The 141,389-nt window shown below is 47.0% G+C and overlaps 6 protein-coding genes and 1 non-coding gene across 11 annotated transcripts; 6 read left to right on the top strand and 1 right to left on the bottom strand.

The window, feature by feature from the left end:
- Positions 1-9,069: 9,069 nt before the first annotated feature.
- gpatch1 (G patch domain containing 1) lies at positions 9,070-16,688 on the top strand. Its single transcript, XM_062471537.1, has 20 exons — positions 9,070-9,188; positions 9,573-9,707; positions 9,795-9,880; positions 10,013-10,173; positions 10,311-10,408; positions 10,528-10,586; positions 10,734-10,979; positions 11,457-11,604; positions 11,750-11,829; positions 11,945-12,152; positions 12,338-12,703; positions 12,853-13,031; positions 13,444-13,571; positions 13,851-13,957; positions 14,098-14,276; positions 14,599-14,860; positions 15,323-15,448; positions 15,714-15,826; positions 16,164-16,312; positions 16,422-16,688. The coding sequence occupies exons 1-20, from the start codon at positions 9,074-9,076 to the stop codon at positions 16,447-16,449; spliced, it is 2,973 nt and encodes a 990-aa protein (XP_062327521.1). The 5' UTR covers positions 9,070-9,073; the 3' UTR covers positions 16,450-16,688.
- Positions 16,689-16,823: 135 nt separating this feature from the next.
- On the top strand, positions 16,824-22,397 carry LOC134028153 (WD repeat-containing protein 88-like). 2 transcript variants are annotated; one of them, XM_062471539.1, is made up of 11 exons: positions 16,824-17,132; positions 17,539-17,649; positions 18,033-18,121; positions 18,987-19,050; positions 19,461-19,599; positions 19,716-19,845; positions 20,736-20,920; positions 21,259-21,341; positions 21,692-21,760; positions 21,977-22,075; positions 22,218-22,397. In XM_062471539.1, the coding sequence occupies exons 1-11, from the start codon at positions 17,016-17,018 to the stop codon at positions 22,350-22,352; spliced, it is 1,221 nt and encodes a 406-aa protein (XP_062327523.1). In that variant the 5' UTR covers positions 16,824-17,015; the 3' UTR covers positions 22,353-22,397. The 2 variants fall into 2 exon arrangements, with proteins under 2 accessions (XP_062327523.1, XP_062327524.1); XM_062471540.1 differs by having other exon boundaries at positions 17,095-17,132; positions 17,539-17,663.
- Positions 22,398-22,446: 49 nt separating this feature from the next.
- trnat-agu (transfer RNA threonine (anticodon AGU)) lies at positions 22,447-22,520 on the top strand. Its single transcript has one exon. It is a non-coding gene; the product is annotated as a tRNA-Thr (tRNA).
- A 139-nt stretch (positions 22,521-22,659) lies between these two features.
- lrp3 (low density lipoprotein receptor-related protein 3) lies at positions 22,660-43,803 on the top strand. Its single transcript, XM_062471358.1, has 7 exons — positions 22,660-23,585; positions 30,925-31,063; positions 33,560-33,765; positions 34,829-35,448; positions 35,755-36,227; positions 37,704-37,836; positions 40,424-43,803. Exons 1-7 carry the CDS (start codon positions 23,510-23,512, stop codon positions 41,231-41,233), a joined length of 2,457 nt encoding a protein of 818 aa, XP_062327342.1. The 5' UTR covers positions 22,660-23,509; the 3' UTR covers positions 41,234-43,803.
- Positions 43,804-47,080: 3,277 nt separating this feature from the next.
- slc7a10a (solute carrier family 7 member 10a) lies at positions 47,081-63,422 on the bottom strand. Its single transcript, XM_062472098.1, has 11 exons — positions 62,834-63,422; positions 60,000-60,204; positions 59,446-59,597; positions 54,883-55,008; positions 52,480-52,633; positions 51,910-52,033; positions 51,704-51,807; positions 51,139-51,235; positions 50,030-50,179; positions 49,331-49,508; positions 47,081-49,227 (listed from the first exon to the last, which is right to left on the bottom strand). Exons 1-11 carry the CDS (start codon positions 62,964-62,966, stop codon positions 49,130-49,132), a joined length of 1,521 nt encoding a protein of 506 aa, XP_062328082.1. The 5' UTR covers positions 62,967-63,422; the 3' UTR covers positions 47,081-49,129.
- A 9,379-nt stretch (positions 63,423-72,801) lies between these two features.
- rhpn2 (rhophilin, Rho GTPase binding protein 2) lies at positions 72,802-102,254 on the top strand. 3 transcript variants are annotated; one of them, XM_062471095.1, is made up of 15 exons: positions 72,802-73,017; positions 77,032-77,147; positions 85,166-85,294; positions 89,995-90,070; positions 90,865-90,942; positions 91,049-91,173; positions 91,512-91,678; positions 93,699-93,886; positions 94,452-94,608; positions 95,406-95,525; positions 95,958-96,152; positions 96,598-96,674; positions 98,123-98,269; positions 99,464-99,619; positions 100,057-102,254. In XM_062471095.1, the coding sequence occupies exons 1-15, from the start codon at positions 72,952-72,954 to the stop codon at positions 100,318-100,320; spliced, it is 2,061 nt and encodes a 686-aa protein (XP_062327079.1). In that variant the 5' UTR covers positions 72,802-72,951; the 3' UTR covers positions 100,321-102,254. The 3 variants fall into 3 exon arrangements, with proteins under 3 accessions (XP_062327079.1, XP_062327080.1, XP_062327078.1); XM_062471096.1 differs by having other exon boundaries at positions 94,452-94,614; positions 96,598-96,644; XM_062471094.1 differs by having other exon boundaries at positions 94,452-94,614.
- A 1,941-nt stretch (positions 102,255-104,195) lies between these two features.
- Positions 104,196-134,293, top strand: LOC134028174 (centrosomal protein of 89 kDa-like). Of its 2 annotated transcripts, XM_062471569.1 has the most exons (19): positions 104,196-104,459; positions 104,988-105,094; positions 105,628-105,789; positions 106,029-106,233; positions 108,235-108,301; positions 108,943-108,977; positions 111,321-111,375; positions 112,109-112,213; positions 114,887-115,095; positions 115,932-116,069; positions 120,764-120,814; positions 121,851-121,934; positions 123,958-124,061; positions 126,167-126,282; positions 126,812-126,992; positions 128,935-129,102; positions 129,342-129,483; positions 133,219-133,308; positions 133,649-134,293. In XM_062471569.1, the coding sequence occupies exons 1-19, from the start codon at positions 104,415-104,417 to the stop codon at positions 133,922-133,924; spliced, it is 2,340 nt and encodes a 779-aa protein (XP_062327553.1). In that variant the 5' UTR covers positions 104,196-104,414; the 3' UTR covers positions 133,925-134,293. The 2 variants fall into 2 exon arrangements, with proteins under 2 accessions (XP_062327553.1, XP_062327554.1); XM_062471570.1 differs by lacking the exon at positions 114,887-115,095 and having other exon boundaries at positions 115,927-116,069.
- The last annotated feature ends 7,096 nt before the right edge of the window (positions 134,294-141,389 follow it).

Genomic DNA, 141,389 nt, shown 5'->3' with positions numbered 1-141,389 from the left:
CTGTGAGCGAGGGAAAATGTCCTCCTGCAAAAACGTCAGTTTTTGACTCATTATTTAGGTAAAAGAATGAGGGGGATATCTGGGGAATGAAACGAACATAGAAAAATTTCCAATAAAAATCTGAGAAATAATAATGTGTATGTATTCCGACTTTTACAAGATCCATATTTCAACTGGTTTGAGCAGTAATGTTTTAACAGTTGCTAGAGGGTTTCAAAGTTTCTGAGTAAATTAGTGACGAAGGCTTGTACAGTTGTTTAAGGCTTCTGGGCTCCACTGAGAAACTCTCGTTTACATGAGGTATTGACTGAAAACATGCAACTTTTGCAGTTTCATTCATTCAAAGGTCATGCACTCTCATACAGGACTGACCTGAGCCACAACCTAATTCATAATCTCAATGTTGACCAAAGTCATAATGCTCTCTGTAGAGCCAAAATAGCAGACTTTAAAAAAAGACCAATACATTGACTGAAAAGCATTGGAATTGATACATTACTGTAGTTAAAAAGGGTAATCATACCATGCATGTAGGGTCAGTGTACATAAACTGCATTGGCATTGAATGCAGACATTGGTAGTAGATAGTGGAGGTGTGTCTATTTAGACACCAGCAGAGTGCCATGCAGAGTTGTCTGGACTGTGCTCTGATTGGCTGGTAATGTGGGGCTGGCATTTCCGTCACTGGACACATGGGGGCCACATACACGTCCATGTGCTCGGTCCAACGGGTGTCAGCATGTTCTGGAAGTCATGTCAATCATACTGTACTGTGGAGTGGGTTATGAGGGATTGTTCACCTCAAGGTCCAAAGGCCCTCTTTCTCTCTCTCTCTCTCTCTCTCTCTCTCTCTCTCTCTCTCTCTCTCTCTCTCTCTCTCTCGCTCTCTCTCTCTCTCTCTCTCTCTCTCTCTCTCTCTCTCTTGCTCTCTCTCTCGCTCTCACTCTCTTTCTCTCTCTCTCTCTCACTCTCTCTCTCTCTCTCTCTCTCTCTCTCTCTCTCTCTCTCTCTCTCTCTATCTCTCTCGCTTTCTCTCTTTCTCTCTCTCTCTCTCTCTTTCTCTCTCTCTCAATCTCTCTCTCCCTCCTTCTCTCCCTTTCTCTCTCTGTCACTCTCTCTTCCTCCCTCCCTCTCTCTCTCTCTCTCTCTCTCTCTCTCTCTCTCTCTTTCTCTCTTGCGCTCTTTCTGCCCTGGCTGAAGGCTAAACTCCAGCTGATCAGGAGCCAGGGAATGTCAGCTCTGGGTGCCAGGCTCTGGAGACCTTCCCAGACTGCTCCACACACAAGCGTGCCCGCGTCCTGGTCCTTCACCAATCTTCTCCCCGGAGGCGGAGGCGTGGGTGGGGGTGCCCGGCTCATAGGGACAGAAAAAGAACACATTGACCCAGACCCTGAACTCTTGTATCAGCCAGAAAGCCTGAGCCAGGGGACAGGCTCCAACGGTACTGGAAGGGCTGTGTGGAGGAGGGTGTGTTTGTGTACACATGCAGACGGGGGTGTGTATGAGTGGGGTGTGAGGGTAGGTGGGTGTGGGTGTGGTCGGAGTGCATGGAGCTCTCATTTCTTCATGCTCCCACCTGCTCCATGTCAATGACCCTCCCAGGGGTGATCCCCTGCGTCGCTTGCCCTGCCAAATCAAACAACCCCTGTGAACGATCCCACAGTCAGGGACAGAGGGTGGCACCTGCAGTTCTTGTTGCCACAGATAAAGCTTTTATGATCACGCACTGACTTGCAGACCGTCCACGTTTGCAGTCAGCCAAATTGTAGAATCTCTCTCTGTTTTGTGTTATTGTTATTTGTGAGAATAATACAAGCTACAGTTTCCTCTATGTTTATCAAATACACCCAGCCCGTTGCTTATCATAGGGGAAGGCCCTCTCCACACCATGGTGAAACACAACAGGTCACTTGTGTTCGATGGTGAGGGTCGATCTTAAACTGTTATATAAGACAATCTGTCCGAGTCATCTTCTGACAGCTGTCACAGCCTGAAAACAGAATCATACCAGCATTGATGACTGATTACTCTGATCTTTCAAGAAGCCGATGATTTCAAGTGAAGACTGGATTCCACCACAGGTACATATCTCATACTCACCAAGCCTATCGTTCTCTGTACAGAACCGTGATGATCTATCAAGAAGCATGTCAAAATATCAGATGTAATTGGAGAACCGCTCTGTTTTTACTGGCTGGTGAAACAGTATACTGTTCTCTTGAAAGACACAGCCAATAACATGAACTGTTATTGCGACGTTGAGGAACTAGCCAATGGGGTACAACGATGTTCACACTCCAGGGAAGGCTGGTGGAAAGTTACTGAAGATATTATTTGGACTGCGAAGGGGATGATGCATTGTTTGTAGGGAGTCAGGTGGCTGAGCGTTTAGAGAATCGGGCTAGTAATCAGAAGGTCGCTGGTTCGATTCCCGGCAATGTCAAATGACGTTGTGTCCTTGGGCAAGGCACTTCACCCTACTTGCCTCGGGGGGAATGTCCCTGTACTTACTTTAAGTCGCTCTGGATAAGAGCGTCTGCTAAATGACTAAATGTAAATGTTTGCATCATGAATGGAAATCTCTTTTTGGCTACTTTAAGATAATGGATTTCGAGAGACAGAGAGATGCAGAGAGAGACAAACAAAGATATAGAGACGGAGAGACAGTGAATGAGAGAGAGGGAATGATGGAGAGAGAGAGCGGGGGGGGGGACTAGCATCTCCCAGACTTCTACAGTGTTTATACTTGTACAAAGTGCTTTTAGAGAGATCTCCATATATATGATACACTGTATAAAATGTGACGTCACACACAGACTTGATCTAAACATAGGACTGCAAAGGAAAGCAGCCCTGTGGCCTGCTCCTGTTGATACACCCCCACGCCCCCCCCCCCCCCCCCCCCCCGAGATCTCCATGATGGACCAACACATCACTTCCTACAGTCGACGCTCAGAGAGATAAATATCTGAGCACAATCGTTCTATGGATCAGGAGCAAAAGTCCCGGAGTTCAGACATGATACTCAGACTATATACTTACCTCGGTGTTAATAATGCCATTCCTCAACAGATTAGCTAGCGTTTAGCATTTGCAGACTTTCTGTGTACTTTCTCAAGCATTACATCCCCGTCAAAGACTACCAAGAGAAAAAGCTCAAGATCTTGTCACATTCTCGCATTAGTCCTCTGTCAGCCTCAGAGAATATCAACGTGATAGGAATATTAACTCGTGATAGGAAATGTGTGAGGAAAATCTTGGTAGAAGTATAATCTCCTACATGGCTCATGTTAGACTAGTTGCTGGAGATTAAAGGTCATAATCTGTTATAGAATTCAATCACACGTTTCTATTCAGGCCACCTTAGCTTGTGAACTGGACTGTGATCCTGTTGTCACATTTGAACCCGGGTGTTCAGATTAGAATAGAGCAGTAATCTGGCATTGATTTTAATGCCATATTTCCATGAAAAATGCCTAAACAGGAATTACAATTAAGGTTGAGGTTAACTAGTGGTCAAGTGGTAGTGGAGTAGAACTGTCTGAACAAGAGTGAGTATGCCATAAAGTAGTTTGACCTTGAACATAGCTGCTTTATCTTCAATGCTTACTGTAACACTCAAATCCTCAACACTTTCCTAAGTCTACCATGGGGGTGCGTTTGTAAGCATGTGAGTGTGTGTGTGTGTGTGTGTGTTTCAAATCGTTTGTGTGTGTGTGTGTGTGTGTGACAGTGTGTGTATGTGTGTGTGTGTTTGCGTGTGCGTGTGATAGTGTGTGTATATGTGCGTGTGAGAGTGTGTGTGTGTGTGCGTGTGCACTTGCCTTGTTGTGAGTGTGTCTGTGTGTTTACTTGTCCAGAAAGCACCCAGTATTAATGACCCCACTGCAGCTGTAGAGTGTCTACCTGCCTGCCTCCCTATTGCCCATCTGCTTGTCTGCCTGCCTGCCTGTCTGTCTGCCTGTCTACTTGTCTATCTGCCTGCCTATCTGTCTGCCTGTCTACTTGTCTATCTGCCTGCCTGTCTTCTTGTCTATCTACCTGGCTACTTCCTGTCTTCTTGTTTATCTGCCTGCCTGTCTATCTGCATGTCTTCTTGTTTATCTGCCTGCCTGTCTTATTGTCTATCTACCTGTCTATCTGCATGTCTTCTTGTTTATCTGCCTGCTTGTCTATCTGCATGTCTTCTTGTTTATCTGCCTGCCTGTCTTATTGTCTATCTACCTTTCTATCTGCCTGTCTTCTTGGCTGTGTTCCTCTAACCCCTGAGGTTCTTCAGTTTATTCACATGGATCATGGGAAGAATTACGAGCAATTCCCCTTCGTCTGGTTGGTGGTTCCACTGCAGCCATGCTCCTCGTCCACACCACAGTAGTGCCTCTTCTATCTCTTCCCTCTCTTCTGTCAGCAGGCACTTGTCTGGACTGTGTCACATGACCCTCTGCTGGTAAAGCAGAACAAAACTGACCGAAGAAAAAAAAAAAATGAAAAGAAACGTAATGAGAAGCCTCTTCAGCCAAGCAACGAGCCACTGTGTGTGTGTCTGTGTGTGTGTGTCTCTGTGTGTGTGTGTGTGTGTGTGTGTGTCTGTGTGTGTGTGTGTCTGTGTGTGTGTCTGTGTGGGTGTGTGTGTGTGTGTGTGTGTCTGTGTGTGTGTGTGTGTGTCTGTGTGTCTGTGTGTGTGTGTGTCTGTGTGTCTGTGTGTGTGTGTGTGTGTGTCTGTGTGGGTGTGTGTCTGTGTGTCTGTGTGTGTGTGTGTGTGTGTCTGTGTGGGTGTGTGTCTGTGTGTGTGTCTGTGTGTGTGTGTGTGTGTGTGTGTGTGTCTGTGTGTGTGTGTGTCTGTGTGTGTGTCTGTGTGGGTGTGTGTGTGTGTGTGTGTCTGTGTGTGTGTGTGTGTGTCTGTGTGTCTGTGTGTGTGTGTGTCTGTGTGTCTGTGTGTGTGTGTGTCTGTGTGTCTGTGTGTGTGTGTGTGTGTGTCTGTGTGGGTGTGTGTGTGTGGGAGGAGGGTGTTGTTGTGACAAAACACTCATTAGACGAATGAGATTTAAAGAAATGTTAAGCATATTCGGCTGAGCAACAAGCCACTGGGACAAATGAATGAGTTGACTTTAAAGTGACGGACCGTGCCAGTCGCTTGTCCATCACAGGGTCTGGGGTTGTCTCTTTAATTACGACGTCATCCAGGGGTTGTCGTGACCTCTGGGACAAATATTTGCTCTTGTCTCTTTCTGTTTTGACCGTTGAAGACACTGTGCACATTGTTGTCCAAGCCTAAGATTTGTGGTATAAGGCTACCAGGGGTTTGTTTTGGAAGCGTATAACTCCAATAAGCCTCTACAGCTTTGGGTATAGGCACTTATACAGACTTGGGATCTGGTTTTGTACTTGTGTGGGCAGTGAGAGCCATATGGCAGTGCTTTTAACAGGGAGAACTGGGGGGGTCATTGTCTTTTCCAATTCATAAAACACAGAGTATTACTGTTGTTTGGCCTGTTGTGAGGTAGGCCACTCACACACCTCTCATTACTATGGAGGTTCCAGCTGTGTTCACTTGTGCCACGAATTGAATTCCCAGCGTGATCCTCCCCTGTGTTAACTGCTTCACTTACGGTTAATCGTCTCAGAAGTCGCATGCCTAAATGTTCTGCTCTCCTGTCTCCCCTCCTGCAGAAGATAGCATCGGTATGGCTGTGAATCATATAAACCTCTGAGAATAAATAACATTAAACGGGGGAAGAAATTGCACCAAAAAAAAAAAAAAATCAAGCAGAATGGCGTACATTCCCCACGGTGTGTGAGTCTGCCAGCTACGGGAGAGCGTTCCAGTGCAAGAAAGCCGTGGGGGCGTAAAAGCTTGGAACTCTTTATAAGAGTGTGAGACAAATGAAAATGGACTCTTGGCTCCAGTGGGACAGGCCAGGATTTGGAAAGAGGGTGAGAGAGGAGCTTTGGTAGTTAATGGGTGGTGGGCTGCATTTACAGGCGATGGGCACGGTACCAGATGGAGCGTTAGGGTTCAATCTCCCAGGCGCTGGTGTGTACCTCCCAAATAGATAAACCCCCATGTCATTGCTTGGACGTTTACTGTGTGTGGTGTAGTGTGTGTGCGTGTACTGTCTGTGTGTGTGTGTGTGTGTGTGTGTGCGTCCGCCTGTGTTTGAGAGACTGCGTGTTTGAGAGCCTTAATTGGTTCTCATCCATTGCCCTCCTCTTCTTAGTAATAAATCAACGCAAACCTGGGCCTGTGCTTCATCTCCATATAATATGATTCATAGATATTTCTACATCTACGAAAATAAACAAGAGAGAAAACCAAGGAGTAAGTTCCTAAGCAGCTTTACTCGCAGATATACTTCTTTTTTTTTAAATAGGCCTAAAAGAAACTTACATAGGCCCCTAGCTCAGGGAGTAGGGAGCGTGAGAAAACGCTAACTAGCCTTGCACCGCAGCTCGTGCGATATGGGAGAGAAAGCCTATACAGACAGAGAGACGAACGTACACTTTTACAGACCTACATTACAGGATATTGCCTCATTTTCCCGAACCTGCAAAGTGTATTTAAAGACCCCGGCTCACATGCACCTGCCTTAGTCAATGATTAAGTCATACGGTAAGATCCAATACCAACCCCATATTCTCATATTTAATATTTTACACTTTCCTGCCCAGGCTACATTGACTGAATATGATGACACTGAATGCTGATGTGGTGTAATTCAAGGGGCAAATGGGAGCACAGACGCGAGGTACATCAGGAGCTGCGGGGTTAGCACGCACGCCAAACTTCTGCCAGCGCGGGTAGAGTCCGCCACCTAGTGGACAGAATAGTGGCTATTTCTTTAGTGTGAGGCCTTGTCACGGGTATTGACAAGCGATTCATAAAATTCTTACCTTTACCTTTCTCAATATTATTAACATGTCGAATAAACAGTTACACTTCAACATCTGTTGATTATAACTGATGAAAATGACTTTCAACACATTGCAGAATAGTTCATATTTAAGTTCATATTCAGTACATAATTTAGGCACAAAATCAATCAATGCTGAGTATAATTTTTTTTGCAGATGCTCGCATCCAAACTGACATAAACCTTTCTAATTTAGAAGGGTGGGATCCTGTTGGATAGGCTGAGGTTGAGCATGCCAGCCTCATATCCAGGTCAGATCATGCTGAATCCCAGGTGAAATGCAGTGCAGACACTTTTACAACTGTCCTTGTCTGATCCTCACAGCCAATAGGGCTTTTATTGTGTCTCTTTGATGTGAGACGGCTGTTCCTAGTATTGGCGTAGGGCCCTTGGGAAAACATTTCTGTAGAGTCAAGGACAAAGCCAGCTGGCTCAAAGCCAGATGTCATAACGGAATTTGGAGTTCCATATCCTTATGCTGAGTGGTATAGTGCATCGTATTGAGAGGAAGTGTGTGGGCGTGTGTTTATATTGTGTGAGTGTGTTTTCATTCATGTGTGAGAAAGGGTTAAACTATCACTACAAGGCATTTGTTGAATTATCCATATCTCCAGGGGGTTTCATGGGGAACTGGGGGTCAGCTATCTACCCTTTCACAGTTAGAGTCCCCCCTCTGGTTTTGAAACAGGCTATTTTTCGCAAAAGGATTTGTCCTAAGGGACTGCATGGAAGGGAACTGGCACGTGTTGAGCACCAAGAGCAGGCGGGCGGGCGGACCCGAGTGGGTCTTCGGAGTGGGAAGTTAAACTATGGTCAACACCCAAGTGGTGTTTACTGTGCAGTGATAGGCCCAACCCTCAAATAACAGATAGCTACACTGAGACAGATGACTCATACTGAATTAGACAGCACTTATTGAAAGCGAACAATGTCTCATTCCAAGTGACCTTCACTAGGGGAGTCATCAAAGTAAACAAGTTTGACTTGTGGACTCACAAAACCTGATCGTAACTTGGTTTCCAAAGAAAGAAGTAACTAGGACAATATATAGCACCAATAGTGTAACCTCCTGAACCCAGATCGCTGGTGGTCAATGGGCACTGACTTTATAACTCAATTATAATTGAGTTATGAATAATAATCAATTTAGACCCAAACTTTAACCTCAAGGAAGGTCTAGAATATCCTCCAGGGGTCAATATTCCACCTCATATCTTGTTTCTCTGCTTGGGCTTCAAGCAAACTGTCATGGCTGTTGTGAGTAGAGAGAAAGAGGTGATTAAGGTCACGGTTACCCTTTAGGAAAGAGAGGTTTTAAACTTTTAGGGGGAGGCTGTATTGCGAAGCAAAGAGCGAGGAAGATTTTTTATTTTGTGTCTGGGGGCCTATTTGGCGCTGTCATCTGGATGTGATTTTTGCTGAGTTTGGTTTTCTTGCAGTCTTCTATTTTTTTTTTTTACAACAGCAGGAATGTCAATGATTTCAGGTTCAAAGCAAACAAACTATAGAGCACTGTGTGCTCTGGCTGAACATTTGATAACCACTGTTCTGCTCTGGGATGGTATTCTCCCACCAATGTCTCAGTCTGTGTGTTGCACACACACACAACCCCGCACACACACACACACACACATACACACACACACACATACACACACACACACACATACACACACACACACACACACATACACATACACACACACACACATACACACACACACACACACACATACACACACACACACAACCCCGCACACACACACACACACCCACACACACAGGCATTAGTGCCCCCTCTCTTACACTCTTTTTCACATGGATGTGATTTGTGGTTGTATTGTTTTCAGATCCTCCTCAGATAGCAGATATCATGTATATGGTGTGAAATATGAAAGTATATTTGGAAATACTGTAGGCTGTAGGTATATGCATGATGTACGGCAATAGACATTTCCGGGCAAAATAGGCCAAATAATTGATCGTATTTACATTTGTATAATATCTTTAAAAATAATAATACATAAAATCGTTATAGGATATGCAAGGCCTGAGGCTGAGACCACCTATGCCACGCTCAGGCAGACAACGTACGGGGGAAACAACTCGCAATTTCTATCGAAAACTCGTTTAGCAATTTAACACGTTGGGAAAAAACGTATATGACTCAATGGGCTTCCGTAGTTAGCGTAACAAGTGAAATAAACATGGCGTCCGACAGCGACAGCGATGAGGATTTTGTGACTTATGGCATACCTTTAGAGCCTCTCGAGGAAGGTAAGAACGTGTTAATAGTGCATCAGATTATGTGTTTTCCCATGCCTGTTCTAATAGTTATTAATGGTCAGGATAAATATCACTGGCCTTACTCGCCGCCCTAGACTAGTAGCTCTCTACTTAGCCAGCAAGCTAACCCGTAGACCATCCACTAATACTGACCCAGTTCATACCGTTGTAGGAAAGTGGGACAGTCGGAACACTGACTCTCGTCGGAATGTCCCTTAAGTTACCTAGCCAGCTGCCCCAAACCAAATCTTGTGGAGATGCCCAGTTAGTTGACCTAGATAGTCACAGAAAGGGAGTTGAAATGATCATCTTTTAGCACAGACAGTCATTTTGATGAATACACTGTGCAGTGTAATCGTGATACATGTTCTGCAGACGAGCCCTTGAAAAGGCCAGTTCCATTGCACGACCAGACGGTGAAGGATGAGAAGGGTCGCTACCAGAGGTTTCACGGAGCCTTCACCGGAGGCTTCTCCGCGGGCTACTTCAACACTGTCGGCACCAAAGAAGGTTTGTTCAGCCCGTTACATGGGAGGCACGAGTTAGAAGCGAAGCATACCGAATAGGATGATAGCAACGAATCGTTTCCTTCTGCAGGGTGGACACCTTCGACCTTTCTATCATCCAGACAGCAAAAAGCAGAGAAAAAAAATGCCAGGCCGGAAGATTTCATGGACGATGAGGTACGCAAGTATTACAAAAAAGAAATTTCCCTGCCAGACATTAGCCCTTGTCAGCCTAGACTCTTAACAGAGGCAGTTATGCTATTTACTGAATGGCATCACTTACTCTCCTCGTGTTACTGATCATTCCAGGACCTCGGGGAGCACGGTATCGCGCCCAGTGAGATCACGACCACTGATGAGTTTGCGTCCAGGAGGAGGGATCAGATCAGGGACAAGGCCAGGGCCATCACCTCCATGTCTGCCCCCATACCTGGCGACACGCTGCTGGAAGATCTGGTCACGCCAGCCAAGTAATAAACAAGCTTCATATTTAAAAGCCTTACTGTTATGATCACTTCACATGTTATAAAAGGCTCGTTGTGATCAGTGTGAAGACGCCGCAGTGACTTCCCTAACCGGTCAGTGTTGTCGCTGCTGTGATTGGTAGGTCGTCCATGGGGGTGGAGCTACTGAGGAAGATGGGCTGGAAGGACGGCCAGGGGGTCGGGCCACGGGTGAAGAGGAAGGCCCTTCGGCAGAAGGAGGGTAGGTTTTACCTCGGGTGCTAATACCAGCCATGTCACTACACATTCAGCTTGATCGATGATTATCTATAATCTCAGGTTAAAGAAGGCAGCGCTCTTAAAAACTCTTTCTGCTCACAGAACCAGCTAGAAAAGGCTATGGATGTGTTTTGCCACCAAACGGCTCGGAAGAATCTGAGGTAAGTGTTACTTACTTAGCTCACTAACACAATCGACCGTTTACTCTTGAACATACCAATATTACCATTGATATTACTATTAATAATTGATGTCATAAAATAGAAGACGTTAATAACTCGCTTCTCATAAAATCTTCTAACCTACAGGAGGACGATGGCGAGTTTGCCCCAGTGGATGTGACCTTTGCCCCCAAGGACGTAGTTCCGATTGACTTCACCCCAAAGGTGGATGTGAAAGGGCTGGGCTACCAAGGTCTGAACCCCCAGCAGGCCCTGATGGGTGGCGGAGGGTCGGGCAACATCAACCTGTTCACCATGGACTCAGACAGAGCCAGCAGCCTGTTCGGCGACAACCAGAAGGGGCCCAAACGCAGGGGCGGAGTGGCTGGACAGGTGATCACTGTTTTTACCGGACTCGTTGGATAAAAGACGTACAGAGATTTGATCCTGGGGCCTTGTGAAGTACGGTCAGGTGCTATGCTCTACTTCTACATTTAGTCATTTAGCAGCAGAGTGTACTTACTTACAGTAAGTACAGGGACATTCTCCCCGAGGCAAGTAGGGTGAAGTGCCTTGTCCAAGGACACAACGTCATTTTGCACGGCTGGGAATCGAACTGGCAACCTTCTGATTACTAGCCCGACTCCCTCACCGCTCAGCCATCTGACTCCCGCTAAGGCTCTAAGCTGAACTTATCCCCTACAGGAAGTCTGTGTTCCAGTACTGTGTCTTTCTTTCCACATGTAGTTCGTTTCTGATAGTTGGATTGGAAGTCTTGGTTTCCGGCCTCTTGCTGGACCATGAGGCTCTGGGGTCTGCTTGTGATTGGTCAGCCGGTGTGTGACCCAACACCTTGTGTGTCACCAACAGGCGTTTGGAGTGGGAGCCATGGAGGATGACGATGATGACATCTACCACCGCGACACCATGTCCAACTATGACAAGGTGCTGGGAGGGGAGGAGCCAGGGGACGGCCTGTATGGCTGGACCGCCCCCCAACAGTACAAGAAAAAGAAGGGTGTGTGATGGCATTTTAGGGTTGAAAGTCAGTGGGGTTCAAATGGTTACGAATGGGTGTGTACGGTTGTCAATGTTTGAGTTTCAACTTTATATGTAGGGGGGGGCGAACTCTTAATTGAATACTGTGCTAAATCTGTTTTCAGACTACAGCATAGATGCCTCTTACATTGGTAAAATTCTGGAAGGATTCACCCTCTCCTCAGAGGCTGAAAAGGAAAGAAAAGTATGTTCTTCCTGCGCCTTCATTCTCACAGAATGTCTGATCTTGACAAACCTTTCCCCTCACCTCGTCTGTTTGGTGTTCTGTCTGCACCCTACATCCCTACATCCCTCTCCAGATCTTCCCCCCTCCCATCCTGCCCAGGGACTACCGGCCTGTGCACTACTTCCGGCCGGTGGTGGATATGTCCAGCGTCAGCCCCATCGTGGCCCAGGCCTTGAAGACCTCCAGGGGCCACATGGCCCAGGAGCAGAGCCAGCCGATAGGCCGGCACCAGCTAGACTCAGCTCACCGGAGGGATATGCTGGGGGAGTCAGCACTGCAAGGTACATCAGCTGTGTGTGTGTGTGTGTGTGTGTGTGTGAGAGAGAGAGAGCGTGTGTGTGTGTGTGTGAGCAGGTATATGTGTGTGTGAGCTGGTGTTAGTGTGTGTGTATGCGCAAGAGCGTGCACCTGCACAGGCGTGCACGCGTATCATTTCTATCTCATCCATCAGCTTTGCTCTTCACAGGACCCAGCTCTGTGTTCGACCTTCTAAAATCTGAGGACAGAGAGAAACTTGCCTCTCTACGCAACACCACCGCCACCACACCCTCCAGCGGACCAGGACCTGCCAGCTCCGTCCCCTCGGCGGGGTCACACTCCGCCATGGTGTCTGCCGGCGTGGCGGCCGCAGCGGCCAGGGCCTCGGCCCAGAAGGCCATGGCCAGGAGGTTCCAGCCCCCTGGGGAGCAGGAGCACCAGGCGGTGACTGCAGCCTGGAGCGGCCCCACCGCCCAGGCCCAGGCCGGACAGGCCTTCAAGCCCTTCGAGAAGAACCCCAGCAAGCAGGCGCGCTACGAGCTCTACATCAACCAGATCAAACAGGGAGACAAAGGTGGACTAGAATCTTTTATAGTATTTCTCTGTCAGAACAAATACAGTACGTAGTATTTACAGTATATGTTCCCGTCTACTACTACTAGATAGGACGGGAGTGTCGAACTGGAGCATGACTGCTCTTCTTGTTCCCTTTGTCGTCCTTAGATGCTCTTGAACAGAGTCTGGACCCGGCCATGACGGAGTGGGAGAGGGGCCGGGAGAGGGATGAGTTTGTCCGCGCTGCCCTCCTCTACAAGCCCAGCAGCTCCTCCCTGTCCTCTCGCTTCACCCGGGGGAAAACTGAGGAGATCGGGGACAAGGTGGAGGTGACCCGTGACCAAGAGGTAGGCTGCCTCTGCAGGAGGAAGTGGAAGGGATGAGCACCAAAGCATGACACAGCAAAATCTTAGCTGTTCAATTGGTGTAGCAAGTTGCTGTGCTATTAGCAATAACTGTAAAGTTGGTAAATGTGACCAAGAGCGAAGCTCTCTCTGCAGGAAAGAGAGGTGATTCATGCTGTGCATGACACAGCAAAATTGTAACTTTTTAAGTCGTATAACAACGAAAGTATAGTCTGTTAATGGGAAGTACATGTCTGTGAAGTAAAGACCTTTTATGATTTCAATATATTTCTGAGTTTGTTTATCTTACTTTGGCACAGATAAATATTAACCACCATTGGTCTTTGCCAGTTTAGTTCTGAGTACATTTTGTAGCATTTCTCCTTTCTTCACATCTTTGTTTCCCCGTGTTCAGAACGACGTGGATGACAAGCAGGCAGCCGTGAAGATGAAGATGTTTGGCAAGCTCACCAGGGACACGTTTGAGTGGCACCCTGACACACTACTCTGCAAGAGGTTCAACATCCCTGACCCGTACCCTGGGTAAGACACACACACACAGGAAAACACACACACACACACACACACAGGAACACACACAGGAAAACACACACACAGAGGAAACACACGCACAGAGGAAAACACACGCACAGAGGAAAACACACGCACAGAGGAAAACACACGCACAGAGGAAAACACACACACACAGAGGAAAACACACGCACAGGAAAACACACACACAGGAAGACACACACACACACAGGAAAACCACACACCCGTGTCAAATACTTGCCATAACCGCTCTGTCGTTGGTTTCCCCAGATCTGGAATTGTGGGGATGCCCAAAGTGAAGAGGGATAAGTTCTCAGTCTTCAACTTCCTGACGGTGTTGGACAGTCCCACGGCCGCCACGGTGCCTCCTCCACCAGGTACAGAAGAGAACCTTGCCCGCGCCTCGGCTCAAGCTAACCGTGTTTCGTTCCCTACCGAACGCGAGCTGGTGGTGGTGTTAGCATGTCCAACGTGTACATCGTCTAGTGATCCTAGCTCTGTTTCTGTCTCCTCCAAGCCTCTTCCAAGCCCTCGGAGCCTGGGAAGAGGTCCAGATGGGACCAGTCTGTCAAGGCGGAGGAAGAGAAGGATCCTCTCAGCCAGTTCCTCAGCGCGGCTCGTAGCGAGGCCTCCGGGGCCTCCGGGGCCCAGGACGATCCAGCCACCTCAGCCTCAACACCAGACCCTGCCACCAAGGTACCGCTAACGTCCTGCGTTGTGTCAGTCCTTGTAGGAGGGTTTTTTCGTGTTTTTGCGGTTGTGAATTATTCATGGGCGCCTACAGTGAACCAGCTTTGGCTAATTGAATGCATGATGGTGGATGGCAGGATTAGCCGAATTTGGCTTCTATGCGGGTTTATGTTGATGTGCAAAAGTTAAAGACAATGTTGCAACAAAACCGTGTGATAACTTGGTTTTCGGGTCGCATGTGTTACGGCGCTAATGTTTTGTATGGTTCTGCTACTGTGTGAGCAGTGATGTTCTGCAACCATGTGCTGTTCTCACTGTCGTTCCACAGGAACAGCAGGAAGCTGGGAAGGAGGAGGAGGAGGAGGAGGAAGAGAGCAGGCCATCCATGGACCTGTTCAAAGCCATCTTCGTCAGTTCTTCAGGCGAGAAGTCATCCTCGTCTGAGGAGGAGGGGGAAGAGGAGGAGGGGGAAGAGGAGGAGGGAGAGGGCGGAGGAGGCACGGCTGACTCTGTTCTGGCCAGCCTGTTCAACATCAACCACAAACCTGCCGCTGCCTCATCCCGGACGCAGGTCAAGCCCGACCGCACAGGTGATGTAACACAAAGCTCACTGCTCTTTCTTACAAATCCTGGCGAGGATTCATAGATTTGCGTAACACTTTTATCCAAAACGACGTACAAGTAGTTCCTATAGAAGGTAGAAAAGAAGATCATGTATCAGAAATCCATGGTTCTACTTCCGTAGTTCTTTCGTTGGTCAGGATCAAGGAACAGTCTGTATTTACTAACCACATCGCAAGGTAACCACATCTCAGCTACCAGACTCAGTGAACAACAATAATAGTATCTTAACCACAGTGCAAAAATAACATCTCAATTAAATTTGTGCATGGTACAAAGCAGCAAAATCAAACAATTTTGTGAGTCACCCATCCTAAGTGCTTCTTTTGAAGCCAGCAAAATAGTAGTCAAGGTGAAGCTTTGAGAATATTGGAAAGTTGGTGAATAGATGACGACAGTGTTTAACCCTGTGTTGCTTGTCCTTATTCAAGAGCTGACCTCCACCAAGGCGCAGACCGCCCCTGCTGGCTCCGCCCCTGATGCCTCTGCCCCTCCCCCTCCGTCACAGGAAGAGGAGGAGTTTGGCCCCCGACTCCCACCCCCTTCATCCATAAAAAGTATGATTTATTATTTGTTATTTATTATTAGAAAGTTTCTGCAGTGCAGGGGCATAGGTTTGTTTTCAAATGTGGGTGGAACCAGAAAAAAATATAACTGGGTACGTGGCTGTTGAAATATTCTTTTCTTTTCTTTCTGTATAAAAAAAAAGGCATTTTATAATGAAACCTACTCCCCTGCTGTAGTGAACTTGAGTCCGTACATGTTAAACGTTTTCGATCAACATTTATATAACCAGACGCGGCTTCCTTTGTTCACGTTTAGCTGAAGGTAGCCGGCCATCCTTGAGTCCCTCTGCGAAGCTGGTGAAACACAAGAAGAAGTGCAAGGAGAAACACAAGGCCAAGAAGGTGCACAAACACAAGAAGGAGAAAAAGGTACGTCGGAAAAGAGATTCATCCTGGGTCGCCTCGGCAGCTCACTGGTTAGGACGCCTAGCGTACGAGCTGAGGACCACTCCTCTCCCCGGGTTTGATCCTGGCTCGGACCATTTCTGCATGTCTTCCGCTCTCTCTCTCTCTCTCTCCCTTACATTTCCTGTCAATCTCTGTCCCTGTCCAAATAACATCTTTAAAAAAAGACCCATATATTTAGTATAAAAGAGATTAATCCCAAACCAACTGAAGTGAGCCTCCATAAAATAAAAAGCCCTCCATAGCTACATTTAGGCCATTTTGTTACGTGGAAATCTAAAATATTTGTTCTCTTTTACAGCAGAAGAAGAAACAGAAGAAGCAAAAACACAAAGGGAAGAAGAAGAGTAAGAAGGAGGTGATCGTCATCAGCTCCTCTGACGGGAGCGAAACGGACAGCGAGGAAGACGGAGACTCTGGGGGACCGTCTACAGAAGAGCTGCTCAAAAGGTCATAGGTCATCACTAGCTGTAGCCCGAAAGGGTTCTGGGAAATGCAGTTTTATTTCTACTGTACTTTGCTTTTACTTTAAAGATATTGTCTTTTCTTTCTGTTCCAGGTTGAAAAACATTAGTGGGCAAAAGTGAACCTGAATCTCTGGAGGGACAATCTGTCCTCTGTGAGGACTACTGATGTTTGTACTTTGAGTCCTTTATTGTTCAGTATTATTGTTCAGTATTGTTCAATGCATAAGGACATACATTTGCCATGCGATGAATGTAATGAGAATGATGAACATGAGAAAAAAATATTTTATGACTGATATTTTTTTGTCAAGCATTCTTGTCGTCCCCTTAATAATAAATAATAGCTGATTTTGTCATTACGAAGTGTTTTTTTTCTGTGTTGCTGGTTTTTATGAAACTGTGTTGTTTTAACGACTTGCTCTCAATACTAGCTACTACATTGTTTTACAGATAGAGCAAATAATGTCTGTTCAATTAATGAGGATACATGGAAGAGTAAATTGCATTTTACTGTGACCACCCGCTTACACGGTTGCATCGATGTGTGTTCTTCCAATATTACCATAGTAACCCGCCCCCTGGGGTAGCAAACTTTGGAGCGAACTTGACTACCTTGATACAAGTAGCTACTATTTATGGAAACTAAACAGCGATACTATATCCGATTGTTCCGCTATAAGAAATAAATGGATTTGAAAAATATCGACCCTTTGTCGCTCGATGATACAAATGACGAGAACAAGGATGACAGTAAGGACCAAGAGAAGAGTGTTTCGCTTTGGGAGCATGAAGCGCTTTCCCAGGTAACCCGAGTCGATCATTCGGGAAATTTGCGAGCTAGCCCTATAGCTAGCAAAGCGTTTTCCAGATAAAACCTTCTGGTAAACATTAAAACAGAAAGAGCTTCGTAGGTGCATTCTGCCGTGTGAAGTTTCACAAACGTTTAAAGCTTCACCATCTGTCCAACATGCACGGATAGCAGCAGCGCACCAGCTCTGGCAGGTGGCCAAACTTCAGCCTAACTTCACATTTCTGACAGGGGCGTAGTCTTAACAGATGGTTATTGATTAAGTTGTAATTGGAAAGGGAAGCACTGTTTTCCATGATGGACATTCTCATTATTGCACCTACAACGTTTTGAGATTAACTGGCAAATCGTCAACCGTTGTAATGAGTAGCCATGTGAATGTTTGATTAATTTCTCTCCAGATTCCCATCAAGGTGTTCAGGGGTCATACAGATGCTGTCAGCAACTGTCACTTCTGTTTTGATGACACAAGAGTCCTGACCAGCTCCCATGACAAGACTGCCACACTCTGGGTATGCCTCGCGGGGTAATTACAAGCACGTCAAAGCAATATCGCACTGAGACAAATTATAATCCTATTAGCTCAGACACAGTTATTGGAATAATTTTATTAGGATGAACAAACGAATTCTCTGAGGATGGGTAAATCTCAGTGGTTAGAGTGCTTAACTGCAGATTATGAGGTTGCAGGTTCAAATCCCCCGATACTCCATGTCGTTTTTGGGATAAAAACTGCTAAATGAATAAAAACTCACACATTGCACAGTAGGCCTTTCCTGTAACTTGAGGGTATGATATATGTAGTTTATTGCTATTGATCTATCGCACCATCTGGAATACAGGCTTAGCCATGAAGCTAGCACGAAGCAAAACCAACTTCTTTGACCCCTTGCAGGATTCTGATACTGGGACCTCCCTCCAGGTTTTCAAAGGTGTGCATAAATCTGCCATCACTGAGTGTACCTTGGTTCCGAAGAAGAACAGGTGAGCTACCTAGCATGATACTGTCTGAAGCCGATGAACATGGCCCTTGTTTGTATGTAAATTTAAAATCAGTATGCCTCATGAATAAACAATATTCCTGATGCAAATCCTTTGCTCCCTGGAACATCACATTCTGCTGGATTAATCTCCTTGTCAGAATGCCTGTCAACAAATCGACTAATTCAGTGCAGTACAATAGTATAATTCTCCTTTCTACCTATTTCTAGAGTGTGTTTTCCATGTGAATTGTAGCATTTTGGCAGATTGAACCAATTCACAACAACATTATTACATTTACATTTAGTCATTTAGCAGACACTCTTATCCAGAGCGACTTACAGTAAGTACAGGGACATTCTCCCCGAGGCAAGTAGGGTGAAGTGCCTTGCCCAAGGACACAACTTCATTTGGCACAGCCGGCAATCGAACTGGCAACCTTCAGATTACTAGCCCGCTTCCCTCACCTCTCAGCCACCTGACTCCCTCCCATTATTAGCAACTGGAGTCAAGTGCTTTGTGTGTTTCACTCCCCATGGCCATACACATAGGTCTCCAATCACATTTTCCAGACCCTTTTTTTTTCTCTTCTTTTTCTTCTTCTGGCTCTTTGTTTGTGCTCTCCACCGGCACAGACACGGTTGCCAGGTAACCCTGGTAGTCGAGCTCGCTCAGTGAACTGTATCCATGGGTGCCCAGAAATGTAGTCTCCATAACCACAAAATAATTCACTGATTACAATTCACTGGCAATGCTACAGTGCCCCTTATGTTCCCACATAGCTGCTCATTGAATCCTATTTCTTGGGACAGCTGCTTTGTGTTTAATTAAGTGATTAGCGACTCCTCTGTCTTTCTCTTCCCAACAGGCTCATCACAGCATCGTTGGACAAAACCCTCGTTGCCTGGGACCTGGAGACAGGAAAGATAATAGTAAATCCATGCAGTTAGTCCTCTCACACTTCCACACTCGTCTCCTCGTTAGGGAGTCAGGTGGCTGAGCGGTTAGGGAATCGGGCTAGTAATCTGAAGGTTGCCAGTTCGATTCCCGGCCGTGCCAAATGACGTTGTGTCCTTGGGCAAGGCACTTCAACCTACTTGCCTCGGGGGGAATGTCCCTGTACTTACTGTAAGTCGCTCTGGATAAGAGTGTCTGCTAAATGTAAATGTAATGTAAATGTTACCCTTCTGTCAACACATTTCCACTCCTTGCACAGGCCAACAGTAGTTAAACACGATGGGTTTGGTTTTCACACTAAAGGTTGTGAATCTCTCGCATTGGTCATGGTACTTTTCGTTTCGGTAAAGGTCCTGTTCGGGTCTTGTCCCGCTGTGTGTTGCAGTGGACAGCACCTCATGGAGGCTTTGTGACGTCCTGCAGCGCTACGGGGGATGGGAAGCTGGTGGCGTCCGCCTCAGACCAAGAGAACGCCATCTACCTCACCAACACAGACACGGGAGAGCGGGTCTTTTACCTTAAAGGTAAACCTGTGATTCAGTAGTGAGAATCGTCCTTGTTGATTTTGTACACTGTATACTGTAGGCTATAGCTACAGGCCAGTCAAGACAAGATGGGTGATTTGTCTCTCTTCTTACAGGTCACCACAAGTCCACTATTACTCAGTGCAGGTTTGATCCACAGGGCCAGCGAGTGGCCAGCGTTTCTAACGATACGACTATCAAACTGTGGGACCTGGTATCCAACAAAACCACACTGGCTATAAATAGGTACAGAAGACTGGCGTTACAGCTACTCAGCATTTTTCAGATCAGGATGTTTACGTATGCAATTGTGGATACAACTCAAATTATATTTAGGACTTCGACAACATTACAGGCAGTGTAATACACTCTCAACCAATAAGAAAAAAAAAACTCTTCTAACCAAGATATCATTTTTTTACTAATAGTTATTTAAGGAAGACTTCCACATTATATGCATGACTGTCAAAGCAACTCAATACTTTCATCAATACACTTAAGTTATCCTATCCTCCCACAAATCTGCATATCATTGATTCTCGCGGTCATTGATTCCATTCATCACTTTCATTGGGCTCTGGAGGAGGAGAAAGAGGAAGCGTATTTATTAGTGGTTGAGGGCAGCGGTCTCCTTGCTGGCCCCCCTGGGCCTTGATCTGGGCCTGGGCAACGCCGCCGCCCTATCTGTGACATCACCACAGGAAGCTGGTCTAATCCCCTCACAGCAGAAAGACCCACTGCTGTCCGACCATGAGCCGAGAGATTTTACCTTAAAAAAGAAGTATAATAGTGTTTTGTTGCTGGGTGTCGATCCCTGCTGAATAGAGTCTGTGGTGTTGGGAAGGGATGTCGTGTTTTGATGTTGGATTATCCTTGTGTTCGCGTTGTTGTGGGTTGTGTTAGTGGGTCATGTGACAGGCTTACATCATGTCTGCCTTGATATGGGCCTAAGAAACGCCGGCCTTGCTTGCTTCTCACTCATTATCATCTGATTACATGGCATTAATGCTTTTCTGCTTGTCCTCTGAACTCTCACAATCAAGTTAGCGTATATCTTAACACTCTAAGTGTGGTTTCCCTCAGGCTACGCCACTCCATAACTAGTCCCATCCTGTTTCCCTGTTTCCCCCCCCCAGCAACCACACTAATGTGATCTCCAGCTGCAGCTTCAACCACAACGGCCACTTGCTTTGCAGTGCATCGTGGGACAAAACCCTGCAGTTGTGGGACGTCTATCAGGGGACCTTTCGCTCCTGTGGCGGGGCCATGCTGAGCAGGGGCCACGAAGGCAGCATCAGCTCATGTGTCTTCTCCAACGACTGTAAGCTTGAACTGTGTAGAGAAGCTTTTTGTCTTGACCTTCTTGGGAGTCCCACATCATTTTTTTGTACTACAATGTTACATTTTATAAAAGTGTTTGTTTTGATGTCTTGTGAATTAGTGATGTATTTTGGTTAAGGTGAGTGGGGGGGACGACATATTTGGTGTTTTTCAGAAAGTGTATAATGAAACCTACGTTCTTGTCAGTACCGACTACCAGAATTTTTACGTTGATCTACTTGCTTTGTAAAACCAATTATGGCTCCCGCACCATAATGTAACTTCTTTATACGGGATGAACAGTGTGTTCGCTCTATTTTGTTGATTGAATGTTACCAGCCTCTCTCCTGGTGTCGGGAGCCTTTGACAGGACGGTGGCCGTGTGGGACATGGCGGCCTTCTGCAGAACGCTCGTCTTGAAGGTGACCTGAAGGACGATTGTACTGTTTCTCCTCCACAAGCACATACTACTTTTCACATTTGTCCAAATGAAATGCGTAGCTTGCTATGTGTTAGCTTTCTCTTTACATTTACGTTTTACATTTACATTTAGTCATTTAGCAGACGCTCTTATCGCTCAGAGCGACTTACAGTAGGTACAGGGACATTCCCCCCGAGGAAAGTAAGGTGAAGTGCCTTGCCCAAGGACACAACGTCATTTGGCACGGCCGGGAATCGAACTGGCAACCTTCAGATTACTAGCTCGATTCCCTAACTGCTCAGCCACCTGACTCCCACCTGACTCTTTTCCTTACAAATTTTGATTTCCCAGGGACATTTGGATTGGGTGACTGATGTGTCAATCAGCGCTGACAAAAAGTGGGTAGCCTCTGCCTCAAAGGTGTGTGTCTTCAGTGTCATGAGCCATGACCCAACTCCCTGCTCAGTAAATGATTGACAAGAATAACCTAAAGTGCGTAGTCACTTTTGTACACTGTCACACGACTGTCAGTCGTGTTACTGGATTTCCAGCTTAGTACGACACAAAACTGTGGCTGTGATTTGAAATGTTTTCCCACTGTAATGCAACTGGATGTTTGTTTTATTGTCTCTGTAGGATTCAACTGTAAGATTGTGGAATATAGAGAACTCTGAACAGATACCTGAAGTTATTGAGAGAAGGAAAGCTCAAGGAATGGGCTTTCACGTACTAAAGGTTGGCTTACTTTTTAAGTTAAGAACACTTGATGAAACTTTTGATAACCCTTACTATGTAAAGTCAATTATGAATTTATTTTGGTTCCTAAAATAACTGTTAACAAATACAAGCAGAGCACCCTTTTAACTGTTCCTTTCAGTGTGAGGAGTGTGGAAAACCGTTCTCCCTGTCGAGAGTGGAGACTTCCGACTTGATCACGAAGTGTGTTTTCTGCCGATTGAAGACACCAACCAGATATCATCCACAGCCGCCTCCTCTCTTGTCTATTAATTAAATTAGAAAATCGTCTACACACTATGACTATGACATAATAAAACCTTTTAATGTGTCACGAATATGAACCGTTTTATGTCATTAGAGTTCCGGGCGGCGCCGTGGCTTAGTTGGTTAAAGCGCCTGTCTAGTAAACAGGAGATCCTGGGTTCGAATCCCAGCGGTGCCTTTTAGTGATGAGAGTTTATAAAGAAGTGAATTTCACTGGCGTGTAGTGAATAAAACTACGGTAAGTAATAATTAGCAGGTCACGAATAATACACAATCACGTAATTATATACATTTAAAACAAATTTCATTCGAAACGACCAGAAAAATTCAATTGCAATAATGCAATTTCTCCATGCGGGGGCATCTTTGAGACAATGTATTCGATCAAGAATCCCTAAACGGGATGGAGACAGAATACGTGTTATTTTGAATTGAAGTGGACAACCATTTGTGCATAGACCAATGCATTTGTATGACGAATCATTGGTAGTAGTTAGGTAGCAAACTCACAAATCTAAAGTTGTTTAACAGTGCTAATTTTTCAGCGGTCATCTTTCGACGGGTATTCTTTCTTCAAGAACCACAAGATACGGATCAACAACACTTTTGTCACGAAGTGTGAAGTCACGACTGTAGGTTTGCAGCTGAAAAGCCTTCTCCACGGCAGAGAAAAGTGTCGTTTGGGGGAACCCTCGTTGTGACACTTTACTAGTCACGCGAATGAAAAGTAAACGTATCTGGTACGTGCTATGCACACAATGCGTAGAACGCCACATTTAAAGCGTTGAAAACCGAGATGGTAGTTGCGATTATTGTGCATTATTGAGCTAAGGTTTCCACTAATGTGGGAAGACAGTTTTCTTTAGGTCCGTCGGATATCAATCAAAGCGGAAATCATGAAAGGAGCCAGCCATTCATGTTGAGGATACGTCCAATCCCCCTCCTTCTCTATAGCTAGCTATATCACTTTGTCCTGGCGAGCATTTCATTTCAACAGCCTAAAATGACGACGTAAACACGAATTTGTACGTCCGAGAAATATTTTTTACAGCGAGGGACGCTTTCTCACAATTATTTGCAAGTGCTTCGGGACATTTTCTGAGCAACCACCACAGATGTTTCTGAAATTATCGCCAAGATGACAAAAGAATTACCTGGGCCATTGGTATGATGGAGCGGTTAGGAGCGCCAGAGCTTCTGCTGATTAAATGGATATGTATACGGTTCGCTTTGGTTTGTGTTGGTGAGTATGAAGAGGTTCTGTTGTTTTTTAGTTATTTCTACTTTATCTGGCTGTTGTGGCTTTGTCCTTTGTAATAAATATTAACATTCTTTGTTTTGGTAAAACTTGATGGACACAGAATATGCACTGCATTTTGCCATGTTGTGAAGAACTTATTATTCCACTCAACAAAAACGCCTGGATGCCAGTCACTGCAGTGTATTCTAATCATTAGAAAGATAAGAAAATGTCTATCCAAGTGTTAGTATGCGTCGTTTTGCCATAAAAATATAACCTGTTTAATATGACATTCATATGTTTTCCTTTTGCATTATGCATCATGACTTTTCATTGATTCCTCCTACTGAACGATAGCGTTAGTTTGTAAACACGACCGCACTGTCCAACGTGTCTGCATCATTCCGCAGCATTTGATAAAGTGAGTGCTTTATCAGCATGACATCATTGCTTCCTCACAGCATCAATTCCTGAATGTCTCGTTCTCGTGCAGCAAGCAGAAACGGACCCACTCGTGCCCAGAGAGACAACTTGAATGTACAAAACCTCATACATGGAAAGTAATCTACCTCCACTAGTGACAATAGTTTACCCTACAAAAACTCAGGATGTTGTTGAGCGTTTCCAAACTGCCTACACCCGAGTTCTCCTTTGCAACGGATCAGGAATCCCTGCCACCTCGAGGGGATAGGGATGAGCATAGCTCAGCATTTGACTTTGACTTCCCCGTACGTCACTTCAGACACAAGCATCTGCTGAACGAACACATTTCAAAGTGGCCTCCCCCCAGACCTCACAGGTTCCCCGTGGAGGCTGAGGAAAGGGACCTGAGATGGAGGTGGTGTTGTGGTTCCTCGTGGAGGGAGGCTCTGAGGGAAGGGACCTCAGATACAGGTGGTGTTGTGGTTCCTCGTGGAGGGAGGCTCTGAGGGAAGGGACCTCAGATACAGGTGGTGTTGTGGTTCCTCGTGGAGGGAGGCTCTGAGGAAAGGGACCTGAGATACAGGTGGTGTTGTGGTTGGCGGAGGCAGGGTCAGAGGAAAGGGACCCGAGATACAGGTGGTGTTGCAGAGCCCGAGAGCAGGGTGGAGGCGTCCTTAGAAACCTGAGACCTCTGGGTGGATCTGTCCCCCCCTCCTTTTTCTTGTATGTTCACACAAAGTACCCTTACAGTCTCACCGCTAAACACATGCACGGGCTTGTCAGGTCATGAAGGAGACACCGAGAAAGAGGACACGCCGATGAACACTCCAGTTCAAACAAACCTTCTCTCTTTACTCTGAGGGCTTTGATATGCCGTGAAGTACGTTTCTGCTTTTGACGTGTTCGAGTTTGTCGTTTAGAGATGTGAAATCAAGTTGTTTCGTGCGATCAGTTGGCGGAGTTTGTCAATAGCTTCAAAAGACAGATTACAAATAGTGAACCTTTCTTAGAGTTCGTTTACCAATCTTTCCCTGGAGATCAATATGTTATTCACTAGTATATAGGCTATGTTATTCCATGGGTGTAATATAACTCTGACCATGTTGTACTGATGAGTGTGTAAAATGGACGAGCACCTTTTCATAACCTTCCCATGAGTCAGTGGCCTGCCTCAGCCTGATGTAAGAAGTGGGGAGCTTGCACAGAGGAATGTGGACATAACTAAGATTTGGACTCCATAGGCGGCTCCACATTATGTCCTTTGTCCAAATAATTGGTGTGAGACTTGACTGGAACTAGACTCATTTCAGCTGAATGGTTGTTTTACACTGTTTTGGTCTGTAAAAAAATAGCTCAATATGTTTAATATGTTAAATTCTGATGCTTTTCCTGTCTTTGTCTTGCCATACACTTCACCTCTCTCGGCATTGGCAACATCAAACCCCCATTTTTTTTACGAGACGGACTGCAACGCCTCCCTTGAAAAGTTAGATTGTGTAAATTACCCTCTCACCCGTCAGGGTTGAAGGCAGCCTTGCTGTCGTTCTGTCTGCCGAGGAACAGACAGGAGGGGAACAGACAGGAGGGGAACAGACAGGAGGGGAACAGACAGGAGGGGAACAGACAGGAGGGGAACAGACAGGAGGGGAACAGACAGGAGGGGAACAGACAGGAGGGGAACAGACAGGAGGGGAACAGACAGGAGGGGAACAGACAGGAGGGGAACAGAGGCCTGTACAGTCAACCTCACAGCCGCCACTTGTTTTTCGGAAACAAAGAACGTCAGCGCCCAGTGTGAGCTCAGTCACGCATTACTCAGGCTCTTTGTGTCTTCTCGGTACATCTGTGGTGAATACCACCACCACCATCTTCCTCCCCTTCCCTCTCCACTTCCCGTCCCCTCACGAGAAGTCCCAACACGGTTCTGCAGCATGTCCTTCGGGGGCTTGGTTCCCAGAGCAGAACAGGAGAGAGAAAAGAGAAACACTCTTTTGAAGAAGCAAAACACACACATACACACACACACACACACATCCACATCCACCCGCCCATACATCCACACACAAACACACACGCATCCACACCCACACATACACCCACACACACCACAAGCAGAAACCCAAACATACCGTGGACAACCAGGGAAAAAGGCAGCCCTGCCCGTGGCCGGCGTGTGGGCCTGTGAAGGGAAGCAAGGGGAGGGTCTGCACAGGCTGTGTCTGGTGCCAGGGCCTGGTGCGTTGGGCAGGCTCGGCAGATGCACACTGAAGATGATGCATCACAGGTCCAGGAACCCTACCGCATGTTTACTTTTCTACTGGCTTGCCCTTGGGTCTGGGTTAATTGCAGTAATTGAACAGATGAACACACACAGACATGCTCACACACACACACACACACACACAGACATGCTCACACACACACAGACATGCTCCCACACACACACACAGACATGCTCCCACACACACACACAGCGCATCAGGTCCTGTCGGTGTAGTTTTGCCGCGAAAGCTCGGTGTCCTGCCAAACGTTGTGGATCCATGTCACTTCTGATCTGCGTGAAGTTCCATCTACTTCTGCTTTCTCCTCGTGGTCTTCCACGTCTCCCTCTCCGGTCCAGATGGTCCAGTTTTACGGACGGCATGTTTATCGTGGCCTGTGCAGCCGCCTGCAGTGCATTAATACAGAGGAGGGTGGCCAAATGCTTTTGTAGTGTTGCCAAGAGCCCCCACTCCTCACTAACTTGGGCCAGGCTGATAATAACGATCATCTAGTTCTAGTGCTCTCCTCCACTCCAGCATCTATGTACGCTGTCACTTCTCTCCCGGTGATGATTATCAATTACCGTCGTGAGCAGCGCGGCAGACGAGGGCACGCCGTGGAATTATCCAGAAGCTCTGATGGGAAGGGGGGAGGGAGAAACACTTGTCAACCTGAGTCAGGTGGCTGAGCGGTTAGGGAATCGGGCTAGGAATCAGAAGGTTGCTGGTTCGATTCCTGGCTGTGAAAAAATGACGTTGTGTCCTTGGGCAAGGCACTTCACCCTACATGCCTCCGGGGAATGTCCCTGTACTTACATTTACATTTTACATTTTAGTCATTTTAGCAGACGCTCTTATCCAGAGCGACTTACAGTAAGTACAGGGACATTCCCCCGAGGCAAGTAGGGTAAAGTGCCTTGCCCAAGGACACATCGTCATCTGGCACGGCCGGGAATCGAACTGGCAACCTTCGGATTACTAGCCCGATTCCCTAACCGCTCAGCCACCTGACTCCCTGTCCCTGTACTTACTGTAAGTCGCTCTGGATAAGAGCGTCTGCTAAATGACCAAATGTAAATGTAACCTGATTTCAGAATCCGATTTTCTGATTGGAAGAAAGCAATCGTTCAATCACTATCTAATGAGCGTGACGTCTGTGTGCAGGCGCGTCCCTGCGGCGGGTTGTTCGAGGACGACGACGAAGAACGACAGGAACCGGTTCGTCTTTGACGAGTTGTTTGTCGGAATCGCCCCCCTGGTCTTGGGACGTTTTCCTTAGCGCAACCGGCAGCAAACCAATTAACGTTAAGCTTGCGAGCAGTCAATGTTGGATTTAGCTGTAATGGATCTTTCTTTGAAGTGAGAGGCTGCTGTTTATATTGCACCACAGACGTTTTCCGGGGGATTGCTTGTTGGAGAAGTTTCTTTCGATTTTTATCGCACTGCTCCCTCGCTGTGTGGTGCAGTAGTTTCACTGAGGGATGAGCGAGGAAGCACACATGCTGTCTATCCTTTCTCCTCCTCCCCTATTCCCTAACCACCATGTTCGGGTTTAGCATTGGTGCGCAGGGTCTATGTTTAATCAGCCTTCAGGGAATTTCTTACCTTAGAGCTGGTCACAGCAGTTTTCCCCCCGGAGAGCAGCTTTGCTCCCTGGTGCACTTTTACTGTGGCCGCTGTGAAAGGCCTGCTCCACTAATAATGTGTTTTCTTTGAGTGTGATCCATAAGGACCTTGACACAGTGCTCTGTCCCCTTGCCCCTGGTGTGTGTGTGTGTGTGTGTGCGTGCGTGCGTGTGCGCGCCTGTGTGTGTGTGTGCGCGCCTGTGTGTGTGTGTGTGCGCGCCTGTGTGTGTGTGTGTGTGTGTGCGCGCCTGTGTGTGTGTGTGTGTGTGTGTGCGCGCCTGTGTGTGTGTGTGTGTGTGTGTGCGCGCCTGTGTGTGTGTGTGTGTGTGCGCGCCTGTGTGTGTGTGTGTGTGTGTGTGTGCGCGCCTGTGTGTGTGTGTGTGTGTGTGTGTGTGCGCGCCTGTGTGTGTGTGTGTGTGTGTGTGCGCGCCTGTGTGTGTGTGTGTGTGTGTGTGCGCGCCTGTGTGTGTGTGTGTGTGTGTGTGCGCGCCTGTGTGTGTGTGTGTGTGTGCGCGCCTGTGTGTGTGTGTGTGTGTGCGCGCCTGTGTGTGTGTGTGTGTGCGCGCCTGTGTGTGTGTGTGTGTGTGTGTGTGCGCGCCTGTGTGTGTGTGTGTGTGTGTGCACGCCTGTGTGTGTGTGTGTGTGTGTGTGTGTGTGTATCACCTCCCCCTGGGTGATGGCAAGACATTTAATGAGATGGATGTTTTCCGCTCTTGCTGCACTGCAGATTGAAGAGGTGAACGGTGAGGAGTCAAAGAGAGAGGTGCCGAGAGAGAGAGAGAGAGAGAGAGAGGTGCCGGAGAACCAGAGAGAAAGAGGAAGACCAAGCAGAAGAAAACATTAAAGCCAGAGTTGTGTGAGGTCACCATGCTCTTCCTCTATGGTGGCTTTGATGCAGAGAAATGTGGTCCAGGCCCCTAATTAGACACTTCGGAAATGACATCCGCACGCACAGACACCCACGCACACACACACACACACACACACACACACACACACACACACACACACACACACAGGGGTCTTCAGACAGCAGCAGAGCTACCAGCTTCCTTCTTTCCCTGTGAGGGAGCTATTGTTGTTGATTACGCATTGTTATGGACAGGATTAGGAACTGTAGACTTGAGTTGAACAAAACCAGGAAATAACTGCAATACAGGAAGGGCCAACATAGTCGTCTCTCGTTCTGTGTCCTTGTAAAATATTATGTTCACAACAAGCATATCTTCACACTTGTAGTACTGGCTGAAAAACAATGTATTTGATGCAAAACCTATGATTTCCAAAGTGACCCTTGTTTTTGCTCACTTACATTACCGTATTGAACCATGCTTCAGGTTTCCCTTATCTGGACAAGTGGGTGCTACCACCATTGAGAATAGAGGGGGGATCTGAACCTCTCTGACTAGAGACAATGCCCCGTTGTGGCAGCATATGGTTTGGTCCTGTCAACGGCTCTTGTGCTAATGCGAGGTTTATGATAGTTGGGCAGGGAGAGGAGTATTCTGCCTGGCACTAGCTCTGCGATATGCTGTTACAACATGGTACTGAGTATCTATAATTCACACCTCGTCATGAATAAGGAAAGGGGTGATATATCTTTCTTGTGGCGAGGCTGCGTTAGTAGATTAAGGTGGAGAATGATTCAGAAGCTAGGGGTGTGCTAGGTTAGTGTCGGGCCTTGCAGCCGTCCATGTCTTCTTTTGTACGCTTGGGTTTGGAGAGAGCACCCTGTGGAGCTATAGTACAGCGTGGATGATGCACATTCATACTTGATTACAGGATATGAAAGTTGGAGGTCCTCTGATCTGTCTCGAAATGTTAGCCCACGTTTGAAGCTGGTCTAGATGGTCTAGGCATGGCTTAGCATTGTTAGCTAGTCTTGTAGGCTTGGCTTAGCATGGTTAGCTAGTCTTGTAGGCTGGCTATATAGCACTGTTAGCTAGTCTTGTAGGCTTGCAATAGCACTGTTAACTGGTTTGGTGTCCTTGAGGAATGGCCATAGCGACAGTTCAGTTACAGTTTGAAGTAACTGAATCCTCGAATGGTAAAGAAATGTAGAACTCTCGTCTGCCAACTCACACCTGTCATTCAGGTGGAGCCTGAGGGAGTCTCAACGCCTGTCAAATCCTCGTCACTTCTGAGTTTTCACTCCATCTATCAGCCACTGCTACGTCACACGCACACAAACACACACACAAAAACAGCGCCTCCAAGTTGCGGTTTGGTAGCGGCTGTGGCATTATCAAGAGACGGGGATATTCATTACTTAAAAACACATTTCCAGACACATCGCAGGATGTCTAGTTTTTCCTCTCGTTTTTACACGTTTGTAACGCGTTAGCACAGTGCTAACACTTCCTTTGACTTTTCTACCCTGGTGAGAATTTACATTTTCAGTTGTTTTTGTGGATGTTTTTTTATTTTTGTCACATTTTCGATTTACTTAGTGTGTATATTTTTCAGGCTTTACTTTCTGGTTTATTCAGTTTGAATTCTTATGCTCCTGATTTTTGGTCAGTAAGGTTGAGCACAACAAAGCTGGTGGGAAAATCTGAAGACGTTTGAACATGGCAGCCTCAGAGGACAGACTCTCCATGGGATGTCAGGCAACTCTGTTGAATATTTAATCCGTTCATCTGAGCAAGTGAAATCCCTGTTGAGGCAGTCCGACCCCTTGCCTGTCAGAGGGATGTGTGACGGCTATACAAGCCCTTGAATCCCCCATGTCCTGCATAAGGAGAACACACACACACACATACACACACACCCCCTCACACACAAACACATACACAAGAAACCAGCCCCTCTCAGAGATGTTGCTGGGTTGTCTTGTTGGAACACGTGATTGAACAACATCTATGAAAAACGTGTAAATTGTGTGTCCAGGTGTCAGGTGTGTAGCCAGTGCAAGTGTGCACAGAGAATCTCTTTTGAAATATTAGTGGTGTAGGTGTAACCTAATCTCCTAATGAAGGAATAACAGAGTTTTGCTTCTCCCTTTGTTATTGTGTGTGTGTGTGTGCGTGTAGCGGCCTGCAGTGGGAAAGTGGAGCTGCACACAGAGAGGAGGGGGGTAATCTACAGCCCCTCGTGGCCCCTCAACTACCCCCCAGGAATGAACTGTAGCTGGAACATCCAGGGAGACCGGGGGGAGGTCATCACCATCAGGTAATCAAACACACACACACACACATATTCTCAGATGAACAAGAAGTGAGAAGTTCTCTTGAAATATGAAGCGGGGTTGGTGACAGCTTTCACTGTAAACTACATGACTGTTCAAAGACGCCACACAAAGACCTTCTCTCTCATCTCTTCTCTCCCCTCTTTCTCCTTCTCTCTCCCCCTCCTTCTTCACTCTCTCTCCCTCTCTTCATCCTCCTTCTCAGCCTCTCTCACTCTCTTTAAATATACTCGTCAACTCGAGATGACAAGATGACTCACGTCCCTAGAGAGAGAACACCAGATGGATGGTTGATGTCAGAGAATGTTCCTTCTAATCTCTCCCCAGGATCCTTATTCTTAGTACCTTCCCAGCGAGACGGCCCCGCTACCTCTCTCTCCTTCCCCGGACTCATAAGCATCACGGCCCAGCTCTCACTCCTAATCCCTCCTGGTACCTGTCCAATCCAGTCTCTTCTATTAGCATCAGCCAAGCCTCATCGATCATCATATAGCTTAGATAATGGGGCATTCTGGGAGAGGAAGAAAAGAGGAAGAACGAAAGGGGGGTGGGGGCAGGCGAAGGCGAAGGGATGACGAGTGATTGGATCAGCTGGTTTCCGAGCGCCCCTCTGTTTACGCAACGGAGGGGGGCACGCTTCTCCTGGTCCGCGTTGCGATGGCGGGGATAATTGCCCTCTGGAGATCGCATCCCCTCTGCGTCGTCTACTCTCCGTTTGCGAGGCCAGCTAGTTGAACGGCGACGTCTGTTGTCGCTCGGTGCTTGTTGCCGTTTTTCTCAATCTCGTTGCAGAAGAACAGTTCAACCTTGTTTAAACTGGAGGGAGTAGTTGCTTTCTAACTTGGCAGGAAGGTTCACTTACAGCAGGCTACAGCGACTGCAGTGCCCAAACCATGACATCATCCCTAAAGCCTTAGCTGTGGTGTGTGTGTGTGTGTGTGTCTGTTATGATCCCAGCTATATGCTCAGAGATCATTACTAAGTGGTGGGGAGAAGTGCTAAAGATTTCAGCAGATCAATAGTACTCGGCCATGCCTGCCTACTCTTTCTGAGGCAGCCTGACTTGACAGACCTTGGAAAAATAGAACACCAATATCTGCACTGCTGATTCAGTTTTTGTGTTATTGGTGCAGAAACTCAAATGGGCTAGTCCAGTTCATCTTGATTGAGTTCTTTGTTAGGGGGGAAAGTAATCAATTCTTCTAAGGAGGTTTTGTGAAGGCATATTTAGTGTAGCACCTCCTGCACCCAGCCTGTTGTTGGGAGGCTAAAAGACCACACAGCCGTGTCGGTTTAAAACGTAAGAAATTACACCCTTTTGAAGTTATGAATCATTACATTACAGTCAAAGAAGCTGTTGATTGCTTCAACAGGGTTTGACCAAAGGGACAAGATACCCTAGTATAATGGCTATTTAATAATGAATAACCAAATTATTTTCTCCCTGAAACAGACCAGCCAACATTTTACAAAAATACTTTCTCTCCAGAGCTTACCAAAGTAAGCTTTTTATAATTACGTTATTAACCAACATGGCCTCCCACGTCAAACAATGTAGGCGTTTTTCTTTTAAATACCTTATTTTGTTTTCGTATATTTGGCCCCAGGGCTGTAGAGAGTTAGACGGCCTCCCTCGCAGCAAAGCTTTAAAAGGGACATTTTATTGGCCATAAAGAGCTGCTGTGTTGCAGTGTTGATATGTAGCATTAATGGGCTCTCAGACCCTCTTTGGCACATTGGCAGCAGCGAGTGATTTGATAAGCAGCTGTCGGCTAGGCTAGCTAGCTTGGGGCAGGGGATAAATAGCCAGATTGCTGCCCTTTAGAGTAAGAGTCAGGAGATTAGACATCTTCTCTTGGCTGTACTTCCTCTCTCACACTCATATCTGGAACCAGCTGTTCACATACACACTGCCTACAGTAAAACTTGATATGACGGTTCTTGGTTGCACTTGGGGGCACTCGCACAGTCAGTTCACACACAGACACGTTTTTACATGCACCCGTACCGCTAACCAGACGGGATTACGATTCATCTGTGTGAATCATATTGAGATGCGAGAAAGTAAAATCTGCTTTTTTGGAAGCCGCGTTTCATGATGTGACCGCAGGCCCCGAGTCAGAGCCGCTTCACAGCCGGTGTGAAGATGCTGCTCGTCTGAGCGCTAAATTGGGTCTTTGGGCTGCCGATGGCTGTCTCCAAGGGAACCTGCGCGAATTACAGGCGCCTAGACGAGTCCCAGCACATTACCTTTTATCCATCCTTACTCTGAATCCAAAAGCTGGTGTATTGGGAGGGAGGGGAGACTGAGCGGGCAGCCTCAGCAAGGTGTGAGTTGTAGCAACATCCACAATAACGATGGTGTCATTTCGACGGAAGAAATCCCTCCGGGACACACACAGCATCCGCACAAGGTTAAGAAATGCAACATTTCCCCCCTTAACGTTCCTAATCCTTCTTCCTTTCTCCTCCTCCTCTAGTTTCCGTAACTTCGACCTGGAGGACTCGGGGCGGTGTGCGGGGGACTGGCTGCTCCTCGGCCCCACCTGGAGGGAGGAGTACCGGGTCTGCGGCACCCTCCTGCCCCCTCCCTTCATCTCCTCCCGAGGACGCGTGTGGCTCCACTTCCACTCCCGGGCCAACAGCTCCGGCCAAGCCCAGGGCTTTCGTCTCTCCTACATCCGTGGTGAGTGGAGCTTAGAGTTCGAGAGGGCGCTAGGACGAAGCCTTAGCCCCACAAGCTAAAGCCTAGGTTCTCCCCCCACAGGGAGATGGTTCGGATTGAAGGAAAGTGCGCGAAGGATTATGATGGGAACTGGGTTTTTATGATGAGTTGTCGTACCCCAAGACTATATTAACCCATCGAGCTAAAGTCTTATCATGTTGAGCCATGGGAGGGTTCAGGGCTGCAAGACTGTGTTGTGGTGTGGACTGACTTTGCTGGATCAGCGACAGCTGTACTAAGACATGTTGACACAGGCCAGGCCAGACACAATGGAATGCACTGTGTTGATAATTCTGAAGTAAACTGAGATTTCAGCTATGCAGCACTGTGGGTTCTTGTGTGTTGCTGCCTGTGTGTGTGTGTGTGTGTTAGCTTGTAAACATGTCTACCTGCTCTCCTGCTGATAGTCAACATGTCAAATCCATCCTTTGGCTAATGGAGCCAAAACACTGGTTGTTATCAAACATGACTTCTCAGAGGGGAGCTCAGCATGCAAGCGTTTCATTTTAATAAACAAATTTGATCGTTGATTGAATTAATGAATAAACAAATAAGGCACCATCATGCTAAATATGAACGGCAGAAGGGAGGAGACAGAGGCAAGCACTACAGTTAAAACAATTTTATATCAGGGTGTGTTCAAATCAATGGCTGACCATTAGCTGCTTCTGTAATTAAAGCTTTTACAGTTGACGGTCGTTGGCAGTTGGAAAGAATTGGTTTAGGTTGCCATGTCCCTGTATCCAAGCTGAATATTTGGTGGTTTGCCGTCATTCCACAAACTAGGACAGTGTATACGTAGCTATATCATGTCATCCCTGAATAACCAGTATCATGCAGCGTAACAGGGATTCTGACTTTCGTCCGCCCAAACATGGTACAGATGGTGAGGCATAGTGTTGTGGCAAGTGTGGGTATGTGCCTTGTCTATGTAGCGACTAGCCGTTCATCCCTACTGGCTGCTACGTCTGTCTGACGCTGTCTAGTCAGTCCCGCCAATCCCCTTCCGTCTCTCCATTCGCAGGCCGTCTGGGTCAGAGCAGTTGCCAGAGCGACGAGTACCTCTGCGGGAACGGAAAATGCCTCCCCCGCACCTGGAAGTGCAACGGCCTAGACGAGTGCGGCGACGCCACCGACGAACGTAACTGCGCCCCTCCACCCACCGAGTCCCGGCCCGGCCTGTGCCCCGCTGGCTCCCTGTCCTGCACGCATGCCCAGTCCACCCGCTGCCTGCCCCCCTCGACGCGCTGCAACGGCGCCCGCGACTGCCCCGACGGCTCCGACGAGGCGGGCTGCCCCGACACGGCCTGCGGCAAGCGCCTGGGGAACTTCTACGGCTCTTTCGCCTCGCCGGACTTCTTCAGGCCGAACCGGAGCGCCCAGGGAGCGGAGCTGCGCTGCTCCTGGCTGCTGGACACCCAGGACCCCAAGCCCATCATGCTGCAGCTGGACCTCCAGCTAGGCCCGGGGGACTCCCTCCACGTGTACGACGGCCTGGTGCAGAGGGCGGAGCGCCTCCTACAGGCCCTGTCGCACCACAACAACCGCAGGCCGGCCCTGTTGGAGTCCAGCAGGGGGCAGATGAGCGTGCTGTACCTGGCTCAGCCGCGGAGCCCCGGACACGGGTTCAACGCCACATACCAGGTGGGTCCCTGAGTGGCTTCTTGACTGCCTGTCTGAAGCGTTCGGTGTTGATGTGGTTGACGGGGGTTGAGGGCCCTGTGTTTGTGGACAGCTTTTTAAGGCTTCTGCTACACAGTGGTCACGTTCCTCAAAGTCTGGTCCCTTTCCCTCCTTGCAGATTCTGACTAGGTCGCTAAAAGATCAAATATTATAATTAATTATCGTATAAGAGATTGGATGGAGACTGTCTTCAAAATCAGTTAATTCAAATGCATTCATCTCTGTCTTGCGCTCCTGAACTCCGATCCGCTCTCGTTTCCTCAAAAGGTCAAAGGTTACTGTTTCCCGGGCGAGCACCCGTGCGGCGGCGACCAGGGATGCTACTCGGAGCGGCAGCGCTGCGACGGCTACTGGCACTGCCCCACGGGCCGCGACGAAGAGCAGTGCCCCGCGTGCCAGGAGGGCGAGTACCCGTGCGAGGGAGGCAGCGGTGCCTGCTACCCCTCCTCGGAGCGCTGCAACAACCAAAAGAGATGCCCCGACGGCTCGGACGAGAAGAACTGCTACGACTGCCAGCCCGGAAACTTCCACTGCGGCACAAACCTGTGCATCTTCGAGACGTGGCGCTGCGACGGCCAGGAGGACTGTCTGGACGGAAGCGACGAGAGAGACTGTCTGGCGGCCGTTCCCCGGAAGGTGATCACGGCGGCGCTGATTGGCAGCTTGGTGTGCGGCCTACTGTTGGTCATCGCTCTGGGCTGCGCCTTCAAGCTCTACTCCCTCAGGACCCGCGAGTACAGGTACTGGAGCAAGACGCTGTTTCTAACAGTCTTTTTCCTTTCCTCACCCCTTCCTTTTCAACTCCTTTCACTCTATTTTTAGCCGTTTTTCTGCCCTTTCCTTCTTCATTTTCTGCGACCCTGCTAGCCATCCCTTTCTATTCCGTACTCATTAGTGTGTCTTTCTCCTCCCTCATCCTCCCCCTCGTTAATCAACGCTTCTTTTGCTCCTCTATTCCTTTTTCCCCTCTTGTTGCTCTTTTGTCTCATTCCCTGACTGGATTTGGTGTTTATACGACCTCCAGTTTGCCCTCGCTCTTTCCTCCCTCCACCTTCTCTTCTACTCCAAAGCACCGCCATTCCCTTTCCAGGCCCTAATTGATCACACCACTGAGAGTCTATGACAAAGAGCTTTAATCTGACTCCCACCAATGATGAACGAGCGCTGCCGCTAGCCGTTGTCTGCCCCGGGTTAGCACGCTATGCTCAGCCCCCATTCCCCACGGGTGGGCCCGCTAATAAGCTCACGCTGCCGCCGTTAGCATCCCGCTCAGCTAGCGCTATGCTACGCTGCTGGTGCCCCACTAATCCATACAGTGTAACTCCCCTCTCTCTCTGTGTAAGCTGGTAGGCTTGGCCTTGAGACCCTGCTGTAAAAAGGCTCTATGGAAAATGAGAGCGAGAGAGCGGGAAAGTGACGAGAGATAAAGTGAGAGAGTGAGGAAGATGGATACAGCAGTAGTATTATTAGCAGCTGCTGTAGTTACATTTACATTTAGTCATTTAGCAGACACTCTTATCCAGAGCGACTTACAGTAAGTACAGGGACATTCCCCCCGAAGCAAGTAGGGTGAAATGCCTTGCCCAAGGACACAACGTCATATTGCACGGCCGGGAATCGAACTGGCAACCTTCAGATTACTAACCCGACTCCCTCACCGCTCAGCCACCTGACTCCCATGTTAATTACAGTTAAAGTTGGCTCAGGCTGTGTGGAACTGTCATGAATGTCAAGTGATCTTAACTGCCGAGGTGTGTGTGTGTGTGCGGGTTTGTGTGTGAGAAACGGAAAGACAATTTAGTTCCCAAGTGATGTGACTGGTAAGATCTCTGCTATATTTAGACACATTTGCAGCCGTGCTCTCATAGAAACAGAATGTCAGCTCATTGTTCTACATGGTTGCAACATCTTTCCCATTTATTCTTCCTATTGAGGACTGTCAAAACCACTGAAGTTGCGTAATATGTGTGACTATGATGTAAAGGTTTTCAACAACACCTTGGGAGACCATTTCAAGAGTTCCTGAAAAGGAAAATATTGGAAAGTGGACAAATGTTTACAGTCCCGTGGGTGTTCATTACGGAACTATCGATTGACTGTTGGATTGATTGTCATAGCTCACGAGATTGTCACACTGTTGTCAATCTAATTAAAAAAAAGATTATCCATCAATACTATTTCTTTTTCTCTGTTGTTTTTCATTTAAAACATTTCAGAGCGTTCGAGACTCAGATGACCCGCCTGGAGGCGGAGTTTGTGCAGAGAGAGGCTCCGCCCTCCTATGGTCAGCTGATCGCCCAGGGCCTCATCCCTCCAGTGGAGGACTTTCCCGTCTACAACCCAACCCAGGTAAAGGCCAGTTCAGACTGCCCAAACAAACACCAACAGACAAGGGCTGTTGGGTTGTGTTGGTTTGGTGTGACGTTTGTAGTGTAAAAATGACAGTTATCTTTCCAAACATTCTAGACCCGACAGCCAACAGTAGAATATTTGGTGTTTGTTGGGGAAGTGTGACGTGCTTCAGTGCTACCATGCTGTTGATGTCGCAGCTAACTAGCTGAAGTTTACAGCTACAATTCCGGAACCAACCACAACTCGTATACACACAATTTCCCTGTATAGGTACATCACAGCACTGTGGGTCGATATTAGTATTTACACGCCTAAGGTCCCCTAAGTCTACAGTACCACATTTTATTCTACTTTTCTGACCTATATAAATCCCAATGCAGGGTTCATGAAGATCCTCCTTCCTCAGTCTCTACTTGTCTGCTGCTGGCTAGGAAATATAGCACAGCCATTTCAGAGAAGTCCAGTACCCTGGAAACACCTCCATCCATCATCATAGCCCAGACAGAGTCACAGCAGTGGTCTCCATTCACCAGACCCAATTTCCTTCCCATCCATCCATTCTCTCTCTTCCTATTTCTTTCTCTCTCTCTCTCCCTCGCTATCTGTTTGTCCTTTCCATATATCCATTTTTTATCATTCTTTCCCTCTATCTCCCCCTTTTCTTTATTCACGTTTTCTCTTCATCTCTCTCTCTAGTATCTCTACTCACATCCTGTGTCTCTCTACTATCGATCTCTCAATCCTTTTCTCTCTCTCGGCTGTTTCTTTCCATTTCTCTCTCGCTCGCTCTCTCTCTGACACACTTTCACTGTCTCTGCCCCAGCCTAACACGTTCTCACCATCCGGTTATCTCTGTTTTCACTCAATTTCTTCTCTCTCTCTCTCTCTCTCTCTCTCTCTCTCTCATGTTGTATTACTTTCCCACCATCTCCCAGTGCCCAAACTCCCTCCCACCCCCAACTCTAAAATGGCCATGTCATTTTATGGGAGATAAATGGGCAGCGTTAAAAAGAGGTAGTCTGCCTCTCTCGTCTGGACTCCCGCTGAGAGAGGGGTTTTCTTTAAAGCTACCGAGGTACCTCCCTCAGGCATCACTGTGTCAGTATGGAGGGAGAAGGAAGGATGGATGGAGAAGGGTTTGTAACAGTTTATAAATACTGGTCTTCAATCATGTGTGGATTCAGAGGAATGGAAGAGTATTATGGAGTAGACTTACATTAGATGTTGGTGTGAGGATTCAGTAATAGGATAAATCTGCCTTGTGGGCCAGAACCAAGTCTTAAGATATGGAGCTTTCGAACCTTAAACTCAGTTTGTTAAAGCTCCTAATCTCAATGTCGACGGGATGCATGGAAGTTTTTATCATCGTGTTCCAGTCTGTTTAGCACATTTGTTGACTTCCCATGCTCACAGACCACTTTGTCAAATGTTTTTTTTTTTTAAGGTTAAACGTGTAGGCTATTATCAAATACCTATTAACACACCGCATGGCGTGAATACTTTACCAATTAAAAGTAATCTGGATAAGAGTGTCTGCTAAATGACTAAATGTAATTACACTGTACACAGCTACGGTGGACGTTAGCGCTAGCTTTGATTAGCGCTTTCAGATTTCATCTTCACCAAGCACCCCTGTTCTTGTCCGTGAAGTTTGCCGTCAGGTTTTGGTCCTGTCAGATGCGTGGGTTAATTGGTGCTAATTCTATGATCACATAGCTCCGCAGATGGAGCGGCTCTTAGCGTAGCTTGTTGGCTAATGATCAGGCTGGGGCTCCGCGCTTCGCAAGCTCCCTGCTGCAGTCCGCATCCCTCTCATTAAGTTGAGTGGAGAATTGCAGCTCTCGTACACACACACACAGGCACGCCGAAACACCAGACACACACACACATATTCATATCTCTAGTCCCGCGCATGCTCGTTCTTGGGAAACCAGCAAGGCAATGCCCGAAAACCACAAACACAGCCGTAGTAGCGGCGCCCGCAACCCTAATGTAATGTGCTCTCTCCCTTCCCCCTCCTCTGAAGTAGCCTAGCAAGCTAGCGCAGAGGGCTACTTGATATGCAGCAGTGTGCTTCAGGCTGCGTAGCAGAAAGGGTACAGGGTAGGGGGGCCTTGAGAGGCAAGGCTTAGGGGGGTAAAATGAGAGATCAGGGTCGGACTCCCCCCTCGCTCCCTCCCCACTCCTTCCCCCAGCCATACACCACATACTGGCTTTAATAAGAATCTGACACAAACCAAACGAAAGCTTTAGCTGTCTGGCTAGCAGTCTGTGATGTCGTCCATAAGTCATTTTGAAGGGCCCTTGTAGCTGCAAACTGTCTGAGAGAATCCGACTGGTCCCCTGCTTGGCCCAGTGCCACCTCTGATGGGAATGTGATGGGATGGGAATGTTGCCGTGGCAACTGTTTTGCACGTCCAGCAGGGGGAGGGGGAGGAGATTGGCAGGTTTTGATGGTGATGTCATTGATTGTTGAACAATCTCATCCCTCCTGTCCCATCTCTCTTTCTCCCTATCTCTCCCTATATCTCTATCTCTCCCTATATCTATATCTCTCCCTATTTCTCCATCTCCTTCTCTTCAGGCCTCCGTGCTTCAGAACCTCCGCACCGCCATGCGACGGCAGATCCGGCGCCACTCCTCCCGCCGGGCTACGTCTCGGCGCCGCCTGGGGCGCCTGTGGAGCCGCCTCTTCCACCGCGGGTCTCGCCTCCGGGGCCAGATCCCCCTCCTCACCCCCCCGGGCTCTGCCCAGGTGACCCTGGGGCTCTACAGCTACCACACTGCCGAGGGGGCCAACGGGAGCAGTGGTGGAGGTCCGCCCCAGACCCCCTCCCCTTGCTCCACGGCGGCCCTGGGCCTGGCCCTCCAGGCTCACTCCGAGGCACTGTCCCACCCACCCTCCGAGTCCCCGCCCTCCCCGCTCTCCCCGCACTCCGCCTCCAGCAGCCAGGAGGAGGAGCTGTCTCCTGGGTCCCCGGAGAGCCGGAGCAGCGCTGCCCAGGAGGACGAAATCGTCAGCCCCTCCGGGCTGGGTGACCCGGCGCCCCCGTACCCTTCCCAGGACAGCGCAGGCGGCTCCTACAACCGCCGGGCATCCAGGAAGCTGGTGCTCGATCTGGCGGCCAACGTGAGGGGTGTGGCGCTACGGCGGTACTCCTCCCTGGGGGGCCCCGCCCCGCTGGTGCCCGCGGCATGCCCCTCCGACCCCCTGACACTCCTGTTCGAGGCGCAGAGAGCCACCTCACCCTCGGGCATGTCGGACCGCAGCGGGGGGTCACCGGCGTCTCCGCCGGGCATGCCGATCCGGGGGGGGAGGGGGGCACGGAGGGGACACCGTGGCAACGAGGAGGAGGAACTCGGTGACGGGGACGAGTCTTTGTTGGTTTGCTGAAGGAGCGTTGTCCTCCTCAGGCCCGGAGCCAAAACCTCTGAACAAACCCTTTACTGGGGTCGCACAGCTAGCTGCCTCTCTACCCTTCCCTCCTTCTCACGACCCTGCCGAGAACGGGAACTTGCGGCTCGAGCTGTGGAAGCGACCAAACAGCAGGAAGGCAGACGGTATCAGGCTGTAAGAGACTTGAGAGATCACCGCTCCCTCTCCCTCCCTGCCTTACAAGAGATTTACAGCTAAGCCTCCTTACCGACCGACAGACTGAGTCAGTCGACTGACTCAGTCCTATCGGCTGCTTTTTTAATAAACGTATCTAATGAAAGCCAAGCGGCTAACACGGTTTTAACTGAGAGGACTCAAGAAGATGCTAAATGTTTTGACAAATGTGGAGTTGTGAATGCAGTTTGATTTTTATACTTTATTTTCATGCAGTGGCTTACGTTTGTACCCTCTCAAAACGATTGTTTCGCCAGTCGGACTGTGGATGTACACAGAGTGATTTCTGTAGCTGTGGTTACTCAGGTGGAAGAGGCAAAGTCTGTCTCTGCTTTGATACGACAGAGTCCTTTATAGGTGGAGAGGTCTGAAGACTCAGGAAAGGAAAAAGAGATTGACTCCTTACATCTAGTTCAGGTCCACATACCCCCCCTAGAGGCCGGACAGCGTCATTGAAATAATCTGGAAAGCACTTGACGATGACGTAATCGTTCATCTCCTTGGCCTCGGTAGGAAAAGATAATTAGGTATCATATTTTCTGCCGCAGCCAGTTTCTTGTTCCTTGTATGTTTGACAGCGCAGTAGGGAGACAGCTTGGCTGGAGGCCTATGCGTATGCACTCATTTGTATTCAAAATATGCAGACATTTTACAGTTACTCCTTTACACTCAACCTGGACCAAGTATGTTTCGTTAAAAGATCTTCTCAGTGGGAGCTTCATAGATCGAACACTGACAAATGCTGACCAGGATAGTCCTAGGTGCCAGTTCTAATTTGATATCCTGTCAGTAAAGGGAACGTCTAGCAGAAGAGCATTACCGCTTTGAAGAATGTTCCGTGATACGTGGCATTAATATTTCTACCCTATTTGACGGCTCTTTGTTCGGTAAAAGACCAAACCTCCATAAAGCGGACTCTGAAAACGTTTAGGGTAACAATGTGCTCCTTGTCTGTATGGCTTCAGTTGCACATTACTGTCGATGTCTGTAACCTATTTTACCAGTTACATAAAGAGAAATATCTACTTCCGCCCCAAATACTGTATGTTGGTATTCCACATATTTTTTATTTCTGTAAAGTTCCCCTCTCTTACACCAGTAGCACCTTACTTTACTCCAGACTTGGGAAGTCCAATAACCCATACATACAAGTGCAATAGATCCCCCTTATATTTCCCTGGGGCGAAGTGAGTGTGCCATTCTATCCTGTGTGTGTTTCTGTGTGTGTGTTTGTCCCTGTGTGTGTGTGTGTCTGTGTGTGCGTGTGTCTGTGAGAGAGAGAAACACACCAGGATATCCTCCAGTATAGTTTTTATACAGGTCGAGTTATTAATGGCCTGTAAGTGATAATGTGCCATTAGAGAAATCTCCAGACCCCTCTCTATCCCCACCTCTCTGTCTTTCCATCTGTCACAATAAGGACCCTCCCAGGCCTCTCCATAATCGCTGGGGAAATTAGCGTCCACCCTGGTAGCAAACACTTCCCTCTCGCTGGGTCTCACAGTATGGTTTGCATCTATGGAAGTGTTTTACGACCTTATTACAACAAGAGGAATTACCCGTACCATATGTTAAGTGTCAAAAGCCTCGCAGTGAGTAAAGAATCTTGATGACCCTGGGCTAAGATGGTTTGAGTGTCTTAAAGGCTCGATTTCAGGTCAGTTTGCCGTCGTGCTGTGCTGGGGCTGTTAAACAGAAAAGCCTGTGAAATGATTCATGTTGAGTTTTTCCTGATAGTTGTCAAATGAGAACCACTACTACTACTACAAGTGAAATGCGTAGTTTTGTTTCTCCAACAAAAAATAACACATGTTATGTTTAAAATGCTTAACAAATTGTCAGTAATCTACTGCAACATTTCACAGAAACCTTACTGTAGAATCACAACAGCAGTAAGTCGTTAGCTATGCTGACTGTAGGTTAGTATGCAGTAAGTGTCCATTCAGTTCTCTGTAAAGGGTCAGTCTTATTATAGTTGTAGACAGTACAGGACTACCGATGCTTTATCTCACCTTAACGGGTATCATCAATTCAGCAGTGCATATAAGCTGAAAACACGTGGCCATTTGATATTGATATACGTTTTGCCGCTGTAACATAGCAATGCTTTCCTTGTGATGAGTGTACATAGAAAACGTGTGTTTGTATAAATGACGGTTCTCCAGTTTCTGAGAATTATTTGTATATTTGAGCTTAAAAAAAAGAAACAACTTGAAAGTTGCCATGAGTTTCAGAGATTGCAGTCAGTGGCCAGTTTGTTGCCACGAGAACACTGTACCGCCTACTGATTGTCTCAAAATGTCTTCTCGTGCCTGCATTTAATAAACCGTTGTTTGATAAAGGTTGGTGTGCGACACCGTGTTCTAGTATTCTCTTCTGTGGCGACTGGTAATTAGGGAAGATTATTTCCTATAATTTATTATCTATGAATATAGCATCTTCCTAAATTGCATATCATTTGTGTTAGGATTTTATTTCATGTTCATTGGTCCCTGCCTTGCTGCTTCAGACTGCGTTCTACCGATTCGAGTCCGCAGTAGTAGGACATAGGCTAAGCTTGAATGTGGAGCTAGCCCCTCTCTCACAATGCAATGTAGCCTACATTGTACGTGTGAAAATATGTATACGCATGCTCAAAATGTTAGTGTGATCAATGTAGATCACACGAATTTGTATTTTGTATTTCAGACCTGATTGTCTGTCTGTCTGGCGCTAACATTAGTTGGCAAGAAGAGCGAGGAGGATTGTCTGAGATAGCTTGTTAGCTTCACAAACGCCAGATAACTTGAGAACATGAATAAAGTGAATTGCATACTCGAGCACCGGTTTGAAACCCTTAACTTGTTGGAGAAACTTGAAGTAAAGCGATTTGGTGCCCATCAGCCACGGGATATTGTCATCACTCAAATTGCTGGTAAAAGTAACCGCGGGTTTAACGTGGAGTGGTTTTTGAAGAAAAAGTGGCTAAAGGTTAGCATACGCACCAACGCATTGGCCATGTTGTCCATCGAAAGCCAGCTGATTCAGCAAGCTAAGTGACTTCATTCCAGAAGTCATGGAAAAGTTTGCCCAGAGGAAAAACCGTCGTGCCAACTTTCTCTTCACGTGAGCCCTCAGCCTTGGTGAGTGAAAGTATATTTTATCATCCTGCCTTTGTGGTACTGGTCCGTGCATTGGTCATATATTTGTGCTGGATCGATTGATATAGATGGTGACGAGTGTCAGTGTGTTTATCTCCCGCCGGATCATTAAAATATGGGAACAAAAATTCCCATGGTTTCCGCCTTAATATCTTCGCCGTCCAATCACTGATTTTATTTCTGAAAACTGCCAGATACTCACGACAACTTAAGCTCAAAGCACATATGGGTGTGCTTTGATTTGAAATGTATCGTCAGCAACCTCAGCCATTGTTTGCGGAGGCTTAGCCAGAGAGGATTCCATGGGAGGTTGCCTACACCGTTAGATTTACCGCTTCAAATTGAAATCGGAGAGGACATTATAAGGGAAGACAAGTTTGTTAATGTTGTCAATATTGTCAATAAAAAGTCTAAACTTTTTACTTAGAAGAATTTGTAACGTGAGTTATTTCAGTGAAGAATTACGTGACCGGTTTGGCTGTTCGTGACAGGCATCTATGATAGTACTGTAGTAGCTAGCACTGTTTAGCCTCGGTTTTAGCAGATTTCTGTGAAACTTGCAAAAACAACATAAACTAGCTAGATTATGTACACTTTAAGATAAATCTACATACCTTGTTTGGCCAATTTGGTCAATTGTGGAAGAAAGTCGAACTTTCTTTTCTTTTGGAGACCAGTATCCAGCCATAGGGCTAGCTAGAGCTACTTTTGGGGGAGGGGAATTCCGGTTTTTCGCGTTTCCACTAATAACTACAATGTCATAACTTAATCAAAATATGATCTTTCTAATCTGTCTGTATCCCTAAAGTTGTCTTTCCGCTTCGTTGTGGCCTTCAGTGGTGTTGAGCTCATTGTATGGCCCTGTAAGGCAAATTGGTTCTGAGCTTGGTTGCCTTCCTAATTTAGGTTTGTAAATGTGACAGTGGTAATTTAACATGTGTGTGTTAGAGAGGAGAGCAATTACACAAGAAGGTCTCGCTCTCTCTCCAGTATGTGTACTACAACACCTGGTTAAAAAAAGCCGCTCTGTCGTTAAGTGTTTTGTGGCGCCACGCTGTTAGTTGATGTGTTAAATACTTCTCATCATCCCGGCTAAACCCTCCATCTCCCACGATCTCTCAATCACCCTGGGATCTGCGACGGTGACCCCTTCATCCTCTGCCAGGAACCTTGGGGTTTACCATGGACGACGAGCTCTCCCTCACGGCCCACATTGCTGCGGTCTCCCGGTCGTGTAGATTCACCCTCTACAACATCCGGAAGATCAGGAGATACCTGTCTGAGCACTCCACCCAGCTGCTAGTCCAAGCACTTGTCCTCTCCAAGTTGGACTATTGCAACTCGCTGCTCGCTGGTCTCCCAGCATGTGCAACCCGCCCTCTTCAGAGGATTCAGAACGCAGCGGCCCGCCTGGTCTACAATCTACCCAGACGCTCCCATGTTACCCCGCTCCTCATCTCTCCTCATCTCTCTCCACTGGCTACCTATCATGGCCCGTATCAGATTCAAGACCCTGGTACTGACCTTCCGAGCAGTGAACGGGACTGCACCCGTCTACATCAAGTCTCTCCTGCAGCCTTACACCCCCACCCGTCACCTACGGTCTTCTTCAGACAACCGCCTGGTGGTCCCACCGCTCAAGACCGCCCGGTCCCAACACAAGCTCTTCTCCTGTCTTGCCCCCCAGTGGTGGAATCAACTCCCCACCTCCATCAGAGACACTGACTGTCTCTCCACCTTCAAGAAAAGGCTCAAGACGCACTTGTTCCGGGAGTACAACGGTACTTAGGAATGGTTCGCTTGACCCGATGTTAGTTTCCTCAAGGATCACAATGACTCTTGCTCAGAGACTTGTTGCTCTTGTGGTTAGTGGTAACTGATTTAAATTTTTTGTACTCGCTGTGATATATTGTTTTTATTATTGTTGCTTGTTTTTTCCACAGGTACACTTGCATGTATAGCGGTTCATGTTGTTTAATTGTAACTTGTTTAGCTACATGCTCTTATGGTTCTTCCCTTTGGCACTTACTTTGGTTGTTCACAATGTGTGCTTCATGTTTTGGCTACTCGCAATGTTTTTTGGCTATCTTGTTGTTATGATCAGTGACCTATGCACTTTGTAAAGCTCTCTCTTGGAAGTCGCTTTGGATAAAAGCGTCTGCTAAATGAATAAATGTAAATGTAAATAAACACATCAAGCGGGAGTTTTGTAGCTTTACTGGTAGGCCTATATCCTATATTTGGAAATGGTTTGTGCCCCACCAATTTTTTTACATATAAAACCGCCACTGTCTACTCACACACGCTGCTACCACCATACGGTGGTATGGTTGACAGCAGATGTGGTTTAGCCTACCGGAAAACACTTTGCAGATTCAGACTACATTCATGCAACCGAATGATCTCTTGATTGGCCAAATACCAAATAACTTCTTAATGGGAACAAACACGCACAAAACAGTCTCTCCAACAAACCGAAAGAAGAATAGCCTTGTTTTTATGAATTATATTTAATAAGCTATTATTGTTAACCTTATACATCTTCAAAAATATTTTACAAAACATAAGTGCACCAAAAGAGTACAGCGAACTGCATGTTTACGTTTTACAATGCGTCAGGAATGCCATTTCACGGTAAACCCCTGACATTTTTTTTCCTTACAACTTTAGACCGTATTTACATTGTTGAGTTAACAATGAACCTCACTGCGGAGAGGCAGGAAAACGGACATGAGAAGTTATTGACATGGTAACAGTATTAGTATGTGTGGAGTGGAAAGCTTTAGAACTCTGGCTATCTCCACTACATGCAAAGTAAACATCTGAGTTGAGTGAATCTTATGAGACCAAAAAATGGCCAGCATTCTTTTCAAGCAAGCCTTAAAAAAAAATACTAAAATAAAACTGGCATACATAAACATTACTACTACTACTAATGTTATTATTCCAATGAGTTTAGTGGTCAATAAAGTGAAAATGTGATATCCTCGTAAAGTGTGTGATGTGGAAGTCCAGTATTGTTAAAGTAAATTGCCTATGCTAATACCAGTCCCTCATTGGTCAAGCACCTTTGACACAGGTGTTGATAGGGATTCAAATAAGTTTGTCTCTTGTACTTGATAACATCTGATCCTAATTATACTAGCTCACTACACAGTCAAACGGATCAGATTTAAATCAACCCATTTCTTATTCGTATCAATCCTCAAGAAGAAAAGACAAGGAAGAGAGGCAATTTCAAGACGAGTCACATGAGCGACCCTGTCCCACAATGTCTTACACTACTGTTTAGCAATACTAGCTAGCTGGGCTGAAATCCACTCTTTTTAACTGCATAGGTAAGTATATGCACTATCTTGAAACAACAGTTTTAGTTCCTCTTCTTTACTCTCTTTGATATGGGAAAAACTATGCTTTAAAGTGTACTCCTATGCATTCCTCATATATATATATATCAAGTACTGTGGTTGTTTTATGACAGGGCCTTCAACGTCAGCAAACTGCAGAAGCCTGTAGTGCAAACAATTCATTCCCCTTCATGATCTGGCAGGGAAAGAAAAGTTAAAAGGCTCAAATCTGGCAAACCCAACTGTTTGCATAGACTGACGTCAAACTCGAGAGAGATTTCTGTCGTTGTAGACATTGCACTTGTGCGTCAATGACATTGATGATATGATGTACTTGGCATTGTTTATCAGAACAGAAGTGAGGTTAATGTTTCATATTGTCTACTAACAGAAGTGAATAAGAGTCTGTTTGGTTTCGTTGTCTACTGAATGCTTTTCGGTTTTACCGAAGCACCTGTCTCCTTCAGGAGGAAGTTTATCCCCAGAGAGAACAAGAGAGAGAGATAGAGAGAGAGGGGGTAGAGAGGGAGAGGGAGAGAGAGAGAGGAGGAGAGAGGGGGGAGAGAGAGTTTGACACTCATTCGTGTTTACACATGACATGCATGTTAGTGGAAGTACAGTCTTGGAATATTAGGAATTGGAATCTAAGGAAGATAAGATCTAAGATAAGGAAATCTAACGTCGTCGGCGACTCGAGCACAGGAAAAAGTCACGCCCATTTAAAGACCTAGCAAACAAGACGAAGGAATACAAAAAACCCACCCAACTCTCAGCCCCTATATAAAGCACCATAGAACTATTAGAAGAGAAGCTGTGAATGCATATCAGAGTTCATCAGTTCATGCGGCAGATTAGGATAAGGAGGCGTGGTGGCGTTGGCCAGTGAGCAAAGGAGAGGGTTGGGGAGGGGGGGTGCAAAAATAATAAAACTAACTGGAATATGCCTGAATAGCTTGATGTCTCCCCTCCCCCATACACACACAAACATACATACACCGACACACACACACAGTCCCTTGGATGGGGGGGGCCTCAGCAGAGCAGAGCATGATGGGTACAATTTCCTTCCCCCACCCTATCTGCCATTCAAAAGCGTTGGAAGCCGTTTTCAAGGGAAATCCATCTCCTCAGTATTCAAAAGTCGAACAAAAAATTGAGTTGAGGGTAGACTGGAGAAGATGCACGCACACGTCCTATTTGTCGATGTGTTCGGTTAGCGGCGCCAACTCTGACGGGTCATCTTGAGGAAACACCACAAAGCACAACTTCTGGCCAACGTAGGTGACAGTCTCTGTAACAGGAGAACAGTAAAGAGTGACGGGGTCACACACATACCGTATACATCTGTTTATATTAATACAAGAGTATGTAATACATATCATTGAGACGCTCACCCACAACTCTGTAGACCCACTGGGGCTTGTTCTGCCACTGCACACCCAGGAAGTACACGGGCACCCCCGTAAGCATGATGACCATCCCCAGCCCGCACACCACCGGCTCGGAGTACAGGCTGAAACACAACAGCACGGCCCAGAACACCATGTAGCTCACAGGCACCAGGATGTTCACCTGCCCAGGAGGAGGAGGACAGAGACACAGTGTGGGGAACGGTAGGCAGAACGGAGCCGCCCAAGGCATAAGCGAACTAAGTGGCTGCTTAGGGCCCCCAGGGCCACCAGAGAGCGCCCAAGAGCACATGAAATTACAGCTTAATTTTCAAAATTATATATATTATGTTAATTGTGATTATACAAATTCGGAGGGGCCCCCAAATCAATTCAGCTTAAGGCCCCATAAAGGCTTGGGCCGGCCCAGAGGCAGAATATGGTTTTGAATCTGTTGGATGAACGGTTGAAGTAATAACTAGATGGATGACTGATGAAATGAGTTAGGGAGTAAATGGATGATGAACCAATTAATTTATGAATTAATGAACGAAAGAGCAAATTAATACACAAATTCGTATACCTGGTTTATTGAGTTCAAATAGAATTAATCTCAACCAACCTCACGTCTACTGGAAGAACAGAATGATAACATTATGGTGAGCTTCTGTATGATTGACAGAGAGTTGTGTGTTGGTGTTGTACCTTGATGGGCCTGAAAAGGTTGGGTTTCTTCCAGCGATAGTACATGAGTCCTGCGATGGTAACTCCGTAGGAGAGGTAGTTGATAAACGACACGTAATTGATAAGGTTGTGAGTCTCACCAATGCACAGGATCAAGATGGTGGCAATGCACTGTGGGATGGAAAACAACGGGGGGGGGGCATCAGGTGTATCGCAACCAAACGTAAACACACCTTGCACACACCGACGCCGATATTTCCTCTGTACAGCAACTCAACCACATGTTCACGCTTACACACCAGCATGTTGACAACCTCACAGGCTCCATCTTAACCGCTGGCAGGCTGCTACATGTGGACCGGTGTAGGCGCTGGGGTGCAGTAACTTACACAGACCAGCAGGGGGGATATGGGTGCAGTAACTTACACAGACCAGCAGGGGGGATATGGGTGCAGTAACTTACACAGACCAGCAGGGGGGATATGGGTGCAGTAACTTACACAGACCAGCAGGGGGGATATGGGTGCAGTAACTTACACAGACCAGCAGGGGGGATATGGATGCAGTAACTTACACACCAGCAGGGGGGATATGGGTGCAGTAACTTACACAGACCAGCAGGGGGGATATGGGTGCAGTAACTTACACAGACCAGCAGGGGGGGATAGGGGTGCAGTAACTTACACAGACCAGCAGGGGGGATATGGGTGCAGTAACTTACACAGACCAGCAGGGGGGATATGGGTGCAGTAACTTACACAGACCAGCAGGGGGGGATAGGGGTGCAGTAACTTACACAGACCAGCAGGGGGGATATGGGTGCAGTAACTTACACAGACCAGCAGGGGGGATATGGGTGCAGTAACTTACACAGACCAGCAGGGGGGATATGGGTGCAGTAACTTACACAGACCAGCAGGGGGGATATGGGTGCAGTAACTTACACAGACCAGCAGGCGGGGATATGGGTGCAGTAACTTACACAGACCAGCAGGGGGGATATGGGTGCAGTAACTTACACAGACCAGCAGGGGGGATATGGGTGCAGTAACTTACACAGACCAGCAGGGGGGATATGGGTGCAGTAACTTACACAGACCAGCAGGGGGGATATGGGTGCAGTAACTTACACAGACCAGCAGGGCAGGGATAGGGGTGCAGTTCTTCAGGTGAATCATAGCCAGTAGGTAGGGCAGGTGTCCCTCCCTGGCTCCCGAGAAACACAGCCTGAAACCAGAGAAGAAGAGATGAATGGTTTGGCTGAGATCAAGATCGCGTTAATCCTTTTACAAAAAAAATAACTGATCACGGCTCAAGACGCACTTGTTCCGGGAGTACAACGGTACTTAGGAATGGTTCGCTTGACCCGATGTTAGTTTCCTCAAGGATCACAATGACTCTTGCTTAGAGACTTGTTGCTCTTGTGGTTAGTGGTAACTGACTTAAATTTTTGTACTTACTTCTTCCCTTTGGCACTTATTTTGGTTGTTCACAATGTGTGCTTCATGTTTTGGCTACTCGCAATGTTTTGTGGCTATCTCGTTGTTATGATCAGTGACCTATGCACTTTGTAAAGTTCTCTCTTGGAAGTCGCTTTGGATAAAAGCGTCTGCTAAATGAATAAATGTAAATGTAAATCACGATTATTTTATCTGGTTGAGTTTCGGTGCGTGGTCATTTGAGGTGTTTCCTCACCTGGAAGAGGTGAACAGGTAGCCGTTGATGCCTCCAAACGTGGACAGAGCCACAGAGATGGGCATGATCCAGGAGAACATGCCCAGAAGCTTCTCCCCGAAGGTCTAAAGAATCCCACCGGAGACGATGGAAAAGAAGAAGAATCAGAGAAACAAGACAAAACAAACCCAGGGACTTTCCGGCCAACGGAGGGTGTTTGTGCTCACCACGGCAACAGCGTTGGAGGCCAGGAGCTCCTCGGGGGTCATGGAGGAGAAGTAGGCGATGTTGGTGAGGGTGTACACCAGGGTCACCAGGGGGATGGAGATGTAGATGGCGCGAGGAAGGTTCCTGTGGAGGAGGGATCGCGTCACTTTACGTGTCATTCTTAACGTATAATTCCTTTCACAAGCCTCCTAAACCAAGTCTAGTGGCTGTGTGGTTGGGAGGCAGGAAACTTGGCCCTCTAATGGGAGATTCATACCATAGCAATGATGTTATGATACCTGAATAAATATTGATGCTATGCTAGCTGATGGGACTGAGCGCTTGTGGGAAAAATTAATCAGATTTTCACCACTATGTGGGGCTTTGAGACTGTATCAGTCTCCATGTTAACGTTGGCACGGATCTGTCTTGAGCAGGGCGGAGAACAACTATCTACCAAAACACCCTAAATGATTGTAAGATTTGAGCTAGCGTAGCCTAACGGCTAGCCTGTTGCTAGGTAACCCCGTAAGTCTAGGATTCAGTCTTTTCTTTTTTTTTTATGTGACTGGTGCGTCGGCCCTCCTCACTTGCGCGGCTCCACCACCTCCTCTGTGACGTAGTTGAGGAAGTTCCAGCCGCTGAAGGCGAAGGAGGCCTGGAGGAAGGCCAGGGCGATCTGTCCCACCGACGGCTCCCGCGTGAACTCAAACGCCACGCTGGGCCGCAGGGCGTCGTAGTGTCCTGGTAGGGGGGGGGGGGGGGGGGTAGCAGGGACAGCAGGTCAAGTTGTGCCCCCGTCCAATAACAAATGTACATTTTCATTCATTTAGCTGATGTTTTTATCCAAAGGCTTACAAAGCTAAATATGCTTGAGGTGCTGATATAAGCAAGCTGATTCAAATCTAGATGTTTAACCTGATTATGTTGGCCTTGTCAATAGTTTTAAGAGATTGTTTGCATGCATCAACACCAAAAAAAACTCAATTGTTAATCAGCCTGGCTGACTGAAACTGGAGGGGAGAAGAATAAAAGATGTGTGGAAACAAGCTAACGTGGTAAGGGGAAGTTTCCCTTCGTTTTGAGGATATGGACTTTGGGACGTTCACTTTCTAACACTCGCTTCTCTTTCTCTTCTGACACTTCAAAACAAACGCTTCATTTTGCACACCTCCCACATCACATCTATTCCCTTCCCCTCTCTCCCTCTCATCTAGACAATTTTTCAGTTGTCAGTTTGGGGACATGCCTTCAGGGGAGGATAGTCTGGCATGCAAATCCAAAGCACTGCCTCTCCAACTGCCAAAAAAATCTAAACTGAAAACGGCCAGATTGTGTACTTTACCCAAAATATACTATTCCTATTTTTTCCAATACTTAGTTACTGTACTTAAGTAGATTTTTATGGTATCAATACTCCACAATTCTTCTGAGAATTAGTAACGACTACTTTTTACTTAAGTGTATGTCAAAGGCAGCCCATACTTATTTAATTTAACTTGAGTGAAAAAGTGTAGTCAGTACTTTTTAAACATGAACATCTGTACTTGTACTTGAGTGAAGGATGTGTGGTGTGTACTTTTGCCATTTCTGGTGGTTTAGCACATGATGTTTCATGTTCAATGGTATGTTCTTGTTCATGGACATCACAGGCATGTCATGTGCAGACGTGGCCACCAGGGGGCAGGTGAGTCAATGTGTTTCCTCATCTGGTTGCAGGCTCATTAACCATCCAGAGAGACATCCACATACAAAGTCTAGACCACGTGGTCTAATGAGTTTCCATGAGATGAGGGTGGGAAATGAGGTTGAAAGATGTTTTTCTCACACTACCTTCCTCCGTTTCACCTGGGGATGTTGTTAGGGAGTCAGGTGGCTGAGCGGTGAGGGAAGCGGGCTAGTAATCAGAAGGTTGCCAGTTTGATTCCCGGCTGTGCCAAATGACGTTGTGTCCTTGGACAAGGCACTTCACCCTACTTGCCTCGGGGGAATGTCCCTGTACTTACTGTAAGTCGCTCTGGATAAGAGCGTCTGCTAAATGACTAAAAGACTAAATGTTACCATCCCCTTTGTTTTCCCCGCAAGAAGGAAATTAAGTTCTGGGTCATTTCACCGAGCACTCCAACCTTGCACGTCTTTCTGCTCGATAAGAATCTCTCGAGTAGAGAGGACCATAAACTTTCACCTTTGTCGCTCCTGCTTGATCTTGAAAAGCCTTTGCGTGTTACGTACCTTTTGAACTACTTTGAAATGGTATTCTTAGAAGCTTACTGATGTGTCGTTAAGCAAGCAAGCCTGATGCGGACTTGTTTGTATTTTTTTGTTGCTGTTCTCAGTCACCATGGAGATAATCTGAGGCATTAAATTGGACGATAATCTACCCATGTCTGTGTGAACGTTCTCAGATTCTAAACATGTTTTGAACACACGTACACGCGTGTAAAAGTCCCACATCACTCTGTCTGCCCTGCATCCTCTACACCAGAGGTCTCCAGCCCTGTTCCTGGAGAACTTACCTGCCTGTTGGTTTTTTATTTTATTATTATTATTATTTAGTCATTTAGCAGACGCTCTTATCCAGAGCGACTTACAGTAAGTACAGGGACATTCCCCCGAGGCAAGTAGGCTGAAGTGCCTTGCCCAAGGACACAACGTCATTTCGCACGGCCGGGAAATCGAACCAGCAACCTTTGATTCCCTAACCACTCAGCCACCTGACCAGCGTGAGAAATACAAGGTGTGGCGTGAGAGCGTGTGAACTGGTTGAGATGCGTGTGTCTCACGGCCAATGTGTGAGAGTTGGCAGCCCTGCACTCATTCTATACTAGTGACCTGATCAACCAGCTAATTGTTATAATCAGTTGTTCTAGATTAGTGTTGGAGCTGGAACCTACAGGCAAGTAGCTCTCCAGGAGCAGGCTGGAGACCCGTCCTCTACACTGACTCTCTGTGAGTGACTCTGAGCCGTGGTGGAGGGTGTCTGGGGCGCTGACCTCGGCAGATTTGGACGAGGCCCACCACGATGATAAGGCCAAGGGCAAGCAGCTTGCCAACGGTGAAGAAATCCTGGATCCTGGTGGCCCAGCGCACGCTGGAACAGTTAACCCAGGTCAGGAACACTGCAGTGGGGCGGGGGGGGGGGGGGGGGGGGGAGGTGATGGATGGGGGGAGGGAATAAAATTGCTCAACGTTAGTCAGCTGTGGTCAGGAGTCATTTTTATCAGTTAGCACGTTGACATAAGAGATCGATGTTGTGTGTTAGTCGTTTGTGATTGAACGTAGCAAGAATGTCATCGTTTTAACACACAATAGCAAACAGAATATATCATACTGTCGTATGATTTCATAAGTGAGTTTTTCAAAGGAATCTTTCAGTACAGAAGCAGCCGTATCCTTTGTTTCTTCTCTCTCTCTCTCTCTCTCTTCCTGCCTCTCTCCCTCTTTCTCTCGCTCCCCCCACTATTTTTAAAGCAAGAAATTATTATAATTAGTGTTCCAAAGACAACTTTTCTCTTTTTTTATTGCTCTCCTTACTCAACTGTTGAACTACTCGACAGGCATACTGGACTGGAACACCAGGAGTGGAATCACATGTTTCTGGATGGGAGCACGTCACAACCCTGATTTCCTAATCAGAGCTGCATGTTCTGGCCGACAGGGTAGCCAACTGGAGTGACATGGCCTCTATTTTTTCCTGGAAATCCAAGTCAGATGTGTAATTATGACGTCAGGGTAAGACACCCTGTAATTGTGCCCTGGGTTTTCAGGTTTATATTCAATGCTGATGTAGTCATCCACTTTGTGACTGACTTTGTTTGTGTTTATGTTTTTCTGTCTTTTTCTATTTGATTTGGATTTTATTTTATTCATCTATGGCATTCGCAGAATGTCTATCTTTGTCTCTCGCTCGCTCTCTCTCTCTCTCTCTACTTCCTGTGCCTAACCTCCTACTTCCCGTTCAGTGTAAACAACAAGAGCACACAGGGGCAGGGACTGCCTGTCTCCAGGACAGGCAACGCACGCACGTACACCCGGGAGCAGGCACTAAAAGCAGGGGTGGGTGGGTGGGGGGGGGGGGCATGGTGGTTGTAGGGGCAGGGGCGGGAGGGAGGGTAGTGGGTGGGTATGTGAAGGCGGGGAGGGACAGAGACGACACCCTCATCCATCACTCTGCAGAGGTGGCCTCCTACCACAGAAACAGAGCTGTCACACCGCCCCAAACAAACTGCTTCCGATGGAGAGGAACAAAACCCTCTCGGCTGACAGGATGCCCCTTTGGAGAGGACGGGAAACAGCAAACGGATTTTTGGCAAGTGCCTGTGGTAGTACCAAGCAGTGAGACCCCCCCTCCCCCCCTCCCTCTCCCCCAACCTCGCCCCCCACCCCCATACTGCAGCGCTGTGTCCCTAAGAGGCTAGTTGGTGTTAATTTCGGTCTTCTGTGATTTCTGACCCCCCCCATTGCCAAGACTCCCACCACCCCACCAGTCTTCCGTCCTGACCTGGTCCAGACAGGAAGGAGGTATCACTCTGTTCTCAAAGCAGGCGAAGCAGGTACATCTACTGTTCGTCATCCTGGGCCAATAATGTGTCTCGGTGTGGCCGACCCTGCAATAAGCACTTGAATACTAAGCAAATTGCTCCCCTTGGCCCTTTAATGGATTCTGGTCCCGATTCACAAGGGATGCGTGTGCAGTTTGAATGTGAAACCTTTCCTTCTGGCTGTGCTCCAGTCCTAAAGTCAATGAAGTTGCTTTAATCTACCTTTAGGCCGTGCCTAACCTCCACAATGTGCTGTCGGGTCAAAACAGTCAAAGAGTCCAATCAACTCACCAGTAGCTAAAGGTGAAGAAGCCCTTATTCTGAAAAGCACGAAAACAGCAAAGAAACGATTCGCCCCAACTAGCATTATTTCCCGCAGATAGAAGTCAAACCAGTTGGGAGACCACCCATAGGTTTACCTCTAAGACCAGTTTTCTTTTTTGAAAACAACTTGTGTGTTTTCAAAGGGGATTGGAAGTGAGGAAAAGGCCTGGTAAAGTCAGATGTATTTACAACCGAATCAGAACGGGCTGTTATACAGATTAATTTTCAGCGTGGTGCTGAGGTGAACTGGATACCGATTCTCCTCTGCCTATGCAGAAGGTCCTGTAGCAGGGTACGGAAGTGATCAAAAGATCTGGAGTTTAAACTCTGCTTCGGTATAAACAATCAAACATAAACTGTAAGCCACAAGCTGAGCTGATGGTTTACCCTGTCATTACAGGGTACTTTTACTGTAACGTAAGGTAATACATAACATGAGAAAGTCAACATGGATTCGTTTTCCTGCACCACAAACCGCGTGATTCTAATCATGCATGCCTGACATATCCCAGCCAATCAAGGTTGCCAAAGATCAGCTGAATGACATATTGAGCCGTTTACATTTACATGTTATTCATTTAGCAGATGTTTTGCAAAATGCAGGAGATCTAGGACCAGAAGTGCCTGACATTTCACAAGGAGTGAAGCTCTATGTCAGTGGTTAGCCTCTAGGAACAGTCAGTCAGTGACATCACCACAGCTACAATAGTACATCAGATGGGTTTATCGGGAACACATTCCTTCTGCCTGTTACAGTCTCAAGTTACAAACTGCACGTGTGCAAAAAGGCTGTATAGATCTGGTTCCTGTCACTGAACTAAGGGAGTATTTATATTGCCATAAACACCCTTTATGAATTCTTGTATTGTGGGGTTGAAACTGATCTACGCTGGTCTGCTCCCCCTCTGACTGGCTTGGAGACGTAGCATGACTTAGGGACAGGAGGGTGGTGATCTCATAGCTGTGGGGAACACGCTGTGTCTTGAAATCTGACTGGGGTCATCTGTGCTTGTGACTCTCATAGAGTGCATTCTCAAAAGTACATTTGGCTGTGTAAACAACACCAGTCCACGAATCCAAACAAACAGGTCTTCTGTTTATGGCCCGAGCATTCGAAAACTCTGAAGAACAAAGTCAACCATACTGAGATAACTGCATAAAATAGTATCCATCGTTACACATAGATCTTCTGAACTGAAATGAAATATAAATTAATCCGAGACATTGATTATTTCCTTCCTCTAGAGAACACAGGTAAAGAGTGACCGTATTGTGAAGTGACCCCAACAGTTTCTGGAATGATGCAGAGACAGGTGGATGGCCAGCCAATAGGACGGCCTCCCTCCACTATTCAGTTGTAGGTTGTCCCGCCCCCCGACAAGGGAGTCACGGCAACCGTGATAACAATGCACAATGGCACAGACACGCCCTCTCATTATCGGCGTTGTCAAAGGCTGGTACCATTATGTAGTCTGACACGCGCACACACACACACACACACGCACCCCTTGACAGGTCAGTTGATATGCCCCAGTTGATACAGGGGCTCGTCTCAACCCCCCCAGCCCCCACCCCTCTTTCAGCGAATCATCTGTGGAATACAACGTGTGCTACCGGCGGCTGGTGGGAAGCTGAGATCTGGACATTCTGTTGCTGAAAATAGGGCTGGTGTGTCTGCTCTGTATGCCAAGGCCAAGGTCGTGTCATGGCAACCCCCTCCTCCAGTGGACCACTCTCTCTCACACACACACACCTTCCTCCACCCCACTTGGTCCAGTTTAGACAAGCCTGAACCGGTTGTCCTGGGGCACTTTCCAGATGCCTCAGCATCCAGCCCTCAGAACTGCATCAATCACGAGGCTCCAGGTATGAGAAGGCTTCAATCCCCACACACACCCCCACACACTCTTTCTATATAAGGGTGCACACACACTCTATATAAGGGTGTACACACACTATATAAGGGTGCACACACACTCACTATATAAGGGTGCACACACACACTCTATATAAGGGTGCACACACACACACTCTATATAAGGGTGCACACACACACACACACTCTTTATATAAGGGTGCACACACACACTCTATATAAGGGTGCACACACACACACTCTATATAAGGGTGCACACACACACACTCTATATAAGGGTGCACACACACACACACACTCTATATAAGGGTGCACACACACTCTTTATATAAGGGTGCACACACACTCTATATAAGGGTGCACACACACACTCTATATAAGGGTGCACACACACACATTTACTAAGCCCCCCCCGGATGAAAATCAGACACACAAAAAATATGCCAACACTCTCTTCAGCACACTTCCTCAAGGGCTGGTCATCTGATGAAGGAAACGGATTGGTCACGGTGTTTAAAGGCTGATCCCAGACCTAATTCAAGACGTGGTGGGAACTCACTCTTCTGTAACAAAAGTATGCTGTCCCTACGTCAGACAAGACGACAGAGTCAGGTGGCTGAGCGGTGAGGGAATCAGGCTAGTAATCAGAAGGTTGCCAGTTCGATTCCCGGCCGTGCAAAAATGACGTTGTGTCCTTGGGCAAGGCACTTCACCCTACTTGCCTCGGGGGGAATGTCCCTGTACTTACTGTAAGTCGCTCTGGATAAGAGCGTCTGCTAAATGACTAAATGTAATGTAAATGTAAATGTACTTACATATGCATATGGTCGATAACAACCTGGTAGCAAGGAAGGGAGGTATACAATTCTGGAAGACGGGTTGGAGAACGTAGTTGGAGAACGTGAGGGCGATGACAGCCAGGGTGGTGGGATACATAATGAGAACCGCACTCCAGAGCAGTAGGAAGCTGGGGGGAGAATCAGAGGATTATACATCTTCTATATATATATACTTCACACATACTATACTATACTATATTTATATTACTGCATATTGTATACCTACTGTGTACTTTGGATAAAAGCATCTACGAAATTAATATATAAACAGTATTGTGCAAAAGTCTTAGGCACAAATTCAAAACAAAAAAAAGTTAATAGAAATCATTCAATGAAAAGACAGTAAGAAAATGCAGTTCTTAAATTGCCGCACAAATACAGAAGACAAAAAAAAGTTCTACTGATGACAATATTCATCAAAAAATATTGGGTGCCTAAGACTTTTGCACAATACTGTATACAAATACACAGCAGTGTATCCATCTCAACAGACAAACAATGATAAGTGGGAACTGCCTACTGACACCTACCCAACCAGGCCTCCGAAGATCTCCGTCACATAGGAGTAGTCCCCCCCTGACTTGGGGATCGTGACCCCCAGTTCGGCGTAGCACAGGGATCCCAGGGCACAGATGCCGCCCCCTAACACCCACACCACGAGGGAGAGGCCCACAGAGCCAGCGTGCTCCAGCACCCCCTTGGGAGAGATGAAGATTCCGGAGCCGATGATGTTGCCTGGGAAACGGGAGAGGCAGAGCGTTTGTAGCGGAGCGTCTACATTTCGATCGTCGTTAGATTTCATCCGTCCGGTCATGGGACTGTGAGGGGCATCTGATTTAAGGTTTCGGAAGCTAGCTGTGTGTGTGTGTGTGTGTGTGTGTGTGTGTGTGTGTGTGAGAGTTTACATCTCAATGGCCTTTGACCTCAAGTCGTGTTTTTCACAACATTTCTGCCGAACAGCACCTGTCCAAGCAGGACGCGCTGAGGGAGCCATCCCTCCTTCTTCCCCATTCCAAGTTTGGGAAAGCAGAGAAGGATGGAAACCCCAGCATGTGAGGGAGACATGGACCCATGCGAGCCTTATTCACGGTTAGTCTACTGTAAATATTTCGGTTGATGCGAACCCGGCCACGCACGTCATTACAGTGCCTTTTGGAGAGCAGCTCTGCAAAGATGTATTCTAATGATCTAACGAGTGGATGGACAGCCGCGGACAGCAGATTTCACACTGTCAGGTCTGATCGCGCGGGTGGCGGTGATAGGCGGGCTGATTGCGTAATGTCTGTTGTGTGTTTTTGTGTTTGTGCTATTGTGAATCGCGGCATGGCCCTGGCTGAATCAATGTCTTCCATTCATCAAGTCCCTGATTCAAACGTGATTTACCTTGAATAAATTATATTATTTTAAATATTTGTTCCTGGAAAAGTTAATAAAGATACACATAGAAGTAATTTCGTATCAGCCGTCTCTAGGAAGTCTCCCATGCCTGCTGCAGAGAAAGAATAGATTAGTCTTTGCACTTGTTACAGATGGCAAATGAGCTCGAAACATGATTTAGTCAGAGGCTGCTGAGTACAGTGGTCATACAGTATCTAGCTAGCTCTCAGCTTCTGCATTGTGGAGTATGACATACACTGGCCAATAAGCCCAGTAGCAAGGGAATATACACTATATCTTATGTCCCTAATACAGAGGAGGGAATCTGGACATGAGCACAATTTAACTCAGCTATGTTCTTCGTGAAATTATAAAGAATGGACCCGATTTGATTTAATCAGACTTGACTTATAATACTTCCAAGTCTCATGTTGACACATCTGCACACCTCAGCAGAAAAACAAATGTGTTGCATCACCCAAAAAGTTCACTGTGTTATCTCTGAGTGTATTAATATCATTGGTCTACAAGAATGTATTCACTTGACCTTGTCTGACATACATGCTGGCCAACACTGAGATAACGCGATAGAGCAACACAATAAAGGCAACACAAAAGTGGCTCGCGAGTTTACAGGGATTACTGAAAATAAGAGTACGGTCTAGTCCAGTACAGTATTTTAGATTGTTATTAGCCTACTTTGTAATCCTCAACATTCCATTAAGGATATTTGATATACAGAACTGTATAACATCATAGGAATAAGCATTTAGAAGTCAGTAAAATCACCAACAATGTACTCCTGACATAAAACAGCAGAATACCAGGCTAAACCAATTAAATGGTTATCAAAACCTAGAAAACTAGCGGGTAACTGACTGCGTTTAGATGAGTAGAACTATTGCGCTGTAGTTCTACGGCACGTCATTCACAACGAGATAAACTAAACATGTTCATACAGTTTGTATTGCAATTCGTGTCTTGCATCCGCCTACACACGGAAAGTCATTATAAAGCCGGGAAGCACCCGTCCTGCTGTAAACCTTTCTGAGTTTTCGATTACATAATCAATCTCCCATTGTGTAATATAAACTGTAAAAGCACTTGGACCACAATATAAGTAGTTCACGCTACCTCGTTGTCTTTTGCCATGACGTTTAAAGTTAGTGGCAGCATTGAGTAGTCATATCTAGAAGCTTTCAAGATGAATTACACAGAACTGGGCAAAATGCCAACATGTACATTCTTCTTGTGTAGGTTGAAGTGCTGTTATAGGTCAGAAATCGCAAGAAAATAAGCCTACTCTAGATATTAGTGGATGAGAATCTCCGAAAGTGAAAACCTTTTACAAATTCTGAATCGCGTTTTAGTTTAAAAGATGTGCATTGCATCATCTCGAAATGTTACACTTAGCATTAATATTCTGTAATTACCCTATCTATTGGGCTATGAGTACCCCTAAGTGAAAAACTAGACTATTGATTTGAATAATCTACGAGATAGCCTACCGTGCGCTCAGAAATAAAAGGCAAGATATCTAGCCACGTATACATGTGCATGCAATAGCCAGAACCGCGTGCTCCAAAGAACTATGCAACATCTGGAATATATTTCACTATCACGCGCGTTCTGGAGGCACAGGTGGGCATGAAGGAAACTCGCGATAAGTGCTGTAGTTTAGGCTACTATTCATAGACTACATCAACTGCGATTAATAACACAATGTAGTTATGTGACATCCTGATCCAGTAAGGTTCTCCTTCACAATCATACTGGCTAGGTTATACAATTATGAATCTAACTTAAACACTGCCTAGGCTATATCATTCCCATCGTCGAACACCTATTGTTTCCTCACCACACCCTCGGCTTCATTACCTGGGCTATCCAATGTTAATCGTCCAACTTTTCAAAAATTATGCCTTTTAATAATGGTGGTCAGCTCAGTTATCACTGTACATAAAAAAAGACTAAGATGTCATCTCACCAATTATAATAGCGCAAGCACTTAGAAGTCCAATTTCCTTCTTGAGTGTGACTCTTTCCGAACTTTTATCCATCTTCTGAACGTCAGGTTCCTGCTTTGCGCAGTTCCTCCGATTCATCTCAGTTCCATCCATTTCTGAGGCTGTAGAAAAAACAGCCTCGGTCTCCTATCCCCTCACGCTCATATACAACATTGATGCACGGAGACCGCACGCATGCGCAGCAGAATCCGAACCTTGGTTTGCATTTAGCATGTCAATTCTAATCCCACGGCCCATCTGCAGGCAAGCAGAAAGCTTCAAATATTTTGCCACTTTCCTTGCGTTGGACATAACGGTTTGTTAGAACATTAAACCGAGCATTTTCCGAACATTAGTTTTGGTTTGTAACATGAGCAACTTTCTAGAAGGTGTTAAGAGACAATGTTATAGGGCACCTTTCCGTGGGCCAATAAAACAAACACTTCTTTTCCAACTGAATAGTGTGTCGTACAGGCCTAGTGGTAATGTAGGCTGACACTGACTTTGGCCCATAACAACCGATGGACTGTAGCCTTTCATTTTGCAAACCTCGACACCTACTCTTCTGCTGAAACAGGTGTGGCCCCACCTGTCATCCTTTACTGGCCTCTGTCAACGGTTGTGTCCTAAGGTTGTTCCACCCAAATATTCCCCATTATTTGAATTCTTTCGACAAGTCTTGTTGTCTTCAATCTTACAAATGTGGCCAGTTCTGGTTAGAAGAAGCGAAGGGAAAAGAGAGTGAGTGAGAGAGTGATAGAGTGAGAGAGTGAGAGAGTGAGAGAGCGAGAGAGCGAGAGAGTGAGAGTGAGTGAGTGAGAGAGCGAGAGAGTGAGTGAGTGAAGGGGAGAAAGGGAGGCATTTCCTAATAACAGCTCCCGTCGCGTGTTTCTATTCCACGCTGACACCCCGATCCCTGGTTTTTGTCCTCATGCATGGCGAGCTATCATTAGACCCCGCAGCCAGCTGAAGTTTAATGTCACAATGTTTGTGTTTCACATTCACGCGGGCGTTCTCCGTGACTAACCCGTGCAACCGGTGCTGTATTTCCCCGCGTTTGCTTCCGTTGAATACGATAAGGTGATTATTTAAATGAGCTCGGGTCAATCAGAAGCCCCTATTACAAGTGACAGGAGAGGGAGAGGGCAGTCCCAAATTAGACTGTAGTCTACTTGAGCAGACCATTTGTTTACGCCTTGGCACTGCCATTCGGCAGTAAACCTGGTTGGGCTGTCGGGTTTTCCGAATTGCGTGCGTGAGGCCACTTTAAAAGGGGACATTGTCCCTCGATTGTCAGTTGAGGCTGAAGACTTGGGAAATTAAATATTTTCTGTTCACTGGAATGGAGGTGGCGTGAGGATACTGGGACTGTTTTGTGCAGTTGAACCCACAGAACTCCTTGACTACATGTTTACATTTACATTTAGTCATTTGGCAGACGCTCTTATCCAGAGCGGCTTACTGTAAGTACAGGGACATTCTCCCCAAGGCAAGAAGGGTGAAGTGCCTTGCCCAAGGACACAACGTAATTTTTCACGGCCAGGAATCGAACCGGCAACCTTCTGATTGGTCGCCCGATTCTCTAACCGCTCAGCCATCTGACATGTTTGGCACCATGTAGTGCAAAATTGGGAGTTTTAAGGGTGGGAAAATAGGTCAGGCTAAGTAGAGCTACCACAGCTTACTCGTTTTGCATTTCAACCACGTTTCCTGTTTCCTGCGATAACACCAGCCTGGGGTTTCTTTTTTGTCAGCTGTAGGTTTATGCAGGTAGCATAATGGTGTTCACTTCACTTATGTACTGAACCAGACTTGCATTATTTTACTTACTGTAATATAATCCTAAACCGTGCAACGATACAGCGACGCATCACACAAGATTGAGTTTAAATACATTATTTAATGTGACATTACTTACTGTACATGCAAGTCTTTATTTGCTTAAATGTATGATGTGTTGATCAGTCCTCCTACACCATGGCACGATACTTGCCTAGCCACAGCTCAAACAGGGGAGTCAGATGGCTGGGCGATTAGGGAAATGGGCTATTAATCAGAAGGTTGCCGGTTTGATTCCTGGCCGTGCAATATGAAATGACATTGTGCCCTTGGGCAAGGCACTTCACCCTACTTGCCTCAGGGGAATGTCGCTCTGGATAAGAGCATCTGCTAAATGTAAATGTAAACACAGGGATATAGTAGCTACGGAACTTAAATCCCAATACAAGCAACGCAATCGTGACCAAGACGAACATTTTGACACCGACGTTGTTTATGTAATCCAAATAGATCCTTAGGGGTGGGAAAATACATAATAAATAGGCCTATTAAATATATATGAGAGAGAACAAAGGTTGTGCCCTTGCCGAAGGCAAAGCACACCCAATAATGTGGGTTTTAAGTTCACCATGGTCTGTATTTCCCTGGTTGGTTCAGCACAAGGTGAACCACTCTCAACTCCATACCACACCCTAACGGACAACCTCCCACTTTTTTATAAGTTAAATTTCATATGTTTTCTCCTTCTCACTCTTCTTACATCTCTGTATCTTCCCCTAATTTGAGTAATCACCCTCCTCCTCCTTCTCCTCCTGTTCCAGGAGAAAAACACTAATCCCCCTCTGACATATATATACGAAGCTGAATTCCCTTGGGATAACTGGGGAACAATCTCTTCTCCTCTGGCTGAGGGGCTAACAAGACACCACACAGGGATAAGGAGGGTAATTCGACACCAACCTCGCCTCAGGTGAAGCCAGACCTGACTCCACTGGGCCTGTAACCAGATCAGGGTTGGGCCTAGAGCCGGAAGCCAATTGCACACAGACCAACACTCACACCCAGCCCCTCCCTGCCCCTCAGCTCCTGCAGATCATTTGAAGATGATTTCGTTTTCTAAAGAAAGAACACCCCTAATGAGAGTGGACATTCTAGTGGTGAGTTTGTTTCAGGTTTTAGAGGATATAAAAAGATACTGTGACTACTATCTCTGCGCACACACACGCACACACATATACACGCACACACACACACATATACCTAACTTCCCCTTCTGATTGAGCAGGACTTCTGCAGTTCAACGAGTCAAGTCATCAAGTAGGGGCTGTCAAGAGTTTTTCTCTCTCGCGCTAATGCAGCCGAATGCACAATTAAACAGGGCCCCGGACTTGGAGTTGATCCCCTCTGAAGGGGCCAACAAAAAGAGGAGAGGCTTTGTTTACAGGGACAGGACAGGAAGGCCAAACACACTAGCTACAGTGTACAGAGGCTGTAGAGGAGGAGCGGGGACGAGCGCAGCAGCAAACAAATATATCACAGGAGTCCCTCTGGAGGGAGGGGGGGAGAGAGAGAGAGACATGAGAGAGAGAGGAGATATGACGAGAGAGAGAGAAAGAAATGAGTGAGAGATGGAGAGAGAGTGAGAGAGAGATGAGATGAGTGAGAGATGGAGGAGATGAGAGAGAGAGGAAGAGACAAGATGAGTGAGAGATGGAGGAGGAGATGAGAGAGAGATATGAGAGAGAGAGAGTGAGCACGGGATTTCCTCTTCTCTAACAGCCTTTTCAGGGCTGGAGCAGAAGCACTGCATGCTGGGTAACAGTGTTCCACTGTGAGTGAAGGACAATCATTGATTTGGATCAATGATTTATAGTTCATGGAATTGACCGATGTGATTGTGAGTGGGTATTGCAGTACAAGGCCTTCCAGATTTTTCTTCAGAGGCTTGGCGGGTTCCCGCTATGTTTATGTTGTCACATGTACAAAGTCATAGATGTGTGTGTGATATGTATTAGTTTTATTCAAATGCCCCACTGACTTGGTCATTAGTGGAATGGAGTTACTTAGTTTTGTTGTAAATAACATGGTAATCTATGAGATTGTTAAGAAGGGAACCATGGTGACAGCTTGCTCTAGTTTTGAACTGTATTATTAAATTTCCCTCAATTCCGGCAAGTACCACTTGCATTGATTACTGTTTGATGTGCAAATGCAAGATGAAAAGTTTGTGTGTTCCTTTAGATGTGTTTTTAGTATGCATCTGTGTGTGTGTGTATGTCTGTGTGAGCATGTGTGTGTGTGTGTGTATGTCTGTGTGAGTATGTGTGTGTGTGTGTGCGTTTGCGCGTGCATAGGTGGGAAGCCACTGAAGGGCACAGTGCTCACTAATTTAAAAGGCAATCCTTGAACAAAAGACACAAATTATTTGCCGCCAAAAGTACCCAATTAATCACTGCGTGTCACGAGGAGGAAGCGAAGAAAGAGTTTACTCTGGGGGCCAGTTCCTGGTATCCAGATTAAGCCTAATCCAATTCTAAAAAGCATCTTCACTAAAGACCTCCCATTGAAAGTCAGGTCTTCCTCTGAGGCTTTGTCGCCAACCGGAAAACTGCTCCTGTCAGTCTAAAGGCGTAGACTGCAGAAGCCACCCTGTATCTCTCTCTCTCTCTTTCCCCCTTCTCTGCCACTGTCTCTCCCTCTCTCTCTTCCCCCTTCTCTCTATCTTCTCGCTTTCATCCCTTCTCTGCCTCTCTTTCCTTTTCTGTCTTAGCCTCTCTGTTTCCCTCTCCCTCTCTCTTACTCTCTCTCTCTCCCTCTTAACCCTTCACATTTGTCCCCATTACTCACTCGTGTCTCACCTACTGCCCATGCCCCTCCACCCCCAAATGGAGGGTTCCCCGAGTGTCTCCCGTCCGGACCCCTTCACTTCCTGTAACAGATTGCCGTGCTCCCGCACACGAAAAATAATTTGTTAACAGAAAAGCTTAAATTCTTTCGGCGAGGGGATATGGCTGCATAGCAACTGAACATTGGAGGGGCAATGAGGCTTATGTACTTCCTCTTCAGCCCGGGGTCGCCCATCGGGGCCATTTCTCAACCCGTCTCACTCACTCTTTTCTAATAAGGGGGGGGAAACAGGCTGTTACAATCAGCTTTGTGAAAGAAAGGAGAAATGAATGGAGAGGTCTTGTGGTGGAGGGATGGAGGGGTGGGGTGGTGGAGGGGTGGGGTAGAGGGGTGGGATGGTGGAGGGGTGGAGGGGTGGGGTGGTGGAGGGGTGGGGTGGTGGAGGGGTGGGGTGGTGGAGGGGTGGAGGGTTGGAGGGGTGGGGGGGTGGAGGGATGGAGGGGTGGGTGGTGGAGGGGTGGAGGGTTGGAGGGGTGGAGGGGTGGGGTGGTGGAGGGTTGGAGGGTTGGAGGGGTGGAGGGATGGAGGGGTGGGGTGGTGGAGGGATGGAGGGATGGAGGGGTGGAGGGTTGGAGGGGTGGAGGGTTGGAGGGGTGGAGGGGTGGAGGGGTGGAGGGATGGAGGGGTGGAGGGATGGAGGGATGGAGGGGTGGAGGGGTGGAGGGATGGAGGGGTGGAGGGGTGGAGGGGTGGAGGGATGGAGGGGTGGAGGGGTGGAGGGATGGAGGGGTGGAGGGTTGGAGGGGTGGAGGGATGGAGGGGTGGAGGGATGGAGGGATGGAGGGGTGGAGGGGTGGAGGGATGGAGGGGTGGAGGGGTGGAGGGATGGAGGGGTGGAGGGATGGAGGGGTGGAGGGGTGGAGGGATGGAGGGGTGGAGGGGTGGAGGGATGGAGGGATGGAGGGATGGAGGGGTGGAGGGGTGGAGGGGTGGAGGGATGGAGGGGTGGGGTGGTGGAGGGATGGAGGGATGGAGGGGTGGAGGGGTGGAGGGGTGGAGGGGTGGAGGGATGGGGTGGTGGAGGGATGGGGTGGTAGGTGGGCGGGTGGTGGACGACAGTTTGGTGGCTGAAACGGAGAATATGTCGGTTTTCGTCAAGGTTTGATGTTTTGGGAAATTTGAGAATGTGTTTTTTGTGTTGTTGTTGGGGATAAGTGCTCTGTGAGACGAAATGTACTGGACGAACCTAAACTGACCTAACCTCAATAGACTGCAGCATTGAACTGGTTTGTCTGCACATATTTTTAATGCATTTGAATAGCAGAATTTGTTTTCAAGGTGTGGGAGTTAGTGGGGGGAGGGAAGGGCAGGGCGGAGATTGAAACCTGGGACTTCTTGGCCTGCAGGAAAATGTTGTACCACTGAGGTACACCTGTTCCACTCATCTTAAAATAATCAACAATATAAGTGTGGATAAATCTGGATACTAAAATGGAATGAATAAATTAGAGACCCGTACATTTAAATATGTTGTTGTTTTTTTTTTTACAAAAAACGTTCACATTCAGTTGGGAGGGAAAGCGGGTGAAAGTTGAAAACTAACCTCTAGCGCCCTCTTGGGGTGACGTGTGTAGTTGACAATGAGTGGCCTGGAAACTACTCAGAACACTGTAATGCAAAGGTTGAACAGAGGGGGGCGAAAGAGGGCCGTTGTTTGCAATCTTTCCAAACGCCCACAATCCTGTACAGTCTTCAAAAGGACTGTTATTGAAGCCTTCCATGTGTTCTAGTATAGACCACAATAATTATGAGAAAAAAAAAAATTATGCTTTGAAACAACAACAAAAAGTATTTTTGAAAGTAATTTATTGTAACTTCAACCAGGTCTGGACAGGCCGTTGGGAGAGTCGGGAAATTTCCCAAACGGACGGTGAAAAACCGGCCTGATATACATTTACATTTAGTCATTTAGCAGACGCTCTTATCCAGAGCGACTTACAGTAAGTACAGGGACATTCCCCCGAGGCAAGTAGGGTGAAGTGTCTTGCCCAAGGACACAGCGTCAGTTGGCATGACCGGGAATCGAACTGGCAACCTTCGGATTACTAGCCCGTTTCCCTCACCGCTCAGCCACCTGACTCCCGTATATAATGTGTATCCCCTCTGTAACTTTTGCTAGAGAAGAGCAGACATCTCCATATTATCTCAGGTTGTTCATTGTGACCAAAACAACACAGAAAATAACACACATGATGGCAGGACAGACCCTTTGCATGTTAGGGGAGGGGGTGCACATTATATCAGGTGAAAAAACGGCCTGATATAATGTATATCCCCTCTGAATTTCAGAACCTTAAATTTCTGGATCCGATTTTTTTTTACATTGAAATAAATTCAAATTGAGCTTTGTTTTCCCCTGGTCATGAAGGCTCAGGTCTGAACCACCCTGAGTAACCTGACTCAGATATCATTCAGTGGCAACTGAGAAGAAGCCACACTCAGAGGAATGGAAGGTGACCATAGCCATCCTCAGCCAGACCTACCCTGATCCTCAATTTCATCGTAATGAATTCATGACATGACCTTGTATGACGTGTGACACTTGACCACAAATAAATATTAGACAAACCAACAAATTTATAGGATAGAATTAGGTTGAGTTAGAATAAAATCCTGTCAAATCGAACCAAGTCCTTTAGGTAATGATGTTGTTCTATGTCCTAGTCACCGTTTTATATAATTTGTTGTGTGTCTTGACCAGGGCAGTGATTACACATAATCCACATGTGTAGGGCCATTCTGTCTGGTAATTAACCAGACACATGAAAGTCCTGACCCAGTTTCCAAGCCGTGGCAGCATGAAAATAATCTAACTGGCAAAGAATTTTTGTTTCATAAAGTACGAAATGCACTGTTTACTTCTCAGAGTCCTCTGTGGTAGAGCCTTGATTTGTGGCCAATCCGTAAGCCTCTTGTGACATTAATAACCGCCTCCTCCAGAGACAGGAAATCATCCTGGTTTCAGTTGGTCAAACAAAGCCCCAAAATAGCCTGTATATTCCTACATTCAGAGCTGAGCAGACCTGTGTAGGAGAAACACACATGTTGAACCACCAGTCCAGACAGGAGAGCATTAGAGTCAAATCTAATTGTATTTGCAAAGATTTTCTTCAAGCAATGTCACAGAGGCCGTCGCACATGCCAATAGAACTGCACTTAAACCATCTCTAGGAAGACAAGAAAAAACTCCCAGAAAAACAAAGAGAAAATGTAAGAAACCCTTGTTAGGAACGATTCAGTGAGGGATCCCCTCTCCCCCCCTACAGAAACCTTGAAGTGGGACAACAGAGCAGCCGTGCCACTGAGCAAGACCTCTGCTTCTAGGTAGTCAGATGGCTGAGTGGTTAGGGAGTCAGGCTAGTAATCAGAATGTTGCCGGTTCGATTCCCGGCCTCGCAAAATGACGTTGGGTCCTTGGGCAAGGCACTTCACCCTACTTGCCTCGGGGGAATGTCCCTGTACTTACTGTAAGTCGCTCTGGATAAGAGCGTCTGCTAAATGTAAATGTTACAGGGTAATGTTACAACAGAACCTCTTGAGTTTAGCTTGGTGTTTCCAAGCAACAGAAGACACAATGACACTCCTACCTGGACAGTTATTGTGGCATGGTTCCAGTATGTTTGTGTACACACACGCCCATGTATGCCAATTAATCCTTTGAATCCGTGACCATGAACGATGATCCACCTACTGCAGCTGCTTCTGAAAGAAAGGGAGAAAAATTAGAATTAAAAAAAGCTCAAAGCTTTAACAGTTCGGTGTGAGTAAGATCCACAGTAAGTTTGTCAGTGTGCTTTTGATAACAGGGCTATATTGGAGAGCTCCTTGTGCACAATGGTCTTATCGGACATTCCTGACAGAATTGAGTTGCTTTGCAAACATTTCTTCTGACTTATGAGAATGGGATGTCAGGGCACACTGAGTGTGTGCGTCTGTTGGCACATCAGGGTGTGTTTCTGGATAAGATTACCCCAGCATTTATTAATAAATATGTTTTTTTAGAGTTAATAGTTAATTTTTACTTTGACCATGCATCAAAACATGTTTGTAAGCATGAGAACACATACATTTTATAGAAAATATAATCACTTCTCCCATAAGTGTGTGTGTATATATATAGCTTCTTTGTTTTGTTTTTGTATCCACTGGTCGTCTCTCCACTCGGTTCCATACTACACTGTGTAACAAACAATGTCAGGAGCTATTTTTATGTGAACTTAGAGAGGGTAGGTGTGCTTGCGGCCGCTCAGTAAGTGTAGAATGAAACAGGGTTCTCTTATTTTCCTTAGAGCAAGAAGGCTAATGATGACGTGGGAGCCTCACAGAGCATAGTTGAAACAGTTGCATCAAATCTAAGAAAAAAGGCCAATCCTGTGTAAAAATGGTCCTAAACTATATTATGACTTAATATTCCCCTTCTACTTTCATTGTTATGCGTTTACTCATATTGCATTTCATTAATAGGCTAATTAAACCTCTTTGAAACAAGCCGTTTAAAACAACTTGGTCACTGGCAGAATCCTAGCTGGGATTGTGATTTAACCCTCGTGCTGCCTTCGGGTCACATGACCCAAAGGTTCATAACGAACCATTGTTGTGTTTACCCAATTTTACCCAATACAAAAACAAATAAAAATAATTTTCTTTTAACCATTCCAATGTGGGGGGTCTGAGACAGCCCGACATTTAAAAGAAAATGCTTCACTTTTTTTTTGTATGAGGTAAATTTGTCGCAATACGACGGTGGGTCACAATGACTGATGGGTCAGAATGACCCGAAGATAACACAAGGGTTAAACAGTAGCCTATCGTCTGCTAACTGAAAATATGTCCTAAAAAACGTTAACAAGCTTCAAATGTATTTTCGGAAAACTATATAACAAGTTGGTTGGAAATACGATTTGACGAGTTTCTAATTGAACTGTTTTCTAGCAAGTAATTACTTTGTTCATACATGACAACCTGAGAAGCATTTTGCCTAACACCTAATACTGCCATGTGTAAGCTATTTGCATAACATCCAATGATGGTTTAACATTTAGTAGCCTATATAGGCTATGTTTTTATATGTAAATTATATAAACCATTCGTCATTCTAAAGAAGCATATTGTGTCAGAAGAATCCTTCCTCGCTCACTTCCGCTACCGATCCCAAAAGGAGTTTTGAGCCCCACCTATCTTCATCAACATTACACTGCATCGGTCACCGTCATATTCTCTGGGCGGGGTTACCGGTTACTCCGTGGAAAAGTGCAGTTCGATGTGTTGCTGTCACACTATACGAGTTGAGCGCCACGGGTAGTGACTGAGTTGATATTACCAGGGAAAAACACACCTGTTGCAAAACAGGCTATTCGCCAGCCTTCGTTTGCCTGAGTTTCTTCCAAGCTTGAGCTGTGTTTGAAACTTCAGAATGACGGACGCTATTTTACCGAATCAAATCAATGCCCGAAACGGCGAGAATGGCTATTTTAAAAAGGTGAGTGAAAGATGAACTTTGTTAATGACCTCAAACGCAATGCCCAGCTGGATGCGAGATATCTAACATCGTTCTTTCTGCTGTTATAGACTATTGTAACCGATTCATAGATTGTTCTTAACTAAAACCGCAGCTGATATGAATTTTATGACAATTATTTCCCTTTTTTTTTAACTCAGTGGTTTGTTGCCATAACGAAAAAGTCTTATTTTAACACGAGCATAATTTTTTTCGTCTCAGTAAAACAATGTTGGATACTCGCATGATTTATTTCAATTCCATGATAAACACTACTAAATTGTCACCGGATCTTAAGTAAAACAGACTAATCGTTTGAATTCGTTAAAACAGTAAAGACTTATTAATCGAAAACATTGCTTTCTATCGATTCGTGTGTCACTGACAAGTGAAACCACGGACGGCTATTTTTAAAACACCTGTCAGTTTCAGGTGTTGGTTATCGTGGGGATAGCGTGATAGCCGCTTGTCCAGCCAGCTTTGCATTGGGTATTTGTGGAATGCTAGAAGGCTATGCTTTGAGGTGTGTCCACACGGGGCCTTTGCTATTAACACAGGGCTGGGTAGTATGGACTGGAGGTGGGTTGCTGACAGTGAGTTCTGGATGATAAAATCCACACAGGCGCATTAGTTAGTTTGATAAATAGAATTCCTTAACAATTAGTCTCAGTTTATGGAAGATATGGCTAGTCTTGTTGCTTTATAGACTGCAACATGTGTTGCCATGGTATTGGCCCTTTGAAAGTAAGTAGGACAGTCGTTTCTCTCAGAAGGGAGACTGTTAAACATTCATCATGTACATTAGTTTATTTTTCTTAGTAACTTAGTTTTGTATACACAGCCTACTTAACCAAACATTCTAACTTAAATTTAAATTGATTGTACAAGCAACTCTCTCTGGGAAACAAACTTGACTGCTGTTCCATGAACATCCAGCGAGTATGTGTTCTGTGTGCCGCTGTTCTCAGGAGCTGGACTTGCACTGCCACACATTTGTTTGGGCACCCGAGTGTTTTCATAGTCAACCATGTTTAGATGGGGTCCTGAAAAGGACCATTGTTTGGGTCAAGCCCCACAATTCTTCATGTGAACTGTGTCTGGCTTTGGTCTTTGTGAGGCACTTCCTGTGTGTATATAAAAAAAGTCAACGGGTGCCAGTTATGTGTCTGTTGATGACAGTCTGACCATTACACCTTTCTCTCTGTCTCTCTGTGTCTCTCTCTTTCTCATGCTCCCTGTTATCTTGTCTCTCTTAGTCTGAAAAGGTTCAGTTGTATTTATCTTTATCTGCACAATATTGTAAAATTCTAAACTAACAGAATTCTTCTCAGGGCCCCAAAGTTTTCTTTAGCATGACTGGCATAATTTCAACGAACCACTAGGTCAATATGACTTACATTAGTGCTCACGATTTTCCCAAAGTAAAGAGATTTTGTGATTTGGAAACTGTGTTTGGTTAGCTTTGGTGGAATCTTAGCCGAAGTGAAGCTTTCCCTTTCTCTTTTCCCTGTGCTGGTGAAAATGAGCTCACTGATTTACAAGCCTGCTCCCTGTGAGCGAGACGCACTCCTGGCTGACAGATGATCCCTCGAGATGGAGCGGTTTTGATGAAGCTTACCCAAGCTTTGGCCGTTTTCCTGAATCATTTTTATTTGGTAGCCAATTGGCCGCAAGATGTAGTATAGCCGCGAGATGGAAATAAGAGGCCGAATCTGCATGTTTCTCTTTGCTTCTCAACCAGACTGACTCCAGCTTTTTTATCCCATTGACGTAGCATCTGCTCGGTGGTTGTCACAGACCCAAGCCACAGAGACAAATTGACAACATGTGTCCTGGCCTGCGACAGAGCTTGCTTCTGATATCTGTTTTTAGTCGGAAATACTCTAAAACGACCCCCTGATGGGTTTATATTGCAAAGGTAAAAAACTTTTTAAAACTTTTTTTATATATTTTTTTTATATTCAAGAATGAATAGTTTCATCTTTGTGAGATTGATATGGAAACAGGGAATTTGGACAGTGCAAACATGCCCATGGGTGAAGGGGGGTGGTGGTGTCACTGGCTTCTTGCCACCTAATCAGCCACTTCCTGGCATATCCCACGAACCACCTCTCCATGCATGTTCTTTATGAACAGATACAGTTACGCAACAAGTTCACCAACCCATTCAGCTGAAAAGAAAACAGAAGAGAGGTAACGATCTGTGCCGTGACTTGCAGTATTTGGAACTAATCACTTGATCAAGCTGCAGGGCTCTTTGTGTCCTGTCGAGGGGTTTTGCCAATTACGCTACCGGTCTTCCTCGGGGGACGGAGAAGGGTTATGCTGGTTCTGTTTTCTTGTCTGTGTGCGGTTTGAGGCACAAAGGGGTGCAGGCAGTTTGTTGAGGGTTTCTGAAGACCCTTTTCTGGCACTTTGACCGGGAGCAACAGGAAAACGTGTTACTGGTCCTTTCTGTGGCTAATGCTAGGCTAATGCTAGGCTAATGCTAGGCTAATGCTAGGCTAATGCTAGGCTAATGCTAGGCTAATGCTAGGCTAAGGCACTTCACCCTACTTGCCTCGGGGGAATGTCCCTGTACTTACTGTAAGTCGCTCTGGATAAGAGCGTCTGCTAAATGACTAAATGTAAATGTAAAGTGACCAGGGTCATCGCTGATCACTGCATGTCACACAGTGCACTCAAGAGGCCTGAGTCAAGACAATCAAGTCCACACTGTCACCGTTTTGGTATTTTATATTGCTGCTAAAACATCCTCGTCTGGTAATATCATCGTTATCACGATGATGACGTCGTTCTCACAAACAGCACCTGAGAGGCACCTCACACACCATCTGTGATGTAAGTAGTCTATTTACATAGTTGGCCACACCCTCTAAAAGCATGTGTTAGTACTCAGTCATCGTCTTTGTTATCTGGATAATGGTGTCTCCATTTTCATCAGTTTCACCCTGCCAAGGCACACCCCTTTATGTCTTGGTAACTGGGTGATTAACAACGCTGTTATGTTTGATTGTTAAATCATTATGCGTGTTGAGATGTTTGTCTTCGGGAATTGGTTTGGTTGAAATTATAAATATAAACGTGTTGAGTTGATGAAAAGACAATCTGTGGGAAAGATACTGCAAAATAATAAGAAAAACAAGCTGATGACACATTTTAAGATCTATTTTCAAGTCACCGATGCGGTGTGTTAAATGATGTACCCAACTGACAATTTCCCATGACCTCACCACCCAAGAATGCTTACAATGGTTGGCATAGACCACAGGTGGTGTAACGAAAGCAATCCTTTATGGATTACAAGTATGACTTGCTGGTTATGATCATGTCCCCCTTAGTGGACGTTGTGTACATGACACACCTATGCTTGAGGTCCAGCCCTGTGTGAGTCAGACATCCAGAAATGACGTCTTTGAATGTTGCTATATCTCTGTCTCTGTTTGTTGACATAAACTGGGCAGCGTTGCTCTGATAGTTTAGGAACAGTCCGAAGAGGGTGCGGGAGGTATGTGGGGGGAGGAGGGGAGGGAGAGATGTGGAACAGTTTGCCTTGTTCTTAATGACAAAGTGATACCCAACATGTTCTGAATGACTACTAGCAAATCTGTAAATCATCAGCGTCAGCTCTCAATGAGGTGAGGAGTCGGCACACTGAGTAACCCATCACTGCTGACCCCGGGAAAGAACACTAACAGATTAGCTAACAATTTACAGAACATGTCCACGCTGTCGTAAAAAAACAACTATATGGAGTGCCTGTCAATGCCAGAGTAGTACCCCAGCCCCTGGGTACTGAAGCTCATGTGCCCCCCCCCCCCCCCCCCCCCCCATCCAATTATGACTAACTTTTGAAAAATTCGGATTGGATAATCATCTAGATCGAGGGCCAAGCAAGCCTTGTGTAGACTCTTTTTATGCATGTCCCCCCCCCCCCCCCCCAATAAAAAAGCATGCGTTCAGGTTGTGATGTTTTGCTCTGTGATCTCTCCGTAGGGCTGCAACCCCTTCGCCCAGACAGGACGCAGTAAGCTGCAGAACCAACGGGCGGGTCTTAACCAGCAGATCATCAAGCAGATGAGGATGAGAGCCGGGGCAGAGAACCTCCTGAGGTATGTCCTTTCTCTGTCTCTCTGTCTCTCTGTCTCTCTGTCTCTCTGTCTCTCTCTCTCTCTCTCTCTCTCTCTCTCTCTCTCTCTCTCTCTCTCTCTGTCTCTCTCTGTCTCTCTCTCTCTGTCTCTCTTTCTCTACCTGTTACGTAAGAGCTAGTCCGTAATACAATGTACTCACACTCTACCCATTCATGCAGAAGACGGGCGTTTGTGAGGATTAGACAGTTATGTCGTCTTCGGTGACTTGTGTTTGAGACTCCTGTCAAACTATGTTGAGCTGTTGTTGTCTTGCTCTCACTGTCTCAAAGTTGACAGCAAAAGTTCCAGATGTGACATAAGGCTTCTTGTGACCAAACAAAAGGAGCAACACTTTGACAGGAAGCTCAGAGATCTTTGTTATTGTTGAGAGTAGACTTGTATGACAGACACTGCTTGGCTGAGCCTGTTCGTTTGTGAAGGTGTGTGTAGTCTTCCTGTGAATGTTTTTATTTGTGATGCTGGATGAACAATCCTGTTTAACCCTCATAAATCCTTGTGCTGAGTTGTGAATAGGTTAAATGACACATTGTTACCACACAATCGCGTGTCAAAGAAAGTAAACTTTACATTTACTTGAAATGCAAATTTCATTCAGGTTTTTAGTCGGGTCATTTCTGAACATATCTTCACAACAGTTCCCGTGCTTTTAACCCTTATGCTGCCTTCTGATCACATGACCCAAAGGTTCATAACGAACCATTGTTGTGTTTACCCAATTTTACCCAATTTTACCCAATACAAAAACAAATACAAATAATTTTCTTTTAACCTTTGCAATGTGGGGGGTCTGAGACAGCCCAACGGTTAAAAGAAAATGCTTCACTTTGTTTTTGTATGCGGTAAATTCGTCGCAATATGACGGTGGGTCAGAATGACTGATGGGTCAGAATGACCCGAAGAGAACACAAGGGTTAAGAGAGGAAAGAAAAGGACCTGCAGCGTCTCTGCTCCCAGGCTGGTTCAACAACCCTACCCTTCTTTCCTCTGGACGCCTGGATACGACCGGAGGTCAGACTGGCCGTCCTTTGACTGTCCCTGGTCTGACTGATCGTGGCGTGTCAAGCCAGCAGCCTTCAGCCCCGATTTTATTAGCGGCTGACATCTCAGAAAAGAGATTACAGCCACAAGGCTGACAATAACGTTGTGGTGAAGAAACATATTTTTTGTTCCTCCCTCCTGTACGCATTTGCGCTTCTAAATCCAGACACACACACACGTTAAGTCAATAGGCACAATAAACACAGGGAACCGTACCACCTGCCTTATCAGTCTCTCCGGTGATCAACTGTTTAGAGTGTCGTTAGTTGCCATGGCACCCGGGCGGGCACGAGCTCTGTGTGTGACAGCTCTGTTGACGTCAAGGCTGCAGCAGCTCCAGTGGTCTGTGTGGAAGTGAGACACAGCGGGCAGTGGTTTTTACAGGGCGGATTGCCCAGTCGCCCCTTTCCCCTCCTGCTTAGTACACATTTGCTCGCTCTCGTTCTCCTCCAATTGTGGTTCCTTGGTTTGGCTTCGCTCTCAGAGAGCTGGGAGGAACCCATGTGAACAGGCAGGGGTGTGCATGCATGCAGGTCATTATGGCCGGGGCTGGGGCCAGGGCTGGGGCTGGGGCCAGGGCCGGGGCCAGGGGCCGAGGCCAGGATGAGGTTGGATTTTGGAATATGGGGATGTTTGGCTAGCCAGCAGTGTCTAGCCAAAGCTAAGAATCTTAAGACCGAAAGCAGCGCTAACCTCAGATAATGTCATAAGAGCTGTCTGTATTAAAGGCCCCCTCTGTAGTCCGGCTGGCCTGAGGGCGGAGCTACCTTAGTAAAACAGTGAGGGGAAATTGTTAGAGTTTGAGCCCCAGGATACTAAATGAACCTCTTGGCCTTTACCAGTCTCTAAGACTCCCTTCATAAGCCAAGATTTGATTTAGCTGTGTCGTCTGAAGTTTTTCTTTCCCCCCCTCTGTTTAAAGCAGGCTTCAAAGTAGACCCTACCTTAAATTACGTTCAATCGCCTGTTTGACAGGAACACTCAAGCTACTGTATAGGGGCCCATTGTAATTCTGAACTCTCGCTCACTATTCTCCTTTTATTAATGTCTCATTTAGAGAGATTTGGATTTTCGCTCCTTTGCTCTGACCGAAACCCAGACAAATTATGGATCAAGGGGAGAAGGAGAGTGGGGAAACCAGGTCCTAATCCTACTAGACTTAGTCTGTCACTAAAAAGGGCCAGACTCCGTCCGCAGACTTGTCTAGACTCCCAGACATGTCTCGCGTGTCTACCTTTTATCTTAATACGCATCCAGCACGTCCAAACATTCCCTGGAACCAACTGTTTGTTACTTTTGTTTACCTTTTTACTTGTCATTTGCGTGAACTGAGATGAGAATTTGTATTTAGCAACGACAGGGGAATTCAGTCCTCTTCACGCCATGGATATCCTTGAAGGTGACAAGCTAATTTGTTTCCACCTTCTGCTATATTCAAATCAGTTTAGCTGACAGACTAGCTTTTTATACATCACTATGGAAATAGGAAGAAGTTGCTAACAAAACCGGCTTAGCCAGTGGTTGACAGATTTGCCCACAATATTTCACAATGTGGACAGGTAAATGTTTAGTGTGAGACACAGGAAGAGTGCTAAGTGGGTCCAGCTCTCCTCTGGGCGCATACCTTGGCCCGAGGGTTAGGAGGGATGGAAAGCTAAATTTATTACTGATTGTAACACACACACACACACGTTAAGTCAATAGCCCAGGAGGCCAAAACAGCCCACATCCATATCTTTCTTATTTCCGCTGCACATGCACTGAATTTTCTCAATTTCTTTTTATATTTCATAAACAAAAGAAAAAACATTTTAATCTGGTACATAATCCATCTCTGGAGATTCAGGGTCTGTGTGTCGCAGTTTTCAGTTTACAACATGATCAAACTAGACAGAAGTATATCTCATACATCTTTACATCTGTGCACCTTTTTAATTTAGTAACCACCTCTCATTTCCTTATCCCATGTTGGGCCCTGGTCTATCTCTGTGTCTTTTTACCTTTTGTGTGGGGTAAGTGAAGAATCCCTAGTCTTTGCTGGAGAGCAGTGGAAAGCTTTCTCCTCTATCTGACTTTGATTAGGCCTATCAGAGCCTGAGGCTGGGTCAGCTGTCAGGCTTCAAAGACTTGAGCATTCCTCGCAGTATCTCACTGTCCCAGCCCAACGCTCTGCTGGTCTGGGATAGTGGTTTGCGCTGTGTATGTGCGTTTACCTGTGTGTGTTTCTGCCAACACATCTGCAGCACAGGGTGGAAACTGTGTGTTTTTGAGTTTCAGGTATTTTGTATTCCTTACAAAGTTTATTTAGTTTTCTAAATGGATATAACAAAAAGTTAAAAAGACAAACTAGCTCCATTACCTGGGACCCAGCCTTGGGATTTTTGTGTTGCGGGCCTCTGAGTATCTTCAGTACGGCGAATAATCTTGTGTTTTACCTTGGTGCACCAGTGGAATGTTCATGAAAGCATATCTGGTCAAAGGCAGAGAAGCAGGTGAACTACAAAGGGGACCTGTTTGACCAACAGTGCAGCAGATTCTTGAAGTTCCCGCCCACTTTTGTAAGCCTCTGTTGACTTGGCTCACCTTGCATTTTTTTGTTTTTTGTTTTTCTCTTTCCCCCTCTCGCTCTTGCTCGCTCTCTGGCTCTGGCTCTTGCTCTGTCTCTCTCTCTATCTCTCTTTCCCCCCACCCCCCTTCCCTCTCGATATGAGTCAGGTGCTTTGAATGGCTCCTCATTCCTCAGCCCCAGTCTTGTTTTATTCAGAAGTGACTCAAGACATCCAGACCAAACCGGTCTGTTCAAGCTAACCTCACTGACAATTATCCACTGGCTACAAAAAAAACAAAACAAAGATTTCCTTGATTGCAAAACAGAAAAATAAATGCAGATTCGAAGGAAAAAGTGGTTTGATAAAGTATTACTAGATAAAAAGTGTGGATATAGACATGTATACATGTTTTACAGTATTTCTTGAGCCGGTTCATTCCTGTCCCTCATGGCCTGTTTGTGTGTGACAGTGGCAGACAGCGAGCCTAAGTCTTTCTCTGGCATGCCCTCGTCATCAACGGTTCCCATGAAGGATACTTGACGACCACCTCTGAAAAGAAAATTGTTAAAAAAAGCACAAAAAAAAGCAATAACCCAAGCGAATGGGGAGGCCGTGCGGTTTGAGAGAGAGGGAGAGACAGAGGGAGAGACAGAGGGAGAGACAGAGGGAGAGACAGAGGGAGAGACAGAGGGAGAGACAGAGGGAGAGACAGAGAAAGGAAGGGAGAGGGAGGCAGAAGGAGAGAGAGGTTGAAGGAGAAAGAGGTAGAGAGAGGCGATTCTTTGTCGCTCGTCACTGAAGGGAAGCACATACTCTAGGTGATTTAATGACCCTAAACAGCTTTTGTACTCACCGTTCTGCTCCGGTGACAAACGTTCTCTGGCCTCCCCGATGACCAATTACCTAGACGGAGGGACGGGTACAGAGAGGCCTCTGAGAGGAAGGCGGGCGCACGGCCTTCTGGGCCGCGGCCCCAGAGCCGTGAGGGGCGGCTCTGAGTGGGTATCTGTCTTCCTGTCTGATCTGGACTTTTGATCCAGCATGGGGATCCATCAAGTGAGGGTAACGTCTGGGTCGTCTGATTACTGGAAAGCAAGATGTCAGGGTGTGTGTGTACACTTTACTGTTTCTTCTCTTTCTCTCTCCCTCTCTTTTTTTCTCTCTCTCTTTTTCTGTTCTACTTTGTATTATTTCTTCTTCTTTCTCTCTCTCTCGCTCTATTTCCTTTCTCATTCTGTATTGGATCCCCTGTGCTTGAGAGGCCACCCAGTGTGTTTGAGTTCAGATCAGGTCGTCCGTCTTTGTTCCTGGTGGTCAGACCAGCTGGTCTTGGCCTGTCCAGGAGCGTTCAAAGTGTCCATCACCATTAAGAACTCATTACGGACTCTGCAAATATTGACCTGAGGGATTTAACGAGTCAGCGAGATGATGACGACCCTTCCCTCCCACACACACACACACACTTTCTCCTGCTCTTTGACCTTTTATCTCTTCACTTACCAACATGCACTTTACTGACCACTGGGTCAGTAAAGTGCATACTCACTCAGGAAACCATTTTAGTAATTTTCTTAAAAGATTTTGCTGACTCATTGACCTTATTCAGTTTGTATTTGCCCTTTTATTGTTTTAATTTGTTGACACAATTTGTTGACACAATGTGATTTTTGTTCAATCTTCTGACAGAAATTCTCCCACCAGTTTTCCTCTCCATAGTTCCATCTCCTGTTCTCACGGGTCACAAACTTGATACAACAATCTACAAAATAACAACCTGCTATCACTCACAAAACCCCAGAGGCTTCCGTCTTGACATCTGCATCTCACACCTCACATCTAATAGCAGGGCAGTCCTTCAGCTTGGCTGCCAAGATGCAGCGACCTGTCAAGCTTTTTTGACAAACGACACAACTGGGAGGGACAGACTGATGTCTGTCACCTGCCTAACATTGCCTCCAGGCTGATTTACACGAAAGGTGCCGGGAGAGGGGGTGGGTGTAAGAGATGAAAGATCATTGGTTAGGTGTGTGAGGCTAACTACAGGCTACAGGACTGTGAAGCTTAAGGGTATTTTGTAAAACTCTCTTTTGGAAGTCGCTTTGGATAAAAGCGTCTGCTAAATGCATAAATGTAATGTATAAGCTGTGGGACTGTGAGGAGGTCAAATGTAATGGCTGGCCATTATATTGGAGAAGTCACTCCTTGGCAAGGGTGGAGGACGTGGACCACAGAAGTACCGCAGTCTAATTCAGTCCCCGAGAACCACCTGTGGAAAATGTTTTTTTTTTTTTTTTTTTTCAATATTTCACCCAGATTTACGAGCCGTTTTGTTTCTGCAGCTGTGGAACATGTTCAGACGTGCTTGCTTCCTTTGTTTACTTTTGGAAGCTTCTTCAGAGCACCAAACACTCGTACAGAAGACAGTCGGCCCTGGGAATGGACGCTATTGTTAGATGGGCCAGTCAGGAGGTGAGGCCTGTCCATTTTGGACTACAAATACCTCGACCGAGAATTGCACAATAGTGGCTTTATCTCCTCCAACTTTCTTAGAAACACACACTCGCGCTCGCACACACACACACGCACACACTGTGACGCATCACAAACAGGGATAATGTCATGCTAATGTCAGTCCTTATCCAAATCTCCTCTCTCAAGTCTGACTGCACTACACATCCGCAAAACAACCTACTCATGGGGTCCTGCTGCATATTACATTTAATTATTGGCAACGACAGTACGAGCGTTCTGATTGGCTAATGAGTAGTCATGCCAGCCGCGTATTGACCTCATCTGATACGGATCCTTATTGCCCTCTGATGTCATCTTCAAAATGAGCGATATCGAGGAGTCAGAGTTTTACTATCCAGATGATAATGAAGACATCAACGGCGACTAAGAAATTCTTAACTTTCTAAAAGAGACTGAAAAGTGTGAAAAACGACAAGCGCTAGGCAGATAGGTTTGGTTGCTCAGATTTCAGATTGGTTTCTAGGCAACACCTGAAACACACCGTGAGAAGACTTGAGTAGCCTGGTCCTAACCAGACTCTCGTACATTGCAGAGAGTCTGGCCTCGCTCCATTGACAAGCGTTGACTTCCTTGTAGGCGGGTACTCTATTGAAGTTTAAAACTATTGGATCTGCCCAGAGCCACTCTGATCTGCCATAACCAATCGCTAGCGTTCACCTTAGCCAATTCCTTCACCACTACTGTAACAGAGCTAGCTGCCGTAGCTGGAAAATCAAACTGTTCCCGAACCCCGTGGGGAGGAGGGCCACAACATCATGGCCACCAACAAAACTCAGCAAAACTTGTTCTTGCTCTGGCTTTAGCTTATGGATATTTCGGCAGCGTTGCCACAACGGACCGAATGGCTTCCCTCGCATCTTTCTCTGCCGCCATTTCGGAACTACAACACAAACTAGCCACGACAGCCACTCCCTGTGTTCGCTGATTGGCCGGTAGAAAATTAACCGGAGACATCTGACTTACTTACCTCATGGCCAGACCTAGTACAGAAGCAAAATCTAAATTGAGCGGAAGTACGTAGGAGGGCAGAGCCAGGCTAACTTGAGAGCTGAACAAAACGACATGTTTTCTACTTGCAATTACCATTTATTTTCATTTACAAAATGAAAAGAGCTAAAAATGCCATATAATAAACAACTTACTAACCTCGACCGGTCGGTCATGCCGGGAAATATCAAACTGAGGCTTTAACGTAGGCATGACCTCACTCTCTATTAGTAAGTAGTTAATACAGTACATTTCACCTCCTCTGGTGGGAAAGTGATTTCCCAAGCGCTACAGACAGAATCGCACGTCTCAAAAGCAGCTGCTGAAATGTGGACCGATGAGACGTCACTTTCAGTCCATGTTTCACCGCCAGCCGTGGAATCTAGCATCTTTTCATGAAATTTTCAGAATGTGAACGCTATGGGCTGATGAGGGAACGGCCGGCAAGGTCAACATGAGGTTGGGTGTTTCTGATGGGCTTTGGACAGGGAGTTGGGAGGTTCTAGCTACGCCTTGTTACGCCATCATGTGTATGGTCCAGGTGAAAACAGGAGCCTTGTGAGACAGGGTGGCTGTACATAGTTGGGGGCAAAGGAGGGGTGTGTGTGTTTGGGACGGCGGGGACGGCGGGGGGGGGGGGGGGGGTTCACATTATATCCTGTCATGGAGACTTCGGCAAAGGGGGGAGTCTGTTTGCTGTGACAGCTCGGGCCTAAATGTCAAAGTTTGTTTTGCTAATGCTAATACTTACCTCTCCTCTCTCGCTTGTCTTTCCTCCCTCCCCTTTTTTTTATTACCCCTCCTCTCTCTTTCATCTGGGCCCTCTGCTCTTCCCTCTCTTCCTGTTTGGCTCCCGTTCTCTGCCGTTTCCAGGGCAACCTCCAACAACAAGGTGCGTGAGATGGTGGGTCTGGAACTGAGCTACGTTAACTCCAACCTGCAGCTCCTCACGGAGGAGCTGGAGGGCCTCAACAGCTCAGTGGAGGTCTACCAGAACGTCCAGTAAGTACATCCCAGCTATTTACATTTACATTTAGTCATTTAGCAGATGCTCTTATCCAGAGCGACTTACAGTAAGTACAGGAACATTCTCCCCGAGGCAAGTAGGGTAAAGTGCCTTGCCCAAAGACACAACATCATTTGTCACGCCCAGGAATCGAACCGGCAACCTTCTGATTAATAGCCCGACTCCCTAACCGCTCAGCCATCTGACCCCCTCGGTCTACCCTATCCTTAACCCCCATCCCACCCCTTCCACCTCGAACGTGCTCAGAGCACTGTGGAATCACAAGGCTCGGTGCTGGAGTGGTTTAACAGCGATGCCCTTGAGGAACAACCTGAGAGTGGGCAAAGTCACGTGATGCAGACTTGTAACCAGTAGTAATAGAGAACTCCTTCTCTGTGAGGACAAAGCACTGATTTAACCGTGCGCCATGATATATACTCAACTACAGTAAATCTGGCATGGTTTAAAAAGAAAACACAAGCAGAGGCTGCAGCACGCACACACAGACACACACACCGCTATAGAATGCCAGACGGCGAGGGCTTTGGCATGCTGTGATTAGAGCGACACACCACAGCAACTCTTGAGGGCTCAACACAAACACAATGGACTGATGAGAGAGTAGCAGTAGAAAGGAGGAGGGGATGGAAAGAGGAAGATAAATAGAAAGAGAATGAGATTAACCAACACCTCCTTAGTCTTAGAGGCTAGTTTACAGAGAACCGGACAAGCTGGTTGCGAGAGGCAAACATGCCCTACTTAGAACGCTCAGAAGATCTAAATGAGTAATAAACCCCCGCCCTCACACACGTCCTCAAGCACGCACAAACACACACACACCTGCAGGTAGACACATGTCACACACAGGAATACATGATGTATTCCTTCTTATTGAATACAGGAAGTTGTTTTCCTTTTCCAGCGAGTCCCTGATCAGATTTCAGGTTTTGCAAACTTCAGTCACGTTGAGTGGTTCCTTGCAGGCCATCGAGATAAACAGGAACATTTAGCCTACTGCATGTCTACATTCAGTTTCACAGTTAGCATTTCAAGGGGACTTGGAAGAAGCCTATAACTTGTATTCAATTCCACACATATGAAAAGAGCAAAGCCCAATTAAAAACAATTAAAACATGTTTTTGAAGGGGTAATTTCTTTTTTATTAATAAAATAAAATCTAAATGGTTTGTTTTGCATCATGGAAATGTAAGTTGTGGCCTTGCAGCACTCATCAGTTGTCCCTTTCAGGTGATCCTGCATAGCTGGAGAGCCCCTTCATCCTTCCTCTATAAGCCAGCTATCAGTATGCAGCCACACACTTCATCACTAGACACCATGTTTACCATGGCAACTTAACACAAGAGCCTGATTAGTGGTCAGATGGTAGCCATGGCACCGTCACTGAAAAGTCTCTCTGGAGACACGCAGAGTCACGCTGTTTCTCTAAACCTCGGTAAAGTTGAAACCGTGGCATCCTTCCCGCTGCTTATATCACGTTTGAGTCTTTTCCCAGCCTAAAGTCCTCCAATTCTGCCTCTGAATGCCAATTAGTTCACCGCTGAGCTATACCTAATGCTCCTACTGGCCTACTTAGGTTTGCTGTTTTTACGTTGTTCCCAACATTGGCAGATTTTACCCCTACTCATTTACATTTAGTCATTTAGCAGACGCTCTTATCCAGAGCGACTTACAGTAAGTACAGGGACATTACCCCCGAGGCAAGTAGGGTGAAGTGCCTTGCCCAAGGACACAATGTCATTTGGCACAGCCGGGAATCGAACCAGTAACCTTCAGATTACTAGCCCGACTCCCTAACCGCTCAGCCACCTGACTCCCCTGGACTCCCCACTCATAAAAACAATGGCCCATATTCAAACTAAATAACCAAGCTCACATGCACAGACTTGTGTGATCTCTTCACTCACAGCCCTTGGTGAATGTCCAAGTAGACCATTTCTGAGGATTTGGCGCATTTGAAACCAATTCAATGTTTTGTTTACGTTATTCACGATCTCCTTTTTGTTGAGTAACATAACTATTTTCTGAACCACCACTACACGTCAGATGAGTGCTGTATTTTTGTTAACTCTTAGATGGGCTCTTAGACCGACATAACACGTTTGCTTTACATTTAGTCATTTAGCAGACGCTCTTATCCAGAGCGACTTACAGTAAGTACAGGGACATTCCCCCCGAGGCAAGTAGGGTGAAGTGCCTTGCCCAAGGACACAACGTCAGTTGGCATGACCGGGAATCGAACTGGCAACCTTCGGATTTCCAGCCCGATTCCCTCACCGCTCAGCCACCTGACTCCCCCAGCTTTAGGTCTTTAGCCTAGTCCTTACCTTCGGGAAACCACTATACCAGTCTCCTTACAGTCATTCTTTCTGATCCCAACTCCATCCCTATAATTTATAGCACTGGTTCTTTTTTCTTTGCCGTTACCATCAGTCTCCATTTAGGCACCCTGAGACCGCTAGCATCCCCATCCAGAAACAATGACTGCTACTGAAAGTGCTGTTACCTTGCCTCCATTGTGTGCCTGTGTGGGAATACCAAAGGGACTTGAGAGACGGCAGTCCCTCGTGAGTTTGTCTATAAACAGGTGTCCGGGAAGAGCGGTGTATTCATGCGAACACAGTACAAAGCATGTACTTACCCTCGCACCCCACAATGCCAGGCATAGCCTCATTCTACCTGCCTGAAACATTACCTCATTCTGTAGTCGGCTAAAGAACTACTGAACAAAGGATCGCCTCTCCATGTCTTGGCTTTACCCCCCATTTGTTCAGTGTTCTTCTGTCTGTTTTCTGGTTTGGCTGTCTTGGAACAGATTGAGCTAGTTTCATCATGAGGTAATGAGTAAGAAAAGAAGCACGGACGGTGATACTGTATACTTGGTACAGTATAGCACTATTGATAGCGTTAGCTGTTTACGCCGTCTCGAATTGAGCCTTGTCGAAAGGTATTTGACGCGATGAATCATGCTAATAATGTGTAATTCCGGCAAAACAATAAGCCCAACATAAAAGTGGTAATAATTCATGAGGGTAGGATTAGAACACATTATCTCGAGCAGCACAAGAGTCTTATGGACTTTAAGACCAGACGCGGTAGACAAGAAGAGGCACTCGGCGATGAAGGTTAGCTAGCTAGTTCCTTAGTGGCCTTCGCCTCAAGTACTCTCTGAAAAAATGGGCTGCAATCCAGAGTAAATGGAGACCCTCAGTCTGTCTAGTAATAAGCGTCTTTATTCCCTCGTTCTCCTCTTCCGCCAAAACAGGAGGGGATCTGCTTTTCAACTTTGCTCTAGGCTTAAAGCTTCACTATGTTTATAGCATATCCGGCCGTAGCTGATGAAACAGACTTGTTAAATGACTGGTTAAATGAACTTGCCATGTCTTTAACAGTGTGGATTGTCAACAGCTTTTACAGAAGTGGGCAGTGTAGGCTCTTGCCAGTGGTTAAGAGTCTCTGCTTTCTGTCTGAATCACCAACATGTTGCCAAAGAAGGGGAGTCGAGACATGAGATTGACCTATGGAGGCTCTTAGCATTCCTAGAAAAGGGGGCTAACCTTGAGATTTCTGAATGCTTCCCCCCCCTCACCCCCCCCCCCCCCCAAAAAAAAAGTCGACCCAAAGTTTTTTCACCGGCACTGCTCACGCTCCCCCACTCATAATTTTTCATCTAAACAGTGGAGACCAAGATCCAACAAAGGAGGGAGGGAGAGTTGGCATAGCAGAGCGCCCAGATAAAACTGGTAGGAGGAGGAAGGCCAATAAATAAATACATGACAGTAGGACAGGAGCCGGAAGTATTTGCATGAAACAAACCGACATGTATCAACGAGAACGCTTGTATTTTTGAATCCGGAATGATGTTGGACAAGTGGAAACCACGCCCAAAATATGGCAATTAGTGTGCAGACGTCCAAATGCAGATACGCACCAGTGTGCTTACAACTCTTTTACTGGGTGATGTGTCGTTGCAAAGGAATCCAGTTTGGTGGAATTTTGGACGAAGAAACCTAAACTAATGACTCAATAAAAACATCTCTCTTCCTCCCTACGCAACCCGATGGCTTGACATTCTCCATAACCACTCTGATCTGGACCATGTATTTGTCAGATGATATTTCCTCTCTCTTTTGCCGATAAGTAGCTCTCCCTGCTATCCATCTGTCAACAAGGACGAACTAGAACCAGATGCAGGCAGTAAATACAACATCGGGCTCTTTCCTTACTAACTGATTACCTCTGGGGATTGTCGCCCGCTAATGATGGTCCAAGCTGTGTTCTGCTGTTAGCTGTGGCTAGGGCTTCGTTTGATGTTTCAGCCAGGCACTGTTGTGGTGAAAAGACTTGTCCAAAGCTTATGAGTTAGCTGAGGGTTGCCCATGTTTGTCTTCAACACGCCTCTCTTCAAATCCTAAAGATAACCCTGAAACTGAAAACGGTTACTGTGTAAACTTTGCACAAGATAGCAAATAATGTTCTCTCCTTGCGGTTGGTTTGGGTGGATAGACCTGGATGTGGAAAGATGTGCTTCGGCAGACTTTCTATTTTCAGTTGTCAAAGGGTGTTCGGCCTCGGCTAGTACAATGCTATCGAGTACATCTCCCCCTGACTGCTTTGCACTAGCTACACAATACATGGGCCAATTCTCAATATTTGTTGTCTCCTTATCTGCTTACAGAGAGGCAGAAAATATCCCTCTCATTCCCCTGGGCCTGAAGGAAACCAAAGACGTTGACTTCTCGGTCATGTTTAAGGTATGTGTTAATGTTTTGCAACTACACTTGTCTTTCTCTCCGCATATCTCCTTGACCATCTGTACCAAGTTGCCACTATCAGTTCTATGACACAACATCCAATCATTTCAAAACTAGGTCAATCTTTTTTATTCATGCAGAAAACAAAATAGCTCAGTGGATAGCCAATAAAACCATTGTTCACAAATCCCTCTGTGTCACGTTTTGTATAAAAACAAAAACAAAACCCTAACCCTTGTCCGGGACAATGCAGCGCACATTATTACATACATAAATAACTATGTTGTAGATGTGTTGCATAAAAGGTTTCTAGCCAATAGGCTAATATGCAAACCTAGTCCCTGGTCAGGCCTTTCAAAAAAGTTAAGCAAAATAAAATGTACTGCATAGTGTGAGTTACACAATCAAGCAGCAGATACATTATAAAATAATATATTGCATTAACATTTCACAGATTCATAACCGCATTACACACAACAGCACATCACGTAACAACACAATACATTCCAACAAGGACAACCGAGCGTTTGCATGTGTGCTCCTGCATTTATGGACCTGTACCGCACGGCGTCGGTAATTGGGTTGTTGGTGTTTCATGTTCGTCAGACTGTCACTCACAGGAAGGTTAAATTCCCCCACCTCAAAATCTGCAATAACTAATGACAAGGTATCGTTTTCAACCTGTCTGTCTGATTTCAATTGTCTTAGCTGGGGAAGTGTGACAAGTTGTTTTAGCTGATGATAGACTGGACGGGCGCGGCTCCTTTTGACGATGAGTCTGTTTGTTTTGGTAGGACTTCATTCTGGAGCACTACAGTGAGGACGGTGCCAACTTCGAGGAGGAAATTGCAGACCTCATGGACCTGCGACAGGTAATGCAGCATGACGCACCTTTCAACTTTGATTTATTTGTTTTTCTTCCTGTCAAACTGCATTTAAATATCACCTTTCGCTTAACGATGAATTCATCTTCAACAGGCCTGTCGTACTCCCAGTCGCAGCGAGGCAGGGATCGAACTCCTTGCAAAGTATTTCAGCCACCTGCCACTGTTGGAGAGTCGTTTCTTCTCTCCCACCCGCCAACTGGGCATTTTCTTCACATGGTACATTCCACCTCATCAAATACCCTGCAAAGACCAGTGAATAAAATGTAGCAAAGGGGGAACCTCACCAGGTTCCTATTGACCTTGTCCCCTTCAGGACCCTTAGTCGATTCACCCATGTCTCTGCAGTGATATGGCTTAACCAGGGTTGTTTACAGACAAAACAACCAAAAATACTTATGTAGAATACATGAAACTAGTCTCATTTAAATTTGTTTCATCAAAAAATTAAAAGTGGATAGTCAATTAGAAGGCATGTTGGCGCAGGACACGACAACGAGAAGACGTAGTCGAGGTGAAAGTCACGTCCTCACAGTGGTCTGTGTTGTCGCCTGCAGGTATGATTCCTTCACGGGTGTGCCGGCGTGCCAGCAGAACATCTCCCTGGAGAAGGCCAGCATTCTGTTCAACATGGGCGCCCTCTACACTCAGATCGGCACGCGCTGCAACCGGCAGACGTGCTCCGGCCTGGAGGAGGCCATTTCTGCCTTCCAGAAAGCTGCAGGTGAGAAAAAAATCAGTCGACAGCGGACATAACCACGGCCTGGTTTCAGTCCTGTTCAATCCCGGAGTTCCCTGCTCAGGAAAGAGCCCTGGCAAAAAGTTCAATGATCAGAAGACCACACAAAGTGCAATAGAAACATGCTTTCTTGATTTAACCCTCGTGCTGCCTTCGGGTCACATGACCCAAAGGTTCATAACGAACCATCGTTGTGTTTACCCAATTTTACCCAATACAAAAACAAATAAAAATAATTTTCTTTTAACCTTCGCAATGTGGGGGGTCTGAGACAGCCCAACGGTTAAAAGAAAATGCTTCACTTTGTTTTTGTATGCGGTAAAGTTGTCGCAATACGACGGTGGGTCACAATGACTGATGGGTCAGAACGACCCGAAGATAACACAAGGGTTAATATGGCAAGTTTAACTAGTACAGGAGAGAAGCAGTTACCACCTGCAAAAAGTAGTTTTATTGTAGCTTTGCATCTACAGTTGTCTGTTCTTCATGGCTCCTCACGTTTCTCACGGTGACTCTTTCACATGTGCAGCAGAGTGTGATTTACGGCTTGCTCTGCCACTCAGGCTCTGACAGACAGCCATCGTTTCCAGAGCACGTGCGTGAACACCTGCTGTAAACACGGCGCGCTGTGTGAACCACAAGTCGCAATTATGTTTCAGGCCCGTAAAAGACGGAAACGGAGCGAGAATCCGACAGCAACAACAAAAGAGGCCAGGTTCCCGCCGGCTAAACTTCTCGTGTGACTTGTGAGAAGGGCTGCTTATACTGTAAGGCTCAGTAACGTATAGCTCTCAAACTAGATTGGACTGGCTTGAGCCACACCTGCACCTTACATCATTATAGCATCTAGTTGCGCCATTGTTGTTCAAGACACTCAACCACATGAGGGGGGGGCCATGCAGTCCCACGCAGGTGACACCTTGCTGCACCAGTATTTTGCGACAAAAATGCCTCTTATCTTGATGAGAGAAAGAAAATCTCCAGTGGGGAGACAAATGGCCTCTTTACAGCGCTGCAGGAACCCAACACAGTGTCTCCTGGACCTGTTTTCGCCGTCGCTTCGCTGCTTGCCAGATCTTGATCATATTTTGGCTGAGTTTGTGAAGTTCGACACTATAATAACAGCACAGCACTTCCAGCTATCCCTAAGAGATGGAAGATCTCTCTCATGTTCTAATTTATACTTGTACAGAAATGAGACCTTTTATATTCTTGTGGGAATCCACCTCTGACAGAGCAGAGCCTGTAATCACGTCGGATGATTGCAAGTCAATCATGTCAACTGTGTGCAAGAGTCAGTTTCTTGTTAGACAGTCCATGAACTCGGTGACTTTAAGCCAGAGAAACGGGATGATAATACGGAAAGAGAAGGAGGGAAAGATAAGAAAATGGCAGGACTGGATTATCTTGAGCAGAACCACACACTGTGCAGAGAAGACAGCAGTCTGTTATTAAGATGTCCCTAGATCTCTCATGCCAGCGCTTTAATCATAAATATAAAAGGGGGGGGGGGGTCTTCAAGCAGAACTCCAACTTCTGTTTCAAATAACTCAGAAGCTGAATACCATTTTTAATGTTTCTGTGAGCTTTTAAAGGCCTCTGGCACACTGTAACTCAGGTCTGCTGTGATGATGATGATGTTCTCCAGGGTTATGCTGTTAATCTACATACCCCATGAGGAAAATGTATAATGATCAAATGTGTTCATTTAGCAAGCGCTTTTATCCAAAGCGACGTACACAGGGGGATTTGAACCTCTTGATGTCCAGTCAGATGCCATAGGCTAACCCTAACCTACTCAACCCACTAAACTTACCAGGAGGCACTAACCTTAATTCCATCTTTTGCCTCTGCCCTCCTCCCCCATCTTCCTACCCCCTCCCCCACCTTCCTACCCCCTCCCCACCCTCCTACCCTCACCCCTCTCCCCCCCACCCCCCTCCTACCCTCTCACTCACCCTTCTCCCCCTCCCCCACCCTCCTACCCTCTCCCACGCCTCCACAGGGACACTGACCCACCTCAAAGAGACGTTCATACACACCCCCGGCTACGACATGAGCCCGGCCATGCTCAGCATGCTGATCCGGATGATGCTGGCGCAGGCTCAGGAGTGCCTGTTCGAGAAGATCGCTCTGCCGGGGATCCGCAACGAGTTCTTCTCCCTGCTGAAGATGGCCCAGGAGGCCGCTAAGGTACTGCACAGACATGCTGGGAGGAACACACCTGATGCGCTAAGTCACTGACGGATCATATCACACTCACTCCTCCAGGGTTCTCCAACCCTGGTCCTAGAGGGCCGCTGTCCTGCATGTTTTAGACATTTCCCTGCTCCAACACACCTGTTTCAAATGAATGGGTTGTTATCAAGCTCTGTGGAAGTCGGGTAATGACCATTCATTTGGAATCAGGTGTGCTGGAGCAGGGAAACATTTTAAACATGCAGGATAGCGGCCCTCAAGGACCAGGATTGGTAGAACCCTGCACTACTCAATAAAGACCATAAGGGTGAATTTTTAAATGACTGTGTCAATGGCGCAGTTTTTAAAGGCTAACAACTGCTGCTGTCACCTAGGGTCCCGTTCTGTCACATTCCTACAAAGGGTTTCCTTCCTCGATGGTTATCGGTTCATTAAAAGCTTCCAGCTTAGAGTGCGTCCCCATCAGAAGAAATGCCACTCGAGTCTCGCGTATCCCCAGAGCGCTAAAAGACAACGTTTAATGTACCCACGGTAACCTTACCTCTTTGCCTTCCTGCAGGTTGGAGACACCTACGAGCAGGTGCACCAGTCCATGAGCCAGACCCCCATTAAAGACAACGTGCCTTTCTTCTGGTCCACCATGGCCCAGGTCAAGACCAACCACTACCGCTCACTGGCCCACTACTTTGTAGCCACCGCGCTATTGGACCACCAGTGTAAGTGTAAGCCAATCGTGTTCTCTCAATGCAGCCAATCGTGTTCTCTCAATGCAGCCAATCGTGTTCTCTCAATGCAGCCGTTGTGTTCCCTCAATGCTATATATAGAGGGGAATAGTAAATTGCCTCATGGCTTGTTGGTAAGAACACTGACAGACAGAGCAGGACCTTTTAGTTAATCTCCATGCTTTCCCGCTCTCTGCGAAATATATCTGTTTTTGAATGGACTTTCAAGTTCTCCCTGGAGCAGAGAGCTAGACAGCAGTCTGGATGTGAGCAGGGAGAGTTTCCGTATAATGAGAACACTGTTACGTAACGCAGTTCTGAAGTGCCAGTGCAACCCTCCCTCGCCTCAATGAGCCTCTGTGCTCTCGCTGAGAGGAACACGGCCAACTGCCATTTAGGAGAGCGATAAGGGAAATCTTAGCCTATCTCTGCTGTAGCCTGTACAAGGTAACAAGATGGAACAAAGGGCTGCGGTTATGTAAAGGTGCCAGCTGTAACTGAACGGCACACAAGGAGGATAAGCCTCCTGAGCTCAGTCTGGTGATGTGTTGTCAAATGATTGCACTGAATTGAGCCACAAAATAAAAATATTGTGACTTACCGGTGAACCAACATTCTGAATACCAGTTTACCAACCCCAGTGTATACGAGCTAACCAACCTTCGGAATGGCAGCGCGGTAGCCCCATCTCGTGAATGTCACTTCCGTTGACCAATAAGTGTTCTTGATGACTTGCCTGGTAAAAGGTTAAACAAAGAAAATAATCCTAATAATCCATCTGTGCCGGCAGTGAGCCCCAGTGATGACGAGGACCAGCAGGAGAAGGCTCTGTCCCAGGTGTACGACTCCATGCCCGAGGGACACTCCCCGCTGGACATCCTGAAGAAGAGGGACGAGCGCAAACGCATAGGTGAGGAGAAAAACATGCTTCGGTCACACGAGGGGTCATGCATTTACGGTTTCACCTGTTTCGTTAGTTTCTTTACACCTTCATGTTAAGTGAAGCGCCGTTTTGGTATAACTTTCTTCTGTATACAGTAAATACATTAGATCACGTACAGGTACACAGTAGATACATTAGATCACGTACAGGTCCACAGTAAATACATTAGATCACGTACAGGTCCACAGTAAATACATTAGATCACGTACAGGTCCACAGTAAATACATTAGATCACGTACAGGTCCACAGTAAATACATTAGATCACGTACAGATACACAGTAGATGCATTAGATCACGTACAGGTACACAGTAGATACAGGTATACTGGTGTTTAGTGTAGATGTTTTCCCGTGGTACCTCCATTGACCCTCCCGGTCACGCTCTCCTCCAACCCCAGGTAAAGCCCACCTGCGCAGGGCCATCATGGGGCACGAGGAGGCCCTGCGGATCCACAGCCTGTGCCGTAACCTGCGCAAGCTGGACCTCCTCCACGACATCCTGCAGGCCAGTCACAAGCGATCGCTGGGGAAGTTCGAGGAGAACAACACAGAGGAGGACTTCACAGACTACCAGGAGGCACCCGACATCATCCGTGAGTGACCGTTGACATTTTGCCGTCACAACTTGACATGTGAAGTGTTTCATCGTTATTATGTCACAGGGTGGAAGTGAATTATTGCATAACAGAGAAAATATATTCTGTCATTAGTCTTGACTCTTAAGGGCACGTAATTTCATTCGAGATTCGAGGAATTCGTTAGCAGCAACAGCTGTTTTGTGTTGATGTGTGTTTGCCTGGAAATTAAATCAATCACAGGCCTACGCTCACTAACGTTGCCGACAACGATTGCTTGGTAATCACCTGAGATGACTCGTCCTGTTCAGTTCAATGTACATCAGGCGTAATGTCTTGTTTGCAGTCATCAGTCACACAGTTTATTCTGTATTACTACGCCAGCGAAGATGACCTCATCGACAGTGTTGTGGTAACAAACAGAAAGATAACACCTTATTCCTCCTTCCCTCCTTCCGTACAGCTAAAACCGAACACAAGGCAGAAATGGAAATGCCCATGTCTACAAAGGTGAAAGTCACTGACTTTTTCCAAAGACTGGTATGTGGGTGACTAATATTCTTCCATAACATTGTTTCTTTAGCCATGTTATTTTTGATGTATTCAAACCTCTGCATTAGAGCTCTAGAATATGTGCCTTTTTAAGATATCTTTATTTTGTTAAAAAAAAAATTGGGGGAAAAATAACCCTTTCTCAGGACTGTCTAGAGCTTCTATGCTGGTTTTGAATACTGTCAACTAGAGTTAATTCTGGAAAACGTTGTCGCACTAAGATGAACTTGAGGTTAACTTACTTGGAACCATGTGCTACAAAGTTCTCTAGAAACTCACCCCGAAGCATCAAAGGCATTACTAACATTAACCATGAAAAAAAAACTTGTTGCTTCTAAACTGCCTTGCACTCCTTCTAAGTTTATTTTGGTCTTGCTCAGAAACATAAATCTGGTTTGTGAGCTGGTTAAACTTGCAATTATAAACGTTTCCCGGGATTGTGAGATTTATGGAGGTGATGGGGTGTGCCTGTCGTCATGGCGACACACCCTCAGTCACCCTGATAAACCTGTCGGCCGTGTTTGGGCTGTGCTGCTGGACATGACAGTGGGGAGTGTTCAGGGTTACTGTCAGGTTCAGAAAACCAACCTCATCTTTATGACATGTCTAACCACTTAGTGCGGTCAGGCCATTAAAGAGCCTACAAAAGTGGCAACTACCACCAAGTAATTAACAAACCAAAAAACTGAACAACCATTAAAAGCTACTCTGAGAATAACACAGTCTGAATACTAATTGATATATATATATATGTGTTCATAGGCTTTTGTATCGCAGATGTCTTGCTAGTGACAGGACGATTTCATCAAAGTAGTCCCTCTGTGTATCTGGAACAATGAGTCTAATCTGAGAATCATAATGCGGTGGTGTCTGATTCCCGTTACGACAAGTGGGAGCTGAATCTGGGCAGGTTTCAGACTGTGTCGGAGAGGATTTGAATGCAGCCTTCAACCTAAGAACCTTACAATGATCTCTTGTGTCTTTAGACACCACACAACATTGTTATGGCTAGATGAAAGTCCACCGAATTCAATTGGGAATAACCACCCTGTAATTTCAAACATTATCCAAGCGTATCGCATCTATAACGTATAACATCACATATATTAAGACCGTGGGAAATTATGAATGTGAGGCTTTCAGTGGCCACTTTAACAATGGTGGTGTTTATAATAAATAATTAATAATACATTTTATTTCTAACGCACTTTTCATTTGAAAACAAATCTCAAAGTGCTAAATGCCTTGTTTGGGTCAAGACCACTCTAAGGTTCTTCTCTAAGGTTCTTCTCTAAGGTTCTTCTCTAAGGTTCTTCTGCGGGGCCTATCTATACACGACGACCTCGCTACGACGGTGTTGGACTAACAGTGTTCAGGGGGGTGTCCGTTGCCGGGGTGACCTTACTTACTCCCGTGTCACTTCCTGTTCCGTTCAGGGACCCCTGTCGGTGTTCTCTGCCAAGCAGCGCTGGACAGCTCCGCGGCCCGTCAGGCTGTGTCTGGAGGACCGAGACCTGGGCTTCACCCTGAAGGGGGAGGCTCCTGTACAGGTGGTGTCCCTGGACCCCCTCTGCCCCGCCGCGGTGAGTTCCTAACCCACTTTCACACTCCCAACAGGGGGGGGGGACGACGACACACACACACACACACACGCACACATTAGGTTAACCGTAGAGGCTATACGCAAATTATTAACCAATTGAGTTGAAAGGCTAACTGAATTGTATAGAGGGGTTGCCATAGCCCTTAACACGTTTTTTTGTCCATACATATTTACTAAGGACATCTGGTAAGTTTCCATTAGGTCAACTATTAAATATTAGTTGCCTCAGTCATTCCGACAGAATGGGTAGTCTTCAGAGAGTATGATTGGGTCTTCATTACTGGTCCATAAGCCAGAGAGTTTACTTCAAACATATCTTTCCCAGCACCCTGGGGCAATGCAAAAGCACTTTAAATTAAACTAATTTTTAAAATTGCGCAGTGATCATAGTGTTTCCAAACAAAACCTACAAAAAATGGATTCCTAGAAAGTTGAAACCAGTGCTCTACTGAGAAGCGGAGCTTTGTGAGAGAACTCCACTTCTGATGTCCGGGATAATTGAATTAAAGTTTTGGAGCCGTCGGCCTCTGCAGTCCTTTTACTCTGAATGTTCATTAATGGAGAGTAACAAAGCACAGGCTCTGATCAAGCTCAGCAGGCTGTCTGTAGCTAAGGATTAGTATCTGTCAGAGTTGCGCAAGGCCTCCCCCCCTCAGGGCTCTCAAGCCGTTCCAAAACTTGTATGACTTTAATACCGTGATAGATCGTTCGTTCCTTTTGAGTTTGTGTAACTTTGCACGGCCCCTTTTTTTTTTAAATAAAAGCCACGGGGTGACGTGGACAAAGTTATCAACAGACTTACTCAGTTGCCTGTTGATTTTAACCCTTGTGCTTTGGGTTCAAGTATCTTGCCCTCTGCTTAAAAATAAGTGTTTTCATCGGCTATGAAAGATATTAGCCTAGACCTCTGTGTTTGCAGGAGTTCAGTACTGAACTGCACAGTACCACTGATCTTACTCAAGGTTGCATCAGGGATGTTTTGAATGGAGGTGAGACTGAATCTGTTGGCCTTCAGATAAGCTCCTGACTGTAAATATTTGTGCGGCGATAGCAGGGAATGTTTTTCACTGGGGGGGATGGCGGGGGGGGGGGGGGGGGTGGCGGTGGGGGCGGTATTCTTGGGCACCTCGTAAACCTTTTCTCTCCACCTTCGTCGTTATCTGTACTTTCCCAGGCGGACGGGCTGAAAGAGGGAGACTACATGGTTGCCGTGGGCGACACGGACTGCAAGTGGATGGGCGTGAGCGAGGTGATGCGTTTGCTGAAAGATGTAGACGAGGAAGGGATCGACATCCGCGTGGTCAGCATGATGGACAGTGGCATGGCATTGGTAAGCTCCGCCCCATCCCCTGATTAGCCCACCCTCATTGGCCCCTCTCTGATTGGCTCCTCCTTATGATTGGCGGCCCCTCCCTATTATTGGCCCCTCTGATTTCCCTTTTAAATCTGTCAGGGTGTTGACAAATTCTTGTCTTTCACTGAAGAGAGTTTCTCTCTCAGTTTTGGTCTTGACTATATACTGTATATTAGCCACAATTTCTCATGAATAAAAAAACTTCCACACACGAAGCAGATTGCTGTACCACATTTGTGGCAGGACATCTGTTCCTCATCAGGCCAGTAAACCGTAGCTCCCAGAGTAACCAGTTCAGAATGATTCTCCGCAGTGACAGCTAGACTTACAGCACAGGCTTCCCATTGAGCTGCGTCATATTTCCTTAACTGACCTTTACATCTCCTCTTCCTCCTCTCCCCCCCTCCCTCCAGCCCACCAAGAGCGCCACCTACTGTGGAGGGATCCCCAAGACCTACTCCATGATCTGCCTGGCCTTCGACGAGGACGACAAGAACCCCAGGGTGCGGAAGGTGTCTAAGAAGATGTCCTTCCTCAACTGGGGCCTGAAGAACCGGCTGAAGAGCGCCAGCACTCTCAGTCTCCCCACAGCAGACTACTCCGGCTCGCTGCCCTGGAACAAACCATGCCCCACTTTCCCCAGCTCTAGCTCCTACAACGACAGCGCCCTCTACTAACTCTCCTCCACCCACCACTGGACTGTACGCACACACACACACAACCAACCACACAACAACAAACTCGAGTGTAGGGAGTATCGTGTCGAGAAATAACAAGGAGAGCTCCGTATGAATTGAAAAGATTAGAGGAGGTGTTTGCACAACCTGACTGTTGCCATTTTGTTGCTCGGTGTCAAGCAGGTGGGCGGGTGGGTTGTTGCCAAAGCTTACCCTATGCGTCGCCTCCTTGATTGTTAAGAACTGATAAGGAGCAGAAGAACAGTGGGTAGAGTTGCACAGCAGGACTAACTGGTTTGGCCTTTGTTACAGTGCAATTACAGTAGGTATTCAAGCCCCTATGTAGTCCCTTATGTGCAGTACTTGTGTTTCCACATACTTTTGAAGGATATGGTTTAATGTCACATACAGTGTCAGAAATAAATTGTTGTTGTTATAGAGGTATGGTGATCATGATCTTTTAGTCAAGATTGATTGGATTTTAACTGGAGACTTCTTTTTTTTTTGTATGTGTTTAAAGTTAGATGAAGAAAACATGCTTTAATCATGGAGTCTGTGTTTTTGCGCTGTAAGCTGCTAAAACATGTTTTGTATTTTGTGTAATTTATGTGTTTAAAACAATTGTCAATAAGAAATATTTTTGGGGGTGGTTTGCCAGGTGAACAGAAAACACCACATTTGAATGTGAGCTGTTTGCCCATCTGGTGGGGGGGGGAGGAAGATTTGCCATAAACCAAAACTCTGTGCCATCAAAAATCACATGTACCTTATTTTACTAGATGCGTTACGATAAGGAATCTTGAAACCCCCCACTGGTCAGTGACCTCTGGCCCCTCAGACCTGCCCTGTTGACAGGCATTGGTTAGAAAAGCAGGAACTTAAGAAACCTGACTTTGATTTCTTTGAATGTTTCTGTGTTACTGCTTTTATGAAGGACATGTTATATACAGAAGGGAAGGTAATGTTTTATCCATGTTTGTTTTTGATGTGCCAGGTTAATAATATCACCATGTGTGGATTTAGAGAAGTTCACAATACCAGCATTTTTTCTTTACTCACCCATAACTGGATTTATGTATTTCACAATTTATTTTCCAGCACTTTGCCGTGTTGGTCTATTTCATTATCTACAAAGTAGATTATTATACACGTTTGATAATCAAATTATTTATATAATAAAATAAAATGGAAAATAAAATTTTATGTGTACATTAAGCTTTTGAACTAGTTTCAGGATGGTGGTGATGTGTGATCTGTATATTGGTAGAAAAACCTACTGTTGCAAAACACAGTCTTTTGGCTTTGGTGGACTTGCTCTACTTCTGAAATAATGTATATGATATATAATGTATATGGTACTCGTATGTCTATCTATGGCATTTTTAAATGTCTCAGAACGTTTTACTGATCATCTTTCAGGAAACCTACTGGCTATTCTACAGTGAAGCAGCGTATTGTTCAGTTCATATCTTTCTGCATTGCTTGCAAAGTTGTTGATTTAACTTGTTCTACTCATATACCTGTGTATAATATGTAGTTTAAAGTTCCATTACCATGAAGGAAAATTAATCTAATGAGCACAGTGAACGTTCGTATTCGTATTCATCGATGTGATTAAGTCTTCGCATTAAGTATTAACCTTGTTGCTGTCTTTTAGGAGCTGTGCACCTGCGCAGTCCTCAATGTTGTACAGTACATACACGTAGTTGCACATGTCAATCCTAATATTTGTTATTTGTACATTTTATGTCCACTATCACCTGTGGTTTATGGTTTAGCCTATGACTTCCACGAGATGAAGGACTCTCCTGCTTCCCTTGGTACTTACTGCACAATACCTGTGTTGACAAGGCTTGCTATCGATCGGCTTTTGTCGTTTTCTGACTGATGTCTGTGTAAAGTTGAATCTCAATAAAATACGTGGGATAAACTTATAGCGTCCTTTTTTCCCCTTCCGAAAAATTCACCTCAATTTAACCTGATGTAGGCTACATTAACGTGCCCGGGCTCGAACACGCCACCTCTGACTGCCAAGCACCAGCTACGCCAAAGAAAAGCTAGCTATTTGTTTACTCTGGTGGCCTGTTACATACCAGAGGAGTGAGTTTCACCGATTTACACCGGTTACATATAACGTTGTCGCTTTATGAAGCGCTGATCATTCATCTTGGCAACCTTAAATACATAGTCTACACACAGTGTTTAGTTGGCACCAACTGATCGTTTCGCCTCTTGCCGCCATGGAAACTTTCTGTCGTTAAAAACGGGATGGATGTATTCTTCGGTGTGTCGGCCTGGAAACGGCATGAGGATGATTAGGACCGTTGTGAACACAGACTGGCTCTAACAGCACCTCCTGCAACGAATCTATCATATCTTCCCTATATTTAGTTAACAATAACAATATGGAGGATGTCTGCCCCTCACAGGGAGATGGAAATCGTGTTACTTCAACACCTATAGGCAGAGATGTGAAGTAACAAAGTAGGCTACAAATACTTAGGTACTTAAATAGATTTTTCTGTTATCAGTAGCCTATCGGCTACTTTACTTCGCTCTTTATTTTTCTAACAACTTTCACTTCTTACACTTTGTACCAACATACCTGTACTTTCTCACATTTGCAAGCCAGGCTCCTTACAGTACTTACGTTTTAATCTGTATTTGGTGACATCATCTCTCTTCTGTCCTCTCCTTCCTCTGTGTATAATCGAAAGTTTTGAAATAAAGGTAGGCCGAGAGGGAGTTAGCGATGTCGACATGACTGCGAATAGAGATCTGATCACCCATGGCACTTGATAAATATGAGGGAGATGTTCTAAATTGTCGATGTCAAAAAGGATTCCTGGCGTCTATAGTGTATTTGTGTATTATATGATGTGAGGTCCAGTTACCAGCGAGACACTAAAACAGGTAGCCTAGTAGTAATTTTTACTTAAGTATGCGTCAAAGCCCATACTTCTGTACTTAAGTAGACCTACAAGTTTACTGATTACACTTTTTAACTCATCAGTAGGCTACTTCAACTTTTAAGTATTTTTAAACATGAGTAGGCATACTTCTGCTTGAGTGAAGGATGTGTGTACTTTTGCCATCTCTGCATAAAGAGATCTACTAACAGAGAGCTTAGTTTACTGTAGGCACTCAGCCGGAGTGAAGGTGAAATCAAGGATGAAATATTAATCGTGCCATGTGACATGCGAGGCCGTTTACATTTAGTCGTTTAGCAGACGCTCTTATCCAGAGCGACTTACAGTAAGTACAGGGACATTCCCCCGAGGCAAGTAGGGTGAAGTGCCTTGCCCAAGGACACAACGTCATTTGCCGGGGAATCGAACCAGCAACCTACCATTAAAGTTCTCTTAATTTAATCAAAAGTAACATAACACATTTCCATGTCTTCTCCTTCGGAGAACTCGTTCTGTTGTATAACATGAATGAGAATGCAGGGCATCGCATAGCCTGTGGAGACTTAATGGATTTTAAATTGCTCACAGATTTCACTTTCTCATGTTGTGGGCTGCGTGGTTTGAATGGGTTATTAAAAATACTGGTTTATCCGAGCCAGTAGTGATGTCAGAGTGGTTAACGTGCGTGTGTGCGCGCGTGCCTTATTGATTGGCAAGCACTAAAGTGAATGGGTACTCAAAGTAATGGTCTGTGTTACAAAATCTGGTAAAAATCTAGGCTACATCATCAATTGTAGATCAAAGCCACGGTATTATAGGGCCACCTGCTGGATAAGTAATCCACGTGCGATGATGCGATTGATTCAAAAAGATTTAAACCAATGGCGTTGCTAAGAGGATTGAAGCGAAGCAGTGAGTGGCTACTCCGTTTACTGTAAGCCAATCAAGCATTATGTTGTAGCTGAGTGGTTTTACAGCACTAAGCGTCTAGATACAACAGGTAGCTAGCCAGCAGTACTGGTGTAGCTACTTGACGAATTGCAATGAGACATTAAAATATTGCCAAAGAATTCCTTATGTCACTTGTCTTGGGCTTAGCTATCGTTAGCTACCTTGTTATCCAAAGTGCGTAAACGACGTTACTTGAAGCAAAGCCAAACCGAACAAAACTTCTCGATAAAACTCATGATGTCAAAATTTAGTTTCAGGAGAAGCGAGAAGAACGAATTTGTAAGTCAAACTTTGACGTCTGGAGTGTGTGATAATAACTAAGATACAGTGCTAGTTAGATCAGTAGTAAGTTAAACGAGAGTAAATAAATTGCATGGCTAGTTATTTCTGAATGTTAGCTAGCCATATCTAACGTTAGCGAACTGTAGAGCTAGCTTGCTACTGTGTAGGTTTTGTCGAAAATGTCCTGAACGAAAACCATAAGCTGCTCTGATAGCATATAGTTCCATACTTCAAAGCAATGATGGCTGTATATACACGATGACAGTGATAAAGGGAGCTTGCATCTCCATTTCAATCATTACGCGCTAAGAATATTTTGCAACATTTAACCCAGCCTAGCTATGATGTCAACCAAAATGTAATAGACTACAAAAAAATGCATACGGTAAATTACCTCATTAGATAACTGTTTAACATCCATACCACCCAACACACTAACCCCTTTCCTCTCGACAGCATGGCATCATCCGCGTGTCTGTCTCCGTGTTGTCGTTTCCCTAACCGCTTTTCCTATGGTCTATGTAGAAGCACATAGCTCATGGTTTGATCCCTGCCGCCACCATTGCCCCCAGACCTGCTGTTCCCCGTACCCCTCCCCCACGCAGTCCATGCCCCTCTCCAGACAGAGACAGGTACCTATGTGTGACACCTTAAACTATGAGGCCTTTCTTCTCCTTTTTGTCTGTGTCATTATCATTCTTTCCCATAATCTCTCCATCCCAGATGACTTTCCAAACACGTAAATTGTCACTGAATAGACAAATTCCGACTTGATCTGTAAAAAAAAAAAAAAAGTGTGCTCATCGACTTCTCAGTTTAATTACAACTCATCATGTCTGCTCTGATTTGAGGACACTTGTATACCCAGAGCGAATGTGTAATGTAGGCTTATCTTCTGTCTGTCTCGTCTGTATTTAGCTTAATCCTGAATTGGTTCCCCTTACATTTACATTGAGTCATTTAGCAGACGCTTTTATCCAGAGCGACTTACAGTAAGTACAGGGACATTCCCCCCAAGGCAAGTAGGGTGAAATGCCTTGCCCAAGGACACAACGTCATTTGGTTGGCATAGCCGGGAATCGAACTAGCAACCTTCTGATTACTAGCCCGATTCCCTCACCACTCAGCCATCTGACTACCTTGTCCCCTTTCAACATGTTAACAGATCCGCCTTGGCAGCAGCCATCTTGTCTTCCTCGCTGACCGGGCGGACGGTGGCCATCCCTCCCACGCGATCCTTTTCTAGATCCCTCTCCGAGAGCGACTGTTCTCACTTGGAAAACAACAATATTTTCCAACCTCCCGCCAGCACTGCTCTCTACACCGAGTAAGTTGTCAGCACAGTCGCTCTGATGTGTTCAAAAGAACCGTTAATCAGCACCACTTCCCATCCTAAGCTACGGCATTACAAATGCCAATAGTAGTTAGTTATCCGAAATCTCTGGCTACACTGCCAAAGTGTTCAGCTGAGTTTCACACCTAATGGCCAGTGCTGACTAAATATGAGTGATGTCTTCCTTCAAGGCGGTTGATCTGTGATCTGTTGCTAATGCCTTTCCATTTCAGAGACAGATGGAGAGAGTCTTTGGCTGACAGGCCTCGTTTGCCCTCTCCTGGATGCTCTGATGAAGACTATGACGAAGACGAGGAAGAAGAGGTCCTAGGGAGAGAGGGGCTGTCAGAGGAGGATCATGTCTACCAGTCTCTAGACAGGCAGGGGAGGAGTCGAAGCAGAACCACGGACGACGTTTATGCGAAGCCTTTGAAACAGGTGGGAAATATCAGATAATTCTTTGATCAAGGTAAAAAAAAAAAAAAAAATTCTAGTTGTAGCTTAAGTCTTTCTATGTGTTATGTATTTCAATATTATTTCTGTATTTCTTTTTGGCAATTTGTCATGTGTTTTATACTTGCCGTAATAGGTAGTAGACTTGTCTTGTACAATGTCAACGCACGTCCTTCTGAATTCCTGTCACAACCATATGGATCCTTAAGGTGGAGCTGTTCAGTTACATTTGCTCCTCTGATTTTGGGTTGATTACAGCAGTGCCTGTTGAACCAAGGAAGCTTGCGTATTTGAACTGAGGTGATCACTATGGAAACACCACATTTGCCACGAAACGTATCGCACACAAATGTTGATATAGACAACATTATCATACTCAAGGGAAATATAAATTGGTGTTGTCTTTCTTCATTCTACTTGACTGAATGAAGATAGAACGAGTGAAGCCCTATAGATCTTCAACTCCCACAACATATGCCACAGTAACAGCTGTCTCTGTTAAGTGATGAGGATCGCTTTGGTACATCAGAATGGATGGCCCCCTCCAGGATATGACACTAAAATGAGTTAGAACTGATGAGATGAACCCCCCACCCCTCCCCACTCGACAACAATTAGCCTGGCACGTCTGTGGACCATACGCCAAACACCATCTGCTGTTTGTTTTCTTTGTCTAACCGCTAGGTAGATATGTGAAGCTAGTCTTCAAAACATATTCCACTCTTTGTTACAGCCTCGTTTTGTGAGACAGGTGTAGTTTCATCCTTGCCACCAACGTTCGGTTTAACTACCCTCGTAGACCTTTGCCATTTTAACGGTTGTTTTATAATGTAGGGAGCTCTCTTAGATGGATGTGATCGTTTGGAATCCGGCTATCTGCAGACTTTGCACTTCCCCTCTACTGTGTGGCCCATGCAAGATGCAGGAGTGATCTCTGCTCTGCGGGATACAACATGGTGGATTACTTTGAACTGTAATGCGATGAAATATGCATTGTTATCGAGCCACTTCATTAGGCTTGTGTTTGGGTTCCTTCCCCGCATAAACGTTTGATTGGATGGTAGCTGAATTCAGCTGTGCTCACAATTCTTTCGTGCTTTTTTGTTTATAGGCCTGAAATTGAGTATGGATTATAAACAAGGATCTGGGTGCAATTAACTCTGGAGGACTATGACTTTATCAACCATTAGAGGGAGTTGCTTCAGCTTAAGAACCAAGCACTTGTCATTAGCATGACATATGGATAGCAGGAGATCACCTGAATCTTCTAGATCTGGGTGTGTCATAATGCTTTAGGCTCAAGCACGGAGATGCTTCTAGATCTGTGTGTGTCATAATGCTTCAGGCTCTAGCACTGAGATGCTTCTAGATCTGGGTGTCATAATGCTTCAGGCTCTAGCACTGAGATGCTTCTAGATCTGGGTGTCATAATGCTTCAGGCTCTAGCACTGAGATGCTTCTAGATCTGTGTGTGTCATAATGCTTCAGGCTCTAGCACTGAGATGGTTCTAGATCTGTGTGTGTCATAATGCTTCAGGCTCTAGCACCGAGATGCTTCTAGATCTGTGTGTGTCATAATGCTTCAGGCTCTAGCACCGAGATGGTTCTAGATCTGTGTGTGTCATAATGCTTCAGGCTCTAGCACCGAGATGGTTCTAGATCTGTGTGTGTCATAATGCTTCAGGCTCTAGCACTGAGATGCTTCATGGTGGCCCGTGTGAAGGTAGTTTGCAAGATGGAGTTTTGGAAGATGGTGTCTTAAGTGTGATGTTTCTCATGATTAAACCAGGACACACTGACATGGCCTCCCCGAGGGACACCCTATGAAAGTCCTGAATTAAATATATTCTTTAAAAAGACATGAACCTGGCAGAGAGATGCATGCAAGAGGTCACGTCAGACTTTCACACAAGGAAAAGTGTGTTTCTGTGTGTGCCTGGGTTGCTGTGTATGCGTACCAAGACCATCTTTCTCCTGGTTCCGCAGGGTTTCCAGTCGGAGGGAGCCGAGGAGACGGATGACTCTCTCGGCATAGTGTCCCCTCTCCCCCGAGGTGAGTCTCTCCGGCCCCGGACACACCCTCTCTGACTTCCTGTCCCACTAAACACACCGTGTTCCACAGTCCTGCAACGTTACCTCTCACATTAGATCACACTGGTAGCTATGAATGATTCTATTAGGCTTTAGTGACTGATCCGTATGCATTGTACATCAAGGTTTAGTTGAGTGAATGCTTTTCCCACAACAAATTATTTGTGTCCCACGAAACAGTCCTGCAATGTTAAATCTCAGATTAGATCGCGATGGCAGCTGTGAGTATTATATTAGGCTGTAATGACTGATCAATATGCATAGTACTGTAAGGATTAGTTGAATGACGTGTTTGTGTCTACATGGAGTAATGGAGAGCGTCCAGCGTGACGCATGAGCGTGTGGTGAGATGTTTGAACAGTTACCTTTACCGCTTAGCTGTCACATGTCAAAGGATAATAAAAATGATCCTTAATGTGCGTCACACTTCGTTATGATGTTGGAATCTAATTAAACAAATTAGTTGTTCTTCTGTTGTATCATCAAAGTTGTAGGACTCCTTGAGTTCACTTTGAGGAGGGCAGCTGCCAAATAAACCTGCACTGCGTAGCGTAAAATTGACTCGCTTATTGACCGCAATTAATATCAAACACTTTATTCCAGAGGAAATTGAGGTCCAAAAGGGGGCATTCAGAACGGTAAGACACTTTCTTTTTTCTCTCCCCTCTTTTTCCTCCTGCTTGTAATTTTCCCCTCAGCTATGCCATTCTTTTGATTAATTAGGTTAATTTTGATCCCACAGCTAAATGGTAGGTTGTTGCTTCCTAGTTCTTGAGTTGATTTCATGGTCAGTCAGTCCGTTTGCCTCGGGGTGGACTGACCTTGATTTTTTGAGCCAAACCCCCCCCAACTAATAATGTGTTCCCCCATGAGACATTGAAGGACAACAGTTCAAGAGAGATTGAGTGGGAGGGGAGGGTGTTTTGTTACCTGCACCTGTGCATTGCCCTTCAGTTTCTCACACACACACACACACACACACACACACACACACACACACACATACACACACACACACATTGCTGTGGTGGAGGGGTCAGGAGGTTTTTTAATAGGCCTGTCATGTTTGCTACTAGTCTGATAATTGAGGCTGAAATGAATGTGTGTGACTACACTGCCTCTGCTGGGCCTTCCAATCACACCTCTCCATGACTCCCCCGTGCCCACGGGCACCAGACGACCAGCAGGGAGACTTGGAGAGCTCTGCTCCCATCAGACTGCTGCTTGAGCCATGAGCCCCCATGAGTCACTCCCTCCCTCCCTTAACTCTCACTACTCCCTCCTTAACTCTCACTACTCCCTCCCTCCCTTAACTCTCACTACTCCCTCCCTCCCTTAACTCTCACTACTCCCTCCCTCCCTTAACTCTCACTACTCCCTCCCTCCCCTAACTCTCACTACTCCCTCCCTCCCTTAACTCTCACTACTCCCTCCCTCCCTTAACTCTCACTACTCCCTCCCTCCCCTAACTCTCACTACTCCCTCCCTCCCCTAACTCTCACTACTCCCTCCCTCCCTTAACTCTCACTACTCCCTCCTTAACTCTCACTACTCCCTCCCTCCCTTAACTCTCACTACTCCCTCCCTCCCTTAACTCTCACTACTCCCTCCCTCCCTTAACTCTCACTACTCCCTCCCTCCCTTAACTCTCACTACTCCCTCCCTCCCTTAACTCTCACTACTCCCTCCCTCCCCTAACTCTCACTACTCCCCGCTCTCTCTCTCAACTCACTTCTCTCTCTCTCTCACTTATCTCTATCTCAACTCTCACTTCTCTCTCTCTCTCACTTATCTCTCTCTCAACTCTCACTTATCTCTCTCTCTCTTAAAATCTCAATTATACCCTACATTTCTCTAACTCACCATTACTTTCTCTCTTTGTCAATGTCATCTACCCATCTAACTTTCTCCTCAATAACTCACTATTCCTCTAACTCTCACTATTCACATTCCCTTTCTCTCTGTCTCTTTACCCTCCCCACCCCTTACTCTCTCTCACACACACACACACACACACACACACACACACACACACACACACACACACACACACACACACACACCAGCAGGTGGCCTCTCTCAGCCAGAGAGGATCCCTCAATCCCTCTGTGGAGCAGTGCTGCCAGTGCAGCCAAGCCCCAGTCCACCCTCGTGGCTCCAGATTAGAGTGCCTTCCCCACCAGGATAACCCGGCTCATCTGCCTGCAGTCACCCCAAACTGAAACTGAAAGCCTTTGTTGTCATTGTGTAGCTCTCAACAATTAAATTAAGAGTGCTACTCCAGTTGCGGCATCATACAAAGAAGTTGATCTCTTAGGAGGGGGAATAGCTCAGTGGGTAAAGCATTTCACTATACAATCTATAGCACAGACTGAGAAGTCGCAGGTTCACCCCCCCCCCAATTGTTTTATATAACCATTATGGCACAGTGACAGCAATATAGCTACATTAGTTTAATTGTTATTTTGGTACGGTCAGAAAATCAATAGCATTCATTCACTTTCTATGTCTGCAACCGTGAATAAGAAAATCGATCCGTAACCGGCTGTGTACAGAATGGAATCATGTGTAAAAAAATAAATCGTAATGGCAGCATGGAGCTGCTGATGACACCCAGTCCAACGCTCGCTTTTTCCGGGGATGTTTTTCCATTTTTGCCAAGTCATTACCGTTTGATGCTGATACCGGTGGACACCACTGGGCCAGGGCTCGGATTTACGATCTTCCCCTTTCCGTCTCACGGTAGTTGATAATCTCACACTCATTGCGATGCTAAATGTCTCGGCCGCTATCACCACAGTGACAGTCTTTCCTACTTATCTCCCACACCCCCCTTCCAAGTGTGCATAACAGCTGAGAACTAGCAGAGAGGGGGTGCAGTTTAAAAAAAAAAATTACTTCAGTGATAAAGTATTTTTAATGACTCATTCTTTTGTTTTTCCATTCCCTCTCTCATTCTCCCCTTTCTGCAACTCCTTAAGCCTTCGCCAAAACCGGAGCGGAGGCCTTCATCTAACAGGGCCATGCCTACCCCGGGTAAGAACTCCCAGTTTCCCGGTCAGGAAGATATCACTCCTCGTGGATGCTCCTTGTGGATTAACCAAATGTCAGATTTACAATCTAAACGAGCATGTCTCCGTGCTCGCTAGCTACAACTAACGCATTCCATTTCAAGGATTAATTGAATCTTTTTGGTCCACCTCATAAAGACACTTTCCCGCTGTTTGAGTGCGCCTCTGCTCTGTGTTACTAATTGACAGTGGCCTCTGTTGTTCAGAGGGGAAATGAGTGAGGCTAGAGATGAAAGGAATTTTAATGAATATAACTGGAATGCGGGGAATTGCCAACGTGTCTCTTGAGATGTCCTTGCTTTTAGCTTGTTTGCTCTGGACTATCCTAGAAGGGTACTGTAAAGTTCTCTGAATCGTCTTACATAAAGCTACAGCAACTGTCAAATATCGTTAAAGGGAGTGACACTCTCAGTGACGTAACCCACAACAAAAGTTTACCTGGGTTAGGGTTAAGAGACAAAGAGGGTTAAGAGACAGTCAAAAAGGCAATTTTTCTCTTGATAGTAAACCTTATTAGACTATAACAGTTAATGGCATTTTGTATACTGTTTAGCCAACATTTGGTTTGCCTGTGACTGGAATTGAAGTTATGAGTCCAGATATCTTCACAGCCCTGCAAAGATAGATATTTCAACGTCCACACAATAAAACAATTCGATATTATTTGAATTATCTTGACTCGTCTTCTTTTATCCCAGATTTTACGGACGACACAAGTGCTCGGTCTCCCAAAGAGAACCAGGGTTCATCGACAAAGAAGTCCCAGAAGAAGAGTACAGATAGCAGGACAGGTGGAAGTTCAGGTTAGTACAGTAGATCAGAGCTGCATGCATCATGCTGTGTGCGGTGTTGGGCCGTGTTGTGCTGTTGCTACGCACTGCTCAGTTAGCGTTCTGTTCTACTGCCAATGTTTCTTCCTGGCGGCATCTTAACCACAGCTTACATCCGCTTGCAACTTCTCCATTAGATGTAGGAGGCGAGGAAATGGAGATGAGTACAAAATATTTGGACGCAGGCCCTTACTTACATTTACGTTTAGTCATTTAGCAGACGCTCTTATCCAGAGCGACTTACAGTAAGTACAGGGACATTCCCCCCGAGGCAAGTAGGGTGAAGTGCCTTGCCCAAGGACACAACGTCATTGGCAGAGCCGGGGATCGAACCAGCAACCTTCTGATTACTAGCCTGATTCTTTAACCGCTCAGCCACCTGACTCCCCACTTCTACTGCCAATCTTTCTTCTTTCTTCCTGGCGGCATCTTAACCACAGCTTACATCCGCTTGCAACTTCTCCATTAGATGTAGGAGGCGAGGAAATGGAGATGAGTACAAAATATTTGGACGCAGGCCCTTACTTCATCCTCATTCATGCTAGAGAGAGTTTGCTTTTGGTTAACTTGTGGATTCGTCTTTGCTAGTCTGGGGATATGTGCTATAAATGCGAATTGTATGAGATCGTTGACATTTCATGTAGGTTTTGGCCACGTGCTATAAATGCGAATTTTATGAGATTGTTGACATTTCACGTAGGTTTTGGCCACCATGCATACTAATTGAATTCATGCAGAGGACTATCATCATGTTAAAATGACTAAATGTTAAACCAGTCCTAGTTACTGGGATGGAGCAACGGCAGGCTAATTGCAATTTCTTGGATTAAACACTGCTCAAGGGTCAATACTACCACCTTGGGCAACACTAACATGCAGCTATGCTATTATGCAAACACAACCAGGCTCTGCTTGGAGAAATCTGTATGCAGCTACAGAAATCCATCCAGTGAGTAATCCTCTTTCTAGCGATACTGCTTATTATGGATTTTGTATCATTTTCCCCCTTCTCAGTATGTGAAAATTAAAGTTATTTTCATAAGCTTGTTATTTTGTTTTGTCAACACTAGACTTTTTTGTCCTTGTTTTTAACAGTGTTTTTTTTCCATACAAACAGTCAAACCAAAAATGCATCAAAGACCATGAATTCCAATCTAGCTGTGTTGTGGACCAGGCATACTGATCAGAACCACTTTGGGTGTCTAACATAAACTGCTCAGCCAGCACAGCAGCGATCAACACCGCCCACACTCTTTAGAAGTGATGATGCTTGTTTTTCGGAGGCAAAGTCACAAAGTAATGAATAGAAACTAAAACTTCTCCTAGGCTTGATGTTCTGAGGGCTCTGAAGATATTCCCTATTTTTTTGGGGTTGACTTGGTGGTGTTGCGGTAAATCTCATACACTTCCTTTTATGGATTTTATGTTGACGTTTTCCCTTTTTCTTTCCCTTGTTTGTGTTTTCGCTCTGTCTCGTGGTGTTGTGTGTGTTGTGTGCGTTGTGTGTGCTCCTGCCCTGTTTCCTGGTGTGTTGTCATCCTCACGGTCCTCTGCCACCTTCCATACATCTGACCACTACACAACCACCACCCCCCTCCCCTTTACCCTCCCCCCCTCCCCTTTACCTCCCCTTTACCCTCCACCCCTCCCCTTTACCCTCCACCCCTCCCCTTTACCCTCCACCCCCCTCCCATTTACCCTCCACCCCCCTCTACCCCCCTCCCCTTTACCCTCCACCCCCCTCCCCTTTACCCTCCACCCCCCTCCACCTCCCTCCCCTTTACCCTCCACCCCCTCCCCTTTACCCTCCACCCCCCTCCCCTTTACCCTCCACCCCCCTCCACCTCCCTCCCCTTTACCCTCCACCCCCTCCCCTTTACCCTCCACCCCCCTCCCCTTTACCCTCCACCCCCCTCCACCCCCCGCCCCTTTACCCTCCACCCCCCTCCCCTTTACCCTTTACCCTCCACCCCCTCCCCTTTACCCTCCACCCCCCTCCCCTTTACCCTCCACCCCCCTCCACCCCCCTCCCCTTTACCCTTTACCCTCCACCCCCCTCCCCTTTACCCTTTACCCTCCACCCCCCTCCCCTTTACCCTCCACCCCCCTCCCCTTTACCCTTTACCCTCCACCCCCCTCCCCTTTACCCTCCACCCCCTCCCCTTTACCCTTTACCCTCCACCCCCTCCCCTTTACCCACCACCCCCCTCCCCTCGACCCCCCTCCCCTTTACCCTCCCCCCCTCCCCTTTACCCTTTACCCTCCACCCCCCTCCACCCCCTCCCCTTTACCCTCCACCCCCCTCCCCTTTACCCTCCACCCCCCTCCCCTTTACCCTCCACCCCCCTCCCCTTTACCCACCACCCCCCTCCCCTTTACCCTCCACCCCCCTCCCCTTTACCCACCACCCCTCTCTCCTCCACCCCCCTCCCCTTTACCCTCCACCCCCCTCCCCTTTACCCTCGACCCCCCTCCCCTTTTCCCACCGCCCCCCTCCCCTCCACCCCCCTCTACCCTCCACCCCCCCTCCCCTTTACCCTCCCCCCCTCCCCTTTACCCTCCACCCACCTCCACAACCCTCCTCCCCTCCAACTCCGCTCCACCACCCACCTCCACTTCACCTCCCTTCCACCACCCACCCCCAAGGGCCCCGAGAGGCCTACAGGGAGGTGCTGGACGTGCAGAGGGAGATGACGCGGGCCCTGACGGAGCAGAACCAGGGCCTGGCGGCAGAGCGCAGGGCCCTGGAGCAGCGCTGCACAGAACAGAGCCTCCAGCTGCAGAGGAGCCACGAGCGGCTGCAGCAGCTGGAGCTCAGCAGGGCCTCCGCTCAGACGGGCCCCACCACAGGTGAGGTGGGCTGGGGGATCCAGGGAGAAGGAGGGGGTGGTGGGCTGGGGGATCCAGGGAGAAGGAGGGGGTGGTGGGCTGGGGGATTCAGGGAGAAGGAGGGGGTGGTGGGCTGGGGGATTCAGGGAGAAGGAGGGGGTGGTGGGCTGGGGGATTCAGGGAGAAGGAGGGGGTGGTGGGCTGGGGGATTCAGGGAGAAGGAGGGGGTGGTGGGCTGTGGGATCCAGGGAGAAGGAGGGGGTGGTCCAGGGAGAAGGAGGGTGAGGTGGGCTGGGGGATCCAGGGAGAAGGAGGGGGTGGTCCAGGGAGAAGGAGGGTGAGGTGGGCTGGGGGATCCAGGGAGAAGGAGGGGGTGGTCTAGGGAGAAGGAGGGTGAGGTGGGCTGGGGGATCCAGGGAGAAGGAGGGGGTGGTCCAGGGAGAAGGAGGGTGAGGTGGGCTGGGGGATCCAGGGAGAAGGAGGGGGTGGTCCAGGGAGAAGGAGGGTGAGGTGGACTGGGGGATCCAGGGAGAAGGAGGGGGTGGTCCAGGGAGAAGGAGGGTGAGGTGGACTAGGGGATCCAGGGAGAAGGAGGGTATGGTCCAGGGAGAAGGAGAGTGAGGTGTGCTGGAGGATCCAGGGAGAAGGAGGGTGAGGTGGAATGGGGTGGGGGATACAGGGAGAAGGAGGTGAGGGGTTGGTGAAGGGTTTAATTGAAATCCTGGACGTCAGATCAACTTACCATCCCCCTTACTAGTGACTAGCTCAAACTAGCTAATTCTGTGAATAGAAGTCTTCTTCTGCAGTCTCTGTAGGGAGCTGATGAGTGTGTATGTTGCCTTCGCTGCCCCCTGCAGGTGAGCAAGCAGAACTTCTGAGTCTGAGGCAGCAGGCCCAGGAGCTGGTGGATGAGAACGACAGCTTGAAGATGACCGTCCACCGGCTGAATGTGGAGCTCAGCAGATACCAGGCCCGCTTCAGACCCCTGGGCAAGGAAGAGGTAAACCACACTGGCCATCTAGTACAAATTGAGTCATTGCAGTGTTTCCCCTAGGTTTACAGCTTTTTTGCCGTTGGGGGGGCGGGGTGCCCCCTAATATGATGGTAGGGGAGACACTGCATTGTCAAAAAAATAGATATCCGTGATTAGTAATTTTGAAGTTACGTCTATTTATTTATTTATTGGTTGTCCCTTCGAGAGTTTGGCATTGATTGGTAGTATCTAACCTTACTTGACATTTTCATGCTCAAAATATTTTTCAACAACGGCAACATCTAGCTTCTCAAACTGTGACAAATTGCTATGTCAGGGTCTCGAGGATAAGACAATAGTATCATCCATCAAATCCCATACGTGTCTTCCTAGTACAGTTGCGACCCACTTATTGTTTACCCCTTAAGGTACCGCTGCACCCATGGGAACTAACAGCATGCTGAGTGAATCCATCGCTGCAGGCTCAGCTATATTATCTCTAGTGATTACTATTCCCATTAAATCCCCCCTGATAGTTTCAGGGACTATATCTCCTTAGGATAAGAATTTTTTTAAGTGTATTTTTAGGATTGGAGCACGCAGCATGTTGTTGGTGGCTGTAAAGAGAAAGACTTGACTTTGGCTCCTTTTTCTGCTTCAAAGAACTCTGTGTCCTAATGACTTGAAGATTTTGGCAGGGAGATAGTGAAATGCAATTACCGTCTCTGACTTAAGTGAATGATTCGGCCGAGATGGGAGAATTTGAAGTTAATTTGAAGTCTGTGATGGGCTATTTCGATGGTAAAAAAAAAAAAAATTCTTTTTTTTTGGTTAATGCAATATGGAGGCTAGGGAAAGCCATTGCCACAGCTCCTTAAATAGATTACACTGTAGTTGACAAAAAAGGTTATAGGCTAAGTAGCTTACCTAATTTTTCTTGTTCGTAGTTACCTCGGAAGCATCTGCTTTCATCCGCAGTCGCAGTAAGAAAGTACGATGTGCTGATGTACTGATTACGTCAAATTTCTATTACCTAACCAAAGCAGAATCTCAAGATAGTTCTGACTCATCTCAAGATAAGTTATATTGCGTAAGTTCAGATAATGTGTAAGAAACTTTGATGTTGAACAATCATGAACAGCCATATATATATATATATATATATATCAGAGCTCCAGACTAACTTTTTTTACTAGGAGCACAGTAGCTCCTGACTGAATTTTAGGAGCACAAGCAGAACATTTAGGGGCACACCTTATATTAACCTGCAATCCAATTATTAATGTCACGAGAGAGGGTACAATTCAGTGGCAATTTTATACCCTTTTTAGGGGTCGCCAAGCACCCCTAAATTTCATCTCAGCACCCCTAATAATAATAATAAAAAAATATATATATTGTTTATTATCATTTGATGCTGGTAGTTCATGAAGAAAGGGACATCCTTAGTTTTTCATTCATTCAATATTTTGCATAATAATACATAAATGTATGAATTGTTATCCAGTGAAATTAGGGATTTATATTAGCAAAGGGGTTTAGCACTTTTGCAAGAAACTGTATTCATGTCATATTCTCATTGGGGTCTGAGCACCCCTAAAGGTCTGATCCTAGAATCGCCCCTGGTACAATTTCTGGGGATATTGTGGGGTGTGCTTGCGTCAGTTGCAGATGGGTCCGTTTTTTTACAGAAATTTTTACAACTGATATACAGCGACGCACCACATAAGTTTGAGTTTAAATACATTATTTAATGTGACATCACGTACTGCAAGTCTCAGCTAAATGACTTAAATGTATGATGCGCTTTTCGATCAGTCCTCCGACACCATGACACAATACTTGCTGAGTATAACAGCGCAACAGCGCAAACACAGGCAGGGATACAGTTGCAAAGCTAGTGCTAATAAGTATTTAGCTGCTCAGCTCCATGACGCCGGGTAAGAAGGGCTTGTGAAACTGCTCACCAAAAGAACGAAGGGGAACCCACTTGTCTGGCAGATTAAGACTAGCTACGATACATTTTAATTCTCTTATCAACATTGAAAAGTGAACTGGATTGCTTAGTTAGTGCAAATGTTTTTTTTAAATTGAAAAAAACATTGCGACATTGCCTGGCTTTGACGAGGGGGCGGAGAATTCGCATCAGCTGTGTGTTTGGCCATCAAGTGGTAACTGGACGTGCTGCGATGATGGCTCAGTTCACAACGACAAAACACACAGGTCAATTTGGTCTTGTTATTGGAACCATTTGGCAACTTTTTTAAAGTAACCTTTCCATTCGGAATCTTATTGGCATCCATTTTGGTGTCTCGCGCTCGCTATCCACTCAAAACGTAACGTAACTCTTTAGCCGGCTCGCAAGCCGGTTAAAGAGTAGTAGGCTAACGTGTAGAGTGTGTGCAGCGTGCCTGTTGTTTTGTTTCCGGTCTAGCTAGATCCGGTGTGGTGTTGTAGTTTTTCTAACGTCAGTAGTCGTTGCAACAGCATGTGAAAAAAAACTACAAAGTTTGCTAGGCCAAAAAGAGCGTTAATCTCGCGATAAAAAAATTAACGACGTTAAAATGGGTTTGCGTTAACGCCGTTAATAACGCGTTTAACTGACAGCACTAATGTATACATTTATATATATGTGTGACACACTCTTTGTTATAGGCCAACGGTTATCATTCGGAGGTCATCCTTTCAGAAGATGCACATTCTTGTCTGCAAGACATTCTCAAACGAGCCTTCACTCAGCCGTGACCGTCTCACACGTATTCGCGCAGGTGCAACTTGGGAAAGAAGAAAAGGTGAAGACTCTGTGGATTTAATTCCTCCTTCATGTGCACCTCCACCACCCCATCACGCCGTCTGAAAAGCTTTACCTCGGAGGAAGCCTTTCCTCAAGACATTAGCTCCTTGTCGCGCTTGAAAGCCTTTCCTTGAACTTCCTCCCCTGCTGTGAGGCTCTGCGTGTGGAGGGGACCAGAGTCCTGGATCCCACTGTGCTGCTTCCATGATTGGACATGAACGCTCAGTTTAAAACGGACCAGGTCCCAACAGGGAGCCGTATCCCCTCACTTCAGTTTCAGGTCAGCTCGCTCGCTCGCAGGTCTGCTCATGGATCCGGAGGATCGCTGCTGTTATGGGATTTCACCCCCCCCCCCCCCACCCCCCACCCGTGGGGTCAGCGTGTACCCAAACTCACTCTCATTCAGACACACACACACACTCTCATTCAGACACACACACACACACACACACACACTCTCATTCATTCAGACACACACACACACACACTCTCATTCATTCAGACACACACACACACACACACACACACTCTCATTCAGACACATACACACACACTTTCATTCAGACACACACACACTCTCATTCAGACACACACACACACACTCATTCAGACTCACACACACACTCATTCAGACACACACACTCATTCAGACACACACACACACTCTTTTTTAAATACGCACACTCTCGCTCTTCTCTAATACCTCTCCCTTTCTCTTTCAAACGCACACACCAACTCCTCCCCCACACACATTTCCAGCAGGGACTTTACAAGCAGTGACACTGGGCTGACCCAGGAGGGCAGGTGTGCCTAGAAGATGGACAACCTAATGGTGCTGATGCACTGGCCTGCTCTCTCTCAATACCACAAGGGACATGAATATACATTAGGAAGAGGACAGGAGATTTCTTTCGTTTTTCAGTCCCCTTTGTTCTCTTTCAAACCCACTCTCTAAATCCCCCAGGCCGACTGCTTTTTAGCTATGCAGTAGTTCAGAGTCAAGTCAGTTTATTTATAAAGCACATCTAAAAACAGCCAACGCTGACCAAAGTGCTGTACAAAGTTATCAAATAAGGCAAACAACAATAAATAGAAACAACAGACAAAAACAATTAAGCACGAGTGACCCTAAACTGACTCGAAAGCCAAAGAATAAAAATACGTTTTAAGACGAGACCTAAATGTCTTGGTGATGAAAGGAAAGACAACCAACGTTTTTGCTACAAAGCAAGTGTTATAATATGGTCAAAGAGCTTTCATGCAATACCCCTCTATTTAAGACTAAGGCCCCATTTCCATGCTACTCCCATTAGAATACACCACACTAATTGCAATTACATCCAATCGTATGGACTACACTAATGATCCTTCTGGGATTTTGGTATTTTGTTCCGAAATTGCCCGTTTTGCTCTGCTAAATTCTCAAGTAACTGCCTTCCGACTGCTCTGCGTGTACGGTTCCACACAAGCCTGATCAAGAGAGGGTTTTACTTTTAATAATGGCTACCTCCAGCTGAGAATCCCTGCCAGGAGGAATCTCTGTTCCTCATGTCCACTCTCTCTCGACCATTATCCCCGTCCTCCCTCTATCACGCAGGAAGCCGTTAAGCTACATGACGAAACGCGTTAAAGAAAAGTAGAACAGGAAAGTTAACACAGCCAGCACTTGGGTTTTTAAAAAACGTCTCAGGTTTTGTTTACATACATTAAGTACGCTAGCTCTGGCTTCCAGAGGCTGCTAATTTAGCACAGGTCCAATTAGCAACGTAAACATCACCTTTTACCACTGCAGGAAGGACTCATTATCTTCCGCTGTAGTGCACCATGTCTGTGAAATCGGCTGCAGAGTGCAGACCCTGGTTCTTCTAAGTCGTGCCATGATGAGGTGTTGCGTGGGTCTCAAGGTCTCTCTCCTTTCCTCCCGCAGAGTTCCAGGGTCGGTGGTCTGCCGACTAAAGGATCTGCACCCCCATGGCTGGTGAGACGGTTCGCTCGCTTCGTCTTCCACAGTTCAGTGGGAACACAACATCCATCCTCACGAGGGGAGGGGGGAGGGGGGAGGAGGAGGGAGGGGGGGAAGAGGAGGAGGAGGGGGGGGAAGAGGAGGAGGAGGGGGGGGGAGGAAGAGGAGGAGGAGGAGGGGGGGGAAGAGGAGGAGGAGGGGGGGGGGGAGAGGAGGAGGAGGGGGGGAAGAGGAGGGAGGGGGGGGGAGGAGGAGGAGGGGGGGAAGAGGAGGGAGGGGGGGGGAAGAGGAGGGGAAGAGGAGGAGGAGAGGGGGAGGGGGGGAGAGGAGGAGGAGGGGGGGAAGAGGAGGGAGGGGGGGAGAGGAGGAGGAGGGGGGGAAGAGGAGGGAGGGGGGGGGGAAGAGGAGGAGGAGGAGGAGGGGGGGAGAGGAGGAGGAGGGGGGGGAAGAGGAGGGAGGGGGGGGGAGAGGAGGAGGAGGGGGGGGAGGGGAGGAAGAGGAGGAGGAGGAGGGGGGGGAAGAGGAGGAGGAGGGGGGGAAGAGGAGGGGGGGGGGGGGGAGGAGGAGGAGGGGGGGGAAGAGGAGGGAGGGGGGGGGGAAGAGGAGGGAGGGAGGGAGGGAAGGGGGGGTACAACCTAACACCAGACAGATCTCAGTGTGGATGAGTGCATCTGATGGGCAGGAGAGGAGAGGAGTGAGTGTTACCACTTCTCCTTACTGTGCTCACCTCCATCTAGTGCCAATTCTCCCTGTGCCCTGTACCCATGCAAAACCCAGAATAATCCTTCTGGAAGCCAGCCTGTAATCCATTATCTCCCCTCTCCTCTGGTGTCTCAAAGCTGGCAGAACTGTCACATTACCACGGTGATCAGAACTGTCACGTTATCACGGTGATCAGGCAGCATTTGGAGAGAGAATTATTTCCTCAATAAGCTGTAGCTTTATGGTGTTTAATGACATTATAATGAGCAATTAGTGTGCAGTAATGTGGTCGGGTTGTGATTTATTGATGTGGCTAAACTCGGCTGTGATCTTTGTTGCCCTTGTGTAGCTGGACATGAAATATTTATCCCCGTTGATGCTGGCGTACGAGGACAGGCTGAGTGAAAAAGATGTACTTCTGCAGTCAGTCGAGGTAAGTGTGTGTGTGAGGGTGCATATGTGTGTTTTTCCATGTGTGAAGACTTGTTTTTCCAGTGAAAGTGAGTTATGAAGTGTCCCTGCATTAGGCCCTTGACATGAGCCTAATCTATCATAAGAACGTACTTGTGTTCTTGAGAATAACTTTCTCGATGAGAATAGTCCTGCTAGATTGCGAGGAGAGAGAATGCAGTGCAGTGACATCTGTTCAATCAGATGCCTTCCTGCTGTCTAGCCTAGGTGAAATACATTAAAACGTGCGCCACTTTAATGGAAAAAATATATATCGACAAAACAATGTTGAAGTCCTTTTTAATCAGAGACAATCGAAAAAGGGGAGGGGGGGGGTTCAGAGTTCTTGGCCTTGTCATGAATACAGACATGTCTCTGTGCACCAACGAAGAGTAAGCTTTTTATCCAGCCTTCCTAAATCAGTAATGCATCGGGTTACCTCAGGGTTGTAGGCCTCCTGCTGTGTTTTCAGCACGAATAAGACCGTGGGAGAGACGTGTTAGACAGGAGAGGCTGGAGGTAAGTGGGAGTGTCAGAAGGAGACAAACTAATCAACCCATTGTGGAGTTGAGGGCACGTGAACAGCCTATACTACTGTGCTCGTTGATGGTGTGGCTTGTTCGGAAGAACTGAGAATGTGAGAAATAATATTCGTATATATTTTGATACCGCAGTGGCTACTGGCGCTGGCCACGTTTCTATTTATGGATATCTCTCCCTAAGTGGCAGTTAAAGATGTAGCATACATCGTCAGGCTGAGAGAAACGCACATGGAAAAAGTTGACTGCTCGCAATTACCCATTCCCTTTTAAATATGGATCATATATTCCCTTTGTGAATCTTTGAGTGCTCATCACATCAGAGTCGGCTGTGTGATGGAGTTTACCCTGACATTATGGCCACACCTAAAGAGGCACAAGAGGTATCATACACTCCCTTCTTTGTAGCAACGTGAGAGAATTAATTACTCGGGGATAACCATCCAGCTCTTCAAGCCGGCATGTCACTCTCTGTCCAGAACTGGCGTATAGTTATATAGATTTATTTTTTATATTTAACTTCACCAGGGTTTACTGGCCAGTCTTCTCTCTCCTCTCCTCTCAGAGAAGGTAGAGTGTTCTAATCCTTGCCTCGGGGAGCAAGGAGCTTTATCATGTGCACCGCACACATTCTCACACGAGTGGGTCGGGAAGGATCTCGAACCGTTCCGACAGCTGTGAATGACGTCTGGGTATTTCTGGCTTCTGAAACGTCTCTCTGTTGGAAGTTGCTATATGCTCTCATTTTTGGATGAGTTTGGCGGGCCTGAAACTAGGGTTCTGGGTTAGTTACTATTCCACTACAGCTTCTCAAAACTCATTTCACGAATGCCAGTGAATAGCATTCGGCTAAAGCTTGTAGGTAGACAAAAAATGTGTCTTGCTTGCAAAATAAGCCAAATTGATCTTTATTTAATATAGGCCGTCACAATTCACCCTCCCGCCATAATCGATTAGTTTCATGTTTCCCCTTTAATCACAAACATTACCGAAAGCCAAAGAAAAGCAGTTGAGATTCTGATCGTCTCCATGTTACGCTCGTGTTCAAATCAAGCCGTCTTCCGATTGTCATTAGCGGCAGTCTTCACTCTAAATTAGAATAGTCAAGCGTGAAATTCAGATGACCTGGCTCCCATGGCTTGTGCAGGTTCTGTCTCTCCGTGTGACGGCCGAGAGTGGACGAGTGTTGTTTTCCTGGTTTGTGCGTAGCGTGAAACTAATTCCACACGCACTTAGAAAATGTCGTACTGTAGGGCCCTGACTGCACATTGTCACGAGCACTTATTTTCCTGGCATTTTATATCGTTTTCACCGCTACTTATCACAAATGAGTTTACCGTCATTATCACACACCGATAAACACAAGGGAGATGGTGTGTGTGGTGCTCTGCCTATACCTGTAAATGTATTTTAGCAGCTATTAGTGAAATGTGCTTTTCAGATGCTTTTTCTTTCTTGTCTATCCAGGAGGATTTGGGGAAATTCCGGCAGAGAGTGGAGGAGGTGGTCCGTGAGAACGAGAGACTTCATGAAGAACTGACAAAGACCGGGGGGATCAGCCACAAGGAGTGGTGAGGACTTCTGTGTGCGTGTTGTGATAGTTTGAGAGCGTGGAGAGGTTGCTAACATCGTTGTATGCCCACATCTGGTCGCTCTGACATAGCCTGCTTTTACACGGGCCGGCGTCCTTAAACGGCAGTAATTGTCTCTCCTTCACGTTCAAGTGAAAATCAAAGCCACCCACTAGCACTGTTATCCACTTGCAAATACAAGGACCTGGATCGCATCTGTCTGCCACATCCTCGATTTCTCTCCCACAGTCTCGCTCTCCGTCATAGAATAAGCACCCTTCTTTTAGGAGAATATCCACAACTGAAAATCTTGTCAATATTTCATCTAACCCTGTGTATATATACTGTGTGTGTAACACATTTGAAAACTATGTACTAGAAGGACATTATTATAACATTTGCATGTGTTCTTAGAAGCAGGTGCAGAATTCTCCTTCGCACTGTGTGTAAGAGGCTCTTGCTGTGGGATTATGCCACATACAAGACTGTATATAAAGAAATAAGACAAACAATAAGCTTCTCTCAAAATATCTTAAACTTCTATGGGGAGTGATGCAAAGGGTATTTTCCTTTTCTGTCTCTGTTTTGTCTCTTTTGAATATGCCTTGAAGACGGACAATATCTATATGACAATTAAATCTGTAAATCATTATTTTATGACCTCTGTAAAGGCTACTGTAAGTTCCAATCCCCCAAATCCTGTTTCCCATGTGTGAGCATTTAGTGCTGTACTGTACGCCGTTGTAATTAATTTTTTTAATATACATACAGATATGTACCGGGCTCGTGAAGTTGCATATTTGTACACTCGACACATTTAAGAATGCCAGGAGTGTTGCTCTCAGCAGAGTACAACGAGGATATAGACTTTTTCTCTCCGTCCAACCGAGAGCAGTGAACTTTACAGGTGTGAGTGGCTGCGTTCATGTTTATTTCTTTGGATCCTGGGTTGTTTGCCCAGAAGTTGGAGCCTCCTCTGTGGTGCCACGCAGAACAAGCAATTACCAAACACACTTTGTTCACGCAGGGCTCTGAACTTATCAGCTCTCTGCAGATTTGATTCCACACTCCTCAGGGAAAAGAGTTTGGCAGCTGGACATCTACATTGCTGGTTGTTTTCTCTGTCTTTTTCTCTGTGTGCCGTACACATGCCCCGCAAGCTTGGATGGACGCGTGATGAATTTTCTCTTGTCTATCTCTGTCTGTCTCTTTTTGTCTGTGACCACTCTATCTTTCTCTCTCTCTCTCTACCCCTCTTCTCTCTTTCTCTACCTCTCTCTTTCTGTCTGTCTTCATCTCTACCTCTCTCCCTGTCCATCTCCATCTCTCTCTCTTTCTGTCTCTCTCTACCTCTCTCTCTCTGTCCCTGTGTCTCTCTCTGTCTCTCTCTCTCTGTCCCTGTGTTTCTCTCTCTCTACCTCTCTGTCTCTGTGTCTCTCTCTCTTTCTCTGTCTCTCTCTCTCTACCTCACTCTCTCTGTCCCTGTGTCTCTCTGTCTCTCTGTCTCTCTCTCTCTCTCTCTGTCCCTGTGTCTCTCTGTCTCTCTCTCTCTCTCTCTCTCTCTCTCTCTCTCTCTCTCTCTCTCTCTCTCTCTCTCTCTCTCTCTCTCTCTCTCTCTGTCCCTGTGTCTCTCTGTCTCTCTCTCTCTCTCTCTCTCTCTCTCTCTGTCCCTGTGTCTCTCTCTCTCTCTCTCTCTCTCTCTGTGTCTCTTTCTGTCTCTCTGTCCCTGTGTCTCTCTCTCTCTCTGTGTCTCTCTCTCTCTCTCTGTCCCTGTGTCTCTCTCTCTCTCTCTCTCTGTCTCTCTGTCCCTGTGTCTCTCTCTCTCTCTCTCTGTGTCTCTCTCTGTCTCTCTGTCCCTGTGTGTCTCTCTCTCTCTGTGTCTCTCTCTCTCTCTCTGTCCCTGTGTCTCTCTCTCTCTCTGTGTCTCTCTCTCTCTCTCTGTCCCTGTGTCTCTCTCTCTCTCTCTCTCTCTGTGTGTCTCTCTGTCCCTGTGTCTCTCTCTCTCTCTGTGTCTCTCTCTCTCTCTGTCCCTGTGTCTCTCTCTCTCTCTCTCTCTCTGTGTGTCTCTCTGTCCCTGTGTCTCCTGTCCTTCGTGCTCTCCCCAGGAGGCAGCTTCAAGAGCAGGCCAGGCTGGTGCTGCAGGAGAACCAGGTGTTGATAGAACAGCTGGAGGTGCAGCATGCCAAGGCCAAGGACAGCCACAGCCGACACCACACTGAGGGTAGGAGGAGGGGTGAGGGAGGGGGAGGAAATAAGGAGAAGGGGGGGGGGGGGGGTGTGAGGGTAGGAGGGGAACAGGAGGGGGGGACAGGCAGGGAGGAGGAGGGGAGGGGAGGGGATGGGGCCAGAAGGGTCTGAGGAGCATCTAGGGAGGGTAAGAGGAGGGGGCAGAGGAGGAGGGTGGACAGCAAGTTGGGAGGAGGGGGTGATGTTACTGGTTGTTTTCAATCATCTTCAGTCTCACTCTCCTGAGATTTCCGTCTGAATGTTTTGAAAGGATTGGTCATGGCTGCATCTCTATCTGTCATTAACCTGTGAGCCTTTCTTGGCTGCCAGTATACCGCTGATACAGCCAAGTCTTTTCTGAGCACGACCTTGAACATTCAGGCTAACTCTTTCTCTCTCTCTCTCTATTTTCTTTTCTCCTCACCTATCCTTGCTACTGCTCTCTCTCTCACTCCCTCCTCTCCTTCTCTTTTCCTGTTCTGTCTTTCTCTTCTGTTTTCTCCTCCCTCCCTCCCTTCCTGTAGTAACCAAAGTGTCGAAGCAGCTGATGTTGCTGGAGGCGGAGAAGCAGAGGCTGGAGGCCGAGCTGGGGGAGGTCCGGGCAGAGCTGCGGATGCTGCAGGCCCAACACCAGCAGGCTCGCTCCTGCCTGGAGAACGCCGTCAGCTGGGAGGAGCACTGTGCCATCGCTACCAAACTCAAACGGTAGACAGACGGGTGGGGGTGGGGTCGGTAGGAGGAGGGGCTGAGGCCCACTCTCTCGAACTGTCCTGTCTTACCCGGTGTATATCTTTAATGCATAACAGTATATAACCATATCCCCCACACCCTGGCCTGCCTGCCTGGGATACAATATTTCGGTAATTCTGTCATTCAGATGGAGAGCCCCAGGGCGTTGGGGTAAAACAGAATACGTGTTCTTTGTACCCTGGGGGGGAAGAGGAGGGGAAGAAGAGGAGGGGGAGAGGAGGGGAAGAGGAGGGGAGGAAGAGGAGGGGGGAAGAGGAGGGGAGGAAGAGGAGGGGGGGAAGAGGAGGGGGGGAAGAGGAGGGGGGGAAGAGGAGGGGAGGGAGAGGAGGGGAGGAAGAGGAGGAGGGGAAAGGAGCTGCTTCAGACTTTTGAAGCGCACCGCTGGTCTCCTGGTCACTGTGAAAAATGAGCTGAGTTGATCTGACAGACAGGGACGGGGGGGTTCTGTGTGTGTGTGTGTGGCTTCCCTTAACTGTCTGCAGCTATTGTTTTAACAGCTCCCATCTCCCAGGAGACTGATTAGGAAGTCAGCTAGTCCTATACTTCAGGGTCAAAATCCACTAAATGTTTTAGATGACTGTCACGGCCTTGAAGTAGTCTTTTATATCCAGTTTATATGGGATATTTTTTTTATTCTCTCTCAAATATTGCTGGAAATACCTTCCCTCATCTGTCAGAACCATTTGAGGTCAAACTTCTGTGTGAAGCGATTGTTGTTCCACATGGATTTCCTAAGAGAACATCTATAGATATTAATTTAGTTGAATGAGAGTCAAATATATGCCCATTCCCCAATTTGGGATAGTCCAACACTGAGGTAAAGTGGGAGAGACTTTTGACTTCAAACTGAGCTGGGATTAAAGTAGAATTGTAATCCCCCACCTTTTATCTTCTGCTGAGATCTCAAATATGTTCTTAAATTGTATTTTTAACCTGAAAATGGGGCATGAATCGTGTGATGTGGAAAACTGTAGAGCCAGCTTTGATCTTTTTGATTTTTTTTACATAAAAGAAAGAAAAAATTAATTTATCAAATGACAATTTAATTTTGGAAATGATGCATTACAAATAGTAATTACTCTGAAAAAGACCAGCCCCAGCTTCTGCACACCACTGTTAGTCAGACTACTAAATCTAATTCTCAAAGGCACATATTAATTTCCAGTGTGATCTTCACAGAAGGGAAATTCTCTAATGGCAGCAATCTATTAAAAAAAACCTTGTGTTTCATTTGATGAAAGAAAACTTTGAAATGAATGAATTGCACCCAAAACAGGCAAGCAGTAGCTCACCACCCGCCACGGTTATTCAACTGTATTTATTCACAGAGTCAAAGGCGTGGGAATTTATTTGAAGACTTTGTTGTTGCTGTTTTCCACCCGCCGAGGGCTCATTGAAGTCTGGGTTTGGGTGGCCCTGTTAACAGCCTGCTCTGAGGCTCCCTGGCTCTATTAGCTTCCTGCTCGATTATTCATCCGAGGGGGAAATTGAGTGAGAGGAAGATCCTGGATCCTGTGATGCGTCTTAACTGAGCCAGACAAAGGATACGGCCCCAGACAAGCACTTCAAAAACCCCAAAGTTTTGAAAGTAGGATGCCGTTAAGAAAGGCAGAAAAGGAGGCTTGGTGTTCGTAGTGTAGACGCACAGGTACATGGAGGTCGTTTCGGTTCGTTCGTCACTGCGGGATGGAAGGTCGAGCCGTAGTTTGAACTCAACCGAACGTCAGATTGAATTATGAACTATAGAGTTTGTTGTACTCTGACTGCAAATCTTGACGCACCAACAAACATAAGTACAGTGTAACAGTGTGATCTCTTTTTATTCATTTTTATAACCATACCACAGACACTCACACCTCACCCACTCACCTGTGTGTGTGTGTGTGTGTCCTCCCAGCCAACTGGAGCAGGAGGGGGGCAGGCAGCGGAGCGAAGTGGAGGAGCTGCAGGCGAGGGTGTCCACCCTGCAGGCGGAGAAGAGGAGTCTGGTCCTTGACAAGGCTGGCCTGGCCGCAGACATCAAGCGCATGGAGGCAGAATGGGAGCTCTCCAGGCACGCCAGCAGGTCAGAACGGCCATCTTGGATTCACACAACAACTAATGTTTTTGTATTTATTTTAAATACCTTTTTACTTGTTGCTAGTGTAAATGGCTTATCTGCTGAATAAAGTCACGTTATTCCAAAAGATCTTATCAAGGGAAAATGTCTTACTTTATTGGCAGCAGACGTATTTGTTTTCATCACAAGCAAGCTCATAACTGATATTTCTGTACTTAAATCTGATTGGTCGCTTCCTCCCTCAGGAAAGCCCAGAGGAAGATCGGCGTGTTGAAGCAGCAGATGGAGGCGTCTCTGGAGAAGGAGCTGACGGCTCACCAGTACCTGGCCAGCATTGTGACCCTGGCAGAGAAGACCACACTAGAGAGAGACCAGCTCATGCACATGGTACGCTGCCCGCCTGGACACAGCATGACATAACAGACCGTCGATCCCTCTCACGTTATCTTCATGCTCACGGACGGTTTGGACGGGAAGTTTGACCAGACAGGCAGGGAGAGAAAGAGAGGGGCTGATGTGCAGTGGCAGGGCCAGGGATTTGAACCCAGGGCGCCCCGATACCTTTCAGATTTACATTTAGTCATTTAGCAGACGCTCTTATTCAGAGTGACTTATAGTAAGTACAGGGACATTCCCCCCGAGGCAAGTAGGGTGAAGTGCCTTGCCCAAGGACACAACGTCATTTTGCACAGCCAGGAATCGAACCGGTAACCTTCAGATTACTAGCCTGACTCCCTAACCGCTCAGCCACCTGACTCCCTTTGATACAGGTTCGGATTTAGATTGTGGCTCATTATGAAACGGTAATGAATACAAATACATGGACGTAATGCAAAGAGCATACGTAATTCCGTTTGGTTTCATATTAATTTAGCAATGCTTTTATTCAAAGGGAATTTCAAACAGTGAGTATATTTAGTATGGCAGATAATCAAGGATACCAAGTGCACGGTTCTGACGTTATTACTGTGGTTGAGCTGGCCTGTGTTTTTACACTCCTGCTGTCGGAGAGAACGCTCCTCTCTTTTACACAAAAACAAAAATCCTACGATTCCCTCGGAGGGCTGTAGCCCTGTCCGACACTGTCTCGTGAGTGTTCCTGTCTGGTTCCTGCACGCTACTGCATTACCGAGGGGAGAGGATGATTAGCCAACACGTAACACCTGCTCCAGCCTCACCTGGGCTCTGCTCCCATGAGCCCCTCTCACCTGCTGCCTCCTGCAGCTGAGCCCAAACCACACCCCAGCGCTTACATCCTGCATGCTACTGGAACAGCCTCAACTATACACGTGGTCAATATGTATCAACATCAAGGAAACATTAGTTTCCCATGTTCTTGGCTGTGTAACCGTCCCCCCGGCATGGTGAAGATAAGCTTACTCCAGCTGGCAGAAAGGTGGAGAGAAACCGACTGTTCTGGATATTTTAGTCCCAAGCGTACGAGGGTTGTGACACCTACGAACGATCCATCATAGCAGCCACCCGCTGCTCTAACGGCACATTTGACTTTCTAATTAAACACACAAAGACTTCCACTAGGAAAAAAACAGGATCATTAGCTCTGCTTTATTCCTCAGGTAAGGACGCTTCTTACTGCAACATGAATGAAAGAAGCCTTTCATACGATGTCGCTAGCCTCTCTAAAGTAAAGGCTGGTTAGTTTGTTTGTCTTCCGTGAGGGTTTATTACATTTACATTTAGTCATTTAGCAGACGCTCTTATCCAGAGCGACTTACAGTAAGTACAGGGACATTCCCCCGAGGCAAGTAGGGTGAAGTGCCTTGCCCAAGGACACAACATCATTTAGCAGAGCGGGGGATCGAACCAGCAACCTTCCGATTACTAGCCCAATTCCCTAACCGCTCAGCCACCTGACTGGGTTTATCCCTCCAGTGCCGTAATGACGGGTCTGCAGGCCAAAGAAGGGAATTCATTTGCATTCAATTCATTAGCAAGATTGTTGCAGAAGACCATGAAGGATAAAAGCAGTATGTAATTTTTCCTTTGTATTTATTACCTGAGCAAACACAAGAATTACATGAGAACACCCAGTGCTGGAACTCCTGTGGTTGCATAGACAGACAAACAGTAGTCAAATCATAGTTGTGATTCACCTGTATAGCGCAGTATCTGGGACCCTAACCCACACTCCACTTACAGTGCCTGTCAGAAGTTAGGAAACGCCCAACCTTGTCTTTTATCATTTGAGAGATACACGTTCCTGTTGTGTCAATGCAACACACTCGGACATTTAACATTATGAAAAGTCACTTTTTACCAAAATGTACTGATATTTGTACAAAAAGCTTAATTTTCATCAAACTGTCACCTTAGGCAATATTTGAGAACATGGTAACTCATAATATACATGTAGGTTAAATGCCCTATTGACATCCATTGAGTGATTGAATTCATGCATTACAAGCTATGAAGAACAGGTGGTGCATGTGTTTCTCAAAAACGGTAAAAGGCTGTATTTCCACACTTTTGACAGGCACTACATACACACACACATGTCCCTTATGGACTGGTCAAATGTTCCCTCCAGCCCTCCTTCCTTCATGGCTGAACCACAGCCAGCAGCAGCAGTCTGCTTCAGTGAATCAGCAGTTCCTTCGTCGTTTGTTGTGTGTCTCCTCCGACTGCCTCGCCTCGCAGGTGTTGCTGAGTTATTTAGGCTTTGTAGAGGCAGCGGTCTGGTTAGAGGCAGCCCCTGGGCAGTGTGAGTCAGAGGCTCACTAGTCCAGCGCTTCCTTAATTAGAGCCTGGCCTCATCAGCCTCCCCACCCCCCCTCCTCCTCCTCCCCACCGCCCCTCCTCCTTTCCCCCCCTGCTCTGCTCCTCTCTGGAGAGCAGTTGCTGCCGGATCATTCTAGCCCAGGCAGTAATTGGTCTTCGTTTTGGTATATGTTCCTCTGTGTGTTTGTGTGTGTCTGTGTGCGTGGGAAATCTGTGTTTTTGTGTGTGTGTGTTAGTATGGGGGATCTGCGTGTGTGTTTGTGTGTGTGGTTGTGTTTGTGTCTTCGTCTGTTGCTCTCTCCCTTCAGGCCGGTGCAGAGACCCTGCACGCTGTTATCCTCGCGTTATTACGGATGTGTTTGGGCCCGGGGGGGAATGACTGTTGTGCTTAAATCACAGTGGAAATTACATCTGTCTCTTTTCTCCTAGATGCATCATCTCCTCTCTGGCAGTAGGCTGCCGTGGGTGGCCTGGGACTATCTCTCTCTCTGTCTCTCTCTCTCATCTTTCAGGGGAATGGGGTGTGTGTGTGTAAGTAAGTGTAAGATATCGGAAGATTCTGCCTACAGTTCCATCGCATTGGATGACAGTTTAAGACCGTAAACTGAATCTGGGAGCTTGAATCCGCCTTACATCAACCGGTGTGGAAGAAGAGCTCTTCTCTAAAGGCTTCTCAACATGTCGCTTGTGTCTGTGTTTTCAAACGGATGGACATGGTTTGTGTCCGTAACACTGGTTAGGAAGAATGTTTGTCTGCAGGTGGTTATTTGAAGCTGGCTGCTGTATTCTGCGCCTGTTGGAGTTCTCTCTCATATTTGTGTCGGGAGTTTCTCTGCGTGGAGTTTCCAGATGGATAAACAATTGTTTGTTGTTTTACTTATTGTTGCAGGCCTCGCTAAACAGTCACAAAGCACAGGCAAACACGTTTAATTGGTTTATTTGATAGCTCTGGTTTTAAGGCACGCATTTTTATTAATCAGATTTGAATTATTTGTTATGGGATTCTTCTTAGAAATAAGAATTTAAGAAGTTGCTTTTACTTGTCTATCAGTTGTACATGAGCAAAAAAAAAGCTGCTGTAGGTATACAGCAAATCCCTTATTCGAGCGCACACTTTTATCCAATTATCTTGCGATGGGCTGCATTTTAATAAGCCTTCCCTCCCTCTCTCTCCCTCTGCTTGCTTTCCTCCCTCTCTCTACCTCTGCTTGCTTCACTCCATCTGTCCATGCATCCATCCATCCATCTGACCACCTGCACATCCTTCCATCCATCCATGTGACCCATCCATCCATCTGACCCATCCACCCTTCCTATCCCCCTCCTCTTCCTCCTCCTCCTCCCAGATCCGTAACCCCTGCTGTGCCCTCTCTCCCCCCCCAGGCCTCTGCGCTGGAGCAGGACAAGCAGGGGGTCCTAGCCACGGCCCTGGACGGCACAGTTCGTCTCGGAAAGCTGCACGAACGAGTCAAGGTGAGCTGGCGTCGCCACGCCTCTGGATGGCTGGACGGCTGGGCGTTTTCCTCTCACACACACACACACACCTGACCTCCTGACAGAGCCAACAGAGTTGTCTTCGCCAACTCGGACTGAGTTCTTCTGTGCATCTAGACGTTGTGATTGTGTTATGAGGGGAAACATGTTACACACACTCCTGCTTCCTCATCCAACTGGCCTTCTCCCAGTCTCGTCAGCTGTTCGGTAGTAAGGGTGTGTGTGTGTGTGTGTGTGTGTGTGTGTGTGTGTAAAGGTTTGTGTGTGTGTGTACACGCGTGCCCAGTGCTTTGTACTTAATCAGAGGTCTTCCACACAGGAGCCAGGTGTCTCCAGGGATATTCAGCCTGCGCCCCCATTGATCGCCCTGTCAGAGGCTGATGAAACGCCTACCAGGGCCCATGCTGACAAGCCCAGAGCACAATTACATGAAACTCCCTGCCTCGAGGCAGGCCAAACAGAGGCAGGCCCGGTCAGCGAGGCACCACCTGGGTCTCAATCTCTGTCTCCATCTCGCCCTTGTGGTTTCATATCTGAGCATCACACGTCAAGCATCCGTTCATCAAACCGGCTACTGTGGGCGTCACTACGCTAGCGGCTCATACGGCCCGGGACTCGAGACTTGGGAAGGATTGCTTGGATGTTGGTCTGGTCAGTAACAAAGTTCTCTAGTCCCTAGCTGGTGGTCGGTGTTTGGGCTGTGGCTCAAGGGTCCAGTCGGCAGAGGGATGCCAAGGTCCAGGGGCTGGTGTTGGGCCCGGTGGAGTGCTGCGATGGGCCCGGGTGATTAATGGGCACCCTCTGGCAGCCAAGGCCGCTTTAAGAGATGATAATGGTGATCTGTAAATTAAATCTGCTGGGCATTGGATAAATGTCAACTGGCGGCTTGCAGCATTGGCTCTATTAATCTACTCTGTGTGTGGGGAGTGGAGGCGTAAAGTGTTTGTGTGCGTGTTAGTGAGTTCATGGGGGCTGTGTATGCATGTAGGATGCAGTTTACGGTTGTGTGTGTGTGGGGGGGGGGGGGGGTAGTATTTCCTAGGTTAGGTGTTTGAGCAGTAAAACCCAACTGTTGTTGCAGATGGAACATGTTGTTCTGTTGAGGTGGGATTGGAGCAAAACACAGATGTGAACAAGAGAACATAAATACAAGGACTATCACTCAACAGACCGCAACATGAAGCTAGGAGCACAGACCAAGAAACCTCCCACATAAGAGTTCTCCCAAAACAATCTTATCAAAGGTCATTTTCATTGTTTGAAAGCTGTGTGATGTCAAGCAGAATGTCGCCTCCAAAACACTCACCCTAATCTGAGCAGAGAAAAGACTTCTTACTCTGAGGATTTTGTAGTGGCTGACAGTGTGCTCTTGTGCGCGCACTGAGGCGTTAAACAAAGCAAGGCTAATGTGAGGCTCGGTTCTGTCCATTTGTCAACCTTAATAGGTTTTTGGGGGGAGTTGTAGTTTATTTCCTACGGTTCAGTAACTTGAGGGGGGCGGCTTGGGTGGATGTTTCTGTCACTGCTACGGCTGTATGAGCTGTTTGTAGAGTCTAAGAGCTCTCGTGAAAGACTCATTCACTTTGCTACTTTACTTGGACTGCATTAAACAAACTCAGGAAACTAAATCTCTGTCTTTCTGTCTCAGTGTCCAGGGCTCGCAACTAACTGTTTTTCCTCACTGTCCCAGTACTGTCCCAAAGTGCAAAATTAAGCATCCCAAACTGAACTTGACCTGTCCCAAAATGTAAGTTGTTGAGTTTTTGCATTTTGACATCATGACATGACAAGTTTTACATTTATGCATTTTAACGGAAGTTTTGAAGTTTTGAAAGTTTGAACAAATATTTGTGATTACAAAGGTTATTATGGAATTTTTAAGCTAGAGCTGTTTTATGAATTTATATTGTTATGGTCTGTCGTCCCAAAGTCGGTGTTGAACTGTCCCAGACATCTTTATCATCGACGACGGGAAGCCGTTAATTTCGAGCCCTGCCTGTATCTCACACACACACACACTCGCTCTTCACCCCCTTTCTATTTATCCCATCCTCTCCAACAGAAGTGTGTATTTCATCCCGCAGTGTGTGTGTGCCTGCCTCTGTGCCAACGCTGTGGTCCTCGGAAGCTTCCGGGCTGCAGGACGGCACCCTGGGGCCTTGCTCTGCTCGCCACCTCCTGCCAACAGCCACCCGCATTGCCCTCCTTTCAGAAGCCAATGTCACTGCGTATCAAATGCCAACCGCTAGCTGCTTCTTCTCCACAAAGTACTGCAGACCAGATCCTAGGTCAGCCAGGCTGTGGTGGACTGACCGACTCTCTCTCTCTCTCTCTCTCTCTCTCTCTCACATCGAACTGACGCAGTGACCTCATTACTGGTCGAACGCGTCTTTTTTTCTTTCTTTCTTACGTGTATTTATAATTCTTTCTTAGGGAAGTATACACACCTTGCCGTCGGCTCGCTCTCCGTGGATTTGAACGTAACCCAGCGGGTTACCGAGTGCGTGCGAGCGAGCGTGCGTCAGATGGATGATGATAGCGTCTAACGGATAATAATAGATTGTGACGTCGAGAAGGGAAGATCATCTCGCCGGCACTCAGACAATCAGGCTCTGATTACGAGCCCCGTCGCCCCCTCCCTGCCTCGACCTCGTCGCCCCCTCCCTGCCTCGACCTCGTCGCCCCCTCCCTGCCTCGACCTCGTCGCCCCCTCCCTGCCTCGACCTCGTCGCCCCCTCCCTGCCTCGACCTCGTCGCCCCCTCCCTGCCTCGATCTCGTCGCCCCCTCCCTGCCTCGACCTCGTCGCCCCCTCCCTGCCTCGACCTCGTCGCCCCCTCCCTGCCTCGACCTCGTCGCCCCCTCCCTGCCTCGACCTCGTCGCCCCCTCCCTGCCTCGACCTCGTCGCCCCCTCCCTGCCTCGACCTCGTCGCCCCCTCCCTGCCTCGACCTCGTCGCCCCCTCCCTGCCTCGACCTCGTCGCCCCCTCCCTGCCTCGACCTCGTCGCCCCCTCCCTGCCTCGACCTCGTCGCCCCCTCGCTCCGGCCACCACAGACTCTTAAATGCCACCATTTGAGGAAAATGAAAACAGCTTCTGGTATGATGGGCTGGTTCACACTCATTCTGACTGATATGGCCCTGGGGGGAGGGTGGGGGGATTAAATACAGGGCTGTAGCAGCCAGGGGGGTTGGTGTAACAGCTGGGGGGAAGGAACAGCAGGACGGGTAACAGCCGTAAGGGAGGGAACAGCCATGGGGAGGGAGGGGGGGGTAACATCTCTGGGGGGATGCAGCCAGGGGAGGTATAAAGTGTTCCCCATACTGTCCCATACAGACCTGATAGTGACTGAGGAACTGAGATCATCCTAACCTCAAGTCCCCAGGCCTCCTTTTTTGCCAAGGGGCATCTGTGAGGCGGCCTTCCCTGCCAGCCGTCTGGGGGCTGGGAGCAGGGCTTCCTGCTGGGAGCAGGGCTTCCTGCTGTAGGCCGAGGCCTGGACCTGCATAGAAGTATCTGGAGGTGAAGTAACGTTGCCATGTGACAAAGCGTAATGGGTTTCATTACATTTACATGGGCGATGAAAGTATTGGTTGTTGCTGCAGTGTTGGCTTGTGTGTGTGTGTGTGTGTCTTCCTCTAGCGTTCATATGCAAGCCTTAAGGAGATGCTTAGTCACAATGGATTTTAATGTGATTTCTATGACCATGTACTAAACATACGTACACACTCAGTCACACAGACTCACACTTGTACACACTCACACAAACATGCGTGTCGACACACACGCACACAACAGACGCATACACGAGATGATCCAATTCCGAGCCGCTATCTTCTCCCCAGCTCTGCAATATACAATCTACAATATTTCCCCGCTGGAACAGAAAAACTGTTCCCACGACGAGGATCTCATTAAAATGGAAAGTTTCTCGAGTGTTACCTTAAACCGCTTTCCTCCGCCACGGCCGTGCTGGAAACGGCAGTTACAGCTCTGCCTCCTCAGGAGAGAGAGAGGTGGAGAGAGAGAGAGGTGGAGAGAGAGAGAGAGAGGTGGAGAGAGAGAGGTGGAGAGAGAGAGAGAGAGAGAGGTGGACAGAGAGAGAGGTGGAGAGAGGGATAGGTGGGGAGAGGGAGAGGTGGAGAGAGAGAGGGAGAGGTGGAGAGAGGGAGAGGTGGAGAGAGAGAGAGAGAGGTGGAGAGAGAGAGAGAGAGGTGGAGAGAGGGAGAGGTGGAGAGAGAGAGAGAGAGGTGGAAAGAGAGAGAGAGGTGGAAAGAGAGAGACTCGCCCACCGATAATACCCCCTCCATCCCCTGGGCCGCTGAGCAGGAGACAGGAGGATAGGGGGGGTGTTTTCATCTGTTCAGTAAGCGTTATGTTGGCCATGGGGGTGATGATGTCAGCATCTAGACTCTCACCGCTTTGATCGTGTTCTGAGGGGACGTCTTTAAGGGCTTCACTGGGTGTTCCCAATCCTGCTAAACAGTTAATAGGTGGAGGGCGTTAACAATGCCTGCAGTACGAGCTGTTATGGAGGGAGGGGGGAGGGGGTGGCTGGTGTTTTGTGTGTGCTTGTAATGAGAGAGCATGTGCCCTTGTGTGTGTGTGGGCTGTCCCCTCAATGCACCATGGAGATCCTGACAACCTCCTCCCTCCCTGTCTCTGAGGTGCTAACATACTAATGCTGCTGTGGACAGTCGTCCCTGTCGTGCCGTCCCTGTCGTGCCGTCCCTGTCGAGCCGTGCCTGTCGTGCCGTGCCTGTCGAGCCGTCCCTGTCGAGCCGTGCCTGTCGAGCCGTCCCTGTCGAGCCGTGCCTGTCGAGCCGTCCCTGTCGAGCCGTCCCTGTCGTGCCGTCCCTGTCGAGCCGTCCCTGTCGAGCCGTGCCTGTCGAGCCGTCCCTGTCGAGCCGTGCCTGTCGTGCCGTCCCTGTCGAGCCGTCCCTGTCGAGCCGTCCCTGTCGAGCCGTCCCTGTCGAGCCGTGCCTGTCGTGCCGTCCCTGTCGTGCCGTCCCTGTCGAGCCGTGCCTGTCGAGCCGTGCCTGTCGAGCCGTGCCTGTCGTGCCGTCCCTGTCGAGCCGTCCCTGTCGAGCCGTGCCTGTCGAGCCGTGCCTGTCGATTGCTGAAGAGGGACTGAAGCCTCTGGCTCCGGCCCCTCAGACAGTCGTGGGATGGAAGTGTTTCCATCACCAGAGCTAGGAGGGGAAGGTAGACCACATGAAACAGCACCTCCTACTCCCACTTCCTCCCTCTTTCACGCTCTCTCGCACCTTCTCTCTGTCTGTCTCTCTCAAGCTCTCTCCTGTCTCTCTGGATGTTCTGCCACTTAAACACACACAGAGATGTTCCTTTCCTCTTCCTCCCTTTTCAGATTCTGACGATACGCATCAAGCCTCGTCCCTGCGGAGGCTGGCTCCCGTCTGGAGTCTCCTTCCTCCTCCCGTCTAGAGTGTCCTCCCTCCTCCCGTCTGGAGTCTCCTCCCTCCTCCCGTCTGGAGTCTCCTCCCTCCTCCTGTCTGGAGTCTCCTTCCTCCTCCTGTCTGGAGTCTCCTCCCTCCTCCTGTCTGGAGTCTCCTTCCTCCTCCTGTCTGGAGTCTCCTTCCTCCTCCTGTCTGGAGTCTCCTCCCTCCTCCTGTCTGGAGTCTCCTTCCTCCTCCTGTCTGGAGTCTCCTCCCTCCTCCTGTCTGGAGTCTCCTCCCTCCTCCTGTCTGGAGTCTCCTTCCTCTTCCCGTCTAGTGTCCTCCCTCCTCCTGTCTGGAGTCTCCTTCCTCCTCCCGTCTAGAGTGTCCTCCCTCCTCCCGTCTGGAGTCTCCTCCCTCCTCCTGTCTGGAGTCTCCTCCCTCCTCCTGTCTGGAGTCTCCTTCCTCCTCCCGTCTAGAGTGTCCTCCCTCCTCCTGTCTGGAGTCTCCTCCCTCCTCCTGTCTGGAGTCTCCTCCCTCCTCCCGTCTGGAGTCTCCTTCCTCCTCCCGTCTGGAGTCTCCTCCCTCCTCCCGTCTGGAGTCTCCTCCCTCCTCCCGTCTGGAGTCTCCTTCCTCCTCCTGTCTGGAGTCTCCTCCCTCCTCCTGTCTGGAGTCTCCTCCCTCCTCCTGTCTGGAGTCTCCTTCCTCCTCCTGTCTGGAGTCTCCTTCCTCCTCCTGTCTGGAGTCTCCTTCCTCCTCCTGTCTGGAGTCTCCTTCCTCCTCCTGTCTGGAGTCTCCTCCCTCCTCCTGTCTGGAGTCTCCTTCCTCCTCCTGTCTGGAGTCTCCTCCCTCCTCCTGTCTGGAGTCTCCTTCCTCCTCCTGTCTGGAGTCTCCTCCCTCCTCCTGTCTGGAGTCTCCTTCCTCCTCCTGTCTGGAGTCTCCTTCCTCCTCCTGTCTGGAGTCTCCTCCCTCCTCCCCGTGCTGGACACTGTCATAGAGGGCTGTGCTGGACGCTGTCCCAGAGGGCTGTGCTGGACGCTGTCCCAGAGGGCTGTCCTGGACGCTGTCCCAGAGGGCTGTCCTGGACGCTGTCCCAGAGGGCTGTCCTGGACGCTGTCCCAGAGGGCTGTCCTGGACGCTGTCCCAGAGGGCTGTCCTGGACGCTGTCATAGAGGGCTGTACTGGACGCTGTCCCAGAGGGCTGTGCTGGAAGTCGTTTTGCGTAGCGGGATAACCCGGATGTCGTTGCGGTCAGGCTTAGAGCGTGACTCCTCTGGCAGACTGACTTACATGTTCAGTTAGGCGAGCTGTAGATTGTGTGAAACATGCAAAAGCTCCCCCCCCTCATTTACCCCCCCAACCCACGCCCCCCCAGGGGAATGTTATCCCCCCCCTGACCCGCGCCCCCCCACGGTGCCACTTGGGTGATTCCGGCCTTGCCAGTTACTCCTCTCCCCTGCATACAGCAGAGTGTATCAGCAGGATGTGCTGCTGGGTGGGTGAGGAGGTAAGCTCATTTCTGAAATGCCATAGGTTCCTCTCTGTGTTCTGGTCTGACCCGGAACACACACACACACACACACACACTTTGGTTCCTGGCTCGTTTCCAAGATAAACTAAGATTAGGGAAATGTGCTATCTGAAGGGGCTGTCACGGCTGCCTGCTCACGTGGGCTGTAGAGGACCGTATGTTTGTGTTCTGCCTCATCTCCCAGCCTCTCTGGAGCCAGAACTGTGCTGCTGTGTGGGCATGTGCAGCTTTGTCACGTTAAAAGGCTACGACGACTTTAGTTTTACACCATCCCTTCAGATTTGGGGTGTGCCATTAGCAGACGAAAGCCGATTTGTTGATCTATTCATCTATTTATTGTTTTTAAAATACTGCACACTAATAATTGACACGATTAAACTCAGTAAAGTTGGTGTATTGTGTATTTACCGATGCAAAGCCTACGAATTACTTTTACAGGCTTTTAAAGTTTGAACGAGCTTTGCTACCTGTGCTAATGGCCTCTATTTCTAAAGATCCTGGCTCCACAATATGTTTTCATAGGTTTCTCTCTTTCCCTCTGTCTCTCTCTCTACCTATCTTTCTCTCTCTCTCTCTCTCTGAGTGACACAATTAATCTCTTCTGCAGACAGACACGTTCTGTTCAGGGCTAGGAGCTCCAACAAACCCTCTGAGGGGGCCCCTGTGTACGCGCACACACACACACACACACACATACAGACAGACAAGCAAACAGACACACGTAAACAACCACACACACACACACACAATAATACCTCCACGCAGATACACACACACACGTACGCACAGACACAAACAGGATTACTATTAAGCCCAGCTTTTCACCGGGGGATTCTGGGTACGTTGCGATGATTTCCTTGGAACTGGAGAGAGGCTCCGGGGGAACGAGCTCTTGATACCTTTCTGTTTAACGAGGAAATGAGGATACAGGAGGGAGGTCCTGGTGACTCAGTTCACCGCCGCACACGCAGGGGCGAGTGATCACGTGTCCCGCCCCCTCCGCTGTTTTTGGCGTAGCCTCGGTGACGACACAGGAAGTGGAGCAGCAAATCACCAGGGGCCTCATGTATAAACGTTGCGTACGCACAAAAAGCTTACGTACGCTGGTTTTCACGCACACTTTGTGATGTATAAA

The sequence above is a fragment of the Osmerus eperlanus genome, chromosome 10 (assembly GCF_963692335.1).
Source record: "Osmerus eperlanus chromosome 10, fOsmEpe2.1, whole genome shotgun sequence".
In the NCBI taxonomy this organism is placed as follows: Eukaryota; Metazoa; Chordata; class Actinopteri; order Osmeriformes; family Osmeridae; genus Osmerus; species Osmerus eperlanus.
The sequence above is the reverse complement of the archived record's forward strand: the minus strand, read 5'-3'. Positions and strand labels throughout refer to the sequence as shown.

Bases quoted from the DNA above. Each gene is read 5' to 3' on its own strand.
- gpatch1 (XM_062471537.1), top strand. From the start codon at position 9,074: ATGACTCAATGGGCTTCCGTAGTTAGCGTAACAAGTGAAATAAACATG. The intron at 12,153-12,337 runs GTACATCAGCTG...TGCTCTTCACAG, and splicing joins GGGGGAGTCAGCACTGCAAG to GACCCAGCTCTGTGTTCGAC. The intron at 12,704-12,852 runs GTGGACTAGAAT...TGTCGTCCTTAG, and splicing joins GATCAAACAGGGAGACAAAG to ATGCTCTTGAACAGAGTCTG.
- LOC134028153 (XM_062471539.1), top strand. From the start codon at position 17,016: ATGGATTTGAAAAATATCGACCCTTTGTCGCTCGATGATACAAATGAC. The intron at 20,921-21,258 runs GTAAGCTTGAAC...GAATGTTACCAG, and splicing joins ATGTGTCTTCTCCAACGACT to CCTCTCTCCTGGTGTCGGGA. The intron at 22,076-22,217 runs GTTGGCTTACTT...TGTTCCTTTCAG, and splicing joins TGGGCTTTCACGTACTAAAG to TGTGAGGAGTGTGGAAAACC.
- lrp3 (XM_062471358.1), top strand. From the start codon at position 23,510: ATGATGGAGCGGTTAGGAGCGCCAGAGCTTCTGCTGATTAAATGGATA. The intron at 31,064-33,559 runs GTAATCAAACAC...CTCCTCCTCTAG, and splicing joins GGGGAGGTCATCACCATCAG to TTTCCGTAACTTCGACCTGG. The intron at 35,449-35,754 runs GTGGGTCCCTGA...TTTCCTCAAAAG, and splicing joins GGTTCAACGCCACATACCAG to GTCAAAGGTTACTGTTTCCC.
- slc7a10a (XM_062472098.1), bottom strand. From the start codon at position 62,966: ATGGATGGAACTGAGATGAATCGGAGGAACTGCGCAAAGCAGGAACCT. The intron at 52,634-54,882 runs GTCAGCGCCCCA...CCCCCCTACCAG, and splicing joins CCTCGTCCAAATCTGCCGAG to GACACTACGACGCCCTGCGG. The intron at 52,034-52,479 runs GTGAGGAGGGCC...CCTCCTCCACAG, and splicing joins GAGGTGGTGGAGCCGCGCAA to GAACCTTCCTCGCGCCATCT.
- rhpn2 (XM_062471094.1), top strand. From the start codon at position 72,952: ATGACGGACGCTATTTTACCGAATCAAATCAATGCCCGAAACGGCGAG. The intron at 91,679-93,698 runs GTGAGAAAAAAA...ACGCCTCCACAG, and splicing joins TGCCTTCCAGAAAGCTGCAG to GGACACTGACCCACCTCAAA. The intron at 98,270-99,463 runs GTGAGTTCCTAA...GTACTTTCCCAG, and splicing joins ACCCCCTCTGCCCCGCCGCG to GCGGACGGGCTGAAAGAGGG.
- LOC134028174 (XM_062471569.1), top strand. From the start codon at position 104,415: ATGATGTCAAAATTTAGTTTCAGGAGAAGCGAGAAGAACGAATTT. The intron at 116,070-120,763 runs GTAAACCACACT...TTCCTCCCGCAG, and splicing joins GACCCCTGGGCAAGGAAGAG to AGTTCCAGGGTCGGTGGTCT. The intron at 126,283-126,811 runs GTAGGAGGAGGG...CCCTTCCTGTAG, and splicing joins CAGCCGACACCACACTGAGG to TAACCAAAGTGTCGAAGCAG.